At 35.1% G+C, this 121,896-nt stretch overlaps 3 protein-coding genes across 27 annotated transcripts; 1 reads left to right on the top strand and 2 right to left on the bottom strand.

Moving 5' to 3' along the window:
- Positions 1 to 403: 403 nt before the first annotated feature.
- WDR17 (WD repeat domain 17) lies at positions 404 to 67,103 on the top strand. 18 transcript variants are annotated; one of them, XM_087936383.1, is made up of 31 exons: positions 647 to 802; positions 11,517 to 11,597; positions 12,662 to 12,790; positions 16,828 to 17,011; positions 17,994 to 18,224; positions 22,118 to 22,369; positions 22,866 to 22,988; positions 26,083 to 26,270; positions 27,110 to 27,278; positions 28,421 to 28,512; positions 32,994 to 33,076; positions 34,410 to 34,493; positions 37,923 to 38,087; positions 40,039 to 40,241; positions 40,342 to 40,491; positions 41,798 to 41,928; positions 42,658 to 42,783; positions 44,883 to 45,038; positions 46,421 to 46,485; positions 50,528 to 50,660; positions 51,313 to 51,404; positions 51,977 to 52,076; positions 54,555 to 54,694; positions 56,136 to 56,156; positions 58,802 to 58,913; positions 60,180 to 60,321; positions 60,440 to 60,542; positions 62,584 to 62,685; positions 63,642 to 63,740; positions 63,886 to 64,069; positions 65,665 to 67,103. In XM_087936383.1, the coding sequence occupies exons 2-31, from the start codon at positions 11,577 to 11,579 to the stop codon at positions 65,782 to 65,784; spliced, it is 3,900 nt and encodes a 1,299-aa protein (XP_087792509.1). In that variant the 5' UTR covers positions 647 to 802; positions 11,517 to 11,576; the 3' UTR covers positions 65,785 to 67,103. The 18 variants fall into 18 exon arrangements, with proteins under 18 accessions (XP_087792518.1, XP_087792509.1, XP_087792516.1 ...); XM_087936386.1 differs by lacking the exon at positions 647 to 802 and adding an exon at positions 928 to 1,079; XM_087936385.1 differs by lacking the exon at positions 647 to 802 and adding an exon at positions 7,768 to 7,784.
- Positions 67,104 to 68,494: 1,391 nt separating this feature from the next.
- On the bottom strand, positions 68,495 to 80,242 carry SPATA4 (spermatogenesis associated 4). 5 transcript variants are annotated; one of them, XM_087936403.1, is made up of 7 exons: positions 77,896 to 80,242; positions 76,208 to 76,286; positions 74,299 to 74,428; positions 73,587 to 73,705; positions 72,997 to 73,217; positions 71,578 to 71,694; positions 68,495 to 68,901 (listed from the first exon to the last, which is right to left on the bottom strand). In XM_087936403.1, exons 3-7 carry the CDS (start codon positions 74,362 to 74,364, stop codon positions 68,723 to 68,725), a joined length of 702 nt encoding a protein of 233 aa, XP_087792529.1. In that variant the 5' UTR covers positions 74,365 to 74,428; positions 76,208 to 76,286; positions 77,896 to 80,242; the 3' UTR covers positions 68,495 to 68,722. The 5 variants fall into 5 exon arrangements, with proteins under 5 accessions (XP_087792529.1, XP_087792525.1, XP_087792526.1 ...); XM_087936399.1 differs by having other exon boundaries at positions 76,208 to 76,373; positions 77,896 to 78,654; XM_087936400.1 differs by lacking the exon at positions 77,896 to 80,242 and adding an exon at positions 77,827 to 77,841 and having other exon boundaries at positions 76,208 to 76,373.
- An 8,531-nt stretch (positions 80,243 to 88,773) lies between these two features.
- ASB5 (ankyrin repeat and SOCS box containing 5) lies at positions 88,774 to 119,994 on the bottom strand. Of its 4 annotated transcripts, none has more exons than XM_087936381.1 (8): positions 119,652 to 119,886; positions 103,020 to 103,188; positions 98,880 to 98,959; positions 95,496 to 95,603; positions 94,586 to 94,736; positions 94,358 to 94,492; positions 91,624 to 91,815; positions 88,774 to 91,144 (listed from the first exon to the last, which is right to left on the bottom strand). In XM_087936381.1, exons 2-8 carry the CDS (start codon positions 103,075 to 103,077, stop codon positions 91,017 to 91,019), a joined length of 852 nt encoding a protein of 283 aa, XP_087792507.1. In that variant the 5' UTR covers positions 103,078 to 103,188; positions 119,652 to 119,886; the 3' UTR covers positions 88,774 to 91,016. The 4 variants fall into 4 exon arrangements, with proteins under 4 accessions (XP_087792507.1, XP_026555464.1, XP_026555461.1 ...); XM_026699679.2 differs by lacking the exon at positions 119,652 to 119,886 and adding an exon at positions 108,134 to 108,480; XM_026699676.2 differs by lacking the exon at positions 103,020 to 103,188 and having other exon boundaries at positions 119,652 to 119,994.
- Between the last annotated feature and the right edge of the window lie 1,902 nt (positions 119,995 to 121,896).

The following is a 121,896-nucleotide window of genomic DNA, read 5'->3' as shown; positions in this document are numbered from 1 at the left end:
GGAAACCATCTGATTGTCAAGACACCTGGGAAATGAGGCAACTTTCACCAATTGATTGTCAGTACATGGATGGAGGTAAGGACAGAGACAGCTCCCAGACTGTCACAGCTTGGTACACCTAGGGAGAAGAGGCTGAGATAGTGAGCTGCCATGGCCATGAATGTAAGGAGCAGTAAACCCAATAAATTGACCACACATCTTAGCAGGCTAAAGTCCAATTGGCTAATTTGTGATTTCGTGTCCTGTAAAAATATAATCCGCCACTGAAAATAATTGCTATCATAGCTCAATGGGTGAATTAATCCCTGACGCAGCATCTACCTGACTTGGCTTTGCTTGTGATTAAGAAGGATCAGACCAAGTTGTTACCCGGATGAGAGAATAGCTGGAAAGCTTAGGGCTATAAAACAGTCTCAGAAGGCAGTCAGGCAAACTGCATTTGGATCATGCAATAAAGCGTCACAATTTATTCACACAGGAACAAAGTGTGATTGGAAGGATTCTTATTAGAACTAATTCCAAGCCAGTGCCCCTCCTTTTCAACAATGCTTTTCCAAAGAAAGGCAAGGTCAATTAAAACCGCGTAAACCCAGATCGTTCCCCGGCGCCCAAACATTAAATCCAGACCCTCCGATGCAATCTTCCTTTCCGTTACTTTGGCGCTTTATTCCCCCGCCCCGCCTCGGATGTCCATCAAGATGATGTCATCAAGCCGTGGGTCTTTCCTCCTCCCGGTGAGGAGAAGCCGACGAACGGCTAGGACTGGGTAAAGGCGGGCTCAGAGCGTTGCCAGGGAAACGGGGTAAGTTCTGCGCGACAGCTGCCTGTCCTTGGCAGGCCGCCTTTCTTCTAAGCGTGCAGGTTGAATCGGGAGCCCCGGCGCAGCTGCCGTTGCCTCCCTTCGGGCAGGTGGGAGCAGGCCGGGAATAGAAATAGAGCCGCGGCGAGAAGAGGGAGACTCAGGTGCAGGAGCGAAGCGGAAAGAAGCAGCCATTGGAGTTCCCCAGAAAAGCTGGGGAGGTTGAGCCTATTTGGTTGCTCTTCTGCTGGTTCCTCTGGTCTGGAACTCAACTTGAGGGGTGAAATCTTGCTATCAATCATACTGGAGTTGGGAACTCCCTTATACATATCAGGGGGGGAAAAGATACTGCGTTCCTGGCATTTCATCGACAAAAGTTTACAACTTTTAGTGGGGTAGGGAGATTAAAATATGTATCATGTAATGGTGCTTGTGCAAAGATTTCTGTGTATGGATTTTGTCTGGTTGTATATCATCCCTTAGTATTTTGGAATATGCCAGGTTTAAAGAGGAATAAGTATGCATCTAAGATTTTTGTTGCATTAGCAAGAAGAGAAGTGTTGTACTTAAAGGCTCAGCATGCTTGTAGAGAACATGAAGTTGTTAGGGCATTATGACAAAAAAACAGGAATCTCAAAACTAATGAATTGTAGAATACGTGTTTATAGTCTGTCAGATGTAGGCTTTAATTTATCAAATACTTTTCACGGTATAACCTCTTTAAGATTTATTAACATTACTTGTATACTGCTTTTTACTCTAGTGACTCCTTAAGGTAGCTAACAAAATAAGACTATAAAAGGTTGTGTCCTGGGTATTAACAGTAATACTAAGGATATATTACCTTTACTCAGATGCCATAACTAAAAGGAAAATACCTCATTATAATGTGTATATTTTTATTAATGCCTTTTAGTCAATATGGATTTCTGGTGACCACCTGGACTACGCTATGCAGTTTTCATGGCAAGATGTTTAGAAATGGACTGCCATCATTTTAGGAGGGTTAAGAATGACTGACCCTGGTGCCTTAAACACCATATACTAAACTAGTTCTCAACATTATAATTAGACACATTAAAATACATTAAAGGAAATATAAAAAAATGCCATGTTATAAACCAGAATGTGAAAGAACATTTTTATTATTACTTTGTGATGAAACTTTCTCTGTTTCGAATTAAAGTTATCTTTGCATGGAGATCAAGATTCAAAGTCTTACATATTTTTTTTCCAATTGAAAAGTAATGGATAAGAAGCTGTTTTCTGTTGGGAGTTACTGATGATTTCCACCTGCCTTTTGTTTTGCCAATGTGCTACTTAAGTATCAAGTTTTTTTTAACTGACAAAAATGTTTGGTTGCATTTCATCTGAAAGCTGAATGATAGTTTAGAAAGTGACATTAGCTACTAATTGTCCACTGAACCAGGTTGTTTCATTTCGTTTATGATGTTTAAGATCTAAACAATTTGGAACCACTATTTTTTGTATTGATTTTTTATTGTGTATGTAAAAAATCACAAAGTGTCATTTTGCAGTTGCTTGGGTATATGTTTTTGATGGCTTCTTTTCTGGTGTCATAGGCATCTGCAGGGAGAAAGTGAGGCAAGGAATAAAATATATATCAAACAGCAAACTTAATTACTGAGGAATTTGTGTGAGATATTACAATTCAGAATGAAAGGACAAAACTTGTGTTTTGGCATTTGGTATCATTGTGATCAGAATGAAATATATATATAGACCAGTGGTAGTCAACCTGGTCCCTACCGCCCACTAGTGGGCATTCCAGCTTTCCTGGTGGGCGTAGGGGTTTTGTCCCCCACTTTATAAATCACCATTACTGTGGAACCAGTGGGTGGTTAGAAAATTTTACTACTAACAGAGATACAAAAGTGAGTGGTAGGTATAAAAAGGTTGACTACCCCTGATCTAGACTATTCTCTCCTTTAAAGTTTATTAAGTGCCTAATGATAAGTATTTTAGACATTGCTGTATACTTATGTCTTCACCCATAGTAGTGCCCTATATAGCAAAAGTGTCAAAATTGTAGTTGTTCATATTTCTGAATGCTAATCTTGCTGCTAAATAATATTAGCCTGATTCCAATATTACAAAATATAATTACTCAATGGAAGAAAAACTATCGTAAATTAGGCTACAGAGTATTCTGCCTCATAATAAGGAAAAAAAAAATCATCCAAGACAGAAAACTTGGCATATAAGCAACATTTACACAAAATATACTAGTCTATTTGTCAGTTATCTATCCAAAATCCCAATCCCAATCATGCTTACTTGTTTTTCATTACTACCTTAGTTTCATTCAAACACTGTATATTCTGATAGGTATATTTTATAAGTTAGGGCTGTTTTATTGTGTCTTTTTAAGCATGTATTCTTTTTCATTTTTGGATTGGTTTCCTTTTCTTAACATTTATTTGCATAAGGTTCTGTACTGTAACAAATCTTGAAATAATGTAAACATTCTGAATTAGAGAAATTACATGACTGAAAATATTAATTATTTAGGAATTTTATTCCATTGAAAGTTTAAGCTTGTGAATTCCCAAGATTTAATTCAGCAAATTTGTGGAGCACTAATTGGAAAGAAATCACAAGCATATATCATTTGTTACTTTATATAGAACTAATAGCCTTTAATTTTCTTGTATAGGCTGCTAAAACTATTATGGAATTACCTGCTTGCTCTTTATGTTCAGAAGCTGATTATACAGTACAGCCTATCTGCAGAAATATTGAACTTCAGTTTTAAAAAGGCATAATCTATACCCAGATTTGATAGAAACTAATCTTAAAATAAACATTTATATGAATATAAAATGTAAAATGCTTGTGATTTGAAGGCTTATAATTTATATATATGACTTAGGAGAAAAAAACAGTTTTGATGAAGTTGACAAGTTTGAGCTGGGAAATTTCATCTTGCCTATGGTTTCATTGCTCACGTAGAGCAGAGATGAAAGACATGGAGTTCTGAGTTAAATGTTCTCAGATTCTATCAACTATGTTGATACTAGTTAAAGAAGCAGGCAACTAACATTAATAGTGGATTAGGTTTGTTATGTGTGTCCTACTTGAAGACAATTAGTTATTTTCAGAAGCTGAACTATATACTACGAAAAAAATAATGCATTTTCCATTTATCTAGGAATTTTGAATATGGGAAACAAGTTAAATTTGCTCAGACTATGGTAGTGATTCTTTTTTTAAAAAGTAAGAAACTATTTAGAGCAGTGGTATCAAACTGGCAGCCCATGGGCTGGATGTGACACACATAGGCCACACCAACCGCAGCTCTGCAAATGCAAAAAAATGTCACAATATGTCACACAATGTGTTTGACACCTGTGATTTAGAGCAAACTAAACAGAAGAAGTGATAGATACTTAAAATACCAATATATGTATAGTTTGCTTACAAGTTCAGTTGTTTATGCTCAGATCGTAAGAGGTTTTTTAGTAAGTAATTTCAGGAAAGTTCAAAAGACAGATGTCTAGGGTTTTTCAGTGCTTTGAAGCTTTTCAATGCTTCATTCCTTATCAATGTTTCTAATCCAAACTAATATTCAAGTTGGAACAAATAATTGCATATCAGGAATAAACAACAAATTTGTTTACAAAGGTTTTTTTTTTGATGTTTAAACTTACAACTTCAAGTATTATCCCTTAAAACTGAGTTAGAGTAAAAGCAGATTTTCACCAAGGATAGCCCAATTCAAGGAGAACCTATTATAGTTCAATCTATCACCATTCTGAAGACAAAGTGATAAAACCCAAAATGGCAGATAATATTCTCCTTCCTTGATCTGATGAAAAGCGAAAGCTGTGGCAATGCTATATTAAAAATATACACACTACTTTGTGATACTCATGAAAACATTATGTGGCTTCAGTTGTTCATCAGATCAAGGGAAAAAAAACATCATCTACCATTTTGAATTGGATCACCTTGCCAGCATCCATCCACCATTTTAAGTATTTATAATAGGTCAGTTTTGTGTCCTAACAGGCAGCCCCTTTTAAGTTGGTTCTCTTTAAGTTGAACATTCTTAACCTGGGGACTGTCTGCTCCTTTTTCTGACTACCTTAATGCCTCTTCTATAATGCAAGGAAATTAATGCTACACCAGATCTACTGCTCCATTTTTCTGATCTAGCCTACAGCAGTTATATTAAGTCAGTATGAAATGGAAGTGGTATGCTAGCTTTGAATGTGGAAAGAACCACTCCTATACTTTAAAATTAAGCAGCTCAGGAGATGTAACACAGTTAATCATTTCCACTCTCGAATCTATTTCCTAAATCCTTCATATCTGTAGTTTGCTTTCCTCTACCAATTCTCCTTCAACCGGGAAATAATCTTTTATATCAGGAATAGGAAACTGGAGCCAGGTTCTTGTCGTGCAGGGGTGTCAAACTCATGGCCCATGGGTTGGATGCGTCACACACTGGCCACCCCCATCCCCAATTAGCAGAGGGGGAAAAAGTTGTAATACGTCACGTGATGATGATGTATCGTCATGAGTTTGACACCCCTATTGTAGTGGGTTAAATTTTCACAAAGCAACTTCACAAAGCCTGATACTGTGGTATAGTTTCATATAATGAGCTAAACATTTCTACTGTGTTCTAAGTAACCTCTTATTTAGTTTTAAATCTTATTGTATATGCAAGAAATTGAGCCCTTGGGGAAATCATTATTGTTTTTTGCAGTTCTAATTTTGCAGTCCTAATGGAAAAAAATCATTTCAGAGACCAATTTTAGTGGGAACTTACAGTAGTATATTTCCAAGCTATAATTTTAGTAAATGTTATGGGCAGAGTCCGTTTCATACGTTATTTGGGTTTCTGAGTACTATGACAGTAATTGTATCTATATTTCAACTAAATAGGTTTTTAGTATACCGATGTCAAGATAGTAGACGCTGCATGAGATAAAAGATGTGCTGTTATTGAAGCTACAGTATTGTCCAATTTTAAAACTGGCCAGCCAGGTTCATTAGGACTTGGTAGGTGTGTATACTCACGCTTACTTGGGAATAGATCCATTGGGCTCTCAATAAGGCAAACTTGGGTGGCATTTTATACAGTCTAAAATAAGCACAGTATTAATGTTATTTATCGTTTAGTTCTCATATACTAGTTTAAATGCAATTCCTTGATATTTATGTTATTTACATTTCTTAAAGATTTAGCTTGGGGCTTGTTATAGAGCAGTTGATTTGACAGAACAGAGGAGATATTTCTGTGTAGTGCCAGTAAATTTTCACACAGACTCGATGTTGCATTATCATTATTCAAGTGCTTGGTAACCTAGTCAACATCTTTATTTTTACTATGGCTTGGATGACTTGTATTTCACATTGGTTTGATGAAGAAGATTGGTATGAAGGACAACAAAGAGTAAGGTGTTTTCTTCTATTTTTTTTCAATTGCTTTGCCTTTTGTCTCACTGCAGCTTTTTTGTTCTATTGTGTGTTCTGGATTCAATCTGCATTTTGCAATGCAGTCCCATGATTGGATCACAAATATTTGAAAACTAAAACCAGATAATTGTCTTGTTTTTGTATTTCATTGCAGTAGAGTATTTAGACCTGGGGAAATAGTTAAGAAATGGTTGTATTGTGGTTACATATCCTTGAGAATATTGTGTAATTTTAAAATGCCTGTTTTATTTAGATGAATGAAATGACACACAATAGCTAAGAAGACACACAATAGATAAGAACAGTTTACAGCTTAATGGATATTAAGCTTGTTTACAGAATTTTACTGATGGTATTCTGAAGGTTGCTATATTCTTTTAACAGTATTTACTATAAGAAATAGTGAGTGTTGCTATGGCAATCTTTGTACAAAGGAAAACATTTATAAGATAATGTATACTTTCATTTTATTATATAAAGGTATATTATCATTTTTATGAGTTTAAAATAAAGTATCTTTTCAGATACTAAAGAGAAATTTGCATTTTGGTGCACTGGGGCATATGTGATCGTGAGTTGCATATAATACTGCACACTTGGCTGAAAGGTGTGTCTGAAGACCCGTTAGTATAACCTACCTCATACTGGTGTATGTATGTTGAACAAAATAAAAGAAGCAGAAGTAGTAGGAAACAATTTAGTAAATAATTGATTTCAGGGGCAAATGCTTACCTTCTACTCATTAATGTTTTCATCAATTCTCTTCCTAGCAGTCTTTTCTTTGCAAGCTTATGGAAGCATTATCAGGATACTTCTGCTATCTTTCATTGAGAGAGTGATGAGGGGGTTAGTTAACCTCAGCAAGGCAGTATTATTATTTGACTTCAGTTCACCGTCTGAGTAACTGAATGAATCAGATAGAGATATGAACAGACAGAAAATATTCAGATTTTTTCTCATTATAAACAATGTAACATATTCACCTGCTTCTAGGTGCTATGAAAATAGATGGGCATTACTAAGGAATGGATGCCTAAACGTTCTTTATTATATAAAGGTATATTATTATTATTATTATATTATTACTACAGTGCTTTTTAATGTTGTTTGTCTTTTGATGCACTTGTGTTAAAATATCATTTTTAGTCAGATGATGAACTATTTTGTGAGAGCATGCAGAAATGTTTGTATGGCAATACTTTTGACATGCCCTATATTAGTTTCTAAATTAAAATTGCTTTTATGTGCTATTAATTGGCTACAGCTTCTTAGATCCATTTTTGTGTTTCACTGTCTGGCTCACATGTCTGCCCTTTGAGGTAATCCAGATAAGACGCACAAACCATGAGTACTGTACTACCTTTACTTTAAGGTTATAGTAACAGAATCTTGCAAGTCTGAAAGAACTTAGAGTATTTTCTCCTTTCCCTTTCCTTTCCAGAGAACTAGGAAAGGCCCCCTCTTTGACACTCTCCATTCCCGGGTCATGTCTTGTCAGACCATTGTCTAGGCTGTGGTCTTCATCCTGATTCCAAAGGTTATTTTCATAACCCATCACATACACACACCCATCCCCACTGTCCCTTTCTGGGCAGAAGGAATGATTGTAAGGACCAAAATAAAGAATAGCTATTAAGCTGTGTATATAACAGTATTTCTAAAATGATATAGGTATTCATTCACAATGTTAACAGGGATTGGCTGACATATCCACTGTATCTTTCTGCAACTGTCTTTATTTTCTCACATTGTCTGGTCATCAGTTTCTGTCCTTTACTGTTTCAATATCAACTTTTAAGTCTGAAACAAATTTATAGATTTAGAAGGATATAAAATAGACATTTTGTTCATTATTGTTCTAAAAATCAACAATATTAGAATTAGAGTTAAAATTCTTCATTGGCCAAGTGTGATTGGACACACAAGGAATTTGTCTCTGGTGCATAAGCTTTCAGTGTACATACAAGCAACAAGTGATAAATCATGATCATAATCATAAAATACAACACAGAGTGATAGTCATAGGCCACTAAATAAGCAACCAACATAAATCATACTAGGATACTAAATAAAACAATTAATATAAATTGTAAGATACAACCAACACAATTCTTCCACATAGACTAGTGTCTAAACTTCTGGACCTTAGACTTTCTTATTCAATCTGCCTTTGGATTATGGATTTCCTGTCTGGCCGCTCACAGAGGGTCAGATTAGGCAATCATACCTCTTCATCCCTTATTCTTAGCACTGGTACACCACAGGGTTGCGTGTTGAGTCCCTTACTCTATACTCTTTATGTGCATAACTGCATTCCCACTCATGCTAGTAATACTATTACTAAATTTGCAGATGATAGAATAGTGGTGGGACTCATCTTTGGGGGGGGAGATGAGTCTGCCTACTGAGATGAGGTGGACTGGTTGCTTTTGTGGTGTGGAGACAATATACTATCTGAGACTTCTCAGAAAACAATAACTGAATGAAAAACTGCTGGTGACCTTCTGCTGCACCATAGAGAGTATCTTAACTATATTAACTTAATGCACCTGTGTATGTTTTGCCAATTGCACAGTGGCAGATAGGACAGCACTCCAGAGGGTTAACGTCATTGCCCAGAAAATCATTGGTTCCCCTCTCCCCTCTTTGGAAGAGCTTTATAGCTCCCGCTGCCTTAAGAAAGTTCAAAACATTGTCAAAGATCCATCTCATCCTGGACACCCTTTTTTTGAACTATTACCGTCTGGCAGACGGTACAGAATACGGAAAACAAGAACAAATAGGCTGAAAAACAGCTTCTATCCCAGAGCAGTAGCTCTGTTGAATTCCACTGTGTTCAGTGTTGGTGCAGTGTTGGGGATGTGTGTGTGTTTCAGTTCAGTGTATAGAATGTGAAGGATGTGTGTTTGTGTTTGTTTTCATGCTCCTGATGTGCACTGAAGATATTGTTTGATTTCGTTGTACAAGGTGCAGTGACAATAAAGTAAACTAAACAAAATTATAATCATAAGAAGATAAGGAAATAGGTAATAGGTAAGATGAGAAGGATAATAGTAATACAGCCCGATGAGGTAGTTCGACAGTGTTGTGGGAGTTTGTTGTTTAGCCGAATGATGGCATGGGGGAAAAACTATCCTTGTGTCTAGTTATTTTGGCTTGCAATGCCCTATAGCAGCGATGGCGAACCTTTTAGAGGCCGTGTGCCCAAACTGGAGCCCAAAAGCCAGTTATTTATCGCAAAGTGCCAACACAGCAATTTAATCTGAATGCTGAGATTTTCATTTAGAAAAAAAAGTCATACATTAACATTTTTGTCTTAAAAGAGAAACACAATAACAGAACTTTCAATGATACAAACAATTTTTGATATTTATAATTTCTGGCCCACCTTAATCATAATTTCATTTAATTATGTTTTTACATTTCTGAACTGTCCATTATCCTCAAAGAGGAAATCTTGCTGATGTCAGCTCTGTTTCCAAATACATCTGGGCAACATTAATAGAGGATTTGAACCTCAAAATCAAACACAACATTTCCATTTATCTTTCTAGCAAGTGTATGGCCCACTTCATTTATTCTTAGACAGTAGAAAAATTCCTGGTTGCGATGCTCCATCTACAAAATAGAAGTAATTGTGGATTGTCAAAAAGTCTGTTGCATAACACAATCAGACATATATTTTCAGATCCTTTTACACTTGGGCTAACATCCCTATCAATTTAGCCACTTGATTGAGAATTTATGGACTTAGAATGATTTATAGCAATTAAAATCTAGTGTGTTTATTCACCCTTTTGGCAAAAAGAGCGCTAGAATCATTAGAATATATCTTGGGGGAAGGTGAGGGAATTTTTCTATCCTCATTTCCAGCTTGTTTTATATTATATTAAAACAACATTCAACAATTATTTTAAATTCTACAAATTAAACAGAGTCATTGATGATAACTGAAAGAATCCATTCATCCTCATTTTTTTCAGAGAGTAAATTATGATTCTAATATACCGTATATACTCGAGTATAAGCCGAGTTTTTCAGCACATTTTTTGTGCTGAAAAAAACCCCATCGGCTTATACTCGAGTCAGATTCCCTCTGGAAAAAAAATATGGTGTGGAGCTCCGGAGCTGGGCAGCCACTTCCCTGCTTCTGTGTTTCCTTTGCAACTTGTAAGCATGGGGGTAATCGGAAGCAGAAAAGTTCTTGCATGAGGATGTATTGTTTTTTCTTTATTTAACTGTTTTTTTGGGGGGGGGAGAAGTCCCACCGTCATGTGAGAATGCTCAGACACGAAATCTATCCGCCTGAAAATAAGTGTGTGTGTGTGGGGGGGGATTTTAACAGAGGGAAGACATAGGGAGAAGGCAAAGGCAATGGAAGATCCTTCAGGGGAAACTGAGGGGGAGACTCACCCTTGGTCCAGATGAGCCCCCTTCCCCGCCCCTAAGGAAGCAGAGGCAGCCAGCAAGGGCAGGCAAGCCCCGCTTCGCGGACTCCGTCCATCCTCGCTCCCACCCACCCACCCAAAGCCACGAAGTCCCCCAATCGCGCAGCCCAGAATCGCCCTCCCCTCAGGGGGCAGCAATGACGCCCGGTGTTTCCTGAAACAAGAAGCTCTGCCGTGCAATGAAAGCGCCCTGGCTCTAGGCTCAGAAAACAACGCGAGCCAAGGTGGCTTCGTTTCCTCAGCCCTAGCTGCTTTCAGTCCGCTCGGGAGGAGGAGGGGGAGGAGGAGGTTTGTACAACATGCTGGGCACATAGAAGGCCCTATTAGGCAGGTTGGAAATGGCCTTGACTTGGTCGGCCAGACTGCATCTTGTTATGACTGAGGAGTAAATTCCTTGGTGCAGCTGCGAGGCATGATTTTCCATCCCCATAGAAGACAATATTATAAACTCTGTGTAAATGTATGATTAGACATATTTTAATAGCCAGTTATAGTTTACAATTAACTATTACATATGTTGAATTTTAATAAAGACATAATACTTCTCTAGGCACAGCAGGCATTCTTACTAATGATAATGCAATGGCGGTATATGAAGCTAAAGTGTATTTTGGAAATAAAGCAAAAATCATCATTTTAAAAAAGCACACATGCTCATTGAAAAGGTATGTCTCAGAAAACCAGAAGTTACCAGGTATTGATATTGCTTGCCTGTACTTCATAATACATGCACTTTTCTTTACTGTCTTCTTTAATAAGTCATCATTACAACTTATGCTAGAATTAATATCTTCAACAAGTAGGGTGCTTTTATTTTATAGCCAATCTGAGACTGCATAGCTGGAATCTGCAGGTTTTAGAAAAGAAGTGGAAATCTTTAAATGGCTTACATCTGTATGAAGGTAGGAGTAACTAAGCCACTTAGCAATAAAATTTTATCATTCCAATTCATTTTATAAAAATGTAATATCTACATAAGAAATTTGAAAAAAACTGTTGCAGTTATATTACTTTTCTTTATTTGAGTGCTTAACATATTACTACTACTGATGCTATATATTTTTTTCTTTTTTTCCTTTTTCATGTTCATTTTCTTGGTATAAAAATGTCCTTTTATCAGTTTTGTATTGATAGGTTACAAGTATAGCGAAATACTTTCTTATTAATATATGCAGTTCTACAGATGACACAAAATATTTATCTCATCTGCTCACAGTTGGGGAATGTAATGTACTACCTCTAAGGTTCTTTCTATACTACCACACTAAATTAAGGATGTGTTGATTCTACATGCATTTTACTTTAAATTTCTGTGAACTTCAAGCCAAAAGTGGACTTAATATTTTCATTTAGTGTTAGGTGACCAAATCTAATAACGGATTAAATGAACTCAGCCCTTGATAGGTAAATATGTAAGAGTTCACATGGGTGTATATTCTATTCTTAGTTAGCAGCTGCTAAAATTCTCATGAAAGGACTACCTTTGCTTATGTTTAGCATTGAGTTCTCCAGTGTTTTAATAAACACGGTGTTCTTGTGTGCATATATAAGGATAGAAATTGATAGGACATTCACTTTTCAGTTCAAGTATAATAAAAAAAACTTCAATGAAATGATTTTTAAAAATATCATGTGTGTCAAAGTGAAGATATACTTTTTGTATGAGCAACTGTTGGTGGAATAATCCCTGTTTTATTCAAAAGTTAGTCTTTAATTAGCCATTTCTACCTTGTCTTGAATTGAAGACCTAATAATCATGAGCACATATAGAACTTAATATGATATTGTCTGTGAGTACAATTTTCTTAGATCTTAAATCTGATTTATAGAAAATGAATAACAGAAGTATTTGTCTTGGAGTCATATCCTGAAAATCCTTGTTTAATGGTTTCCAAATGTAAGTTTGATAGATTGTAGTGGAATTTATTCCAGACTTGTTTATTGGATTTCTCTGTTTATTTTTTAGGCAAAAATGGCACAGGTTAAGCAAGTGGGTCTATTAGCAGCTGGCTGTCAACCATGGAATAAAGATGTATGTGCTGCTAGTGGGGATAGATTTGCCTATTGTGCAACTCTGGCTATTTATATATATCAGGTGAAAAATATTTTAGATTTTCTTTCTTTTCCTTTTCCTGCGGGTATATGAATATTTACTATACTGTTCTATAATTTTATATTTTTTTAAAAAATAACTTACTTTTTAAAATTATAAAATATCCTTGATCATTTTAGACATTTTTTCAATCCAAATTATTTCTGTAGAAAATATAATAATAAACAGTACCAATTTAAAATGCATCATATTTTAGTAAGGCCTCCTGAACCATGGTTCTGCAGAATGAATGAAAAACCTAAAATAGGGGAACTAAAGGGTGAACTGAATAGGTGAACTAAATCCCTTCTATTTCTGTAATCTATATGGCTCAGGACCACACTTTGAGTCTCTGAACAGATATTCCAGAAGTTGCAGAGAAAATAGAGAAAGTATTAAAAAGTGCCAATGTAAGTTATCAAATGCTTTCTCCGCATCTAAAAACATGAGTGCAAATTGTTTCTCTGGATGAGCTTCATAATATTCTAAGACGTCAATAACGGTTCTTAAATTGTTTTTAATTTGGCAGAATGGAAGGAAACCATTTTGGTCTTCATGAATGTATAAATTTAAAACTTGTTTTACTCTATTCGCTATAATTGAGGTAAATAATTTATAATCGGCGTTTAAAAGTGAGATTGGCCTATAATTGTTGATATATCTGGCATCTACATCCTCCTTCGGAATTAACGCAATCAACGCCCCCCTTCATGAGTCTGGCATTTTGGCTGCCAAAAGTACTTCGTTAAACACTTCCAGCATCAGTGGCCCTACTAAATCTATTGTGGCTTTATACAATTCTACTGGAATCCCATCTGGACCAGGGGATTTATTATTACTTTGATTTTCCATTGCAGATTTTAACTCAGACCATGTAATATCCTTATTTAGTAATTCTTTGTCTCCTTCCCCTATTGTTTTATCATTCGTATTCTCCAGATAAGTTCTTATTTTGTCTTCATTGATTTCTTCTTTTTTATATAATCTTTGAAAATAGTTTAATATAATATCTTTTTTCTTCTCAATCTCATGTTGTGGGATGCCTTTCTCGTCTATTAGTTGGTGTATCAGTCTCTTTTCTTTTTCTTTTTTAAGTTTATAAGATAGCCATCTTCCTGGTTTATTGGCGTGTTCAAAATAATTTTGTTTGGACCTTCTCAAGCTAACTTCTATTTTATCTTGTTCAATTAAATTCAGCTTATGTTTGGCTAATATTAACTGGTTTTGTAGTCCTTGGATCTTAGGGGTTTTTTGTAATTGTATTTCTAAGTCTTGGATTTGTTGTTGTAATACGTTTTGTCGTGCATAAATTCTCTTGTTTCTCATAGCATTATAGGAAATTGTTGTGCCTCTTATAATTGCTTTCATAGTATCCCAAATGTTCTGTTTTGAAGTTGTTTCATTATTATTATCTTTTAGAAAATAGTTTAGCTCCTCTTTCAGCTTATTAATATACCCTTCTTCATTTACAATTTGGGTGTTTAGTGTCCATCTTTTTTTTATTCGTCTCCTATCTCTCCAAATTAGCTGTATTGGGTTATGGTCAGCCCATTCATTCGGTAGGATTTTAATTTCTTTTATTTCATTAGCCAAATCCAAATCCATCCAAGCCATATCTATTTTAGTCCAAGTCTTATGTGGATTAGACAATTTGCACTCATGTTTTTAGATGCGGAGAAAGCATTTGACAACTTACATTGGCACTTTTTAATACAAAAAATCTATAACATGAGTCTGGGCACTAAATTCGAGAACATTATCACAACAATTTACAATACCCAACAAGCCAATATACTAATTAATGGCGAACAAACAGGCCCATTAAGCATTGAAAAGGGCGTTAGACAGGGTTGCCCTCTCTCACCCCTCTTATTTATATTTGCTTTAGAATTACTGTTAACGCGGATAAGACAAAACTTTGAAATCCAAGGAGTTAGGGTCAAAGCAGAGGAATATAAACTACAGGCGTTTGCAGATGATATGGATTTTTTCCTAGAGGAACCCATGGAAAAAGGACATAACCTAATAAAAGAACTAGAACAATTTGGTTCAGTAGCAGGATTAAAGATTAACAGAAATAAGATGAAATTACTGACTAAAAATCTAACAGAGAATCAGAAGAAAGAATTAGAAAAAACCATGGGGATACAGGCAACAAAAAAGGTCAAATATTTAGGCATATGGTTAACACCACATAGTAAATCGCTCAAAGAGAATAATTATGATAAACTGTTACAGCAAATTAAGAAAGATCTAGAATCTTGGAATAAGTTGCAGCTTTCTCTACTGGGCAGGATTGCCATGATCAAAATGAACATCTTACCAAAACTCCTTTACTTATTCCAGACAATCCCAATAAAATTACCCAAAAAATTTTTTGAAGATATAAATAAGGTAATTCTTAAATTTATTTGGCAAGGGAAAAAAGCTAGAATCAATATTAAGGCTTTACAAGATGCAAAAAGTAGAGGTGGGCTAGCGCTCCCAAACTGGGAATTATATTACTGGGCAGCCAACTTATTATGGTTAAAAGACTGGGTCAATTTACTGAATAAAAGAACTTTAGTCTTGGAAGGGCACGACCTTCAGAGAGGATGGCACGCATTTCTATGGGATGTGGGGAAAACTAAACAGTCGTATTTTCCTAGACATCTTATTAGAGATTCACTATTAACTAATTGGAAAAAAATATGCAAAAAACATTATTTAAAAATTCCGATTTGGCTTTCAACAATGGAGGCAATGGTTCATCCCAACAATTTGGATATAACAAAAACGACTAAATATAAAGATTTATTAGACCCTTTAGGAAAATTAAGAACTCGACAGGACTTACAGGAACAGGGATTTAAAATTGACCAGTGGTTATGTATACAAATCCATAGCAGATACAAACAAGATATCAAAGAGTTTGGAATCTATAGCAAATTACAATATTTAGATAAAATCTTATTAGGATCAAATAAAAAGAATATCTCCAAATTTTATAAATATTTATTGGAGGTAGAATTAGAGCAAGAGATAGTGAAAGGGAACATGATAATGTGGAGTAGGAATATTGGAAGAAGCACAGAATGGGAAAAGATCTGGAATAGAAACATTAAGATTACGAAATCCGCGGCGTACAAAGAAAATATGTATAAAATGTTATATAGATGGCACTTACCCCCTTCGAGGTTAGCGAAAATGAACCCAAACTCTAGTCCAAAATGTTGGAAATGTAAAAACATAGAAGGAACCTACTTTCATATGTGGTGGTCCTGTAAGGAAGCCCAGAAATACTGGCAAAAAATTAGAAAATGGTTGGAGGAGATAACCAAAGAACAAATCGAATACAAACCAGAGTTCTTCCTACTAGGGATCTCTGATAAACATTTACCTAAAAAGATGAAATATATAACAATTCATATTCTAACTGCGGCCAGATTAGCATTTGCCCAGTGCTGGAAATCATCCTATATACCTACAGAACAATTGGTCATCCAGAAAATATGTGACTGTGCGGAAATGGACAATTTAACCATAGCATTTAAAAATAAAGAGTCTTCAGCATTTTATGATAATTGGAATGCGTGGTATAATTGGTTATCTCAGAGATAAACTGTTCAATGAACAATGGGTAATTTAAGCATAGATAGTGATAAGATGTGTATATTTAAAGTAAGGTAGGAGAATTGGATCTTGCAGACTGTCAAAAAGGATATCTGTCTGTTTTTAAATGTATTTTCTTTTTTCTTCCGTTTCTTTGTTTTCTTCTTTCTTTTATACCTCTTTTTCTCCTTTTTCGGTTCGCAAGACCGAGCGTTTTTTCCCCCCCTTTTTTTCCTTTTTCTTCTTCTCCCCCTGTTGTATATGTAATGTTGATATGTTTTTAATTGTAAATTCAATAAAATTTATTCAAAAAAAAAAGAAGAAAGAAAATAGAGAAAGGAATATTTCCCCAGCAAAATAGATACTATACTATTTAATTTTAATATAGCAAGATAAATATTTGATTTAGAAGAATTTAATCATTCTTTTTTGGATTTTTAAAATTTTAGTTGGATCATCGATATAATGAATTCAAGTTATGGGCAATTATGTCTGAACACAAGAAGACCATCACAGCTATTTCTTGGTGTCCCCATAACCAGGATCTGTTTGCAAGTGCAAGTGCAGAAAACCTAGTAATAATTTGGAATGTAATTGAGCAAAAAATTGCTGCAAAATTACACAATACAAAAGGTATGATATAAATCAGATGTTAACATTTATTTGCAACAGAAGCATTCATGTGCATAAACCATGGTTTTAATGTAAGATTATTTTTCTGATTTAAATAAATTTGATTCAGAAAATAAAATAAAAAAAGAAAAGAGAGAGATTAACTATTTTTTTCCCCAGTGTGTCACTGAGCAGGAGATACAGATGGCAGTTAGAACTTAAGTAATTTATCTCTTAGGAAAAGTGAGCTTGATCAGTTTGCATATGTAAAAAATACATTCTATAAACAGACTGCATCTTTTGCATGCAACTTCCATTCAAAATATTATATTCAAGAAACATATCAATGTCCTGATATGTATTGTATGATAAAAACAAGAGTCTCTCTTTTCCCCTTGTGCTGATAGTTACGTTTATTTTTGCTAAGATAATGCCAGATAAAACAATTACGATTGTTTTCCATTATATGGTACAATATAATGTTTTATTTTATTACTCTGCTCTAGAAACATTTAACTATAATTGATTCCTGATTCTGAACTTTTCAATATATTTTCTTATAATATGATTTGGCAGTAAAGTATAGATCTTTATTCTGCCAGTCTACTCACAGCATCTATTTTGCAGCCAACTCCTATAGATTTGTTACTTTAAGTTTAACAGTCATGGAAACTTCTTTTTTTAATCTCTTTTTTGTGTTTTGCTTGGAAATCTCAAGCTATATCTCAGAATTTATAGCAAAACAGAAATAATTGTGATTTATTTGAAATCATAGACCTAATTTTCTTTGAGTTTTATTTAATGGCGTGTTTAGACATTATGTCTAAAAGATTGTTTTCTATCTTTAATTTTCTATGAAAGAAGTTACAAACTCTCTTTACCAGTGTGAGAAAGAGGGTGCTTAGTTCTGGGGAAAAGGTACATTAAGTTGCACTATTAGTTAAATTCAGTGGAGATTTAGAAGTGTATTTTTTCATTTATTGGATATCTTTTTATATTTCAGGTATTCCCGCGTCTCTTAGTTGGTGCTGGAATGTAGGTGATGCTGTTGCATTTGCCTCCCATAGAGGTCCATTGTATATTTGGACATTTTCAGGGCCAGAGTGTGGTGTAACGGTACATAATGAAGCTCACAGTTTTATGTCAGATATTTGTCTGTTTAGATGGCATCCCAAGAAAAAGGGAAAAGTAGTGTTTGGTCATACTGATGGAAGTCTTTCTCTGTTTCAGCCAGGTAAGAAATTTATGCCAGAGCAAGAGTCAATGCATCTTCTGATTAAAACAAAGAAAGCTATTATTATGAGAGAATTTATTAAATGGTTTTCTTTTTTCAGATGTTATTCCCTTCACTCAAAATCTCAATGACATGCATCCTTGTAGCCATTTTAGATTCAGAGGTCACCAGATTTCAATAGTCTAATAGATTTCACAAAATATAGAATGCCAGTACCATATATATTTGCTGTCAACATTATATATGTACAAATAAAAATGTAATTAATTGGCTGTTGGTATTGACTGTGATGTTGCGTAGTGTTGGAGAAGTCTTGAGAGTCCCTTGCACTGCAAAGAGATTGAATTGGTCAATCCTAAAGGAAATCAACCCTGACTGGAAGAACAGATACTGAAGCTGAAGCTCAAATACTTTGGCCACCAATGAAAAGAGAGAACTCTTTGGAAAAGACCCTGATGTTGGAAAAGGCAAATGGAGAAGGGGATGGCAAAGATAGAGATGCTTAGATAGTGTCATCAACACAGTGGTCATGATTTTCGGCAGGCTCAGGGAGACAGTGGAGGATGGAGATGGTTGGTGTTCTATGGTCTATGGCAGTGGTCCCCAACCTTTTTGTACCAGGGACCAGTTTCACACAGAAACACTTTTTCAAGGACCTGGGGGGGGAGGAGACACTTTTTCAAGGAGGGGGGAAGGGGGAGGAGTCCAAGTTTGGTGGTTTGCTTGCAGATGTTTCATTACCTGACTAGATAACATCTGATGTTGTTACCTAGTCGGGTAATAAAACATCTGCCAGCAAACCACCAAGTTCAGGGAGGCTCAGGACAAGTCCCTGCAGGATGCCTGAGAAGCCCCGCCTCTCAGCCCTGCCTCCCTCAGCCTCATCCCTCAGGTGTCTGCCTCCCTCCCTCCCTCCCTCAGCCTTATCCCTCAGGTGTTTGCCTCGTTCCTCTCTCAGTCGCTCTCGCTCCTCCACCAGCCCAGGAAGAAACTGCTTCAAAGAAGCCGGCAGGGTGGCTTTTCCTGTCGGCGCAGCTCCTCCAAAACGGCCGTTCACCCCCACCCCGCCGCCCGCGGTTCAATCCAGTACTCCGTTCTGCCTGCCTGCCTGCCTTCGTTTCTGGTTGTTTCGGAGCAGCTTCGGCTGAGTAAAAGAGAACGGGTGCTTCGGAGGAGCTGCGCCGACAGGAAAAGCCGCCCTGCCGGCTTCTTTGAAGCAGTTTCTTCCTGGGCTGGTGGAAGAGCGAGAGAGCGACTGAGAGAGGAATGAGGCGGGAGGAAACTGAAGCCGCTGAGCCGGAGAGCAGGACAGGCTTTGGTTGCTTCCTCCCTCCCCTTCTTTCATATGTGTCCTTGATCCCTGATCCTAGCAGCATTCACCGAAGGCGAAGAAAGCTGCCATTTTTATTTTATTTTTATTTTCTTTGCGGCCCGGTACCAAATGATCCACGGACCGGTACCGGTCCGCGGCCCGGTGGTTGGGGACCCCTGGTCTATGGGGTTGTAAAGAGTTAGACATAACTTAGTGACTGAACAGCAGCAACAATTGACAGTGAAGCAAGACAGCTACTTTGGTATAGTGATTAAGGCATCAGATTAGTAACGGAGACCATGAACACTAATCCTGCCTTAAGCACAAAGCCAGCTGGTTGCCTTGGGCCAGTGATTCTCTCTCAGCCATAAGAAAGAAGGCAATAATCAACAATATCTGAAATTCTTGCCAAGAAAACTACAGTGTCTACTCCAGAAAGTTGTTAGCAGCCAACATGGACTGAAGGGGACACATGCATAAACATATAAAACCCACTTGACAAGAAAATTAAATTCACCTTATACGATATTTTTCCTATTATGCATTAGAATGATTTAAAATAGTGCATATGTTAACCTATATTCCATAACTTAATTTTAACTATTTTCTCAGGCAACATTTTTTCTTTACTATGCCAATATCCTTCAGTACTCTGAAATTGAGGAATGCTTACTAAAATCATCTGAATCTATTCATTCTCATTCAGTACAAAATGGATGCTTTTCTGTATTTGAATTTTTACATATAATCTTTTTATAACATAATTTTGATTTCTTGTATTTTATTTATTTAAAACATTTATTTAGCCATCCATCTTATAAACAACTTTGGTTGCTTCCCAATCTAAATGTACAAAATGCCGTAAAACCATATCAAAACTATAAAACATATTAAAATATTAAAATAGAGATGTGTGATCACATTTTTCTTTATTATTAAAGATAAACTGTCTTTAGATACAAACATATGGGAGGGAATAACTAGATTTGATAGGAAAAGTCACATATCCAAGGAGCCCTGTGTATTGAAATCATGTTATATTAAAAATAGACTTATAGTAGATAGAAATGTAAATCTTTTTGATACTACTATTTCAAGATTCAATTTCTAAATTGCTGTAATCAAAATTTGTAGGCAATGAAGCATCTGTTTAACAAAGATTTAACAGAGTAACAGAATTGGAAGGGACCTTGGAGGTCATCTAATCCAACCCCCCCACCCAAGCAGGAGACCCTACACCCATGATGGCGAACTTATAGCACGTGTGCCAGAGGTGGCACTCAGAGCCATTTGTGCAGGCACGTGAACTTCAGGCAAACTTGCCTGAGCGCGCCTCCCGGCTGATTTTTGACCAGTTTGAGGCCTTTTGGGGCCTGCCAGAAGCTTGAGGGAAGCTTCTTCAGGCTTGGCAGGCCAAAAAATAGGCCCGTTTTGTCACTTCCGGTATTTCCGCAAATACAGGAAGTGACGAAACAGTCCTATTTTTCAGCCTGCAAAGCCTACAGAGGCTTCCCTCAAGCCTCTGGCAGGCTGAAAAAGACCTCAAACCGGCCGAAAATCAGCTGGGAGACGCAGTGCAGGTAAGGGGGCAGTGGGGGGGGGAATTATGCGAGCATGTGCAGGGGTGGGAGGGCGCGTGCATTGCCTTCTAGGTGCTGCCATGCGAGCGCAAGCACACATGCAATTTTTGGCACAGGAGCCTAAAAAGATTAGTCACCACCTCGCTACATCATTTCAGATAAATGAGAACTTCCAGTGTTGGAGCATTTACAACTTCTGGAGGCAAATTGTTTCACTGGTTAATTGTTCTTAGTCAGGAAATTTCTTCTTAGTTCTAAGTTGCTTCTTTCCTTGATTAGTTCCCACCCGTCGCTTGTGAAAAGGGATCTCAGCAGCGGTCATAAGTATGAACCAGTTGCCAAGCATGATAAGCATGATAGTCCCTTGAACAGGAGAGGATTGTACATAACTGCTTCTTCCATTAATATTTGTGTCTATATTGTATTGGGGATAGGAATTCCCCACATGTAGCAGGAAGAATACATTGCAAATATATAGTAAAATGAATAAATAGATAGAAAAAAATCATTCAAATCTAGCACGTTGCTACAGAATGGCATGTGTTAATGTGTATCTATTTTAAACTAAGTAAGAGATTAGTTAAAAATAAAGTGAATGCCTTTCTTATCATGAACCCAATGTGATCCAGGACACTCTGACTGTTCTAAATATGACTTTTGTAGCTGCTAAATGCTGATCACGCAACCATGGAGATGCTTGCAATGGCCATGTGAAGAATGGTCATTAATCACTTTTTTTCAATGCCACTGTAACTATTGTAAATCATCAAGAACCTGTACTAAGCGTTTTATATTTTCAGTACAGAAGTTCATTATATTTACTTGGCTGTTACTCTGTCAGGACATGATTTGAAGGAGAAACTAATTCAGTGTATAATGAAAATTAGTTTACATATTTACATTTCAAATGTATGCAGGTATAATAACCATTTGAACATAGTGATTCTGTATAGAGAATTTTTCTCTGTAAATGGATAAGTTGCATATTTTTATTTTTCAAGGTTGTAAGCATCAGAAACATGTTCTGAGGCCAGAATCACTCGAAGGGACAGATGAGGAAGATCCAATTACTGCTCTGGAATGGGACCCTCTGTCAACAGATTATCTTCTTGTTGCAAATTTGCATAACGGAATCCGTCTTGTTGATTCAGAATCTTTCTCCTGTATCACAGCCTTTAAACTTCCTAGTGCAGCAGCGTCCGTGCAATGCTTAGCTTGGGTTCCTAGTGCACCTGGAATGTTTATCACTGGAGGTAAAAAATTTTTTTTCATTTATATTATAGTAGCATAGTATGCAGGGCACACAACAGACTTGTTTAGGTCAGTAGGTTAAGTTTGTACCAAATTACCAAACTAATTACATAATTAGTTATATAAAGGCAAGGATAAAACTAATATTTTAAAATGGTAATGATAATTTTCTGACATCATTATCACTTCCTTCAGAAAGAAAGTTTTGCTCTCATTGCCTTTTTAGCTTATCTTTAATCTGATTCTAGAAAACAATCTGATGGGTTCAGAAAGTTGGGTAAGAAATGGGCAGTAAGTGGACAATATATACATTGGGAGATTAGTTTCATTAGCTGGATAATATTAAATGACACTGAGAGCAGAATGTCCCTACCATATTTCAGTCCTATTTCTGAAGTCATGTTTAATGCTAATTAAAAATCCAATTACATTTTGACTTTTGTTTTTAATTATTGTATTATTTGATTAAAAATTAAGTTAATCTTTTTTTTAATATAGATTCTCAGGTTGGTGTGTTGCGTGTCTGGAATGTATCACGAACAGCACCAATAGATAATTTTAACTTGAAGAAAACAGGTTTCCATGGCTTACATGTGCTTAATTCTCCTCCAAAGAAGAATAGTAAGTATACATATTTGTTTTAGTTTTGGACATGTTCATATAAAGCTGTGTGTCAAATCAATGAACCTAACATTTGGCTCTTAACTGGTTCTGTATGGCAACAAAATATGGGCCAAAAATTTGTGATAGTTCTTTTGAAACAGCCAGGACTTGCACATAAAGCAGTTCCTCGAGTCATTTAATAAAGGCATTATTTTTTAAAAAAAGTTTTATTAATTTTCTACTATTACATTTAATTAGTACTTAATAAACATGATGTTGTCTAGGTTATTTTGTTTCTTAACAATACAAATTATAATTTCTAATCTTTACCCCTTTTTTCCAGCTATTGATAAAATAAATTCCATGTTTGATATTATTCTGTATCTTCTTTCTGTTTAAGCTTCACTGTCCATTTCTGCACAGTCCAATATCTTCTTAATTATCTCTTCATCTAATGGTATTCATTTTTCCAATGCTGTTTATCAAATTTTTCTGGTACTATACCTAATTTAAAAAGTTCAGGTTTAAAATCTCCATGTTTTCCTGACATCTTTTGTAGCCACATGTCTATTTGTGCTCAAATATTTTTTGCTTTAGCACAAGTCCACCACAGATGGTGCCAGGCTTTTGGTTACATTTCAAACATTTATATTTATATTTTGAACATTTTGGCTACCTAGCAGGTGGTAATTGCCATCTATAAAACATTTTATATGTTTCCTTGTAAGAAGTTGCCATTGTTAATTTATAATTTCTTTCCCATATATTTTGCCATTCCTCTAATTCTATATTATATCCAAAGTTTTTGCCCACTCTATCAGTGTTTCTTTTACTTGTTCATCTTCCATTTTCAAATTTAATAGAAAGTTATATAATTTCTTAATTTTTCATTGTAGTTTCATTTGAATCTTTGCACGAGCATCATTTAAACCTATTGTTCTCTTAAACTAAATTAACTAGGAAAGGACTTCACAGTATCAACAAAAATTACTATAAGAAACTCCTAAATATACTTGCAGAAATTGTATTCCCTGCCACCCAAACTGATAAAATCCCCAGGCACATTTCTTGCTGTATTGTGCTGCTACTTCAATTTATTGTGAAGTAAACTTGAAACATACTAATGAGTTTCCCTCTCCTAATTATTCCCAATGGCTAGATATTGCATCATTCTTCATATTGATTTACATTTTTGGTGTTGCTTTGTCAACTACTTTTTCATCAACATTCTTTAATAATCTTTGTTTTGATGCATATCTGACACAATAACATGAGAATAGTGGAAAGATCATTGAGTTCTTGCATTATTGCCAGTCACCCTGTGCCAAAAATAATCTTGCTAAAAGAATTTTTGGTAACATAATAACATGATTTAAAAAAACCTATGATTTCCTTATCAGAATAGCATTAGTTACCTCATAGTTCTGTCCTCTATGCATTAAAGTGGTTCAGTTTTTAATAATGTGTAGGACTTTCTCTCTTGCTAGTGTTGTTTACCAGTATTTCAAATTATCTTTCTGAAAATATCAACAGATGTTTGTTGTACGTTTTCTGAAAAAGAGACATTTGCTTGACTCCGGAATTTGTATGATTTTTAAATTTCTATGTTATTTAATAATCCAATTTCTTATGTCACAAATCCTAGCAGGTTTTCTCCTTCTGGTGTATCTATGTTATTTGTTACTTATCCTAAACGTTTGTAATTATATATTCTTTGCATCATTTCTCCATAAGTATCTGTTCTTGTTAATTTTCTTCATTTGTGCAGGACTTCCTATTGTTTTTAAAGAAATATTTTTAAAGTAGTTTTTTTTGAGATCCCGTCATTAACCAAAAAGTAGTTACGGTTCCTGCACTGAAAAATCTTTTCTGGTTTGAGTTTAGCTTCTATTGCTCCTTCTATTGCTGCAGTTTTAAGTACAGTGGCACTTCAGTGGCACCTCAGTGCTTCAAAATTAGTTGAATTTGGTACTCGACACATTTTGAAGCAATAATCTTGTCTTGGTACTCATCTTTCTGCTGATACTCAATGTTCAAAATAGAACTTTCTGATGTCAGCCACCTTACGATTCACTACTCCATCTGGCCTAAATAAAGGTCATATAGTTTTCTCAATAATCGTTTTTAATACTTGTGACTTCTGGAATAAATCCCAGACACCACTGTAATCTGTTTTGGAAAGATTTGGCTCTCTTGATTTACCCTTTTAAAAAACCTTTCCATTTTTAAAAGAATCACCCTAACACCAAATGTGACTAGGCTATGTTTCTTTGAGTTTCCCATTTGCATTTAATTCAAATTGGTGATTTTGTGGTAATAGTGACTAATCAATTAAACAATACTCCCATCTTCCACAAAGTGTTTTTTATCAGTTGTGCTCCTCTGCTTGGATTATTTATTTATTTATTTATTTGATCTCTATGGTCCCTTCTCAACATGTGTCTCTGGGTGGCATGGTGAAGTATTTCAGTGCATAAGAATAATCAAAATCACTCAGTATTATACTTAGTTATTTGGAAATAATTCTCTGTTTCAGAGCTCCCTTTGTACGTGGAGTGAAAACAATTTGCATGCTTTCTTAAAGTCATAATTTTATATTTAATAGTTGTATTACCCTATATGAAGGGACTCTTGGAAATGAAGGCTTATTGCAGAAGATATTTCTTCTGCTTCCTTCCAGTAATGCTTCAAAGTATTTTCCTTCAGAGTGATGCCATAGTCCTCTGCTTACTCTCTATTCCATTTACGGGGTTATCAACCTGGTTAAAATGGAAAAAAGACCCTGCACCTATAGGAAAAACACTGGGAAGGAAAAATAGTTTTAAATTATAATTAATAAGTGTTTAAATGCCAAGTAGGTATAGTTCTGGGTATCAATAGTTACACAAATTTTGATCTCTTTGATAGCTGTTCTTAAATGGCTATTATTTTCTCAATATGCTGGGACTTATTTTTTGTGTCTCAGATTTAACAGTTCTCTACAACTATAATAATGTTTTGTGTAAATCTTGTAATAGATTATTCAAGAATATTTTTTTATTTATAGTTAGCAGCAGATTTAATGGAGAAGGAAGGAAAATCTATGCTAATAATATTTTACCTTTTCATTCAGCCTTTTTTTCACAGGCTCCTACAAAAAACCATCATACGTCATCTACAAGTGAAGCTGTTCCATCTCCTAGTCTAACACAGAATCAAGCATTTTCACTTCCTCCTGGACATGCTGTCTGCTGTTTTATGGATGGTGGAGTGGGGCTTTATAACATGGGAGCTAAGAAATGGGAATTTCTTAGAGATTTGGTATGTTTGCTCTCTTACCTAAACAACAGATTTAGATCAGTTCAACTGTATTTTATGTAGTAATGTAATCTTATTCTAGAAATTATTATCAGAACAGTACGTGCAATATAAGTTGTACTTATATATAGATGCCAGTCCTCATCTGTTGCTTTTATCATCAAAGTTCCATTACCATGTTTGCATCTTCTACTGTCATGGCTATGGGAATAATTCATAGGCAGTTCTTGGTAGTTCCCTGCTATAGCCATTACATGTTTCCATAATGGCCATCCTTGAAGATATGGATTATCTAATAGAAAATATTTTTATATATGTGAAACACTAACAAAATAATCTACAAGAATATTGAAAGATCCTATGTGGTTGGTGTGATGAATACATAATACTGTGAAACTTTCACAAAGCACATTTAGTGGATTTCAATAGTCCAAATTTCTATCTGGACATCCCCCTAAAATAAAACAATGATTATTGAATCTGCGGTAGTCTCAAAATAACACTGTGTCAATTTTATTTTAAATGTAAATTAAATTAATCTGTCATTTATGTAATTATAGACATTTCTGAAATATTTCCATATTCAGTGGATTCCTCATTCTGAAGGAATGGCCACAACATCATATTATTTGGATCTGGAAAAGTACTTCATTTGTGCATACGTACAATTGTATCTGTGTGGAATAATCTGGATGAAGGGCATCTTAGAAATATGAGAATCAATAAATAGATTTTTGCTTTGAGGTGCATTTATGTTAAAAGATAAAACTAGGAGAAAAGAAAACATGTACTATGATATAAAGTATACAACAAGTATTCTTAGGAATTCATTTCTGTTCTAGGGTCATGTTGAAACCATCTTTGACTGTAAATTCAAACCTGATAACCCTGACCTTTTAGCTACAGCATCATTTGATGGAACAATAAAAGTATGGGATATAACTACTTTAACAGCTATCTGTACCTCTCCTGGCAATGAGGGAGTCATATATTCACTTTCATGGGCTCCAGGTAGGAATATTGAACCTTAAAATTTTTGATACACAGTTGAAAAGAAAATTTTCAGTGGTTGTGGGAGGTTTTTTTTAAAGTGGGATAGCTGTGTTAATATTTTGCAGAAATATAGTGTTTGTGCAGAGCACTAATTGCTAACTTTGCAATGTTACCAATAATCCCCAACATTAGACCTTCAAGAGGTTCCCTTGAGATATTGGTTCATTTTGTGAAAAAATTGCATGTTGTGGGAAGTATATTCCAATCTTTTAAGTTCCTTTTTGCTAAAGTTCACAATTGAGTTCAGAATATTAATAAATACAGCCAGTTTAACTCTTCAGTCATTGCTTTCTAATAAGTGAATAAAATTATAATGACCTGTACATAGCAATGCTTTTGACAGAGTATGTTGCAAAAAGGAGAAATCACAATAATTATATTAACAAATTTAATTCATAGAAAATGAAGAACTCAATTTAGTATAGTATAGTATTTTTAGTGTTCTTGATTTTTAATGAAAGAATTTACCATTAACTATGTTTGCAATGTATTGTGGGCATTAATAATAGCTCTTATGGATTACATGGGTAATCACAAAATATGGGGTGTGGTAAATTATTCGACTTGATTGCAAAAGAATACCAGTTTCATAAAATGTTAATAGATATATATCTTGCTTAAGAATACAAGTTATTGTTCTGAGTAAATCTTGAAAGGCAAAACAATACTTTTTCCCTTTCCTACTTACTAGATGGATTTTTGATCTTATTTATTTTAATAACGTGAAATTTGCATTTGAAACAGAACATAGTACAACTTCCTAAATCCTGTATCAGTATAAAGAGAAATTGAAGATTAATGTACCATCAAGTCAGTGACCACATGGATAGATTTTCTACAGAAGGAGCTGTCCTGTCAGAACTTCTAATGGTTATCCATCACTTCTGTAACTGAGCACAACTTGCTAACAAGCAATTAGAGGAAGCTTTTGTCAGGTAGAAGTTTATGAATGAGTTTGTAGGGTTAGAAGTGTTCTTTAAAACTGGACTTTCAATTCAAGAAGATCTACTTTTCACAGTGTTACTGACTAAGATACTGAAATAGGAAAGGAAGATAAATACAGTAAATCTTCTGTATTTTTATTACTTTATTCTATAAAGGAGACTTGAATTGTATAGCTGGTGCAACTTCAAGAAATGGTGGTTTCATCTGGGATGTATCACGAGGCAAAATGATAACTCGCTTCAATGAGGTAAGTTCTTTATTTTGCTTGTTTTTACTAATGTTTATTCAAAAACAGTTATGTCAATTTATACACTGTACTAGCAATCTATTAACTAAGTGTGAATGAATGAAAGTTCATTCACACTTAGTTAATAGATTGCTAGTACACAGTTAATAGATTGCTAGTACACACTTTTGGGGTATTTCTCCCCCAAAGCCTGAATATTCTACTGTGTTTTTTATGAAAGGAGACAGATATTTCCTGTAAAATGAAATGGAACTAAAATAGCTTGTAGAGGGGTTTAGGATAACTCAGCGTGGCCATTTCAGCGCAGTTTTGAGTATCACTATGTTTTGCTTGAATATTAAAATATTCTGAGGCTTTACCCATTACTTATATTGGTACTTTTAAGATTTTTTTAAGGATCTGTGGTGGTGCAGTGGTTAGAATGCAGTACTGCAGGCTACTTCTGCAGACTGCCAGCTGCCTGCAGTTTGACAGTTCAAGTCTCAATGTCTCAAGGTTGACTCAGCATTCCATTTTTCTGAGGTCAATAAAATGGAGACCCAGATTTTGGGGGCCAATATGCTGACTCTGTAAACTGCTTAGAGAGGGCTGTAAAGCACTGTGAAATGGTATATAAGTCTAATTGCTATTGCTAGCGCTATTGGACTAATCTAATTATTTACTGGTATTCAGAAAGGTTTTTTGTAGGGAGTTAAGTCTATTTTATTTTGGCACATCTTTCGGGCTAGTTAAAAGATTCCATAAAAGCTACACTGGATATTAATTCCTACTCTATTTTATTTTTAGATTGCTGAGTGTGAATGGAATGAGTTTTGATTGGCAGTTTTTCCAAAGGCTCCCTGGCAGGCTAATATAAGGGTTGCTTATTAACATAATTGTTCAAGTGAAATTAAAAGGATTCCACATGGTATTAATGGTATTTTTTTCTGTGTAAAACTGCTGTCTGGTCTGATTAACAAATTGCTACAGTATTTAGACAATGCTGAGAAGTAACTTGTAGTTCAAAGAGGGCAACTCTTTGAATAGTTCGTAGTTCAAAGAAACCTTCTGAAAGCAAAGGTTTCCTGACTCTTTCCGGCTACTGAACAAATAACTAGGGAGTGCAGTTTGTCAAAGAAATTCAACTGACAAGAAAGAGGACAAAAAAAATAGTGTAATTCACAAGAGGGTGAAAAAGCAATTGATTAATTGCTACTGCTGGCTGCTTCCTAACTACTACTGGTTGCTCATTATATGTGATAGGAGCATTGTTTGCTGTGGGTTAGTTCAGTAACTTCAGGATGCATATACAGGTAGTCTTTGACTTACAACTACAATTTGGATCAGACCTTTTATTGTGGTCATTAAGTGAGTCACATCTGATTTTACAACCTTTCTTTACTGTGGTTGTTAAGTGAATCACATAGTCATAAACTGAATCTGGCTTCCCCATTGACTTTGCTTATAACAAACCCCCTGAGAGGGCTGCAAATGGTGATGACATGACTCGGGATGCTGCAACCCGTCAGAAGTACATGCCAGGTGTCAAGTGCCTGAATTTTGATCATGTGACTGGGGACACTGCAACAGTTGTGTCAGACTGGTCATAAGTAAGTCACTTTTCTCAGTGCCGTTGGAACTTCAAATGGTTGTTAAAACAAATAGTTGTAAGTTGAGGACTATCTGTAAGGCAGCTAGTGAGCTCATTAAGTGAACAAAGAGGAGTTTAACAGGGCTTCTCCATTCTCTCCCCCCAAAAACATGGTGGTGGCCAGATAAAACTTAATTTCTATTCTGAAAGAATAAGTAAAGAAATCAGAAGCAAAACTGTCCATAATGCCAGCATCTTAGGGAAGGTAGGGTATTCTTAAATGAAACAGGGAATATTTATAGAGAGACAATATTCCAAGAAGTGTCACTAGCGATAGAAGAAAGTCAAGTAGGAGGAATTTAAAAAGATAGTGTGTAGTCTAAGTCTTATCAAAAAAAATTTAATTCTTTAACCACATTAAAAAAAATGGGGGGAGTTGTTTCTGGGTGAAAAGAATGAGATGAGCATAATGGTCCAATCTAGAGCAAGTCAGTAGAAGTATATAGAAAGGTAGAGAACAAATAATATATGTAGAGTAGTGCTAGAGATTCTTATACTAAATTATAAATAATGATCCTGCTTGTTGCCCCTTCTCTCCAAACCAGCCACTATAGAACTTTCAAGAAAGTCAGCACATTATGGGATGCTTCAGTTACCTTAGTTAGCTCAACCAAGTTTTCAATTTGCCCCAAATTCCCCAGGGACTTTGCTGATTATTTCATTTTTAAAGCAAGTCAAAGAGATAATTATGATGGATTTTATCTTAATCAGCAGAGAAATAAACTAACATCATAGCATGGAAAATTTGAGGTGGCAATATCATCTTGGGATTCAGGCTACTATGGCTTGTGAAAGAGCATAATATACTTGTACATGTGCACTAGATTTCAGGGCAGTCAATTTCAACAAATTTAGAGAAATGTTAGGCAGACTCAGTTGGACTGATTCTCATATCAAAGGGACAACAGAAGACTGGGAACTTCCATTTCTTCTATATATTCATTTTAATTCAATGTAAAGTTACCATCTATATATCCACAATAGTTTCCCAATATATCACTCATTTCTCATTGGAATAATTTGCAATTATACTTCCAGAATCTATCCAAGAAGATTTTTAACATGTGTATGTGTCTAATTAAGAAGACATATAACATCCTTTATCTTATGTCAGAGTAAAACATCAGCATACGTTATAAAGTTTTAAATGTGTGCCATTAGTTGCTGCTTGTATCTCCAAGCGTCTTCAAAAAGCATTAAATATTAAAATTTATATTTAGAATTTTTGAAATTATAGACAAAAAGTAGGTATTTACTGTATGTTGCTTATATGCTTACACATATTCACTTTATATTTTGTTACTAGAATAAAAAACTTCCATAAGAAGTTGCCTCAGTTCAAGCTATCTGAACATCCATATCAGTATGAATTGCAGAATTCTTCAGTATTGGGGCATCTAGTGTGTAATTCTACTTGTAACAGCACATTATATACCTCAGAGTTCATTACACTCATAGATAGAGTCTATGAGAGAAAGTCTAATGGTACAAATTAAATATAATTTAAATTGAATTTCATTGAATAAGTTTCCTACCTTTTTTCTTAAAGAACATCTTGTACCTCTTAAGATGCAAGTATCTTCCTAAATGACAGTCTATAATTACGTACTTCGTTCAGTATATAGTAAAGTGTCAAATCTTTGCAGTTTCAGCTAGCCATATTGAATTCCTGGTCTCATGTTGGTAAAGCCTGGATATGTATTTTAAATCCCACCATTGCAGTTCAGAATAAAATACTATCATATTTAATCAGTAATTATATTTAAAATATTAATTTAAGAATTTGATAGTATTATATACTGTATGTCACTTGACATACAAATTCCAAATTTTGATAGGCAATTAGGTGCCTTAAAACTATTTTATTGAGAAATTTAATAAATGAACATGTAAGAATATCCCATAATTATAACAATTTGGATCTGTACATATAATTTTGTTCTAATATTATTTATAAGGCTATGTACAACTTTCAAAATAAGTGCTTTAGAATATATGGGAACACAAATAAAGCATTTTGTTCCAGTAATTAAAGAAGTCAGCTCTTTTTCCAAATCCGTGTCGTAGCTTCAGATGTTCCTTTTAGCAGTCCTCTCATGCATTCTCATGCACAACTGATATGCTTCATTAGTTTTTCCTTCTCATATTGAAACAGCTACGCTTGTGTTTGCATGCCTGTATAACTGGAAGCAGCTTCCAAGGCAGCTGTACTTCCCTGAAAAAACGATGGAACTGTTTCCACATTTTAAAAAGAAGTGTTGTGTAAATTTGCTTGGAAATGCTCCCTTTTAAGAATTTTCATCCCACTAGTTAGTCATTCACTCAGTCCTTCATTCCATTCAGTGACTAGTATTCTGTTTAGAAAGCATAAACGTTAGAACATACCAGATTAAAGATGATGCAAATATTATAAAATTGGTAATAAATAATAAACAGAAATGTCTAAAATGTCAATGTAATTGATTTTACTGACAATAAAACAACATTTGGCCACATTTAAAGAAACAGAACCATACTAGTGATCTAACAATTGTATATCAAATCAATCTATAGAAGCCTACCCATTTAATTAATAAGGGGATTACAAAATATAACAGTGCCTTTCATTGAATGAACGTGTCATTTCTTCCACTACCCCTTCACAAGAATAGAGTCTAGAGAGAAAGGACTTTCCCAAATTTTCTATCAAACAGAGCTGGTGAGAATTGAGAAAGACATAATCGGCATATCAGAGTCAAAATGGTAATAAAGATCTTTCTAGGATAAGGGGGAATGTTCATAGATACATGGATAAATAAGACAAAAAGGAGTCAACTATTTCTTATTGATAGGCATTTTGCATTTTTTGAAGCATGGGAAGAATGGGATCTTCTGCATTGCATGGAGTCATAAAGATTCCAAAAGGATAGCAACCTGCAGTGGCGATGGATTCTGGTAAGTCTCATTTGAAACCAATTTTATTTGCCACATAATTCTTGATTATACCTAATTGTATGGCATTTTAGGAAATGATAAATTGACAAGGCATTTCATGTCCAGGAACATCACATTTTTCTTCCAAATATGTATATGATGTTAAAGAGTTTATTTAGTTATATGTTTGTTTTATTAGACTTATACCTACTGCAATCTTGGTGGTTTGCCATATGTCAGTACAGATACAATATCTCTAAAATAATTAGGTTTTTACCTAATGGAACGGTGGGGACTGATCAAATTTCTGAGGAAAAATTTTTCCAAAAGCAACTGCACCAACAGGGAAATTACCTGCTTTACTTCATGGAAGTAGGATATCACAAGCTCTTTTTTTCACTGATCAGATGTATCAAAACTGGTTGGAGAAGATAATATTGCATGTATTCTTGTGCCAAGCAGCATAGGCTTTAAAGCCAAAACTACCTTTAGTTTTGGCTTTAAATTGAGAATCTAGAGATAAGCAGTAAGAGTCTTATAATGGTGATAATGAATATAATTCTGAATTCCATTTTTACAAGACTGCAACATAATGGTATTTTCTCTATTAATAGGCTTGTATTGTGGAAAAAAAAACACGAGGCATAGAATTCCAGCCCTTGCATGCCTTCAGATTCCAGCCCTTGCATGCCTTCACTTGAGACTTTTAAGAAGAGATTGGACTGCCATTTGTCAGAAATGGTGTAGGGTCTCCCACTTGGGCAGGGGATTGGACTAGATGACCTACAAGGTCCCTTCCAACTCTGATTATCTGTTAATCTGTTAATCAGATAAGTAGAATTGAAAGAAAATGAATGGCCCAAGTTGACCCAGTAAGCTTCCTTGGCTGAAGATGAACCTGGGACTCTGATTCTAAATCAACATTTCATATCCCCTGCATCTTTTATGAAGTTTATTATGTAGGCATAATTTCATCATAATGCTCACTTTGGGATAAATTAGAGCTCCACTGCTAAATCTCCTTTAAAAAAATCTGGCAATGGAGCTCTAGTTTTCTGATGAAATGCAGACTAATAAAAGATCATGATGTAGAATTGCATGTTACTTTGAAAAAGACATTGATACAGATTTATCAATAACATAAATAATACTCCAGAGGAATGATTTGTATGTATTCACATATACAATGCATCATAGGATTGCTTGGTTTGTTTCATATGGTTGATAGAATTGACTTCTTTTGTTATATATTTCTAAAAATTGTTAAAATTAAACATTTATTGCAGTAACTTTAGTTGCATGTTCTGATAAAACCCAATTGATTTCTGATATATTTTTTCATGTTGTAATTCAGCATTATTCGGACAATTGATGGCAAAATTCTCCACAAGTACAAACACCCAGCTGCAGTTTTTGGCTGTGACTGGAGTCAAAACAAGTAAGTTATTATTACATATAGTTCCTTATATATTTATCTCATGGTATTAAAAGTAATATTAAAATGACTGTCACTTATATAGTATATTATTAGCTGGTTTAGGCTATTTTTTTCTAGTACTGTAACATTGTCAGATAAGATCAACATGAACTTTGCTTTGTATTACCTTTTTTTCCAGTGTTACCACTCCTTGTTATTGTTTCATTAAGCATGACATGTTCCAGTTATTTACCAATTATGATCAAGCATTCTCTACATTTTAGCCATATTCACATGAAGCATCAAGAGTTAAAGTTAATATTGATAAAAGTTGACTGAAGTATGCATAATATAATTATTTCAATTAATTAAAACAGTATTTGCTGACCCAGTTAATTTAATTTTATCTTTGCTTCATGATGACTGGCAGTTATAACTGCTTGATTAGCATCTTGGATTAGAATAGATACTATGGGAACTTTTTCTAAAAGTCAAGATAAAAAAATGGATGCCATGTGCTGTAACATGAGAATTTTGAAAGTATGCTTTGTTTCACCACTTGAAAGCAGATTTGCAAGCAAATAAAATCGGCTATGCTGACAGAATTGTTCAAAATTATGTTTAGACTTTAGTTATGCCAGCCTTCCCTTCCCCTCCCCTCTTTTTTTCTTTTTCTTTTTCTTTTTTAGCATTGTTTGATAGCTTCACAGCTTTGACAGAGGATAAAGATGAAAAGAAATTTTCCTCTGATATACTTTATTTTATTTATAAACATTTCTTAATTTTGTTTTTCATCCATGGCCAATTATAATATACAAAAATCATAAAACATAGTGTAAATACAAATAAGTATTCTAACAGATTTTCCACTAAGGAAATTAGTATTATTTTCAACTGAATGTGGCAAAAAAGGAGTTGCTCTCAACTTGTGATGACCCAGGGTGGGATACAAAACAAACACAGTCACAGAAAACAGGTGAAGCCCCTTTTATTCCTTCAGTTTGCTTCCAAGCTCCGAATATTTTTGACAGAAGACAAAAAAACTCCCACACAGTTACACGAAGAAGTGAAAAAGCAACATAAACCAGGCAAGATAAAGGCTGGACGATGTCCACAGATAACACATACTGGGAAGAATGCCAAACTCAGAGAGGAACTATAAGCTAGAGATTTTACATGATTTGTTTCCAGCATTTGTCAGTACGCAGGTCCAAACTCTTATTCAGTTGTCATACCTGCAGCCCATGAAGAGGATCAAGTCCCTCTCCTCCCAAGGAGACCACGTCTCTCCCTTATCCTCTCCTCCCTGCGTGCCCTAGGACGGATAGGGGATGGGCCTGGGTCCTCCTCTGACTGCTCAGACAGCCTCTGCCCTTCCCCAGCCTCCTCCACAACCTCTGGAGCCACACTTCCACTCCCTGTTGGCTGTTCCTCCTCTCCCTCAGAGTCAGTCTCCACCAGGGGCATGACACAACTATTGTTGAAAACTAAGCTAGCCAATATTTGTGCTGGACTAGCCTACATAAAAAAGGCATTTAGAAATGGTAGACTTAATTTGGTTCGTATATAACAAAAAAGCTTCCCAAGGAAATAATGGGATATATAAGAAAAAACTAAAAATTGTTTATTTATGTAACTCCTCTATGTTTTATATATCAGAGATTTCAGATTAAATTGTATTAGATAATAAATAGTGAAGACTTTTAAAAATAAATTTTTACATTTTCAACATTATTTTAAGAAAAAATATTTGTTTTAGTAATCAATACAGTGATATGCCAATAGTGAAACATTTTGTAACAATTTTTTTCTTTTATATGTGCTGGCAATGCTGTAAACCCCAACTGTACTAGAAAATGATTGATTGTATATACTGCGTTTTCCCCCCCAAAATAAGACCCTGTCTTATATATATATTTTTTTGCCACCAAAAAAGGCTCCAGGTCTTATTTTCGGGGGATGTCATCCACTGACCAACCTCACTTGCGCGCGTCGCCCTCTGGCCTCCTTTTCGCTGTCAGAGGCCTTCAGGAACTTCTTCTGTGGCTGGCAAGGCTTTCCTGGTGGCCTCTACAGCTGATAACACAACTCCAGATCAATCCGGAGCTTTGTTATCAGTTACAGAGGCCTTCAGGAAAGTCTTGCCAACTTTGCTGGCTGCAGAAGAAATGAGCCAGCAAGGCAGGTGTCAGGGTGTGTGAGAGGCCTGGTTACAACCATCCAAAGGTAAGTAATAGGTCAGCTCTACACACATCCCCATCCCCACCCTAACTTAATTTTTATCTGTGCACTTTGGAGTGGGTGGGATCTTAATTAAGGCTTATTTTGGGGGTAGGGCTTATACTGAGCATACATGTAAAAATCAAGGTAGGACTTACTTTCATAGTAGGTGATATTTTCGAGGAAACAGGTTATCTCATCGTTTGTATATTTAAGTACTATGTTTATTGAAAGCAAATAATATTTCAAATGAATCTATATTTAATTTTATAAATAATTATTTTTCTCTATACAATTGAATAGCCTCAAGTGTCTATATTGTGCTGGGAGATCAGAAGATCACTCTAAGCAAAATATTTAGTGAAAGATTTATTGGAAATAGTAGGACTTGTATGCTTCCAAAATGTTTTGAGGAGGTACTTTGGAATAAACAGTGCTGTATCTTTTTAAAATACCTGCATTTGTTTTTTGGGCTTTTCTACATATCTAAAAAACAAACACAGTTCCTATAATGAGTCAGTTAATTAAAACTGCTATTTCTTTAAGGCACTCATTAAAATAATGGAACTTTTTCCAGGGTTGCATGGAAACCTGAAAAAAGATGGCAACTTTAATTACGTGCTGCAGCTGTATGTATACCTGTTCATCTCAAAGCACTTCTAAAATATTTTAAATTACGTATAGTTCTAGAAAATAATTATTACAAAAGTGATTAAACAAAGGCCATTTAAAATTATTTCCACGCTGGTATACCATTCTAGGAAAAAATAACAAAATGTCAGAAATGATTACTATGAGATAAATGCAGTTCCTCTTCAATTTGGTCATCTTTTTTTCTTTTCTTTTTTAAAATGTTTTAACTTGTGAACCACCAAGTGTCTTTCGGAGTTGAGTGGCATACAAACAAATCTCCCTTTTTATAGCCTTGTAAATGTGGTAAATAAAATGAATAAATAAAAAATAAAGTTGAATTTCTGTATTTTTATTATTGTTATTTTATTCCACTTCACATAGGTTCCTTTATTCTTAAATATCCAAATAATGATTTGTAACAATTCATGCTGTGAATAAGCAAAATAACCCCCTTTCTATTTTCTGTAGTAAACTTGGATAATTGTATATCCCACATCTCCTTTCATATCTGTTGCTAATACTTAATAACCTTGATCTCAGCAATTTTAGGAGGTGAAATTCAAATATGGTAATTGATGGCTGTGACTTTTCTTACAGAGATATGATAGCAACTGGATGTGAAGATAAAAATGTCCGTGTTTATTATCTAGCAACAAGTTCTGATCAGCCACTAAAAGTTTTCAGTGGGCACACAGCAAAAGTATTTCATGTAAGATGGTCTCCCCTTAGGGAAGGAATACTTTGCAGTGGTTCTGATGATGGGTAAGTATATTTCCTTTAAATTTGTGTTACTACATAGAAGTAGATTTTTGTCTATAATTATTGAAGTTAGTAAAATAGTTACTTTAGATTTAGTAAAGGATGGCGCATTCATTGTTCTGAAAGACCATTGCTTATACTGTTGCCTCCTCACACTCCTCAAGGAAAATGATGTTTTTTACTATAGTCCCCCTGCAAGGCCTGTGATAAAATAAAATGTATGTTGCAATGCATTAATATTTGTGCTGTAGAACCTATTCACAGGATTCCACTACCTTAATCATTTATTTCACTAGCATCTAGTGAATACAGTATCTGTGTGTGCTCACACACATACATTCAAACATTTGGCTAAAGTCCAAATATCAGGATAAATTATGTGGAATTCAAATCTAGACTGCAACCAAGCTGCTTTCATTAATAAAAATCGGGATTGGTGCTTGTTCGTTAGGTTCATACTGAATGAAACGTATTAATACTTGCAGTAATGTTTTTTAATTATCTGAATTCTACACTATGCAATAATTATTTGATGATTGACATAACCAGCCTATGTTAAAGATCTGATATCTATGACCTATATGTAGGAGAGGAAAATCCTGGTTTCTCCAAAGATTGCAAAGAAGCAAATCGTATTGTGATTTTGGCATTTATAATACAACCACCATGATTTCAAAGAATGATTTATTTATTTACATTTCATGGTATGCTTCCTATCATAGCAACTTAGCATGCTATGGTAGCGCATCCAATTCAGAGGTGGTATTCAACTGGTTCCGAACAGTTCTGGAGAACCAGTAGCAGAAATTTTGAATAGTTTGGAGAACCAGCAATTACCACCTCTGACTGGAGATTTTACAGTATCCTTCCCTTACCATGCCCACCAAGCCACGCCCACAAAACCAGTAGTAAAAAAAATTGAATCCCACCACTGATCCAATTTTAATTTGATGCAGTATGATACAAGTCAGTGGGAAGATGGATGTCATCAGCTAAATGCTTTCATTCAGCATCTTTTGAGGCTACAAGAAACTGGCAGTTTGCTTCTAATTATGTCAAAATGAAGGGTGGGGAAATGTTAGAACATGGTTTTCTCTTCTCTTTTCCCTACTGCCATGCTATACTTATTTATTCAGTCCTACTGATTTTAAGTGAGACCTATGTCTAGTAAATGTATATAGAAATCCAGCTGTAATCTTCTAAAGCCTGCTTTAAGATTATGGAACAGATACCATATTTAGAACTCAAAATAAATGTAATAAAGATTGGGATATTCCACAAAAGGGCAGTGTTCTGATTTGGCTGATGAAAGTGATATAGAACTACAGAATTATAACAGAAGTATCTATTATAGAACTGCATTGTTGAAGCTATGATATGTAACCATTAAATACCATTAATGCAGATTGTACTGTGGGCTACATGCAATCCTTATCTCCCCAATTTGTCTACTCTTCTTCTGGCAGTTCATCCTGATATAAAATAATGCAATAACTTTTCTTTTTCCCTCCAGTAGAGAATAATAGTAAAGGGGGTGGATACTATAAAGTGGAGAAATGCTTCACATATAATTGTGAAATGATGTTTGATATGTTTGAGTTATTATAAGATTAAACATAAACTACTCCATATCATCTGTGATAGAATGAATATTATCACCAGTTCCTTTGAAAAAATAAACGTTATTTTTAAATACCAGTGTGGATATGGCAATTCCTGTGACTATGAAAAAATCACTACTTTGAAAAATCACTACTTTGAAACATCAGGTCTTAGTTTTTCACTAAATTGAAAAAGTAAGATCATGTCCCTTAATTTATAGTAAGATAAAATTCAGGAAGCAGAGTGCTACAACAAATTCTTATCAAGATTCTTCCATGCACCACAACTAGGTTTGTGGTTTTATCTGGAGATGATCAAAATATTGCAATAAAATGCCATCTTTTTTTTATAGCACTGTTCGGATATGGGATTACACACAAGATGCTTGTATAAATATTCTTAGTGGGCATACAGCACCAGTACGAGGATTGTTGTGGAATACAGAAATACCTTATCTATTGATATCAGGCAGTTGGGATTATACAATCAAAGTATGGGACACAAGAGATGGTACATGCCTGGACACTGTATATGATCATGGTGCAGATGTTTATGGTAACATGTTTGATTTTATGTTTTAGTACATTTTATATTCCTTTTGAAAATCTTATTGTTTTAAAATATTGCATTGAATTCCTTTATTCCTTTTCTTTAGGATTAACATGTCATCCTAGCAACCCCTTCACTATGGCCTCTTGTTCCCGCGACTCCACTGTGAGACTTTGGTCTTTAACACCTCTGATAAATCCTCTCCAATTATGCATCTTGGCAGACAGACCATGGGATGAGATAATTGGAAACATTGGTGGGTAAATGATAGCACACAAGCAGATTATATATAAAATGGTCATATTTACACATATTTTCCTACGGCTTTTGTGAAAGCCTGTGGAATATCTCTCATAAATTTATAGTGGTATCTTGGGAATCATCGTTAATTGGTTATGGAAGGCACGATAAGTACCCAAAATGATGAGTACCAAACAAATTATTCCCATAAGGATAATGTAGTGAGTGACAAGGCAGCCAACACCAAGTTCTAGTATGTGCGTTGAGAACGAAATACATGTTAAATATCAGGACAACATTTTCACACCAAAATTTGTTGAGTTCCAAATTCAGTGAGTTTCACAGCGGTTGAGTACCAAGGTAGCACTGTATTTTCTTCAGGTCATACATGAGTTATATTCTCTTTTTTACTCTAAGCATTACACACAATTTTTATAGATATTGCATTTTCATTATCCCTCTAGTCTTGTAGGTTGCTATAAGTATGTTAATAATTAAATGTGTTGATAGATTTGGTACACATTTTATATCCTTATTTGCCTGCCATATTAGAGTGAACAAACCGTCTTATTCTCACTGTTTGGAATTGATTTTTCTTTGAACTATTTTTTGAGTTAGATTTCCCAAAGTTTTAAAGATATATTCTTCTCTTTAAGAAATAGCAATACCTGATAGTTTTAAAAACAATGGTAGTACTGTGATAATATAATGCTGTAAAATAATTAAATAACTGTTTTTATACATTTATTTAAATACAAAATTAAATATATTTAAATTTTATTGCTTTATTGTTTGTACTTAGGTATAAACATGTACAAAATAAAAATATTATTTTAAATACTCCTTATCACTAATGCACAAATAAATAAGAACAAATTTGACAAAGACACCTACTCATATCTCAGCTGACTTTATAATTTATTATGTTCGTGAATGTATACAACTTTATCACACATGTTTTTGCATAATTAATGGTGAAGCAGAATATGAATTCTGACTGAGTAAGAAACTACTCAGGAAAACATTCTGACACCCATTAAGCATTCTTTTTTCTTGCCTGACTTAGATAAGATTTGCAATGTGCAAATCATAACACCAGAAAGTAGATTTAATAGAAACAGACATAATAAATGTTCAGGATAATTGCCCATACCACAGAACAATACAGATGGTGAAACATGTTCATATGTCACTGTAGAGTACTAAGTGAAGTTGAGAGGGTAAGCAAACCAAGTATGACATGTATAGTTGTCTTAATCTATGAGGTAAAAAAGCATATATTATGTTCAATTCTTTTTTCAAAAATTATTGTTTTTTAATAGATCGTGCAGTTGAAATAGGTGCTCCTCCTTTGCTATGTGGGAAAGCATCTAGGGATATTAAACAAGAAATAGAGAAGCTGAGCAATAATCCTCGAGGAAGAAAGCTAAGGTGGTTTTCAGAATGTTTATCAGTAAGTATTGATTATTTTTTAAAAATGTATATATACAATATAAAATTTCCATTAATAGTCTCTATTTATTGTGTATCAATTAATATTGAATTTAGGTTCACTGAAATCAGTTCGCGTAGTCAGAACATAGGCATATTGATTTAAGTGGGAATTAAATGCTGCAAATTTGACTCATTCTAAACAATTAAACTCTTTATATGTAATAAAGAAGACCTTGTTTAAATCAGGCAAATAATCTGCAGTTTTCTTTATTATTTGCTATCCGTTGAAAGATTTTATTATGAAGTCTAGACATACCTGAAAATTAAAGAGGGAAATTTGAACTGTATAAAGACTTCATTATGGTTTTAGGCTAGAATAGAACTGTACATAAATAATCCAAAGGCTATATTATGCAAGCTTCATAAATCAAAGTACAATGCCAGTGAATATTTTGCAATTATATAGTTTATTTATAGAATTCATATTTTCACTATATGACTTTTACCGAGCAGCTAGTTCTCATATTACCAGCATGCACAGGAAAAATTAATTCCAACCTAAAAGAATAAAATTTTATAGTGACAGAAATAGCAAAAGATCACAGAAATAAAGCTTGTGGAGCCTCTGTAAATACCATGAGTCAGTCAATATAATATTATCCCGAGAGCACATTGAAAAAGGCATTAGTTGCAGACTATATTCTAATATGGCATAAACAATATTTTCCTTTTTTTAAAATAATTCTAGCCCCGAGGAGGCAGTAAAAACTTATGGGATCTGGTTGCAGTAATAAAGGGTCAAGATGATAGTTTGCTCCCACAGAATTATTGCAAAGGAATTATGCATATGAAACATCTGATTAAATTTAGAATGGTAAGTTAAATATTCAGACTGAATATCTTTGTATCATTTTTGGTTTTGCAGTGCATGTCTATGTAGCCATAGTTTTCCCCACAGACCTGCAAAGATGAATTTGCATTACCATATGAACCTCCTTCCCTCTGTTTCTTGGAACTGAGGAGAATGAAAAGACAAGGTGATAAGTGGAATCTCACTGAGCAAAAAAGGAAGAAAAAGTGGTATTTCAGCTTGTCCTTATTTTCTCCTATTTTGGATTATTTCCTCTCATTATTTTCTTTGGTAGCAAAGGAGAACAAAACAGTAACTTAGGCAGCAAAAATGGCAAAGTCCTTCCGTTGATCACTCCTTACAAATTAGAGTGATGCACTTGGGGGACTAGAGTACTTTGGCTTCAGTCCTGTAGGGAGTAATCCAAGAGCTGGGAACTCTTGCTAATTGGAGATTATCTGCCCCCACATCTCTAGAGAGAATGTTGAAAACTGTCTTCTCAATTAAACCGGGAAGAAGTTTAGTTGACAACTTCATTGGCACTATGGGGATCCAGAATGCAACACCAATTACAGACCAGTAAAGCTTGATGGGAAGAAGCCTCATAGTTACCAAAAATGTCATACAAAAAATATTTGCAAAAACTATTTGTAACAAAATTCTCTAAAACCATATGGATGGAAGAAACATTTGGAACCCACTCTTGGATATCAATTTTTCTCTCTTTTTATATATCATTTCTTGCACTTGAGCCATTGAATGGCAGTGATTATAGAGCTAAATGTTTTTAGGGCTATATTTAGTTTAGCTTATGTTTTCCTCATTAGGTTAAGCATGGCATTTACAGATGATAATCAAATCCTTAGTGTACAAATGTCAAAATATATAACAACTCTGTTCTGAATTACTATGCAGATTTTACTGCTTTAGTTATACAAGAATAGAAATGCCATGTTTATTTTTATTTTTCAGAAGAATTTTCATTGTAATGAAACTTTTTTATTATAAAAACTACAGTACTCGATTGAATTAATGCAATTTTTTAAAAAAAATATTTTAAAGCAACAGATTTAGGATTGGCCTTTTTGTATATGCTACAGAAACTACAGAAACCTTATCTTTTTGCAATTAATAATGGCTCACCTTTTTGTACATTTTAAAGTACATCTGAAACATTTGGGCTGTTACTGTAAACACATCTGCAAACTGAGTTGAAACAAAGAGATGTACTTTTGTTCATTATGACTGGCTCCCAATTAATTCCAGTTAAGATTTGCTATAAATGTCCACATAAAAAACATTAAGACAGTTCCTGCAAATAGAAATGTACTGCCCAGGAATATACAATAGGAACCACTGGTTATAAGGCACATGTATTATCTGCCAGACAGCTGCCTTTGTCTAACTATGTGATCTACCAGAAAGGATTTTGCTTAGAGGAACAAAAATAAGATTCCTTTGAGTCACAAATAGAAGCAGATTTGTTTGGGTACTCATTTATATCAAACATTTATTTTCTCTTTCACATAATCATAGGAGTATTAACTACTGTATGTGATGAGAACAATTATATTAAATATGAACCATTCTAGAGATAGGGGAAACCTAACTATATGACATGGTCATATATTAAGCTTTGCATGAAATGGAAAATACAGTTTCTTTCTAACTTAGGAAAAAATAGTACGAAGTTCTACTGAACTTTTTCTTTGATTTTAAAAAAACTACAATATTTTTGGTTGTCTCCCATATCATATCAAATCTAGAAAGTTTCTGGAGTGATTTTTCAGGGTAGATGGTAGAATGATAGGGCAAGACTCTCTTCAATTGTTTTTTCTTCCAGCATCTACCCAACTAATTTTTCCAGCACCTTGTCTTCCCTGTCTGCTTTCATCCACCAACACTGCTGATGTCCGACTTTTCCCTACATTTTCTCCCCTAAATTACTTCTATACTACTCATATTTGTATCTGTTCCCTGAACAAAACGGCTTCATTTTGTTATGCATACAAAACAAAGCATATATGTTTAGGCACGGACTTCCAAAATATTGAAATGTTCAGAACAGTTCATGCCTGCAACATTGTACACGTGTCTTAGAAACAATTTTTTTATCCTTTTAGTCTAAAGCACAAGAACTTACAACAGTAAAGATGTCTAAATTTGGAGGAGGTATCGGTGTACCTAGCAAGGAGAAAAGACTAAAAGAAGCAGCAGAGATACATCTGAGACTAGGTCAAATTCAGAGATACTGTGAGCTTATGGTGGAGCTTGGAGAGGTAACCATCTGGACAATTTTACAGTGCATAAATTTATTATACTCAATACTAATATCGTAAATCACTTTAAAGGAAAATATTGGGGAAAGGAGAGCAAAAGCAATAGCAATAGCACTTATAATTATATATAATTAAATTATAATTAAATTATAAATTACATATATAATTACAGCCCTCTCTAAGTGATTTACAGAGTCAGCATGTTGTCCCCAACAATTTGGGTCCTCATTTTACCCACCTCAGAAGGATGGGAGGCTAAGTCAACCTTGAACTTGGTAAGATTTGAGCTGCCAAATTGCAGGCAGCCGGCAGGCAGCAGAAGTAGCCTGCAGTACTGCACTCTAACCACTGCACCACCATGGCTCATAAAATGCATTGCAATTAATCTAAAGCATGGTTGTCAAACTGTCCATGGTACGTTGCATCATGTGATGTATCGCAGCGTTTTTTTCCCTTTGCAGAGCTGAGGTGGGTGTGACCTGCGTGTGATGCATCCGGCCCACCAGTTTGACACCCCTGATCTAAGGGATATGAGTTTGTTTTAAATAAGTGAATGGTGGGCAGCCTGTCAATTATTTTTTATATAAATGGTTTTCTGTTTTTATTTTTTGCATTATTTTTAACCAGAAATATTTGAGTAAAATCTGTTTCTGACAATGTATTATATGGTTGCTTTTAATAATTTATGTAAAAAAGATCAATTCCATTCAATTATACTGTAAGCATATAATTCTTTGATACTTCCAGAAAAAAAAAATATTGGGGTATTTGACTTGTCTCAAATACTGTCAGTTTAGTGTAATTGTTAAGGCATTAGGCTACAAACTGGGAATTCTAGTCCTGCTTTAGGCACAAACCAAGCTGGGTGATTTTGGCTCAGCCACTCTGGGAAGGAACCCTCGGAAGGATGTAATGCCAAACCACTTCTGAAATCTTGCCAAGAAAGCTGCAGGGACTTAGCCAGGCAATCACTAGGAGACACCAAATACTGTAGGGACATTCCAAGAGAGTTCAAATGTTTTCAACTTTTATATTAATTGCTATCAAAATACTATTTTTCTAACTTTTTTTATTATTAAAGAAAGTGAAACTAATTATATAATGATTAGAAGTAATAATCCATCAGAAAATACCTGTCCATCAGATTACCCCTTGAAGTAAACACTATTTTTTTCCAATTCTATCTTGGACAGTGAGAAATACCTATTTCTTTACTGATTTTTGTTTTCCTATAGAATTCCTTTATAAATATAACTGAAAATTTAATGTTATGTTTAGCTGTACTGTTGGAAATAAATAACACAAGCAAAAGTAAAGACTGTTAAACACACACACACACAATCTGTGGTGGAAGTAATATTAGGCATAATTTATTTTTTCAGTGGGACAGAGCACTATCAGTTGCACCAGGCGTATCTATGAAATACTGGAAGAAATTAATGCAAAGGTAAGATTTTTTTTTAAAAAAAAGTATACTGCAGGTTTACATTGACTATCAGGTTTTGCAGCTGGAAGTGTGATGCTTAAAGATAGGGTTTTTTTGCACAGTTAAATGTATACTTTTGCATAAAATATTTTTAACTAAGAATTAGAAATTACTTATTGTAATTTTTCACTTTTCCCATCCTTCTATACACACACACACACACACACACACACACACACACATTTACATTTTGATGAATACTATGATAATGGTAGATCTAATAAAGAATATATGAAATATTTGAAGGAAGTATAAATGGTTAAGACCTACATCCATACTAACTGAGAAACAGCTTGTTAACAACATTTGGACACAGTGAAGAGGAAGCTACCCTCAGAATCCCTGATGGAGCAACTACACATTATATCCTGGCTCAAAAAGACCCGGATGAACAATTGGAGGTGTAATCAACACTACCACGCCACATTAAAGAGGATGCATCCAACAGTAGATCAAGAACCTGAAGAGGTGGAGAGCACCCAGCCCGGACATGAGACATACTCCCTGACTAAAGAAACTATAGCAGTGCATGAATCCCTAGCACCACAAATGTACAGCTACTAACAGCAAGATCTCCCATCCATAATGGGTAACATAAGGAACAACAGTGTTGATCATGAAAGCCCTCTCCCTCCAAAAGATAGCATCATCCAATTACCAGCAAATAATTTGCCTCCCCATAATATGGAAAGTCCGAGCAAGCACTATAGTTGCTAAGCTACAGGACCATGCAAGCAACTAATATGAGCAGAGCTCGAAGGACATTGGGTATCACACTAGAGGCTCAAAACACCAGTTGTTCAGTTTTCCAAGACTCAAGGTCTACATGAGCCAATCTGAGTATAGCCTTGATTGACCACGAGAAGCCTAGTTCGGTGCCATACCCTTGGATCTGTGCAGCAAGGTCAACAAAAAATAAAGATCTTTGTCAAGTACTCTTTGGAACTAAGGAAGACAGTGGAATTCAACTCAAAATGGCTTCCGAAAGTGGCCATCCATCATACACCAAGATGATACACTGTTCCTGCTGTTGTTCTGCATATATTTGAACCTGTTAGCTAGATAATCACAAGAAATGGATATAGATCCAAAAGAGGAATTACCAGCAGCCATCTCTACAAGGATGACTTCAAGCTGTATGTACATTAGTGTTGTAATGACAAGTCAGTCGAATTGTTTGATCATGAACAACTGAATTATTATGATCTTTATTGGAGTGTAGTTTTGTATTTATATACATTTTTAGTTATCCTCCATCATTGGTTAACTTTGGTTACTGCTTAACTTTCGTTACTGTTTAGTACAGTAATCCATACAATTAATTATCTCTAGTTAAAGTCTAATATATGTCTATTTCCCCTCTCTAATCCTCCTTTATGCATAGATTAGTGACTTTGTTTGCCTGAGTTGTATTTGCTTGGAAACATTCTCTATCTGAGGTTTGCCATCCGAGATTGGAACATTCCTGCAATTACAATTCTACACATCAAGATATGGAGGCTGCCGAAGTCAAGCTCTTCACAATGTATGGATTTTCATCCATAGTCCAATACCCAGAGACTGTAGACAGCCACAGAGAGAGCACTATCAAACCACTGTCATGGAATAAACGTAGAAGATCCAGAAGTACATCAGTCGTCTAAAGATGACTTGGTGAAAGAATGTCTGAGGCAACAGTAGACATGGGATGAAGATCAATCAGGGGAATGCTATGGCAAGAAAAGACCCTGCATGGAAGTTCCTTTGAGATTTGAAATTGAGTAATCCTACCAAAGACTGGAAAGGGCTGAAGCACTGATCGCAACAGCAAAACAACAGGCACTAAGTATCGGATGCATAGAAGCAATGGTCTCCCACACTATATAGAACCTGCGGTGCAAACTATGCAGAGATGCCTCAGAGACAATTCAACACATAACGGTAGAATATAAGATACGGACAGGAACAGTATACACTGAATGACACAACCAAGTAGCTGGCATTGTGTACAGGAACATCTTCACAATGTATGGCTTAGATCAGGGGTCCCCAACCCTGGACCACTAGCCATTACTGGGCCATGGCCCATTCATAACCAGGCCATCAAAGCAACAGGTGAGTGCGCATGTGTCTGCAGCTTCACTTGAGCACGCAATGGGCAAGCACATGCACAGAGCTTCATTTGTGTGAGCAGCAGGCATGTGTGCAAGTGAGAGGCACATGTGCCCGGAGTTGCTGCTCTCACCTGCTGCTCACATGGAACCATCCATTCTTCCCCAACTAGTCCGCAAAGCTGGAAATATTGGAGACCACTGGGCTATACTCTCCCAAGTCCAGTTGGGAAATTCCATAGACTGTCATGGAGACCAACATTAAGATCCTGTGGGATTTCTAGATCCATATCAACAGGTACATATTGGCCAATCAATTAGACATCCTGGAAATAGACATGGAACATAACACAGTGGTAATAAATATGCCAAATGACAGCAACACCAGGAAGAAAGAGTATAAGAAGCTGGAAAAGGGTCTGAAGGAAGAATTAGAGGTGATTTAGAAAGTGAAAAAAGTGGGGATGTTTGGCTAGTTGCACAGTTCTATGTTTGGTAAAAATCAAACACAGTATATCAGCACAATCATCTCATACTAACCATTAAGCATGGTATGGAGGAGTGATGATTTGGGCTTGTTTGTAGCCACAGGACTGGGCACCTTGCAGTCATTGAGCTGACCATGAACTCAATATATTAAAGTATTCTAGGTCAAATATGAGGCCATCTCTGACAGCTAAAGCTTGGTTAATATTGCATCATCCAACAGGACAATTATCCCAAGTACACCATGAGATCTACTACAAAATGGCTGAAAAATAAAAGAATTAAGGTGTTGCAATGGCCCAGTCAAAGTCCAGATGCCCCCCCAACTTCAGTGCATTGAAGCAATATTGTAAAAAAGAATGGGCCAAAATTCCTGGAAAAGTCATACAGAAAATGATTACTTCATGTTATTGATGCTAAAGGTGGTTCTACAAGCAATTGAACCATAAGGTGTATTTAGTTTTTCACACGTGGCTTTCCATAGATAAAATAAATGATGACGTGGTGTAATAAATCATATGTTTTTGTTCATCTGAGGTTGTGTTTTTAAAAACTGATGAGAACCAGATGACTTTTAAGATGTCCTAATATGTAAAACCATAAAAATCAAAGAAGGTATATTTTCTTTTTTTCACATGACTATAAAAATATTTGTGAGATTATAGCAGGACATTTTTACTGTTAAAAAAAACAATTAGAAAAACAAAGGGTGACCTAAATGATAAAAAGATTACTGGAGTTCTCTATGAAGAAATTGTCAAGTTTGGAACTTTTTAATTTAAGGAAAAGAATTAAGCTGATATAATTGAAGTTTATTTTTTAAAGAATGCATGATTTGGAGAAAGTGAGATATAAATGCACCTACTTAAAACATTACAATGCCAACATTATCTACTGAAGCTGATGATTCAAAATAGACATGGAATATTCTTTTCATTCAGCTACTAGTTAAAATGTAGAATTCCATTTCTGAATACTGCATATGTTGATCACTACCAACTTAAATAACTTCAGAAAGTAAGTAGATAAATCTGTGAAGGATTTAAGATTAAATACATCTTACCTTTTCATACCAATGATTTATGGATTGCCTTATAAGTGGGACTTGCAACTGAAATAGTAAGAAGTAATTGATGATCTGATCTCGGGACAACACTGTGATTTGTCATTAAAAAGCAACTTGCAGTGATCACATAAAATGTTTTTCGCAAGCCTATGTTCTTTAAAGCAACATTAGTGAAGATCATTTTTAATTAGAATTTCTGTGTTTTTAAAATCATGTTTGGAAAAAGAATAGGGCGCATTTGAGAAGACAGGAAAGTTATAGCAACTAATATAAAAACTTCAAGTTCTGCAAATGAATAGATATAATATTAAATGTAACTGAAATGTAAATAAATAAATCATTTACTTTTGATTTTGATTAGGAGAGCTGACCAATTAATTCAGGAAGAAAATGATGAAGTTGTTCCATACTGCTTAGCTATTGGTGATGTGAAGAAGCTTGTTACATTTTTCATTTCGAGAGGTCAACTTAAAGAAGCTCTATTAGTTGCACAGGTACTATTTCATGTGCTTATCATAGGCTAATAAATATTATACATCTTACCATAAGATAAAACTTTAATGACATACTATTTACCTATAGATTCTGACATTTTTCTTATAGAAAAACTCCAGCATACTGTATAAGAAAACACTATTGGTATAAATTATCTAAATGATTGAAAAATAAGTTGAGTACACAACTGAAATAATATTTATACAAATATTTCATTCAGAACATATTTGGTATTAAAACTAATAGTAAAAAACTGATTTGCAAACATTAATTTTTCAAATTAATTATAGATAGTTAATTATAGATGGAACTATCATGTATTATTGTCCCTGTGGAGTGGTGCAAGTTTTAGCTATTTTGTTATAAATATGGCAAGTGAAATAATGCTGATAAGTTGGGGCAAAATCTCAGAATGCCAAACATTCAAATGCAGCATTTATTTGAGCTTCTATGTAGGCTATCAAACAAAACTTGAGAATTTGGGTTAACAATACCATGGTATTATAAATAATACTTCAGTGGTAATATTTTCACCACTGTTATATGAAGTCTAATTTACAAGTAAATTGGTGTCTCCCTATCTTTGACTGGTGCTAAGAGTGATAATGAATAATGTATTAGTTTTGGCTCATACTATTTTATTGATTTCAGGCGGCATGTGAAGGAAATATAAAAGCATTTCAGGGTTCAGTAGCAGATGAATCAGAACATTTTGAAGGGAATAGCATAGACAATTACAATGAGTAAGTTTATACAGAAAATAGAACATGCATTTTGCATATGTTTTTATCTTGTTAATAGATTGAAAAACATTGTAGAATAATGGATCAATTAAAAAAATAAAATAAAACATTGCTGTACGCAGTCTGAGTAGAGTGTTTATAAAACAATATTTTCAGTGTTAATTGTATGCTAATTGTCTATGTTTTGTTTTGGTTAAAGTTAAAAAAAATGTAAAAATAGCTCTTTTTAAAAAATGTTTATAGACTGACAGATTAAGATTTTATTTGTCAATTATATTTGTCAAAAATAAAATTAAATCCCTCCAAGTTGGAGCTGGACAGAGCTTAAGTAGTTCATTTTTTAATGAAACTGAGTTGATTTAATCTTTTACAGTTACCACATTGAGGATACTTGTGTGCCAGTGATAAAATTTAGACAAACAGATATATTTTGTTGATTTGGTTAAAGAGTTTAAGCTAAATGTTGATGCAATCAGAGAGAGATAAAAGAATCAGTGGATTTAGGAAATTTTAAAGTAGGAAAAGTTGTTATATTTTTGGTTGTAATTATTAAAATCATTTCTTTCCTATAGTCTTCTACATAATGTCAGTAAAGAACTCGCTGAGTGGTATTTTCAGGATGGCTGTGCAGTGCTAGCTGCTTGTTGCCATTTAGCTGTTGAGAATATTGAGGTAAATGATTTTCTTGTTGTACACTTTCTATCTAATAAGGTAATATTGTTGCTTTTATATTGTTGTCATATCCCAATTTAAATTGTTTTAAATTGTTGTTACATCCCAAGGGAATTCAGGATGTTGACCCATGGGTAATATAAAAGTATGTATAAAAGATTAAATCTAGCTTGGTAGATACTATTTCCAAGCCATCTTTTGTAGGAATAAACACAAAGTTACTGTTATACTCACTGGAGAAGAGTCTAATGCTGGGAACGATTGAGGGCAAAAGAAGAAGGGGACGACAGAGAATGAGGTGGCTGGATGGAGTCACTGAAGCAGTAGGTGTGAGCTTAAATGGACTCCAGAAGATGGTAGAGGACAGGAAGTCCTGGAGGAACATTGTCCATGGGGTCGCGATGGGTCGGACACGACTTTGCAACTAACAACAACAACACTGTTATAAGGATTAATACTTTAAAAGTAGATAGCTCTCACTGATCAAATTTACATAACAGGCTTTTCATTGTTGCATGATATTGCACATGGATCATACTATTGTCAGATAAACATGTGCTTGTCATACCAATTATGTACAACGACAGACAGGAGCAAGGGGAGAAGAAATTGAAATATAGGTCACTTTGTAGGAAAGGTGTGTTCCACTTTTGATGTTGTTAGCTAATTAAGGATGCTTGATGTACATTCTGATGATAAAGTTTCACATCCATTTTAAAAAATAAAATAAAAATGCAATCATTTCCTAATTGATTGCCCCCTTATTAAAAACAATGAGGAATTTGGTGAGGCTGATCATCAGTATTATAAGAAGGTACTGGGATTTATTGTTTTGCACTGTTCTGCATTAGAAATTTTATTTATTCATTCATAAATATAACAGATTTAATCCTTAGCCTCTTCAGATAGCATTGGGAAAGATCAATGGTTTGAAAACCTCAGAAACTGTTATGACTGTGCTTAGATAACAGTTTTCTAAATGAATGTATGTAGATTACGCATCATGTTTTAAAATATGGGATTTTTTTTTTTTTACATGTGAGTCTTCTGACATTACTACATGATGGAATAACAATAGTGGCCAGGATTTGTGGGGAGAGACTCAGGAATGATAAATTTCAGTGATGAACACAGTAATAACTCATACTTTTATCTGGGCCATTGTATAAATGTGCTGGAAATATCTACAAATACATTTTTATACTTCAGCTCTCAAGTTTAAGACTGACACAGAGGTGCCATAAATGTATGTATTTCAGGAAATGAAAGTGCCTGGAGGATCCATATATGTGGACTGTTCCTGAAACTGCCATGCACACAGATAAAATGTTTAGTTATGAAGGGTTTGGGAATACTGTCTGCTGTTTAGTGATAATATTATTTCCATTACTATTCTTAGTGATGAATAGGATAATTTGATATGCTCCATATGAGATAATTTATTAAGGCTGCTATGGTAACATCCATATTTAGAAGTGGCACTAATATGTGCCCTGAATATTCTCCTGGATACAAAATATAGTTCCTTCCCTTGTAATATCTTTTGTGATTTGACACTCTCTGGTAATCTTTTTCTTCCTTCAGAAATGTTCATTATATTTGTTGTGTATGTGGTAAATATAAATATTAAGGTTAAACATTTGATAAAACTGTTGACTGTGCAAGGCAACTCCTTTTCAAACCAAGTTCCTCATCTGAAAAGCAGCTGGTCAGAAAGATGATATTCATAAAGTAACAATTTTGTAATAGATCATGTGGAACACTTCTTAGCAGACCTTCATAAAGGAACATTGAGTGGAGAAACTGCTGTTAAGGGAACAGTAGCTGTCACTCATCCCAGCTGATAATCTCAGAGTTTCCTGAATCCTGAAGGTCCTTAAAGAAAATTAAAATGTTCAGATCTTCATCTTCATAATTCATATTTATTTATTACAGCCCTGAGGCTAGATATTAATAAGATAATGAGTAAAATTTACATCCGTGTGTGTGTTTGTGTATGTGTGTAAGAAAAAAATAATAAATTATGAAGTGAGAATTCTACAGTGGATTCATGGCATACATTTTGCAGTAAATTATGGTGTATAGATATTTTACCTGCTCTTTATAATGTGCATTTCTTGACTGATGAGAAACCAACTTAAGGGGAAAGAAGCCAAATTTTTCCCTCCTTACTACTTCTGGTCTGGTCTTTCTGGCTGCCTTTCATAAAGGTCAGATAAATAAAAGAAGTTCCTCATTCACTCTAGAAAGTCCAGATAATGACAGTAACTTGGCTCTAGCTACTCTCCCATTGAAATGGTTTATTCATGGTTTGTTTAGGTTGCTAGGCTATAAAGAAAAGATTTAGGCAAAATGTGTAGATCAGATTCGGTGATGCATGATTTGTCACCCTGAAATGTGGGCTTGAAAATGAATGCTAATATGATAGTCACAATGAATCCTTGTTAGGCTTAATGATTTTTTTTTTAATTGAGCAAGCTTGCCATGGCAAACCTGATTCGAGGAAATGAACTGGAGTTGGCAGTCAGTGTGGGCACTGTCTTAGGAGAATGTGCAGCTCAGGCAACTCATTATGCGCTAGAGTTACTGGCAAGAAAATGTATGACTATTCCAACATGGTAAGAACTGTTTAGTCCAAATTATTTATTTCTTTAGAAACTGGACAGAATACAGAAGCCTTGTGTATTCAGAATTAGCTTTTAACAAGCTGTTTTTTTTAATATCCTAGGATTTAAGCTACAGTGTCCTTAGAACAGAGAAACATTGTATAAGATTAGTGAGAGATGGTCATTTGGCTATTTTCAAGCACCTTGAAATAGTAACTAATATACCAGTTGGAAGAAGTTGTTTTTATTAGAATTCTAGGACTGTGCTCTGCTTGCATATTTGAAATATATTATAACCACATTTGTGTACTAGGTTTGTTTCCCTGTACTGCCTAGAACTAATTCATATACACATATTTTGAGCTTATTATTCCAGTGGTAGTGTTAAAAACATTAACATGATTTTCATGGGAGTACAAAGTGCCTGTTCATAAATTGCTCATGTAATTCACTTGTAGTAAGATCTTTCTATGTTCATTAAGAATATATTAGAAAAAAGTCTGTACAAATTTAAATAATCCACAAAAGTGGCCCACAATGAATATTTTACTTCCTAGAGGATAGAAATAGTCACTATTAATAACTTTTCTTCCAGTACAAATATAATTTGCATTTTTAATTTTTTCCTTGACTCCCACCAGTCTTTCATCTTCATCTTATTCTAGCCGGGATTGTCATGGGGTAGCCAAGGGCAACATTGATTTGAAAAAGAGGGAATTAATCAGCAAGGTTGCTTATAGTAGGATATAATATTTTGTTTTTTGAATTCTTTTGTCTTCAGAATGAGAATGAGGGTTATATAGAGCCACAGATGTGTCAACATACCTGTAAGAAAGACCCAGGGAAATATAATATTTAGAAATATGAACTTTCATATGAAAAAATGTATTATATTTGCCAGTTGGCTATACCATTTTAGTACATACTGGCCTGACTTATCTAGTTATATGCCATATCACATATATTTGGGTCAGAACCAAACTTCATTGCTGTAAATATTTTTATGATCCATTTGAGGCTTCTGCAATGATTTTTTTTCTTCTATTTCTTTTTTTCCAGGAGTTTCCAACTCCCATTTTATTTTGATTTCATGGGATTCTGCAACAGTGTGGGAAGTAGAGACTGTGAGGAAAGATAAAAATGGTCTCTTTCTCATTCTGCTGGATCATGAATCTCCTTTTTAAAATGTCCTTCAAAATCATATGTATTTGGATCATAATCTGGACCAGAACTTTATGAGAAGACAATGTTTTCCTGCTTCACAGCTTAGTTTCCTCTCTTGGACATGTAATATTTTTAATATTTTGGCCTCTGAGTTGGGAAATTTGTGAATTTTTCTCCTTATATATGAGCGATAGAAAATTAACGCTGAACTGAAATTTAACTGAGTGGATGTTGATACTAATATTTTAGTACTATTTTGTGTATTACAACTTGAATATCTTTATTATAGCTTTCCATCACCTGGATACAGGTACCTTTTTTGTTTCTAGAGATAAATATTAAATGTGTTTTGATTACATTAAAAATAACAGTAACCAATCAGATGGATATTGATTTTTCAACTTCAATAAAATATTATTAGTATGAAACATATAATAGATTAATTGGTAAAGTTTTAGAAAACATCATATAGATTCCAATGAGAGTTTTAATTGTGAGAAGATGAAGGACAAATTCTCTAAAACATGCCATTACCCATAAGGGACACCATTAATATCTATAGTTTAATCATTGCAGTTTTTGTAGCATAAAACTACTATAATTAAAAATCCTCTTACACTGTAAATGTGTCACCTAGAATTGATGAGTTACATATCAATTCTGTATGTATGTGTGGTATATGGAGGTAGATATCTAAGAGAGCCAGTTTGATGTGGTGGTTAAGGCCTCAGGCTAGAAACTGAGAGACTGTGAATTAAAGTGCCACCTTGGGCCCCACACTAGCTAAATGAACTTGAGTTAGTCTCTGTGTCTCAGCCCTAAGAATGCACTGGCAAAAACACTTGTGAAAAAGCTTGCCAACAAAACTGCAGGGCAATCTCCAAGAATTAGACACAATTGAATAAAAAATATAGAAATATGAATGTCAAACAATTTTGGAGCTTTCATTATAGTGTCATTTTATTTGAACATAAGGTATACAATATAGTATAAAGTGCCTCAGAAAACAAGATAAAGGTTCAAAGGAATATGATAGACTTGAACATTGAGACCTATCCAACAAAATACAGTTCAATGATAGTTGCAAGACATATCTGGATGTTCAAGTAGACTACAGATTATGAATCACCCAGACTATGAATCTGACAAAAGAGCCAATGCAGTTTTGGACCTCATCAACAGAGGTGTAGTGTCACTATCTTGGGAAGTAATAGTTCTATGCTGTACAAATCAGACTGCGCCTAGAATATTGTATTCAGTTGTAGTCCCCATAATACAAAAAGTAAGCTGAAGAATTTGAAAGAGTACAGAGAAGAGCAACACAAATGATAAGGAGCTTTAAGAGCAAAGAAACTTATTACATTTAGAGTAATCTTAAAATACTTGATGGGATATTGTAGACTAGATATTGGATAATATGATAAGAACGGAAGGGCACAAAGTTTACCAATGGAGATCTAAACTTGAAAGAAGGAGGAATTTTCTGTCTGTCAAAGCTTTTAAACAGTGGCACAGCTTTTTCTCCTGAAGTTATGGGTACTTCATCATTTGAGATTGGAAAAAAAAAGAATGGACAGCTGTTTTTAGGATGGTATGAGAAGTCTTGCCCTGGCAGAGTTTAGACTGGAAGACTTCCAACATCCCTTCCAACCTTCTGCTTCTATAATTCTAAATTATTTATTTATATACAATACATATTAGTATTTACCAGTACTCCTAGGAATATAAAGAATGGATTTGTATAAAAACAACATACTTACTAGTAACTTTTAAAGATTTCTATCTGTATCTTATGCATGGATCCCGTCTAGTGTTTATTGTTTTCTGTGTAATTATTTGTGAACTGCTTAGAATCAATTATAGTCAGGAAGAGGAGGAACGTCTAAATTGAAATAAATAATACAATTCTACAAACTATGCTTTGTTGAACAAACCATATAGATTGCTTTGTGCATGTTACTATATTATGATAGGTGGATATGCATTAAGCAAAAGACATAAGATAATGTTATATGCAGAAGAGGTCACTGGAAATAATTATTGATCACTTTGATTGAGTTGTCTTTTATGATAACAGTTTGATTGGTTTGTATTTTATTGGTTATACAATGCACAACCATGTATAAATGGATTGCTTGCAGGAAAATTTCTGCAGTCATAAAATTCATAGTTCAAAACCATGAATTTATTTTCCAAGAGTTCATAAGAAGCTCCTTGTATAAGGGTAAAATAATAAAATAAATTTCCTCTTAATTAAGCCAGCTTTTATGTACTCTCTATACTGAGATAGTAAAGCATTCCTAAATGGAATAATGTTCTAACTTAGGATCAGAAAAAGCAATTATGCAAGTAGCTGAGTTATAGATATTAACAGAACAAAGATATTTTAAATGCAAGCTCTATTACATTTCTCTTGCATTTCTGTCTCTTCTATACAAGAAAGGGAAGATATCTGCTTCCATACCAGAAAACATTTGGATAAAATATTTTAGAACAAACATAGTTTGATCAAATTATCCCAGGATTGCTGAAAAATTACATTTTGAGCAAATCACAATTACCTGTGTTTTGTGATTTGCTCTAAGAGAAAGGTTTCACTTTCCAAACCTGGAAAGATGGAGAGTATGTTATCATAAGTCAAACTGAAGTTAATTCCTGGTTTCCTAGTTTAGATGATCATTTGAAGAGAACCTGCACGTGTTTTTAGCATGTTACAGCTTTAATTATCTTCTAAACCAGAATTCTGGGAGTTGAAATCCACACATCTTAAAGTTGGCAAGTTTCAACAATACTGTTCTAAACTAACCATGCTTTCTCAGAGCTCTTTATTTCAAAAACGTTGTTCCACTTTTATTTACAAATGAATAAAAAGAAGTACGAATAGTCTTATCTTTGAACTTGTTCCTTCATTTTTGCACATTATGAAATGCCTCACTTATGCATATTGTTTCATAGGGATTTAGCAGGAGATCTTCTCATGATGATTCCTGATAATGAACTACAGTTAATAAAACTGTGTGCTTTTTATCCTGGATGCACAGCAGAGATAAATGACCTACATGAAAAGGTACACTTGAGAGGCCAACTGTCTCTTAGCCATTTATGTGAGTAGCAGAAGAGGTTTTATGCTCATTAATTCCTAGTTATGTTTATTAGAAGATTCCTTCTATTACAGAGAACTGTAGATTCACTTTCACATTATTTAAGTTATCCCACTTTCATTTGGCATCAAAACTGCTAGAGAGTCAAATTAAGAATGTTGGGAAAATGAATACTTCCATTTGAATTACAAAAGCAGTAGGGAAAAATATCTCACATTATTTGTACACATGCAGTAATTTTAAATGATATTTTACCTTAAGACATTGATTCTTCAGAAATATCAATATGTTCAGGACAAATACTTATTGCCCACTGAATTGGTCAATATTTTTGTAGCATAAGGCAATGGAAAATGTCTGTGCATGCTTATGCTATTGAAATATGACCATTAAAGTTTTAAGATCATTATATTAGTGTGAAAAGTAGATTTGCAAGTTTACATCTGACATTAAACCGATTACTTCTCTGGACACATAGTATAATATACTGTATACTGTGCACATAATACATTTAGTCCAATTAAGCTCAGAAACAATCATCAATTGGAAAAGAGTGCCTGCACCTAATAACAGTGTTGTCTAATTTGTCTTCTAAAAGAAATACGTAAGCATAGATGCAGTGCAAGATGGTATTATATAAAATAAGGTCATTAAGATTATACACTGCCCTGAATTCCAAGGATAAAAGGTGCTTAAGGGTGCATGTGTGCATACATACTATATTCATCAGTAACTCCTTAAAGAGGCCATGGTATATTCTCTTCTGAGCTTGAAAAATGAAACTGGGAAAAATGTTTGATTTAAGGTGGCACTAGCAGGTGTGGAAAGCATGTTGTCTCTCTTCCTGTCCCTCTCTCCCCCTTTCTGTCTTCCTCTTTCAAACACACACACATGCACACGCACACGCACACACATCTTTGTATATGGATTGCTGCCCAGTTCTGAGCATCGCGTTCCCAAAGCCCTATTAAATTTTTGTTAGCATGCAAATTGTAGAGGTACAATAGTGGCTGAAGATATGAGCAATGCAAACACACTGCTCCTCTCCACGGCCTGCTTACATGCTCTGGTGCCCTTGTGCTTCAGATTAAAGGAGGAAAATGGAGTTGCAAGAAAGAACTGCGCTTTGTTTCAATTGTATCAGGCTCACTTTGTGAAGATGAAAAATTTTACACTCTTCTTTGCTGATAATTGCATTAATTTTGTTTGTTTCTATCTGCTGTCATTTTCAGTGCAGATTACCAGATGTAGAAGAATGTATGCAATTAGCAGAGAAAGCTCAGACAGATGGAAATATATTTGAGTCAATGAAGTATTATTTGTTAACTGCAGAACCAGAAAAGGCACTTCCTATAGGGATTCAGTATGTCAAAGGTAAGCCTTGAAATAATTCTGAACCATTTTTAGAAAAAAATACTATTGTGTTTTGTTTATCTGTTCCCCTGTTCTACTTTTTTATCATTTTTTTTTCTTTTCTACTGCTATTTAACAGAACAAATCAGTAGTTCAGATTGGACACTTGATGCAGTCTATCCTTTTTTGGATCTACTCAGCTATATACGCACAGAAAAATTGTTGCTGCATAAATGTAGTGAGTAAGTATTTTAATACTAAAATTGTGAAAATGAGTCTTCAAATTTATTCATTGATTTTGCTTCATGGGATTGATAAATATACAAACATTCTACATCATCTGTGATCTTTATCTAACCATTTTTGTTAGTCTCCCAGGCCATAAAGGGGTGATACTTCTTCTCATCACTCCTTCCCTTCTCTGAATTACGTGTCTCACACAAGAAACCATTCCATTAATATGAAAAAGTAGACAGAATCTGTGAAAGCTAATGTAGCAGGAAAATTGGTTCGTTTTTAAAGTAACACAAAATTTCTTTTGTATTTGCAAAAGACAATATGGATATTTCTTTGCAGATTTCCTTTTCCAATTACGCCTTTTGTTATAAATAGGTATAATAGTTTTTTATGCGTAATTTATTTTAGCATTGTTATACTATAAACAAGAATGGTGGTTATACATTTCTAAACCACAACTTTAGATACTTCTAATAAAAATAAAAATAAAATTCTGTTAGAACAAACACTTAAACCATTTTTTTCCTCATTTTCTGAAGTTTATTATATATTTATTTTGCTGCTTTCAGAAAATCTTAAAAGGAAACCCAGTTTTTTTGAAAGGCTTTATAAGGTGTGGTTTTCTATGGTAGTAAAATGGTACAATTATCGTAAACTCAGTGCCCTCCAAATATTTAGAATTACAGTTCCATTACTACCAGCAGATACAGGCACCAACCATGCTTTCTACAAGTGATGCTACATAAAACTTGAACACATGGTTTTAAGGAAAGCTAACTGAATTTCTCCTTTACCTGATAAAAGAATACCTTAACTAGTATTTTTCAACCTTAGCAACTTTAAGATGTAATAACTTCAGTTCCCATAATTCCCCAACCGTCATGGACAATTCATGGCTGGTCCACGCTCAAGTGTTAGAATATACTTCTAGTTTTAAACAGGCCGCACTGTTCCTTCAGATTCCCCCCCCCCCATTTATGCTACCTCTATAACATGCATAGGAATGTTTTGCGAGTTGCACACAAATCTTAAAATTGTTAAGATTGAGAAACACTCACCTAAACCAATATTTTCATTTTTAAAAAATCATTAGGCAAGCAACTGCCTTAAAAAAAAACAACCAAAATGAATTTTATTCAAATTAAACAACTTGTAAACACCTCCGATTAACCAGGAAAATAGATCCAACATAAATTACTAGCACTCTAATTACGTGATTGTGTTTTAGTACATAATGATGGTAGAAAATACCGTAATTGTCACAACACAAACTTTTGAAGTCCTCTGAAGACACCTAGAATTCATGTACGTATATTGAGATAAAACAAATGTGATGTTGAAGGTGTTTTTAAAAATGTATACGAGCAAAATGAAATATATATGTAAAGATGTCTGCATACGGCAAAAAAACATGTATAAAACATGTCAAACACAGCAGATGCCAATAGGATTTACCACTCATGAACTACAGAATTAGAACCTTCAATAAAGAAAAGGAAAGGAAAGAAAGAGATCGCTGACCCATATGATCTGGACTTGACAATTGGTATCTTTTTGGAATAGCATTTCAAAGTACAGAAGTAGATTTATGGGGAATTCCAAAATAATAAAGATGTTAATATAATGTTGAATTACATCCTCAAACCTTGAGATTTGTCTTCGATAAATTATGTTTGTACCAGGCATGAGAGATTACTGAAAGCATTGTTCTAAGAAATTAGGAAAGGGATATTATTCCGGAATAACTCCAGTATATGGAAATGTCAAGCTGCATTTAAAAAGATAGCATAACAATGGGTTAATTTGGGGGGGGGTGTTCTTTTTCATTTGAAAAAAAATATTCTAATTATCTAGCTAGATTTGTTTCTGTGTGCTTAACTTTTTTATAGTAACTTCCCTTTTATGGCATATTTGCTTTTGTTCATTTGTCTGCTTTTAAAAGACCTTGTTTTAATGTTTTGTACATCTCTTAAATTTCTAATATGAATAAGATATATACATGCATGCAATAGTAATTAGGAAAAGTAATAAAAATATTTTTTCCAGATTTAGAAATGAATTGTTAATATTATGTGGCTACATTGGGGCTTTACTGGCTATTAGAAGACAATATACCAGCATTGTACCAGCTCTTTATGAGTATACAAGGTAATTCTTCTGTAATAACTTAATTGAACGTCCTTCTAGGAATTAGGAGAGCTGTGTTTGTCCCCCACCCCAAAAAAATCTGTCATTTTAAATGTCCTGATTTTTCACATCTGTGTGGACAGTTTGTGACTGTAATTAGTATTTGATCAATGTCTAACTTTCGAATATATCTAGTTTTCCTAGTGGAAAATACAGTTTAAGTAAAAGAATGACATTCGTTCAATAGTTGTTCACAGCTGTTTTAAACCATGTGACTGACGAATCCAACTAAAGAAGCATGACTGAGTTGATCTAATCTCTTAATTCAAACTTTATTGAGTACATCATTTCGGCACCAATGACGGCAAAACCAGATCTGACCATTTCCCATATAAACCCACATAGTCAAAGTTCAGGTTCTCCCTCCCCGCAATTAGATCAAGTCACATTATCCAGTGGAGCCACCTGGTATTGTTGTGAGAAAGTCTTTTAGCTCTGATAAACACCTTCCGAAACATCCTGAGTTCTCAGGGCTGGCATCTTGATGTGTAGAACCTAAGTTCTGTCTCCCCTTTCCTTCCCCCCATAGTTCATTGGCAAGTTGAGAAGCGATAATAGTTGCAACAAAAGCACCTTTTGAAGCTTGACACCATGTTTGAATTGGTATCAAACCCCTCACGTTTATATTAGATAGAAATTGAAGCAAGAGCATAGACACACCTTCTCCAGCTCTGAATTTCTTTATCCCAGGAGCAGCCTGAGATCACTAGGTTGGGAAAAGTTGGGGAAAAAAATCATCATAGATTAGGTTCTAAACATTTTACATTTAAACTGTCTGTGGACTATGACAGGTGTTGATCCATATAAACTGTATGTGACTATCATGGATCAGTATCCATATTAAATGTATACTGACCCATATGGAATGGAGTGTAATCTATATAGAACTATCTTGTGTTACTCTATATTTTTTTCAGTCAGCTTTTAAAAAGAAGAGATGTATGTGTACCCCTGGAAATCAATCAACTCTCTGAGGAACTAGATGCTTGGAGAGTCTGTAGCCAATCATTAAACAAGTAGGTGTATGGTACTTTATTTGACGTGGTGTGAATTTATGACATTTTGCTTTATGTGGAAAAATTGCATGGATTTTTAGAATATTTTTCAGTTGTGAAACTTTATGTTTATTCTTACAAATACTAGCCTGTCTACATTTTATAGGTCTTCTGATGAACTACTACAGATACCACCATCTGAATTGCAACAACAGATTTATGCAACAATGCTATCACGAATTAAAGAAGAGCATCTTCAAATAACCATAGGAACAAATTATGTTTCTGGATCTAACCTTCCTGGTCATTCAGATGTTCATATCTCTTGTTTGACAGGATTAAAAATACAGGTATTGGAACAGAACTGGAGTACATTCTGTAAGAACCTACAAGTATGAGTATTATTGGTTATATCCAAGTATTATTGGTTATATCCAATAGTAACACAAATGGAAAGTTGCTTGCACTCTTCCGTGGTGGCACAGTGGTTAGAATGCAGTACTGCAGGCTTCTTCTGCTGACTGCTGGCTGCCAGCAATTTGGCAGTTCGAATCTCTACCAGGCTCATTCATATCCTTCTGAGGTCAGTAAAATGAGCACCCAGATTGTTGGGAACAATATGCTGATTCTGTGAACCACTTAAAGAGGGCTGTAAAGCACTGTGAAACGGTATATAAATTTAAGTGCTATTGCTGTATTCTTCCAGTTGAAGTTTCTTGAATCTCCTACAAGGATCGTATTCAAGTTAGCATTATGTTAGTCCCCGGAGGCAGTTTGGTTTAGATGAGGAAGAACAGGCTGAAACACAACTGCTCATCCAGGCTGCACATGGATGAATCATTTGATTTCAGGATTTTAGCAACTTTGGTTCTTGGTGGGTTATATTTCCTCAGACAGATCTGATACGCAGTTTGGATTTTATTTTTATTTGAGGAGCAGGTGGCAGTTGTGGACTGTAAACCTCTTGTTTGCATTTCTGCCTTCTCGTGGGAGGCTTTACTCAGTCACTCACACCTTAGTCACCTTGTATATGGGCCACTGCAATGTGTTCTGAGTATACCCGCCTTGGAGGCCACTTGGAAAGTATAGTTGGCCCAAAATATGATGGGATGAGCAGTGAGATGTGTACCTTATTATGCCCATGTAACATCTCTGATATATGAATTGCAGTGGTTATCTGTGACTTTGATTGGAATTCAAAGTGCTGGTTGGCATCTATTAAGCTTTACATGATTTTTGTAGGACTTCTTGTCTCCAATTGTACCTTCTTCTCTGATCAGTTCTGAAGTTCAGCATTCTTCAAGTTCCAATTGTTAAAAAATGTGGGGCCTAAGAAATGCATCGTCTCTGTCATTGCTATTGCAATATTTCTCCTTTAAATCTATATGAGTCCTGTCAATTGCCTACTTGCTTCAAACATTACAAATAATTGTTTTAAGATTTTCTTGAAAAAGATGAAGAATTATTCTAAAAGGAAAATCCTCTATATTTGAGGGTGATTGTTGTTAAAGAATAAGATGCAGTAAAAATCTCTTACTTGATTTCAGGAAACAAATATCTTGTCCCTGTTTCATTCCAATATATGATGATGAATATGTTGGATTACGATGAAAACACAGAATTTCAATTCTCTAAATAAAGGTTCATGAAATGAAATTTACTTACCTTTTCTTCCTTCCTTCTTCACTTATTCTCTCAAAATCTGCTCATGGGAGCAGGACTCTGAGACATGATAAATACAGAAGGAAGCTATATATGTTAGCATAAATGATCATGTCTCTAGGCATAAACAATAACTTATTTAATATCTAAACTTTTTTTGCTTTAATGATTTCTTCTTCTAAACTTGTAAAATATTTTTATTTTTAAAGTTGTAAGTGCATATATACTTATTTAATGTATTTTTCATACAAAAAGTATAATTCGTTTATATCTTACTGTATAGGGTCCTGTATTTTTCCTTGAAGATGGAAAATCAGCGATTTCACTCAACGATGCATTGATGTGGGCAAAAGTGAATCCTTTCTCTCCACTGGGGACAGGAATACGGCTCAACCCATTCTGATCAAGAAATCTTTCTATTAATAATGATAGTTGCTTTTATTTTATTAGTGGAAAGATTTGAGGTTGACGCTTTCTTGAACAGTTTTATAAACTTTGTGAATTATACATTTAATTTTTATATTAAAATTGATAACCCAAAGAGAATTTCATATATCATTGGCAGCCACGGGCCTTTAGAAGAAGATTGAAATTAGGTATCTGTGAACATTCTTGTGAAGCACATTGCTGGGTCATATAATCGCAATTTATGCTTTGAACTATTCCTTAAAGAACACATGCATCCTATTTTAAATAAAGTTTGTGTGTGTGTCTCCTCCTAGTGGAAATTAAAGGGCATAGCCTAACAAGTGCTGTTTTGGATAAAAGATCCACTGAAACAAATAGAAATTTTGCAGCTGTGATGCATGATGGATTGTATTTTCATATTTATAATTATTAATGTGTGTAAATTTAATAGTTGTATAGTAAATTGGTTAGCAGGTATTTTGGAATACTTAGCTTATACTCGGCATAAGAATGTTTTTAAAATATATTTTGAATATCTGGATTTGCATTTGACATCCTTTATTTTAAATGATTAAGCTTATTTCTAAAATTTATTTTCCAATATATCTCTTTTAAGTAAACTATTGATTGTACCAAAATACACTTTGTAAATTTACAAGGAATTAACTCTTTTCATTTTAATGTTTGTAAACATATGGCATTTAAATTTCCAGCATCTAAATAAATTAGGTTTGTTTTAAATAAGTCTTTTTTTCCTGAACGTATATAATCAAATTTCAGTTTATTATCACTACCTCTTCTTTAGGTTATAACTTCTACATGTCCTGTGTAGTCAGGATATTGGGAAGGAGAGTGCACTTAACCAAGAGCATTCTGGCTGTGAAGGTAAAACACAATCTCTGCTAGAATCAGTTGCTTTTCCATAGTGGATGTGTGTGAAACTCCTCCCTGAAATTGAATACTGAAAGATACCTAACAGCAAGTAAATAAATATGCTTTTTTGCACATTGGATGTATTTCTTTTCAGCTTCTGTGTTGAATACACAGAAATCTTTTGACTTTTACACATTGAAAAATGTGTAAAAGTCAAAAGGTTCATGTATGTTCAGCACAGATACCGAAAAGACTGCTTCAAGAACCAGCAATGACTATTTATAGGTAAAATTTCTTTAGTTCTATATTTTCCTTTCCAAGGCTAATATCTCTGCTTTTCATCAACATTCCCTAGAAAGATGTATTACAGTAATAATATGCAATGGTTATTTTGCTTTGTTCTGTGTTCATATCATTAAACTTTTCATTCAATAAGCTCTGCCTCTTGCTGTCTACATCTTTTTTTTTCTATCTTTGATTTGCTTGTCTTTTTGTTTCCAGAATTTCCTCTGTAGGAACTTAAGACTGATCTCTACAAAACAGTTTACTTGAATTTCTAGTTTTAGCTAAGATAACGGGACCATTAAAACATATTACAAGAATAAATCTACAGTTTATAATTTTACTTTTTTCAACTTAGATCTTTTGACATTTTGTAAGGTACGATATACTGTTTTATATACAGACTGATAGTTTGGTGTTGTGGTTAAAGTGCTGGCTTAGAAACCAGGAGATGCGAGTTCTAGTCCTGTCTTAGGCCTGAAAGCCAGCTGAGTGACTTTAGGCCAGTCACTCACTCTCAGCCCAACTCACATCACAGAATTGTTGTGAGGAAAATAAGAGGTAGGATTGTTACGCATGTTCAGTGTCTTGAATTACTTATAAAATAATAATGACAGAATAAATATCTAATAATATATAATTATTATCTAATATCTAATTATTTATTAATCAATTGTATTGGTTGATTCTGGTATATATTTATATGGCAAGGAAAAAACTACTTCTATTTATGAAAGGTTTGAGATCCTAAAGTTATTTTTACTTGGTTCCATACGATCCCCCACTTCTCCCAAACATTTTCTTATAGCATGCAGGAAAAATAATTTTAATGATAGTCAGATCTTATAATGAATCTTCCTTATTATACCAATACTTCTGTGGAAAAAAAAATACCCTGTAAACTTTAGTTCTCTTGTTCCGATAAGTATGAAAAATTTACAGCAATCCCTGAAATGGAATTAGCTACTACTTGTTCTTATATTTTCAGCAATAAATCAGTATACGTATAACTGAAATGTATATGTTTCAGATTGGGATTAATTTTCTTCCTCTATTTTTCCTCCTTCCCAAGACTTTAAAAGTATTTCAGAGCTGTGCAGATTCCTTTTCTGCAATAGATGAAGGATAATAATAGCAATTAATATCAGTCTCTCAGTAGCAAGAAGATGGTTTTGCCATAGGAATATCTTTTGGATTAAAAAAAAAGCTTAGCCTAACTTTTTATTGCATTTTTATTGTGTTCCTACTGCTTTTCAGTCTCATAACTTTAAAAAGAGGTGCTTTCTCAAGGGCTCATTAAAACTCTTCTGTCCTCCCTACAATATGGGAGAAAACAGTTTTCAGGACGTTCTCTAACCCATTTGACTGGTTCTAAAATTCTGAAAGATACATTCTAAGAAGCTTCCTTGGTTGATGAGAAGTTGAATTTTTTTAACATGATTCATTGATTTCCATCAATTTATGTGTACCTAAGAGTATATATTTAGCTATATTGAACATTTTACATTGTTTCTAAACGATTAAGAAAAACACTTGACAATGAGGCTGGAGCTGATTCATTTTATTAAAATTATATTGACTAAGAGTTCTAGGTTCTGCATTACTGTATAATAAAAATTTACATTATAGCATGACAAGGTAAATTTCCAGTGATGGAATGGATAAAATTATTGCATTTTCTTATGCTTGTTTAAATATCATGTTAGCAATATGTCTTTGATGTCAGTATTAATTCTTTACTGGCTTATTCATAAGGTTCATGTTCCTCAATATAGGACTCATATTTGATTATAAATCTTCTTTGGTATTTCTGAATTTCTTCTCTGTAGTTCTTCAAAATGTGTACCTGAAACTTCAGTATTCATGTTTATATCAAATGCGAATTTCTCAGGTTGTTTCACTTGAATAGTTTTGAAATGGACATCTGTTTTACCTCTGATTTGTGTAGATGCTACTCCTAAGAGGGTGGGAAAAAAATTTCAAGCACACAATTTCATTTATAACATAAAAAATTGTTTTAGCTTCTAAAACATTTTTTTGAAATGTGAGTAAAATTATTAAGATTCTTCTACCTATGAATATTTGAGAAAATTAAATAGACACAAATTTTCAGCAATATAACAGTTTCTGATTATTATCAACTCAATCCATGCAAACTCAAAATTGGCTCATTGAAATATGCTAAATATTGTTAAAAATGAAAATGTAGGACATACTTTTAATAAATACATTCAGGTGCAGTTCATTCTAAGAACATTAAACATAGAGCTAGAAATTGAGAGACAAATGACAAAAAGAAAACAGGAGGTCCAGGAAGAGGAGGAGTCAACTGAAAGAGTAGCTGGAAAAATAGAACAAACAAAACAAACAAACAAAAAGAAATGATAAAAAGGAGATAAAAATGACAATGATTGATGAAATAAACCAAGGGGAGAGTATTTTAAGGGAAGTTAAACAGGAATTGGAATTGCAGGGAGACTTTTGGGAGAAAGATAGGGGTAAGAGTAGACAACTTGAAAAATGAGACAATGGAACATTTGTAGAGAAGAGAAATAAGAGGATTGGCCAAGAAGTGGCAGATAGAGACAAAGATTTAAAAGAGGAATATGGGAGACAAGCTAAGAAACAAATAATTAAAGCCTCAATGTGGATGAGAGATGATGGTTAAAAAAGTTTGTTTTAACATAAATGTGTATATGTAGTTAAGACATATCGTTAAATGTAATAAATACAAATATTAACATTTCATTGGAGGAAAAGAAATATGTGGAATTTGATTGACATAAAAATAATATATTGAAATACTGCACAAGATAATGAAAGATTACAACTTAATAAAAACTATTATCAGAATTACATAACTTGTTAAACGTAAATATGATGAATACGATTTTATTTGTACTAAAATGTGATTAGAAAGGAGATATTTTTTAAATATAACAGTGGCATAATTAAAAATTAAAAGGGGGATAAATAATGTAAAATTACAACTCAATATGAATTTGTGAATTGTTATTAGAATTATATAGTCTGTTAAACACTGCAAATATGATTATCAATATATTATTTGTAGCAAAAGAAGTGATGTTAAGAATATAGAGATAGACACAAAAAATAACATACTGAAATATTGAACAATCAAGAATGATAAGTTAACAAAGTAAGCATATTAATATTAAATTTTAAAAGATTGTCAATTGTATTAAACCTGAAGAATATTGTCATATTTGTTTTAAAATGTAAGACACTCTGATGCCACACTGTTCACACAATGGTATGTTTGTTGAAATAAGAAAAAAATCTATGGCAAAAAAAAAGAATGCACAAGGGGCAATATGCAAAAGAATGCAGTAATTGTTTTGTCTCCTGCTTATATCTCCTGACATGAAACAAATAGGCTCAACCTGTGAAGTTGCCTGAAATGATATTCAGAAGACAATTCTGACATTTCATTCAACCTCCCTTTCCTTTTCTCCCTGATAATACAAATGAAAACGGAAATTATGGAAGGTGCAGCTATATTTTTCTTTTCTGCTGGAGAAGTTAAGACATGAATGCAAAGAGGTTGCAGATGCTTTTTGTGGTAACATCCATTGTCTCAAAATAATTGTTTAATTTTTCTCTCAAAAGCAAAATTGAAAGAACTAGCAACTACTTTTGCCTCTTCTACCTTCATAGTCCATGACACTATATATATGTTTACATCTTGTCATATACAACAAGGAGGGCTATGTTTTATAGAGGAAGAGAGAAAAAGTAACCAAGCAAAAAATGGGCTTATTACATTTCCAGCTAATTATTATTCTTTCACTGAATGTAGATAAGATATTGAGAGAATAAAGAAGGCTGATTTTCAAAAGAATAATTCTTACTAATAGGCCCATTATTATGGGTAATTTCAGACCCGTATCTGCCTTCCAAAAAGTCAGAGGCAGCCTTAAGATACTTCAATAAGAAGGCTCTTTTCTGCTCCACCTATAGAATATATGCATAGATATAAGTGTGCGGGTAGATGACCATTTATGCTAACTTACACTTCAGGAGGCATTATGGAGCCCACATTCCCTACTTTGATGCTGACAGAGGATCAGAGGACATAGAGGCAATAGTGAAACTCACTCTTCTTCAGCTTTCAATATTGCTCCAAGAAAAAGGCTCAGAAGTGACAATATGGGGAAAATAAATGTGTAGACATTTTCTAAATGGCTGTCAGGAAAAAAGATGAAAAACAACTAATTGAAAATTAAATAAAAATATGAAGAAATATGACACAGTTGATAGGAAAATAAGCATTCTAAAATGGAAAAAATGGTATAAGTATAGAATGAAAAAAGATGGATAAATCAGAGACTGGTATAGAGAAGGAAAGACAGAATTAAGAAATATTAAGATGAATTATACCAAAAAAACCAAAAAGTGCAGTATATTCTGCTCAAAGTTTTGTTACACTGTTAACAGAAGTTACAATTCGGTTAAAAGCCTAAAAGGAAAAAAGACATGCTTGAATTAAACTATGAATATTCAGTCATAACTATTTCAATAGAACTTATTCCTAAACAAATATTTAAGTTTATCTAATCCATTTGAATAGAGCTGTGACCTTTGATTTTCAGATTGGAAAAAGAATGCTTACTATTTGGCACAGGAACAGATTTTTCCTTTGGAAGATTAGTTGTACCGAATGAACGAGCCAAAATAGAAGAGCGATCAATGGCAAGTTGTCTCAGTGTTGGTTTAATACCAAACCGTGCTGTAAATCAACAAGAGTCATTTATCTTAAGCAACACATGTTATTAACTATGCCAGCTACATTGTATAACATTTATATTTCTAAACCAACCATCTCCCTCATAAATTATTAACTTCTATTTATGATTATTAAAATGTTTCATTAAAGAGACAATTGAAAAGAATATAGCTGGAGATTATGCAGACATTGATATTCTGAGAGCTTATAAATCTATTCAAATTTTAAAATAAAGCATGTCTACAGTATACACAGTGACAATAATTTTAGTTACGATCTACTCTTTGTAATGCATAGAGATTAAGATAGATAACACTAATTGCAAAACAAACAATTAACAATAAAAAGAAATGATAGAAAGCAATCTAACAATGCAGTTAAGTATTCAACTAATCAGTATTAAATATTTTCTATGACAAAGGTGGGCCTTCTCCAAACAAAATTAATAAACCTGAAAACCCGTGCCCTGTTGTGCCATAGTTTCAGAAATATTTCATTATCTAAACTGAAAAAATAGAATAATCACTAATGGCTCCAAAAATAAGAGGAGTGACTTCCTATTTCCCCACTGGTTTTCTTTGTGGGGAGCTGACAGGAAGCATTAGAAACCTTCCTTCTCATTCCTCCCTCCCTTCCCTTGCCAGGAGGCCGGTAAGGGGCTGTTGTCAGGTAAGGCTGGGAGCAAGGGAGCGCATGAGTGGCCAGTGTGCTATGGGCTCAAAGGGACTGGTGGTGTATGCATCATTTCTCTGAAGGCTTCCCATAAGCAAAAACTTTGCTAATTGGAAGATGGCAAGGAGCATCAACAATCATACCAGTTCCTTCCCAGTTCTCCACTGACTTATGGAAAGCCATCAGGAAATTCATCAAAATCATCTGACCAGAGCCAAGTGCAGCAGCACCGTGGCAGAGCTGAACCAGCAAAAATATCTCCACATTTTATTCCCTCAAGACTAATGGGACCCAATGTTCTGTAAGTTGCCCTATTTGAGGTACCTTTCTTGAAAACATTTTGCCTTATGTAGCGTTTCACAGAATTGAAGCTTACAAAGTTTCAAACAGACACGAGTTTTTGTAGTATATAGATGAAAAGCAAACTGGATCTCCTGCAACAGGTAACTAACTCTGAGTTCTTATCAAATTGATCCTGGATAAAATACAAGCCATGGAAAGTCCTTTTAAGGTGAGTTTGAAAAGTGCAGCTAACTTTATTGGTTTTTTTAAATACATGTATTCCTATTAAGTTAAGCAGGCAGGGAAATATCCTTACGTTATTCAAAAAGATGTTCTGAGAAAGATACTTACATGGATGTTGTTCCCTCTCCATTAACCTTCGCTGCCTATGTATGTCAAGGATGGTGTTTATTTTCTGTTTGTTTTTGTAAATATCAGGTTCTGCCATTATTTCTGTCAGACTGATATTGTTTTTAATAGCCCTTGAAGCAGTTGATCTAGCAACTGGTGGTAAATTGTCCTGGTAAATACGATCAGTAAAATCAATCTTTTCCTCTTGAATATGTTTTATACTACAAGAAAAAAAGAAAGCATATTCCAGTTTCTTTCACTAATCAAGTAATAAAACAATGCTGAGCTGCCTGTGTGCTTATATGTATATTCTTAAACTGAAACTTCCTCAAATTAACTTGAAATTCTATAGATTCACAAATCAATGACCACATTGATTTATATTTAAATTAGATGGGAAGAAAACAACCACAAATCAATGACCACATTGATTTGTGGTTGTTTTCTCCCCATCTAATTTAATTTTTCCTGAGAAAAATTATAGTAGTGGATTGTGTGCCTAAAGGAAGGAATTGTCTTATCTTCTATTATTAATCCTAATATTTAGGTATTAACATACAATGTTTAAATATAGCACTGAAGAAACATACCGACTGTTTGTCAGCATTGTATAAATATCTTGTACAAATATTTCTGCAGCTCCTGGTTTACAATGAATTGTTCCATCAATTAACTCTCGTGTAGGTTTCAGGTTCCTTTTTGTAAAAAACTTTAACAAAGAGAAAAAATACATAAATTTATTTTCATCTCCTCAGTTATTTATCACAAATAATGGCCCGTTTTGTCACTTCCTGTAATATCGGAAGTGATGAAACGGGCCTATTATTTATCCTGCAAACCCTGCAGAGGCTTTTTTTCAAGCCTCTGGGAGGCCGAAAAAGGCCTCAAACCTGCCAAAAATCAGCTGTCAGGCACAGTGCAGGTAAGGGGGCAGCGGGGGGGATTGCACACGCATGCGCAGGGGGTGTGAGGAGGCGCACGCGTTGTCTTCTGGGTGCTGGCACATGAGCGCAATTTTTGGCACAGGAGCCCAAAAAGTTTAGCCACCACTGGTGTAAACTATGATGCCTGACACAGTATCTATGTAACAGAACAGGAAAGACACAACTATTAAAAATATAAATATGTATTTCCCTGGAAATACAAATACCCTTTTTATATTCCACTTGAAATACAGTAACATAAATTGTCTATGACTGCTGACCGATTAATTGCCAGTAGTCTAAAGAAGAAATAAGAAACCCTCATTTTATTGTAACTTTTAAATTTTATAGAAGATTCATAATTTCATTTATTATTCACCTTTTCAAGCATTGTCCAGTTACTGAGTTTGACACTTAGGGAGGTTCCATTTACAAAGGAATGCATATGAATATCTTCTGGAAAGTACCGAGAGAATATTTCGGCAATAAGGTAGCCATTTGAAAAATCCCTATTTGAAATAAAAATATAAAATTTTAAAAATTGAATGAAAGACTAACATTTGTAGGATTTGTCTTAATTTAATTATGTTATTCCCAAACTGTAGATTCTTACTTAAGAAGGATGATTGCTTTGGGTGACTTGTTGGATTTATATACTTAGCTATACTTCCTTTTCCTAAAGGTAATCAACCTTGACTGTTCTTTGGAAGGACAGATATTGAAGCTGAAGCTCAAATACTTTAGCCACCAAATGAGAAGAGAAGACCCTGACGTTTGGGAAAGATTGAAGGCAACAGGACAAGGGGATGGTAGAGGATGAATAATTAGATAGTTTACTTGATGCAGTGGGAATGAGTTTGGGCAGACTCCGGGAAGAAACAAGGAGGCCTAGCATGCTGTTGTCCATGAGATTGTGAAGAGTCGAACATGACTGAACAACAGCAAAATACTTCCTTCTAGAAAAAGGCTTAATAAAAATCCTTTCCCATTGTCCTCATATCTCAGATAAATAAAACTATTTAGTTTGTTTTGCAACACCAAATTCAAATTTCCCTTCCTGAAAAAAGATCAAAAAGCAAGAATTGAATGATAGTAACCATATGATATAACCAATTCCCATTTTATCCTTCCTAGCATTTTTTCACAAGTACAAGGTCTTTTTCCCCCCCAGATCAGCTGAGTTTTGATCCATTGTTTATGACAGGAACTGACCAACTGGCTCATTACCTGAGCCTTTTCTGTGTCTCCCAAAAGATCACCCCTTTATTTTTAGAATTTAGACCTGCATTCATCTGGAATTAGTTCAATGCAGATACAGGCTTTAATTTAGAGGAAAGAGATCTATCGTGAAGAAATGAGAGAATGATAAAATTGATAAATACATTCCAATGGACCTGGCTGGACTTTCCTTGTAGGCATGATTCCAATGAGAACATAAAAAGCAAAAGTAGTTACACTGGTCTATAAGCAAAAAGAATCTCAAATCAATACTTGGTCAATACATTTATTAGGATCAATCAAAACTTTTTAAAACTCTGCAAACATCCAAAATTCTATATCAGACAAGATAATATAAAAAAATCAAAAGAAAAAGATATAGAAAAACTAAAAAAAATAGGCCAAGCATTGCAATAATTAACTTTCTCATTAAGAGTCAATATCAAGACTGCGGACTGAATGAATTCACCACTTTCTTTTTTTAACCTTACTTTCTTGTATAGTTGCATTTAATATCTATAGCATCTATAACTGCCACTCTTCAGCTTCCTGAAAATTCATTCTGGAGTCAGTTTTTTAATAACTGTACAATGGTTTCAATAAATGTACAAATTGCCTTCAAGCACAACAAGCCACGGGTCTCAAATCACACATTTTTAAAGAAAACCTGCTTTTTAAAATAGCCAACTTGTAGAAATTTGGTAAATGGCTAAATAAATTCCAAGTAAACTAATTAAAAACTCACTGTGGTTCATTCAAATAAGAACACAATGACACTCTATGCAAGCTATAAGGCTATGAGTTTCTTTGTAAAAAAGGAGAATGTACAGTATATTGGGGTTAGAGCACAACTTTGGGGCATATGTGAATTTTGTTGAGATTTTTTGCTGTTTCTAACAACCCTGTTAGCCTTTTTGGAATTTTTTTAAAAAATGACATTTAAAATATATTTTCTGTTTCTACAATTTGTCAAGTACCATCAGATTCCTGGCCATCTGATCAAAAACATGAAAAGTCTTCAGGAGGAAGAAAAATAATGACAATCCTCTTCCTGAATTTATTTGTCTTACCTACGGAAGTTCTTTGGTGAAAAACTGAGGTCGAGACTCTGAAGCCATCGCAGTACTGTCAGGGGCAATCCAGTACGCCCTGGACATGTGGAGTATGACATGAAGGCAAGACAATTCTTCTAAACTGAGGACTTCTTAAGTTCTTATATTTTTTCCACTTTGTCACCTATCACATTTGCATTAAAATACCACAATAATTAAGACACTGTTGTGGCCACCTACTTTATCTTATCAATCCAATTTTGTCACATTGGTTAAAAACTCCTATAAGCTATAAACTCTCCATAAATTGGACAGCATTAATTCCCAAAGTTTTTTTTAACATTTTCTTGCATATGAAATTATATCTTCCTCAGCAAATATTTAAAGAAAATAGTATCTCTCTATTTGGCACTACCACTCATTATACTGATTCTGAGAATTAGGGTTATAGCTGATCATTACCACAGTACCTTGGATAGGACCAGGCAACCTTTCCTGAGGTGACTAAAATGCTTCCACTAGACTTCTTTATCTTTATAATTTTATAGATTATAATTATAAACAATCTTTATAAAAAATGTTTTAAAGAAAATCATAAGAAAAATTGACCTACTGTAAAAAATAAAACGAGTCTAAACAAGTGTGTGGTTATCATTTTTCTTCTTTTCTTCTTATGCAGATATTCATCTATAGAGGTCACAGTCATTCCAAAATAAACATGGTGAATGGCTGCAGCACAGGGATTTGTTTAGATATGTGTCCATTTGCTTAGCAAAACATAAAGATCAGAATGGGGTGGTAGAAAATGTTCTGAAGGCTAAAAGGAGCCTTGAGAATAACCTTGCTAACTTATGTACAGTAAAGGGGGGGCAGGAATAATAGAAGAATGCTTTGAGATAGGAGTGGGAATGGGAAAGAATAAATATGAGAAACATTTTTATATAGAAAATTATGGCTTGTTCATTCTGTCTAAAATTGAGAGCTGAATCATTATACTCTCTTTTGTATTCCCTAAACCCATGTTTAATTCGGAAAACAATAAATTATGGATTCCACCAACGTGTGAAAATAGCTGCAGCAATGAATTCAGCAAGCTGTAAATACGGGTAAGATCATAATAGAAAAAGCTGCTAGTGGTAGCAGGAGTCGCTAGCCGCTTCTGCGGGCCCTTTGTTTATCAAATGCTAGTTTCTGGTTACAATATCACTGAATATTTTCAGCTCTTTAAACAGGGAGTCAAGTGCCTTTCACCTTTAAGTTACCCGATCTATTATTATGTACTCTATTGTTCTTATTCCTTTCAAATCACTCCAGGAACTTCCTAGAACTTTCACATCCATTCAGAGTTTGCATCGTTGTCCAAATTGTAAACACCCACCAAGCCAGGCCAAAGCTTAACAGACTTTTGTTGAACCCCCAAATCTTGCTAGACCAACATGTACTTATCATTTGCAAATCCTAGGACTGCAGATTAGGCTGAACCGGCAAAAGGAAAATGGAAAATCACGTCCCTCCCAGGACTCGAGCTGGATTATGAACGCATTTGAAATTGGCTCCCTTCTCCCCTCCCTGAAAGAAAATTCATCTTTCCACCCCATCCACCCCGATTCTTCCTTTCGAGTCCTTTTCTGAACTACCCCAGTCTCGGTCTCCAATGATCCTTTCCATCCCTTTCCATCCCTAACACGCGCGATTCCCGCTCTTACTTAAGAAGGGCCTCAGGCTCCCCGATCGCCGCGTCTTCGATCGCCATAACAACCATCACCGGAGCAACCCCTCGAGCGTCAGTCCCACCCACCAAAGCGGGGGGTGGGGGGGGGTGGGGGAGTCAGCAGCCCAAGTGCGCATGCGTTTCAGCGTTTCAGGAAAGTATGTACAGTTTTGAACCTTAAGTAGTGGCGGGCGTCTTTCTCACAATAGTGGGCTCGTTTTCTATGTCGTGCTGTCCTAAATTAGGAGGTCGCCTGCCAGTAGTGCATAATTAAACGAACTAACCCACCCACCCGTACCGCTTAACCCAGACAAACTTCCCGGTCACTTGTGGTCCATTTATCTTCTCTCTGGGTTGCGTGTTTCTTTTATCGCCAAATCTAAAAAGCCACTTTTTCGACTCTCGGGTCGGCGGTCGCCTGGCTCGTCCCGTTTTCTTGATCTGCCGATGTATGTAGGAATAACCTGTTCCCAGTCAATTTGATAGTTGTACGGACTGTTCAAACTCCGTTTCTGCATTGTCTTCTAGTGCAAAAAGCGAAATACATATTTCCCACGAAGAGGAAGGACAAAATTGGCCCTGGGATTCATTTTTAAAATCAAAATTGAAAGCGGAATTGTCTTTGTGATGTTTTACTTTTAAATTGGAGAACTAGTTTAATAAATAATGTGATACAAAAAGTTTCATTGTACATTTTAAATTGATAAAGGACTTGAAACAGTTATCTAAATTTTACTACCCTTCCTCAAAAGTTTTGCCCTTTCAAGATTTGCTCTTGAAAATACAAATTTCCAGCTCTGATGCCTGTAGAAGTGACCTTTTTAAAATTATTTTTTATGGATGTGTGTGTTATCTATCTTGACTGAGGGTGAAAAACAACCTTTCCTTGATAATACAAAGGATGTGGAAATATGCATACTTTTGGAGGTTTTTTGAGTGTTGCAAAGAGAACAAAAAGTTGCATAAAGCTTCTTGAAAACCATTTTCTAATTGATGAGATCAAAAATTGTCAAATTTAAACCAAGCTAAGATGTCACAAATACTGCAAGTGAAAAAAAAAAGAGAAAATATTCCAGAAGTTGGAATAGATGATATAAATCATCTCTCCAAAGATTCAAACTTGGGAACATTTTATTTGTATAATGAAAATTTTAACCATTCAATAGTTACTGAAATATTCTTGTCCTAAGGGATAAACTGTTGGAAAGTTATAGCATTTTCATTATATCAGTTTTAAAACATGCAATTTTATATGCAAATTACATTGCATCTGACATTAAAGCACTACACTGATGTAGTTAATTTTTGGCTTGGAGAGAAACTTGTTAGATTTTGCATGTTGTTTGTTTTAATAACAGGAGATGATAAGGTACAATGGGTGGCATTAAACATTAGTCTTCATAGAGCATGACTAAAGCACCCCCCCTTTGGCTTTAATAAATTCAGAGAAGTTTGAAAATAAAAATCATAGGTATGCAAAATAAACATAGAAAGTACAACAGATAACATTAACAATAGCTTTCAGGCTACAGGTCATAATCCATTCTATCTTAAAGCAAAATATTTCAGCAATTGTGGGTGGTTGCATGGATGGATGGATGGACGGCGTGATGATAAACACTGGTTCAGATTACATAATTCAAGTATGATGATCAGAGTTCTTCATGAAAGAGAGAGCTATGGTTCAGTCCTGGATCTTATATTCTTCAATATTTTCATTAATTGTTTGGAGAAATATGCTTTTAACTGACACAATGACACAAAATGGAGTAGGATAGCTCATAACCTACTGGACAGAAATCCAATCCAAAATGATCTTGCTAGGAAGTAATGGACTGTCCGTAACAGAACTAGAGACATGTGCAAAGCTCTTCAAATAAGAAACAAATCAAATGTGGACGTATAAGATGAATATTAAAATTTTAAAGGTTTCCCCATCCAGTCATGACTGACTGAAGGGAGCAGTGCTTATCTGATTCTCAGCTGAGGGAACCTGTGTTGTCTGAGAGATGTTTCTATCATCATGTGGCCAGCATGAAAATATGAAATGCAGTAACCTTCCCACTGAAGCAGTGCCTATTTATCTACCGACATTTGGATGCTTTCTAACTACTACTGGTAGATTGGCAGGAGCTGGGGTAAATAATGGGAGCTCACCCTGTCACGTAGTGCTCAGGTCTCGGGCCAGGCTGTCAGCTTTCCAGCTGACAAGCTCAGCTTCTTAACCTCCAAGCCATTGCGCCCCTTAAAATGGAATATATCTCGTCTGATAACAATAATTGTGAAAAGATTTTGGAATAGTATTTGTTGCAAATTCAATATTGGCCAACACAGGAAGTGGCTATGAAAAGCAAATATAATTTGGGAGTTGGGAGGAGCTTGCGCCGTGACGATACGGTTTGCAATCGAGCTCTTCGATTGCAGCCGATATCTTCGTTACCGGCCGGTCCAAACGGACCTATGCTGTCCCGTAGGGACAGCTATTGTGAAGAGCGTATCCTGTGGACTCCGGGGACATCGCAAAATCCCTGGATGACCCGGGAGAAGCTCTTTTTGCTGGCAGCGGAGAGGCAGCCCCCATGCTGCTGAAGTCGGGGCAGCTCCAGAAAGAACGGGTCTGAAAGAAAGTCTGTCGGTTGGGTGAGAAACTTTTTTTTTTATCTATTTTTTTGAGTTTTGAAAGTTCACTCTGATTATTAGAAGAAACCTGTGTGATTTTTTTTGACAAAACTGATTAAGCGGCGTTTTTTCCAAGGGAGACGTCAAAGCGAGGCTTTACTTGCTTTTTTTTTTTCTTTGCTACCGGACTTCATTGTTATTTACTGGATAACTGGACTGTTCCTTTTTATATTAATATAGTTTACTCTCCCTTTGGATTTTTCATATTCTTTCTTTTTTTTAAGGCTAGAGGCTCCCTTTGTTTACGTTTTCTTTTTGTCTTTTATATATGTTTATATATTTCTTGCGGGCTTTTTTTTTATTTTAATTATGCTGTTCTGAGAGGAGGGGGGAAAGTGCGAACTAAGAAACTTTGTAACACTGCCAACTAGAGGCTTGAAAATATTTTACTTGAACTGGAGAGAGATGTGAAAGACTCCTTCTCAAGGACATTTCCTGATAAGATAGAGGAAAGAGCCCTGTAGAATATTATTACAGGTGCCTTTCTGGATTCTTGTCTATAATTAAATATTTATGGTGTAGCTTTGAAGCTTGTGGGAAAGAGAAGGGAGTCATAATTAGAGCCTTGGACAACTAAGCAGAGTGCAGTGTATTGTTGCCTACTTTCTTTTTCTAATCTTTTTTTTTTTAGTTCCGCCACCCCCTCCACCAGCATTAATCTATATTTTTATTTTAGTAAGGTTTTTATTCTTAAGTTTGATTTATTTGCAAGGGGAAGCCTTTGAATTTTTCATTTTTATTTTATTTTGATTTATTTTATTTTATTTTATTTTCCTTTCCATTGGGACTTTTGCTTTTCTTTTTAATGTATATCAATGGACTATCTTTTCTTTTTCTTCTCAATTGAGATTTTTTTGGTTGGATTAAGGTGTGGAATTTGAAGAAACTTATTCTCTTTGTTCTTTTTTCTTTTTCTTTTTCTTTTTTTTTTGGCTTTAGTCTTGTTTATTATTATTATTACTGGGTTTTTATTTTTATTTTTATTTTTTCTTGTGGATTACTTTTTAATTGGATTAAGGTCAGGAAGAACTTGAAGAATTTTTTTTTTTATTGTATTTCTTTTGCTTTTTCTCTTTTTCTTTCTCTTTTTTCTTCTTTTTCCCTTATTATTGGGTTTTTTTATTATTGGCTTCTTCATTTTGGATTATAATTGGCCACTTTTTCTTTTCTTTTTTGGACTAAAATTTGAAAGAACTTGAAGAGCTGGAACCATTTAAAATGAGTAAGAAACTTATATCTTCGGGTGCCTCTGTCTCTACTTCTGCCTCCCCACCATCTGGACAGCGTTCAATTCAGACAATGTTAAAGCAAGATAAAGAAAAAGAACAAGAAAGAGTAACCTTACAGATGATTATGCAAGGAATTCAAGATCTTAAGATAAAAACAGATACCATTGAACAAAGAACAGGGAGGACAGAGGAAAAAGCGGAAAATATTCAACAGATGATGGCAAAGTTTGAGGAGAGACTTCAAAAAGTCGAAGAAGGGGGCAAACGAAGAGAGGAGAAGATTGGAAATATTGATAATAGATTAACAGTGATTGAACAAGAAAAAAGTGGGATGCTGAAGTGTGAGATGGATAGGTCAGAATTTTATCTTAGATTTCAAAATATAGAAGAAGAAAAAGGACAAGATTTGGCTGCGATAATGATAGGAATCTTGGCGGATGCCTTAGAAATAACAGAAGAGAAGATGATGGATGGAATAGATGAGATATATTGAGTTTTTACAAGATATGCGATGAGAAATAATCTGCCATATTAGATTTACTAAAAAATCCATGAAGACACAAATTTTACAAATGGCAAGAGAGAAGACATTGAAATATAAAGGTAAAGAAATTTTGGTCTTAAAACAAATACCCAGAAGAGTGAGAGAGATGAGAAGAGAATATCGATTTCTGACCAAAATGTTATTGAAAAAGGAGGTGACTTACAGATGGCTGATCCCAGAAGGACTGATGTTCATGTGGCAGGAACAGAGACATAGAATTGATTCAATTGAGAAAGCAGAACTGTTCTACGCAGAATTTTTTGGAGGGAGAGAAGGAGAGGCAGAAAAGGAGGTCTTATTAATCGAACCTCAAGAGGAACAAATGGAGATTGGAAAAGAAGAAGGTGCAGTAGGTGGACAGGTGGATATTAAAGATCAGCGTGAATCAAGACCCACGAGAGTGGTTAAATCTAAATATAAAATATAACCATGGAAGAGAAAAAACTGATTACAATGAATATAAATGGACTGAATTCAGCTGCTAAGAGAAGGAAGATTTTTCATAAATTAAGGAAACTAAAGTTTGATATAATTTGTTTACAAGAAGTACACATTAAAAAGCAACATGAACAATTGTTAGTACAACCAAAATTAGGGAAATTGTTTACCTCTTTGACTCAATGTAAGAAAAGAGGGGTGGTTTTATATATCAAAGAGGCTATTCCAGCAAAACTGATTTATGCAGATGAAGATGGGAGAATATTAATGGTGGAAATAATAGACAACAATAGAAAGATACTTTTGACTGCAATTTATGCCCCGAATGATAAACAGGAAGAATTTTATAAAAAAACTACATACCAAGATGGCTGGACTGGACTATGTTAATATAATTATGATGGGAGACTTCAATGGAATCGTGGACAATAAACTTGATTATATTGCAACAACAGCAAAGTATAATAGAAAAACTCTTCCTAAATCTTTTTTTAAAATGATAGATGAATTAACTCTAAAAGATATATGGAGAGAAAGAAATGTTAAACTTAAGCAATATACTTTCTATTCAAATAGACATTTATCATGGTCCAGACTTGATATGATTTGGATCTCAACAGACTTAATATCTAGCGTTCAAGAAGTAAATATTGAAACAAGTACTTGGGCTGATCATAATCCGTTGACAATTAAATGGAAGGGACAAAAAAAAAGATCGAGGTGGACGTTAAATAATATTATTTTAAAGGAGAAAGAATTTGTACAATGGATGGAGAAAGAATTGGCTTTTTTTTTAAAGAAAATAGAAAAGAAGATACTTCAATACAGAATGTTTGGGATACAATGAAGGCTTATGCCAGAGGCTTGATAATAGACTATACAAGAAAAAAGAATATTAGGAAAAGGCAAGCTTTCAAAGCCTTGGAGGATGAATATAAAAGACTCGAAAAAGAACTGCAGAAAATGCCACAGAAAAAAGACGTTAAACTGAAACTGGATATAACTAAACATAAAATGGACTTAATAGAGAAAGAAGAACTGGCACAGAAAATTAGGAATGCTAAACAGAATTATTTTGAAGATGCAAATAAGCCAGGTAGATGGCTAGCATTTAAGTTGAGAAAGGAGAAAGAGTCGAGGAAAATATTGCAGTTAATAGATGACCAAGGTCAAACTTGTCATGGCAGCAAAGAGAAAAAAGAAATTATTCATGATTTTTACAAACATTTATATAAGAAAGAAGATATTGATGAGGAGAAAGTTAAACAGTACCTGCAGAATGCAAATTTACCTAAGATACCTAAAGAGATTGAAGAAATGCTAGAAAGTAATATAACAATGATGGAGTTAAGCCAAGCACTTAAGAAACAAAATAACGGAAAAGCACCAGGTCCAGACGGGTTTCCTGTAGAATTTTATAAAACCTTTCAAGAATCACTGTCTATTCCATTGTTAGAAGTTATGAATGAAGTTATGTTAAAAAAGATGATACCTAAAACATGGTCAGAGGCCTATATTACACTTATTCCAAAAGAGGAGGCAGATTTACTTCAAATTAAGAATTACAGACCGATTTCTTTATTAAATGCAGATTATAAAATCTTTGCTTCAATATTAGCAGAAAGACTTAAAAAATATTTGAATAATTTTATTCATCCAGACCAAAATGGGTTCTTGCCAAAGCGACAAATTAGAGACAACATGAGAGTAATTCTGGATACTTTGGAATATTATGAGGCGCATCTTGAAAAGCAAATGGCTTTGATATTTTTAGATGCTCAAAAGGCATTCGACAACGTGAATTGGAGATTTATGTTACTTTTAATGGAACAGATGGGCTTTGCTAGAAGATTTATTCAGGCAATAGAAGCAATTTACAATGAACAAACAGCTAAGGTAATGATGGAGGGAGAATTTACAGATCCTATTAATATAAGAAAAGGCACAAGACAAGGTTGTCCTCTTTCTCCTTTGCTATTTGTATTGACTTTGGAAGTGTTGAACAGAAATATAAGAGAAGATAAAACTATAAAAGGAATGAAAATTAAAAAGGAAGAATTTAAATTACAAGCCTTTGCAGATGACCTAGTCTTTATCTTGGAAGATCCTATAGAAACAGCCTTGAAGCTGTTGGAAAAGATAGAGGCATATGGGGAGGTAGCCGGTTTGAAAATAAATAAAGATAAAACAAAGATTTTGTCAAAGAATATGTTGCTAAGACAAAGAGAAGAACTGGCAGAATTGTTAAAAATCCAAGTTACAAACAAGGTTAAGTATTTGGGGATATATTTGACGCCAAGATGTAGTACATTAAAGGAGAACAATTATATTAAACTTAAACAACAGATAGCCCAAGACCTGAAGAAATGGGAAAACCTACAATTGTCATTAATAGGAAGGATTTCAACAATTAAGATGAATATTTTACCCAGAATTTTATTTTTGTTTCAAACAATACCAATTAGGCTTGGAAAAGACTATTTTGAGGATTTAAATAAAATTGTTTTGAAGTATATATGGCAAGGCAAGAAAGCAAGGATAAAGTTAAAGCTTTTACAGGATGCCAGAACTAGAGGAGGGTTTGGCCTGCCTAATTGGGAGTTGTACTATCAAGCTGCAAATTTGATGTGGGTTAAAGAATGGATAACATTAAGGAAAACTAGATTGTTGACATTAGAAGGTCATGATTTGTTGTTGGGTTGGCATGCTTTTTTATGGTATAAGGGAACCAAAACACAGGGGTATTTTAGAAGACATTATATACGGGAATCTCTGTGGTTAAATTGGGAGAAGACAAAAAAACAATGTTATTTGAAAATTCCAGTTTGGTTATTGACGATAGAAGCGTTTTCTTACCCTATAATTTATAAAAAGGAACAAACAGTTAGCTATGGGGAATTACTAGATGAAAAGGGTGAACTTAAATCGATACCAAAATTAGAGGAACAAGGTATACAGATGAATTGGTTTTCATATTTGCAAATACACTCAAGGTATGATGAGGATTCCAAAACAGAGGGATTTTATGATAAACAAACTGATTTAGATAAGATTTTGATGGGTACTGATGAAAAGGTGATTAAAAAATTATATGGTTACTTATTGGAAATTAAGCTGGAGGAAGAACAAGTTAAAGAAACTATGATTGCTTGGGGGAGGAATTTTGGATATGGGATTGACTTAGAGAAATGGCAGAAATTATGGTTGCAAACTATAAAATGACAATGTCTACAGCCTATAAAGAAAACTTGTATAAGATGTTTTACAGGTGGCATTTTCCCCGACAAGGATAGCAAGAATGTTCAAGAACAAATCGGAAAAATGCTGGAAATGTCATCAGAAACCTGGTTCATACTACCATATGTGGTGGACTTGTGAGGATGCTAGAAAATATTGGACTAAAATCCACATGTGGTTGGAAAAAATGACAAAGAAGCACATAGACTTGAAACCGGAGCTTTTCTTATTGGGAATCTTACCAGATGTTTATAGTAAAGAGTTGAAATATTTGATTGTAAATGTATTGACTGCGGCTAGGATTGTATTTGCAAAAAATTGGAAAAATGAGAAAATTCCATTGCAGGAAGAAGTTATAAAGAAAATATTGGAATGTGCTGAGATGAGTAGATTGACTTTTGAAATCAGAGAGCAAGAAGATAAACAATTTTATATAATTTGGGATCTTTTCTATCAATGGCTGAATGATGAAATACAAAGATAGAATATTTAGAATGTTAGACAATAAGGAATAATATTGATTTTACTTTTCTTTTCTCTTTTTCGGTATTGGATATTATATTTATATAATGGTTTCTTTTTTCCTTTTTTCTTTTATTTAGGATAGAACTGGTACGATTATATGATTTGTTTTAGAATAAATTACTTAAAATATAGTTATCTCATAAAGGCATGATTGAATAAAAGTATAGTCAAATTTCTTTTTCTTTAATAATGATATGATGATATATAAGTTTGTATTGACAATAAGAGTTATTATATAAGGTAATTGTAATTGTGACTATGAAATGAATGCACAAAACTGATGAACCAACCGACTCACTGTTTGTATATAAATACGGGAGAGCTGATGTTTTTATGTTTTGTCTGTTTGTTTGTGTGTTAAAAAACAATAAAAAAAATTTTTTTTTTTAAAAAAAGAAAAGCAAATATAATTTTATGTCATACCAATTGAAGTATAATTTTTAATCGTGGGAAGTAACTTTTCTACTCTTTTTTGCATTAGTTTGACTTCATCCTGAATACTCTATTCAGTTCTGGCACTATATTTCAAGGAAGAATTTAGAAAAAAAATAGACCGAATTTTGAGAAGGGTAAACACCTCAACAGCGTAAACGGTAAAACTTATGAAGAGAGATTGAACGGGCTGTGAACATTTTATCTTGGAAAAAGATAACTAGCTGATGAGATAGCATTCTTCCAACACTGATAAGAATGTCACAGAAGAAAGTCAAAATTTGTTCTCTGTACTATTCCAGAGCACAGAATTATGAGCTTAAGTTACAGCAAAATTTACAGCAATTGAATTTGAATTCATGCTTGGAATAAGGGCTTGGACTTGATAATGTAAATGTTCTGTTTCAATGCTATAATTATACCAATTGAGAAAGCTTCCTTGGAATTTTCATACAAAATAAACCAAAGGAGTCATGATTCTACAAAAACCCCAGTCTCAATATATTTGAAAATTACTATTACAATTGTATTATTACTATTGTTACTATAGTTACCATGTTTCTCCAACAATATGCCCCCCCCCCATAGGAAGACCCAGCATGTTCTCTAGGCATAAAATGAAATTAAGCCCCTCCTCCCAAATTTAGGCCTAGTTTAAAACATGCAAAATTGGGGGGGAGGCGGGGGGAACTTGCCATTAGGAGTGCCCCGCGGGCAGCTATGCCTTACCATCAGCCGCTCCTAACACCATGGTGGAGCATGGAGGGCTCCCTTACCCCTCCCTTACCCGGGACAGCAGGTGGGCAGCGTTGGCGTGGGTGTCCGGCAGCGTTTCAGCCGCTTCCCAGGCCTCCATAGCTTCCACAGTTCCCACCAGTGCTGGCGCCTCTCTCTCCAGCACTGTCTTCAAGAACAGCATCTGAGTCACTCCCGCTTTTCCCCCGTCCCCGTAACAACAGGAAAAATTTTTTTTTTGAGGTACCTGGGAGCAACAGCAGCAGCAGCGGGAACCCTGGAAGCATTTCAGCCGCTTCTTGGGTGGGGGAGTCGTCTCCATAACTTCCACGGTTCCCGCCACTGCTGCCACTGTTTTTTGGAGATAGCACTGGCGAGAGAGGGACAGCTACAGCTCGGCCTGGGCACTTGGAATGCAGGAACGGGCTGCACACCGGGACTTTTGCAAACTTGCAGAGCCCGAGGCTGGAGCACCACGGGTAGCAGCAGCAGAGACGCTTGCTCGGCTCTTCTCATGCCCAGCCAGCCACTCGGGATTAAACCAAAATGCAGCGCGCAGTGCTCCCAGGTACCTCAAAATCTTTTTTTTCCTGTTGTTACGGGGACAGGGGAAAAGCGGGAGTGACTCAGATGCTGTTGTTGAAGATGGCGCTGGTGCGTCTGGGGGGGGGGAATTAATTCACCCCCGAAAAGACATCCTAGCCGTTTTTTCAGGGCTCAAAAAAAAAAAAAAAAAAAAGGCCCGGCCTTATTTTGTGAGAAACACAGTAGATATTGCAATCCAATGGCATCAAATCTGGATTGCACAGTTTATTTATTTAATCTTTTATTTGTATAAGTCCCCATCTTTAATTTCTGTGCATTTTAAAGAAATATAATCATGTGCAAACATTTATGGTATTCTTATGTAGTGACTAAAGCACTACTAGCTAAGCCCCTGTTTTGTCCTGAAATTTCCTGGGTGATGCCAGGACAATTAGGGGCTAGATGACAAAAGAAAAACAAATAAATTTACAATAGTAGGTCTTCATCAAGTACGTATGCCAGAAAAGTCTGAAAACAAAATGACACTTATTTGTTTAACCAACTTTCAAGTTTTATATATGTATATCAGTTTTAGAGAAAAAGAAAATGTACTTAACACATAGACAGTCATTCATCTTTACTCAGAATATATCAAACAATAATTAAACTAAACAATAGATTTTATGCAAAATTTACAAGTTCTAAACTTTCAAAACATTCTCCCCTATTCCCATTACCTACATTATTACTTACAAAGCATTTCATGAAATTTTTAAACACAGGAACATTGTAGAATCATTCCATTCTAGCTCTTAAAATACCAAGAATCCACTAAAAAGCAGTTAATCTGTCATTCTTTCAACTGCAGTAGGAACACAGAAGAAAGTAGCTTCTGTGAGAACAGCATTATTTAAATAGACAATCTGCTACTAGGAGCAACATATTATTTCTTTAAAATGAAGTAAGTGAATCTTTTTCAACTAAACTAATTCTTTCAGAGAATAATAATCTTTATTTTAGGCTAAATGTCGGGGGCATATAGCAGAAAATGGACACATCTAGGATAAAAACTGAACTATCTGATTTTATTTAAATGTAAAGGTAGCCTTCTAGGTATGGTTACTTAATCCCCTCCCCCAAAAGTTACTTATGACTCTGTTTAGAAGTTATGGCCATTGTAGCCCCTGTGGTCATTCACGCTTACGCCTAACTTCAGGGATATTGAAACCTAACTCTCTCCCCCCCACCCCACCCCACTGGGACCATGTGGGCCTTTGGCCTATTCTTCATATACCCATCATCCATTGCAGTTAGTTTTTGAAGATCTCCAGATGTCTGGCTGTGCAGATCACATTAAGAAACAAAATGGAGTGGTTTGTCCCTTGCCCATGGCTTTGTGAAAGCAATGGAAAAAATGATGGCCACTTCTGGGATGTATGGCACACTGTCTTTCCCCAACATGAAAAACATGGAGATCTCGAGGGACAACGAGCACAAGATATCTTGAGGGTGGGTGGGGAGGGCTTTGGGAGGCCCAGGGCAGGCAGGCCTGGGCATATGCAAGGCCTCCCCCACCTGTGCTTAACAACCCAGGTATTGATTTAATGGCCACATTGGGGAGGGCAAGGAATGAGAGTTGTTAAGCAAAGCCATCTCACTTAATGGCCATCACCACTGGCCGGCTTCGTTACAGCTGTATCTTAAGGATTACCTGTATATATAATTGCAACGAAATTATTAAATGAAATTAGTATAATCATCTCCCAATCTTATTGTGCTAAATAGCTTCCTGTTTCAGCTGCAGTTGAAGAAAAAATTGATCTAGAACTGCATCCAAACTTTGGGAAGGTCCTTGTGACCTTGAGATCACATGTTGGGGAATTTATACAGTGAAGAAAAATGAAGAGAATCGGAAGCATTAATTTATTTGAAATCCCATTTCTCTTCCTCTCCACTGCATTCCAATACTTTTAAGAAAGACAGAAGAAAAGGTTCAAATAGAATTTACAATTTGCACTGCAATATACAGTGTCCTGATATAGCAATAGCACTTAGACTTATATACCGCTTCACAGTGCTTTACAGCCCTCTCTAAACAGTTTACAGAGTCAGCATATTTTCCCCAACAATCTGGTTCCCCATGTTATTGACCTAGGAAGGATGGAAGGGTGAGTCAACCTTGAGCCACTCAGAATCAAACTCCTGGAATGAGCAGTGAGTTAACCTGTGATACTGCATTCTAACCACTGCACCACCAGGAGTCAGACTGAACAAAAGTAAATTTCAGAAGGAGTGATTAATCAGTAAGGACTATATTGTAAAAGAATACATTTTCAAAGTATTAGGGCTGTGTAAGTCCTTCCAAAAACATGCTTTGGAACATGCAAAGGAGTGCACAAAGCCCAACTTTTTTAACTGCTAAGGTAGCTGTGGAGAAAGTTGCTGCTGTCTCTGTCTGCATATGTGTGCATAAGTGGAAATGTTTGGAAGCAGCTTTTTAAATATCTGGTTGTTTTATTCATTCACACAAAAAAGGCCCTCACACATATTACCGTGCATTTCAGAACACTTTTTTCAAAGAATTTGTATGCCCCTGTAAAACATGAGCACATTTATATTTAATTTTAGTAATACTTCAAAGAATTCCAAATTATGTTTGGCATGATTTTAATTTGCGGACAAGTTTGTTTAGGCTGCTCCCTATCATATATAACTTTTATGTGTAGCATGTTGTAGAACATTTATTTAAGTTCTGAAATACTATTCACTATTTCATTGGTACTGTAAGAAATTTTTCAAGACGTTTGGCAGTTGAAGTTGTGGTACAAGATGCAGTCTAGACTTTCCTATATAATTTCGGATTCGTAGTCGGCACAGCTGGCAAAGAGAACATGGAGTAACTGCAATTGAATAAAAAATGACATTAGCTAGCGTTAGATAGCATTCTCAATAACTTATATTTTGTACTTATTACATTATATATTTTTATCATATATTCAAACAGTCATTTTAATTGAATATATTAGAGTTCTTGGATGCACTGCTATTTTTACTGACGTGCATCTAAGAAATATGTAACACATATGCATATTTTCGGTAAGGAAAATTAAAGAATGCTTGCAAAGTTCAACAAAACTTTGAATGATTTGGGGAAGAAAATATAAATTTAGGGCAAAAAAAAATGTTTTCCCAAGGAAAGTGAAGTTTGCAACCTGCTCTAGTCAGACAGGAGGATGGAAAATTCTTCTCCCCTCATTCTAAATCTAATATATGTGCTTCCTCAGCACTGAGAAAGAGAAAGAGAAAAAGAAGCAGCTTGGGTTCAATGCTGCCATCCAAAACCCAATAGCAACAAAGAAAGAACAAATACAAACTTTACCTTCATGTAACAGCAGTATTTTTTCCACCAAGCTACTTGAAACAGCAACATCTACTGGTCGTTCAAACTCTGAATTTTTGGCATTAATATCTGCTCCAAACTCAAGAAGCATGTTTACTATTTCTGTATTAGGTAGCCTTGCAGCTGCATGCAATGGAGTTTCCAGAAACTTTCCTTTTTGCACATTTGCCCCTATGGATTTATAATAGAGTGCATTTCACATTAACCTAAAGATATTTTAATAAAGAATCATAATCAGATCACAGTGTTTAATTTTTGTTTCTCAGAAATAAACATTTCTTAGCAATTGGTTTCATTTATATTCTAATTTTCCACACCAGCGAGTACTAAAAATAGTTAATATAACTTTGGAAATAATAGTAAAATTAATTAAAATGTAAAAGGCCAGTAAAATAGATGCATATTGGTTGTTTGTAAAGCAGAAACCATAGCTTTGCCCAAGTCAGATAGTACATTAAATATCTTGGGGAAACTGCAGGAGTAAACCTTCTCCTGTATGAAAAAGAAATGAGCCTTGGCTAGTGGGGACATCTTTAGAAGTGCCTCTCTTATAGATATTAACAGTCACATAGTTTCCTAACAGAGGTACTAGAGTCTGGGTATACATCACATCAAACTAGATTACATTAGACCAGGGGTGTCACACTCAAGACCCGTGGGCTGGATGCATCCCACAGGGTGCTTATATCTGGCCCACAGAGCTGACCTGGAAACAGCAAAGGACTGGCCTACTATGCCTCTGCCAGCAAAAATGAAGCACAGCAAGGTCACGTGTGCCCCCCCCCGTGCCCCATTTTTGGTTACAATGGTCTCCTGCAGCCCTCTGCCAGTGAAATGGGGCCCGGGGGGCCCACGCGGCCCTCCCAAGATCTGTTTTCACTGGCAGAGGGCTAGCAAAAAAACTAAAAACAAAACAAAAGAGAGAGAAATGTTTCCCCTTTTACATTTGAGTATGTAAGAATGTACAGGAAAGGAGAAAAGGAAAAACAAAGAAAAGAAGGAAATATGGGAAGAGAGCAAGGAAGGAAAAATAAGAAAAGAAGGGAAGGAAGGAAAGATAGAAAAAAGGAAGATTATAATGAGAGCGAGGGAGAATCTGAGGGAAGTCCTGCCTTAACACTTGGCCATCACAGGTATCCCCGACACGACTGACACCACGCCCACCCTGGCCACACCCACCCTGTCCCCAAGGTCGAACACAACCTTGATGTGGTCTTCAGTGAAATCAAGTTTGACACCCCTCCATTAGACTAATATATCTAGCATTTAAATATATCATGGTGAGTAAAATGTGTGCATATGCAGTGGGTGAGAGGAGAGGTTGAAGAATTCTGGTTACTGTTTAGGGATGAACTCCATATTGATGGAAGTGTGGAACTAATCACAAAAGTAATGGGTTCAGGAAGATATGACAGGGTACATATTGGTGACAGGTTCCACTTCTGGACCTGCAATCTTGATGCTTAGAACACTGATAACCTTAACTTCTTGCTGCTCTTAGTAAATAAAAGGTCTGACTGTAGATCTTATTCATCCATAATGTAGTGAATAAAGAAAGTAACTGGTATGTATTTCTAGAACCTAAGTGGGTTAAGTAGCAATGTCATCCTTTGGAGATATGGGCTAACCCACATTAAGAACACATGTTCAATTCCTAATTTGTTAACTGGTCACCTTGAACTTAGATCGTTGGACATAAATTGTCTTAGATACTGCTCTTGCTGTGAGACTCCCTGCAATTCAAAGGCATTCTTTGGCTATAAAAGATTTTGCCCCTGGTTAATTTTAAACTCTTACATTTGTTTTGGCTTTTGCCTTGATATTTTGGTTATCACACAAGGTGGCAGCATTTATATAACTTGATTACACTTGAAAAAAACTAATCAGACTTGATATTAAATGGGAGATCAGCATGAATTCCCAGAAGTGAATACTAAACTGGGAAGTCAAGTAAACATCTTTAAAAAATGTATTTTAAAAATCACTTAGAAATCATTACTAAGAAAGTGATTCGCCATGTCCCTGCAATTTCAGAGAATTGAATTTAAGGAAGACTTTGCTTTTTTTGTTATAGAAATAAAATATAATCAGTCAGTCAATGTATAGCCAGAGCTGATTTTGCAGAGGTATAACAAGTCTACCCAGAATGATCTGACAAAATAATGCAAGTTTATTTATTAATAAATAATCTTAATGAATCTTAAAGAAAAATGACACTCCATTAATAAGATTTAAGTTATAAAAGTATGGGTCTTTAAAACAAGGGACCTCACTATATTTTTGTAGATATAATATGGATAGTGATCTAAGTACTGCTGAGTTGTATATATAAGTGAATTGAAAAGTGGCTTAATTTGAAATATACAGTATAGTTGATATAGGGATTAATTATGACAAGTATCATTTGAAACATATTAACATAATACATTCCTGTATGTTTGTAAATTAATGACTTTCAGAATCAATATCACCTCATCCTGATGATGTTGATCATAATGAGACATAAGTAATGTATTTTTCAGGAATAAACTACACTTAAAAATAATCTTTATTGTTCATCTGAAATTGATGCAGAGCTACTAAAGTGGCCTAATGAAAAAAAATGTGTTGGCTTTAGAGCAAATAAACACTATAATACTATAATAGGTATAGTGAAAGCCTGGTGGAGTTCAAGAAGAAACAAAATAAAAATACATCAAACAATATATATTACCTGAATGCAGAAGTTTGTGAACACATTGTTTCTGCTGTGAAACGCAAGCCACGTATAGAGGTGTTCCTAAGTGAGGAACATATAGATCAACTTCTATGCCCCAAGAAATCAGCAATTCTAGACAATCACTGTGACCTAAAAAAAGCATAACTGAATTAATCCCTAAAACAAAATCTTAAATTTTTAAATGGCTGATGCATTTTGTAATCTGCCTATTCTAAGGCTTACCTCTGCTGGCTGCTTCATGAGTTGGCGAAGGAAAACATGTCTCCCATTGAATTTTTGCACCATATTCCAATAGAAGTTGTACACAAGATGCACTCCCTCTTGAGCTGGCATTAAATAAGGGTGTTATCCCATCAATAGTTGTGGCATTCACCTAAAATATTGGTTGGAATTATTGATGGGGATAAAGTACATGTTACAAATCATGCTTTGTATTTATTGCTCTCTTGTATCCAATGTGGTTTGGAGATACAAAAAGTCTAGGGTTTGCAGTGTGACATTTTGACAATACTGCGTAATTTTCTCATCTCAAGGTGTATCAAACATCTAATATGTACCCCCTTTCCCATGTTCAAACCATTCAGAATGCAGCTAAGTAAAGATTAAAGGTAAAGGTTCTCCTCGCACATACATGCTAGTTGTTCCTGACTCTTAGGGGGCAGTGCTCATCTTAGTTTCTAAGCCAAAGAACCAGTGCTGTCTGATGACAATTCCCTGGTCATGTGGCCAGCATGCCTAAATGCCAAAGGCGCACAGAACGCTGTTACCTTCCCACCAAACTTGTCCCTATTTTTCTACTTGCATTTTTACATGCTTTCAAACTGCTAAGTTGGCAGAAGCTGGGGCAAGTAACAGGAGCTCACTCAGTTACGCAATGCTAGGGATTTGAACCGCTGAACTGCTGACCTTTCTGATCGATAGGCTCAGCATCTTAGCCACTTAGTCCCCATAGTAGTAAGTAAAGATTACATATACTTAATTACATACTGCAAGGAAATGTCATTTTAGTAAAAAAAAAAAAAAATAGTAATAAGCTAGACTTCCAATAGGTATGATACATATTACCTAATGCTTCTAACAAAAGCTTTCTAGCTTTTTAACAGTCTAAAGTAATATCAGTGTGATCACTTACATTTGCTCCTGCTTCGAGAAGTATCCGAGCACATCCTACATGATCGCCAAGGCATGCCTCGTGCAATGGTGTCACTTGATCAATGGTTAAAGCATCGACATTGTATCCCTAAGCAGAAAACAAAAAATTAACCATCACAATAAGTCTTCTAACTATTCAATTTCATAATGAAAGATAAATTATGTAACAAGAAGTCTTTAGTCAATATTTGCATAACATACACATTTAACAATTATTCAAGAGGAATGTAATCACGAAAAAAAATTGTATACTTCAGGACATTTTGGGGTTTGATTTGATACTGTATAAAACCATGTTGTTTACCAGCTCATTGCAATTACTATTTTTACAGTTATTTGTCTTACTCTTTGTTTTTTGTCCTATGCCAAATTTCAGAAAAAAATCTGATAAAAATTCAAAGCAACTGTGTCTTTTAATATGTGGAAACAGAATCAGTCACACAGAATGCAACTGCTTTGTCTGTTGAAAAGACAGTCTGGGTTGTGCTACAGCATGTGGCTTATTTAACCACAGATTATAGGAGAAATCAGTGATTCAGTTCAGGATTCTCAAACTTTTTTTCTGAGCGCATTTATTTGTGGCTTTCCTTCATTGTCACTGACAGCTGAACATGTTTCCACTACCTATTGACTAAATTGCATCAAAACTAGAAATGGTCCTCCCTAGAAATGCTCCTGGCCCCACACTCAGAACCACTTCTAGTTTCTAGAAGTTATAGAAACAGATTCTATTTCTTATATAATGCCAAGTCATAAAGTTTGATTTATAAATCTGAGTCTACAGATTGTGCTAAACCAGTGGTGGGTTTTAATTTTTTTTTACTACCGGTTCTGTGGGCGTGACTTGGTGGGCGTGGCAGGGGAAGGATACTGTAAAATCTCCAGTCAGAGGTGGTATTTGCCGGTTCTCCGAACTATTCAAAATTTCTGCTACCAGTTCTCCAGAACTGGTCAGAACCTGCTGAATACCACCTCTGTGCTAAACCAAAAACAAAACACCTTAGGACTACATGTGAACCCAACCATACTGTCATTTCTGGCTTGCTCAATAAATCATGGCATATATGAATGCAAATAGTCAGAAAAAAAACAGCAAATATGGAGGGAGTTATAAGTTTTTTGGTGACCAGGAAGATTGAAAGATAGTTGAGCAAGGAGTACAACTTCTAAGAGATCTGATTCCCAGAAAAGGTAGGAGGCAAGGAACTTGTGTCATATATGGCACATGACTGACAGGGAGAAGTGGGGAGCCATTCTTAGAACCAGGAAGAAAGGGCACTACCCAGCTCACCTCTTTGGGTATCTCTAATTAAAACATTGCCAGGTGATGCAGCACTGGAAGCCAATTGGTTGCTCAAGACCAAGGTTTCAGCAGCCACTTTCCCCACATCCAGCAGGTTCAGACATGAGGAGAACCACAGATCCCATCATCCTTACTCAGCTGGCTGGAAGGCTTGGCCTGTGGAACCTTTAGAATGGCAATGTAAAAATCCCAAAACTACTGGAGAAATGGTAATTCTGCCAACAGATATCAGTGTTGTTGACGATAATGTAGTTAGTGGCATTGTTACTCCTGGAGGTAATTACATACATTTTTGACATCAGGGGAGTCCCAGCACTGCAAATTTGGAGATCCTCTGAAATATAGAAAATTCTAAAGTTTTACTGCCATGGGCACTTAAGAATTTTTCAAGTTTTAGCTACCTTAAACAGGAAAAGATGGCAGTCTGTATTTAGAATATTTTTGAATCGGCTTGTGGCAATGGGGATATGCATGCTGAAATTGTTTTAAGTCACTTTAAAGGTTTGCCCATGCAGAAATATGGGGTCTAACTTTAATAAGAAAAATAAAAATACAGTGAAAAACCTGTTCCACAAATTAAACTAGCCATAAACTGCATAGAATAGCTACAGAAAATATTTCTCATATCAAGGGAGGGATCTGGGTATTAAAAGATTCAGTAGTAGAAGGCAGAGGGTTAACTAGCATATCCTTCCTCATCAATTTGATTCAACTAGGAAGCAATTCTTGGATAAATTGGAGTAATGAGAATGAGCAGTTCTTAACTGTATAGCCTGCAAAGTCATATTAGAGAGTCATCCAACCTGAGATCACATTGTGGTTAAGATAATCTCATTCTGTAATCATATCCCAATTTTGGTTACCTTTGTTTAACTACAGCCTTGTGCTTGTTGTGTGTATGGTTGTTATTTAAAAATAATGATGGCTGGCTATGCCCTGGAATAGTTAGGATACTGATTGCAGAAGAAAGATATGTATATGTCTCTATCACAAAACAAAGGTACAGTTAGCATGGAACCTTTAACAACAATGTGAATTAGATTATTTTTTATCACCTGAGCCTGGATTGCAGTTATTTGGTTAGTTTTTGTATTGTAAAATTGATAGTGATCAGAATCCTAAAACACTATGCCTGGATATTTATTACTTCATTAAAGTTGGAGCTTGGAGAGAATGTATCGGATTCTGATCTGTACATCACCATCACTGTTATACATACCAGCGGTCGCCAACTGGTGGGCCGTGAGAAAATTTTGGTGGGCCGCAGAGAAATCGCACCCCCAGAACACCCTACAAAGCAATTAATCCAGGCTACGCAGAAACACAAGGCTGTGCCGCCCACATGGCCTGCGGGCCCTCCCGGCCCCCTCACTCCTTACCTGGCAAACTTGCCTGCTAAATTGCTATTTTTCTTTTTTCTGACCATCAGCTGTTCTGCTGTGCCGGGAGATTTAGATTAGCTAGGAAGCAGGAAATGATAGGATTTCTTGCTTTCTAGTTAGTCTTTAGATCTTCAGCTGTGCTTTTAAGCATAGCCGAACCTCCCTTAGAACTGAAAGCTCTATTATTCAGTGCAGACTCACGGCAAGCAAATTTTATGTGACAGACTCAGGTAACCGATGGCAGATAGATAGATCACTGAATGATTCTGTGAGCAACTCAACCTGCCTGCCTGCTTTGCCTGATTTTGGGTAAAAGTTGCTCTTTTTTTATAAAAAATTCTATATTTATATAAATATTTATAATATTTACATACAAGCCATGCCCAGCCAGTCACATGACCACCAAGCCACACCCACAAATTAGGCTACACCCACAGAACTGGTTAGTGGTCCCTGGGATTTAAAATTATGAGTTCGGTGGTCCCTGAGGTCCAAAAGGTTGGCGACCCCTGATATATACTATAGTGAGAATCTTGGAACTGTATAAACAAATAAAGAAAACACATAAACCAAAACTTGTGATTAATGAAGAATGAAGTAATATCATTTTCATGTTTAACAAAGCAGTAAAAATTTAACAGAAATTAACATTGATTTTAGTTACATTTTCACCTTTTACCTGTGCAATTAATGTTTTGAGAGATAGAAGGCGCCCTTGGCTGGCTGCTTCATGCAGGGGTGAGCGATCTGCCCAAGAACCTATGGAACAATACCATGGAATAGATTAAATTACATAATTTTCATTAATATAAAAGAAGTAATACAAAAAACGTAAGTACATAACTATGTGAATCACATTAAATGAACAAGCCTGCTCCCTGCTCTCCCCAATTCATTCATTAATCAAATACATAGGTCATTAAGTGTGCATGGGATACCTCAGAAGTGGAATGAACATGGGGGCAGGGGGCTAGTGCAAGAACAAGACTTGCCTCTGGCCACCTAAGGTCTTGCCCATCTACTGAGATATCTCATGCTCCTCTTCCCACCTCTTGGGGTCTCCATAGTGCTTGGGGCTTCTCCACACAAACACCTTATCATCAATCACTTACTTGCCTTTCGAAGATCTCCAGAACAGGCTCGGCCACATGGCAGAAAAGGCCTTTTCCCCCCAGATGCTGACAAAGCTGTTTTCCTTAAATTTTGCATTCTTACACAGTCATTTTTGCTCAGAGGATTTAATCGTTTGCAGGAACACAAAATCTATTGCATTTCTGAAGGCCGTGTCTGGTCCCAGCTTGGGTGGTGTGCAGGCACTCCCTGCACACTGCTGGGCGGTTTGAATAAACTGCTTTGGGGATTGTGGTGTGAAGGTGGCAGCAGCAACCAATACAGGGCATTTTTCATGCTAGTTTTGACTGGAGGAGGCAGGACTATATGGCGGAAGGGCAGCTATAGTAGGAGAGTGAGCCAGAGTAGTGGCACTGTCACTGGGGATGGCCGAGCACATCACAGTGAGCCAGGTCAGTGCAGTTGCTGAGCACCATGCCTGGAAGCTCTTTGCCATCTGTTCTCACTCACCTTCTGTGGTGTCTTGGGTACCAGAGCCTTAGGCGTGCTCCCTGGTGTGGCGGGCAGGTGCCCCCACAGCTGCCTGTATTGTTGCCAGAAAGGTCCTCTTACTCCAGGTAACCCCTGCAGCCTGTAGGCGCCTCCCTGCTCACCTGATCTTCCCAAGGGCGCACCCGGCAAGTGCAGGTTTGCTGGGGCACCAAGCTCTCCATCCATCTCCATGGTGGTGCAATTGATGAGGCCCAAATGGGTTCAGCGCTCTACTGGGTGGCTAGCATTTGAGAAAAAGATGGCTGCTTTTTTGTCATATGGCCCAGTCTATTCAGGAGCTCTAGATATCTTTGAAAGTGAGGGATGAGGGACTGGTACCAGGTTGGGGAGGAGCATGTGGAACCCGGTGAGCTAGCAAAGCAGACTGTGGAGACTGGTGAGACAGGATTGGGTGTGTGTAAATAGGCAGGGGTTATGTTGCAGTATCTCTGTGGTCAGTCGTAAGGTTAAATGATGTCCTTGGTACTGCAACATACATAACTTAGGGACTGGGTTGTAAGTACTTTGGGACCGGTGTCGTAATTTTGAACTATCACTAAGTGAACTGTCATAACTCAAAAACTATGTATACTATGAAAACTCTCATTTTCATGACCTTTAACTGGGTGAAACCATGCATCATAGAGCAACAATGTTTTAACCAAGTACCTCCAAAGGGCTAATTTACAGAATATACAGAATATATGTGACTCCCTAGGGCAGGGGTGGGCAAACTTTTTGACTCGGGGGCCTCATTGACTTTTAAAATTTGACAGACGGGCCGCCACCTGGTGTCAAAATGCCTGTCATTACAAGTCAAAATCAAATGAATGCAATCATTCAATCATTCACATCAAACCTTAATTCTGTGCCAATCTTCGGCGGGCCGGATTAAAAAGACCAACGGGCCGGATGTGGCCCGCGGGCCGTAGTTTGCCCACCCCTGCCCTAGGGAATAAAATTTGAGAACATTGTGGCTGCTTCAGTGCTGCTAACTGCTGCTGCATTTCTGGCCTGTTGCTGTACTGACATCATTTTTATTATTCCATTTCCCAGATTTTTTCCAGATTTTGTTTTATTGAACTTTATTAATTTATTTGATTCTTTTTGTTAGTTTTTATTGTTTTTTAAAAAAAAATATGGTTTATATTCTGTAAGCCACCTCAAGTCACCATGGGCAAATAGGCAGCAATATAAATTCAATCAATCAATCGAAGGAAGGAAGGAAGGAAGGAAGGAAGGGATTTCTGCTCCTTGCCAGATCCCCATAAGGAAACTCAATGAGGAAGCTGGTAGCAAATTGGAAGTTACTCCTGCTTCCACTGCTTTTTTGCATAATCATTCTGTTTCTTTGTTTAAGAAAGGAAGTATCTCTGAAACAATGACCCAGTGGGCCATGGGTTGTGTAGTTCTTACTAAATCTGGATCTCATCCCTCAGTATACATCTGGTGAATCATTCTCTGAATAGAAAAAAATGGTAATGGTATTTTTTTCCCCATTTATCCACACATGGGAATGCTTTCAAGTTGTAAATCCAAATATGAATGAAATATTAGAACTGAGCTGCAGGTTCCATTAGCTGCAAGTCAATTAATGGAATTCACTTAGTATAGTGGTGTATCCAGGGGGAAATGGCCCCTATTTCTTTAACCATATCAAAATACTGGTGTGTCTTTCAGCTCTCGCCCTATTGCGCAAACTAAGCAATTCAATGCATGGGTTCAAAACATATTGCTAAACAGCTGAAGAGAAATCCAGAAATACTTATGAAATACTTTCCAGTGTTCATTCCCTGCAGGAAATAAATTCTTCTGATTTAAATTAGATGTAAATGTGTGCATAATATTTGATTTTAACACTGCACAAAATTCTACCACATTATGGTAAAAGGAACAATATCCTATATACTAGAAAATGAAATATAAGCCACATATCTTGCAACAAATTATTGCGTGAGCAACAGACCCCAAAATGTATGGTTGCTATTTACAACCTCCTTCATCCATCCTCTGCAGAGAATTCATTACACTTTTGTGCCAATTTGTTTTGCTGCCAAATTAGCTTTCAGAGCTGCAGCATTGGGGAAAATGTACCAAGCATATAAAGTGCCTGATTAGCATCCTTGAGGCATTCTGAGCCTGTCCTGGTACTATTAATTTTGTTAAAAGCAGAATACTGCAGTCAAAATATTTCTTACTGCTAGTTTTCATTTTCCCTTGCAAAACATATTGATTCACATCCTTGCTAACTTTCCTGTTTCCTCCCTTTAAATGTACATGCTGTGCTTCTTAGAAAATTGTGGCATACGTAATTATTGCAAAGCCATGACATTCATTCTCTCACAGTGTCAGGATAGAATCCAAAACTCTGCACTGAACTAAGGCTCTGTGTCCAGAGTCTCCATTATAGCTATACTAGGAGCAAATATAGGCTAGTTAACATCTTACTTCAAAAGTACTCCCTGTGGGCCTCCTTTTCCTATTTATTAGAACTAAAGGTTATCTCCTATATTTTATATTGGATTTTAATCTACCTTGCAGTACCTGTTATGATTGCATTTGCAAAGAAAAAGGGATTGTATAATTCATTTGAAAATACTGTTAAGTTACTTGATAGAGGAATGATTTATTCTACAGTCCCTCCCCCTTCTTCCATTTAATTTCTACGGGCTATTGGAAAGGACAAGAATATAAAGCTGTATTCTTAACATTTTAAAACACCATACAGAAAACGCCCAATCATAATTTTTAAACTTCTAGGCCAAAGTCCAACAAGAGAACAGATTTTTCTCAGTTATGCAATGAATTCTTGTAGTTTAATGATTGTGGCAGAATTATAAGTACCCTAGAAGTACTAGAGATAAGATTATATAAAAGTCTTTCAGTATTGTACTTGTCTTTATCAAGCTTTCACAGCATTGGGTACACTGAAGAGAAAATTAAGTTCCAATTCAGTCTAGCTCTTTAAATTTAAGGAAAAAATATTAAAGGCTATTTGGGGGAAAAATACAACCTCTAACATTTCCTTATGAATTTTTTCTCAGTGGCTGAAATGCAAAGTACCAGTGGCTATATTTGGATTCTGCATTGCAAGTCATATGGTATCTAATTTACCAGGAACAAGAGCTACAGTTCTGTAAATATTGCAGAGATCAAAGTTAAAATGCTACCATAAACAGACAAAAATAAGGAAAGTTTTAAATATTGTATACAGTACCTAAATCTCCATCTCCCCATGGCATTTCCAACCAATTTTGACTATAAATCCTGCTCATTTTAAATAAGAAAAGCTGTCTCTTTAGTTGATTCTTGTTAATAACACGTCAACCAAATTTGGAAAGAGCTTCTTGCACTCAGTATAAAATGAACTTTCACCTGTAAAGACACTGCAGAAAACAATATCCCAAGACCTACGTTTAACAATATTTCAGCTTTCATTGCTAAGTCCTGTATAGTAAAAATACTATCTGCAACATTGCATACTTTACAATATATACAGTATTTCATTTTATGTGATCTAAATTATAATGACTTGAATTTGGCTATGAATTCAAATATATTCTGTGAATTTATTAAGTAAATTTGCACAATAATCTCTTAACCTCATTTACATCTTTAAAAGAGAAAGATGTATTTTATTTTATGCAACTTTTTAATAAAAGAACTAAGCATTACAGAAGTTAAATGTTTAAAGTTAAACTTTGCAATATCATGTTATGAAGTAATAGACTAGATCTCTATCATATAATGTGAAAATGGTCACATGTAATTGGACAATAAACTCAAAATGTCTGTTTGCATAAAGGTATTTCTGAAAAAATACCATGCCCTCATAGTATTACACAAATAATCATCTGCAGTATTATCTTTAAATATTTTGTAAGAAAGGACTCTTAGATAATTTCCTGATTTATACATAAACTATACTTTTTCTATACTTCAGAGATTAATTTATGGCTTTGGTGCAACTTATATGCTCCGTCTATGAAACATTAGTTGTTTGAATAGACTTTTTTGATTAAAATATCTGAATCATGGTCTACAACCAGCTTAAGACAATAGAAAGAAGGGCATTTTCTCTATAATCTCTAAAAATGGAAATATATTTAGAATTTTTAAAAAATTTAACAGATGATAGAACTTTTTTTCTTTTTTCTTTTGCTTTAAGTGACCTAACATTTCACCCAATGAGTTAGTTTGCAATAACAAAATGGACATACTGCTTACAATCTTTAGTTTTTCATGTGAAATCTCACTTCTCAACTAGAGTAACTCTTGATTCTCTTCCTTAGAGTTCTCCTTCCCAGGGGAATATTAAAATGGTATTTGGTGACTAGAACTTAATTTCAGCGTAGATCTTATTACAAACCTACAAAATAATAGCCCTGACATCTTTGGGAAATGTTGCAACAGCAAGAATAAATGTGATAGAACTATGGTTTTTCAATAGACTTTCAGAACGTTATTGACAAATCATCCAGTCTCTTTTTTTATTTTATTGCTTGAATATATGTTAAAAGAGAAAAACATTACAAAAACGTTCTGAGAAATGCTTCCTATCCTACCCAAGTAACATTTTAAAGATACAGGAAATAATGCATGCTAATGTTTAAATACATTTTGACCACATAAAATAATACTGATTAATGTATCTGCTATGTTGACAAAGAGCAGGTCAGAAACAGAATGCATATACGTATTATGTATCAATGACTCAAGTCAAACATCTGGACTTGCATTGTCTTTCCAACATTGAAGGATATAGAAACATAAGAACATAAGAAACTGACAGCAGAAGTAGTCCCAGTGGTCCACTGAGTCTACCCTTTAAGATTTTTGTTTTTGTTTTCTTTTCAATTTATGTATTTATTACTTTTAATTATTAACTATTCTTTATTTATATATATTTTGGCTCATCACACAATCAGCCAGATGTTCAGGTCATATTTGGCATTTTTGTCTACTATCGAGTTCTTTCCAAGGACCTCAGAAAGGCAGAACTGGATGTTTGATGCTGTTAAGATATCATACAAGGGTGGAAGCTGTTCCAAATAAAGCCACCTTTTATAATTGACTGATGTTGAATTTTCTCTATGTTGATGGTGCACAAGTGGTGCTTCAGTTGTGTTGGGATTGCACCCAAGATGCCCACTACTACTGGTATTACACCTTTGCTTGCTTTTGCCACAGTTCTATTTCTCTTTGCAGTTCTTTGTGTCTTGTTATCTTCTCTGGTTCTTTCTCTTCAAATCCACTGCCTCCAGGTACTGCCCCATCCACTAGCCAGACTTTTTCATCTTTGGTTCTAGGACTATACCACCTCTGGTGCTGGATGGGATGCATTGCCCCCCAAAGACCCCAAGCGAAATCTGGGAGTCCTCCTAGATTCAGAACAAGGACAAAGTGGCAGTTGTGGCTAGGAGGACCTTCATATGATGTGCTGCTTGCATGTATTCTTTACAACTTTCTCCAGAAAGGGAAGGTTAGAATCTGGACAGCAGCAATTTAGATAATGGTAGGTTTGCTGATAATAAATGATAAATGTGTCACCATGTCCTTCAAAACCAGGGAAACAATCCTCTCCTTCAAAGAAACCAATACAATCACATAAGCCCATCAAGTAGTCATCTTATTCGCTACATAATAATCCAGAGGGACCAGACTCTAACATAGGATTTGGAGGGATAAAAGGGGTCCTGAAGCCTGCCCACTCTTTAAAGTCGTTTATAGATCCAGACTTGGCGACTTCCATCCCTGACAGCCTAGTAAGGGATGCTGGGTAAATGAGGATGAGAGGGCATGTGCATACATGTGTGTGAAAGAACAAATAGATATACATTAATCAGTAAAGTTGCTGTTATTTTAAATTCACTGGGTCTCTGTGTATTCTAAAGAACAGTTTGTGTCTTAGTATTCAGTTGGAAATTATTTAAATGTGGCAATTTTCCAGGTCTGTGAGTGTGTGAGTGCCCATAAGCTAAACCTGAGGAAACGTATGTAACAAGTCATAGAATCTAACTGAGTCCAAATAACATCCCAAGAATGCACCCCAGGCAACTCATTTGAATCTTTCTAGTGAAAGTCCTAGTACAATTGCAAGTTAATCAAAATGATTTTATCTGCCCAAATAGCGTAAGTATTCTATACCTCAATTCTGTAGAAGATCCCAAGGCAATCTTTCCCCAGTAGGGAATAGATCACTATAAACAAGGCCCCTAAGCAGTTATAAAAAGATGAAATAAGGATGGAGAAATAAAGACATTTTGCCTGCTTTATCCCTATGATGTAGGCCCAAACATGGACACTTGTGTTTGGTTGGATTTACTTTTTGTTTTTCTGCAACAATACTCTTATGTTCATGGAGCTCTTGGAGCGCCTCAGAAAACCAAGGTATAGCCCAACATTGGCATAAAAACAAATACAACCTTAAACAAAAATAAACAATATCTCTACATTGACATACTATAAAGCTTTTTGAATCCCCTACAAAGGCCTTCCAGGGACAGTCAGCCCCTAATCATTCTCTGAAAGATTATACTGTAAGATTAGGGACTATTCCCACTTCAGATTAAACTATCTCAAAGTAGGAAGCAGTCACTAAGAATTAGCTTCCCTGGTCTGTCTTCTGCTTGACTAGGGTAGACTATCTTAATTGTTCCGTCCTAGTCCCAGAAGACAACAAATATCAACTAAGTTTGGAAATGATCTGATCATGATAGAAGTTTCAGAATAACATCCTCCATCTTCAAATCAACTGCTCTGAGGTAATGATGATATATAGTGTATGTTCGCGTGTGCACTGAGCCTGTGATTATTTTGGCCATGATCACCAAGAAAACAATTCCTAAGCCTTCCACACTACTAACTTTGAGTATGGAGGTTGAAGCTCCCAATACTAGTAGTAATGGGGACTCCAATACCAACCCAGAGCCAAAATCTGGGCTCTCGGTAAGGGGTTATGCTGAACAGCAGGTTGGACTGTATTGTACATAACCAAGATCTCCAACTGACAAACTACGGTTTGAATAATCTCCCCAAAACAATTGACCAAATTGTATTTTGCAATCATGATTTACTGTTGGAGGGAACGGAGGGAGAATCTGTGCATTTAGTTTTCCCCAACTCTTTAACTATGATTGAAGGAAATTTCAGTGTCTCTACATTGCCTTACTATTCAGTTTATTCACTCTAAATGATCAACTTACTGAAGTGAATGGATATAAAGTATTAAAATGAAAACATGTTTTTCTACCATCTCTTAATCATGAATGCAGTGATAATGTAAAATATTAAAAACAACTTCTTTTGAGGTGAATAAATTACAATGCAATTCTATAAACATCAATTAACAAGTAATTTGAGTTAATAGCATTCCATGTGAATTTGTGCAATTTTAACCATTCTTTGGATGAAAAGAAGTATCCATATTAAATTAATGCCTTAAATACAAACAAAATGTGATCTCTAAATTAAATATACTTCTACTCTGGATAGTAAAAGGAGTGTTTTCCATACATTGCCTTTACTGTAATGAGAAAGAAGTAATGGTTGAAATAGCTGATTATTGTAAGGAAGGTTTCTATTAAGAAAATGGCATAATGGAAAGTGTTAAAGCTGTTTTCTTTGCAGGATATTTTTCTGGATCAAAATCTGCTCTTAAAATATAATCGTTCAGTTATATGGTTAACATAACTGGTTTTAATGCAAAATGTAACAAAATCTGTAATAATATTTGTATTTTGATAATGACTATAAAATTTCAGAATATTTTAAATCAGGTCAGTTGGATTGTCAAATATAAGCAGGTAGATTTGTTGTTGTTGGCAAATATGTAAGCAATAAGCAAAACAAGATTGCTTATTGTTTATAAGAGGTTTCATAACTCCCTCATGTTATAAGAAAATTTTACAGAATATATTAGATATTGCCTCATTTCTGCAATTGTATTTACCTATAATCCTTTTTATTTGCACATAAATATGTATAGTTATTACTATATTTGTATTTACATATAAACATTTTCTACCCTTCCTCCCTGTAAATATTACTCAGCAATTTTACTTAGCTATATTATATATTAATGCACATGCACAGACATAAACATATACAAATATCCATTTTGCCTATTGCAAAACCATCTCATACAAAATGCATATGGCATTTTTTGTTTTTAAATAGTCCACTACTGGTAAAATTGCACAAAACCATATGTCCTAACAACAGAATAAAAATTCATATTTACATTGAAATTTTACTTGAGTCTTAACAAAAAGTGGGCATGCCAGCAAACAGCAGTGTCCTACAAGCTGCTGAAACAATGAGTTTACTAACCTTGACTGGTGAGAATGCCCCAGTTAGCCTTCCGTTTCACAGGGCGCTCTTCTGCGCATTCTAGCTTTCTCTTTGAGAGATTCTGTTTAATGCTACTCCCCTCAACAACAGCATCTGTGGACATTTTTTTTTAAACTCCTGCCAAGGCCTCTGTGTCATCAACACTATTCCCTGTAAAACATTCATAATCTGCTAACTAATTTCTTTCTTCCTTGACATTCTGGCTGTAGTTATTTTAGAACAGCTTCCCGTAGAGCAGTCACTACAGTTAAACCCATTCAGCAACATTTACTAACAGAACAGGCAGCTAGAGTGAGGGAAAGAAAAGATTGCACTGGCATGTTCTATTTATAAAGTAAGAAAGAATCAGCTTAGCTACGACATGGGTCTGTTTACATTATTTAAAAGGAAGACACTCTTGGATTTTTATTCAAAGCTGTGCTAGAAAAACTGTCCCATGATGACCCTAATAAAGACCTATCTAATCCCAAAAATCCTTTGAAAAAAAATGAGATTAAACCCCCCGCCGCCGCCCCATCAAAATACATGTTTGTACACAGTACACAGATACTGAGCTTCTAACAGTCCCTTAACACCTGGTTATGCCAGCAAGGCTGGGGACCCCAGGGGACTGTTGAACTTGTAAAGTAGCTCTGCTACGTAATTATTAACATTTCTTTACCTATCATTTCCCTATTTATTCTGCTTTTATAGTTTTAGTATTTTCATAATGAATAATAAGCATTTTTGTATTTATTCAGTTTTAGTTTTGTTGTACATTATCTACTATGTAGAACATGCTTTTGATGAGATGAGTATCCAGGATGGATGGATGGATGGATGGACTGATGAAGGTAGTTATGTGAGTAGTTGTTGAAAACAACTGGTATGTAGATTTCATAACCATTGTCTGGTTTTCAACCTATCTCAAATATGACATGCATTTAAAATGTATTTTAATGCATGCTTATCCTGGATGGCCAGAGGGACTTAAAGGATATACTCCTATTTGTAAATGCCAACATTAGAAGAGACTAATTCAGATTAAGTGAATTGATTGATATACTACAATCCCAAATTTTCCAATTTCCCAACAGAATGTCAGGTTCGCTGTTACACTGCTCACTGACTTTAGATCAGGGTGAAGTAAAACAGCACTTAGGATCAGAGGAAGCTTCAAAAATTGGCCTGCTTGACTGACATGCTCTAATTGCCTGAGCCAGCCAATCACCAGAGCTCTTTGCCTATTTTCCACCTTCTATGGCTTAGCAACCACTTCTGTCTTACTTAGCAGAACCACGTGTGTGTAACATGGTACGCTTTGTAAGAAAAGCAATTTTTTTGAAAATGTGTAAAAATCTATTTTAATCATTTATTTAAAATGAATACATGTTTTTGGAATACGTAGACTTCAAATGTTAAATTCATGTCTACAATCCAACACCCAGAGTCAAAGGTCAAGATGGTGTTTAAGAAAGAAAAGCAGACATATGTTTAAAATTAAGGAATATGGCACCTCTGCAGTGCATCATAGCCTAGGAATTTTCCATAGCAGAATTCTTTTGTAGTTCTTTCTCATAAACACTCCCTTCTATTTTTTTATTACAACATATAGGGACAATGCTTATTTTTACTATATTTACAACAATCAGGACTCAGGAATAATGAGTAATCTAGTTTAAATAATTCTAAGATGTACTAATAGATTCCAATCTACCTCTTGCCCTCCATTCTTCTCAAATACACCCATAATGCTTAGTTTTGAATAATATGTGGCATGCATTTGCACTGTAGGTAAGACTTGAGACAAATTACTTGTTTATTTAAAGTATTTATACTGCACACTTGGTTCTAATGCAGTTACACATTAATAGACAAATTTAAAGTTCTAATTTACTTTCAAACCAGTCAGTTCCATGCAACCAGGACAGCCTGGGGTAATCCAGCTATGGTTGTTTCTATGGGTTTTCACTGCACCACCCTTTTTTTTTTTTGCCTCCAAACATGGAGGAAGCAAGTATAAAATATGGAAAACATCATCTTATTTCTCTTAAACAAGAAAGGAAAGAAAAACCTAAACACAGTTTAAATTCAGGCACCCATTTAATCTGGGGAGCCTTAGGACATTTAATATATGTGGCCATATGATAGCCTCCTGGGCATAACCTGGCATGGTAATTGTCTGATTGTTTTAGGCTGTCCTAATCATTTTGTCATAGTATAAACTCCAAGACACAAACTGGCAACAAACTGGCAATTTTAAAATAGTATATGCTTTATTAGAAAACACAGCAGCAGAAAACAAAATATAGATAGGTGTCGCATTTGCAGAAAGGATTTGAAATTCATTAATGGGGTCATAAAGTGACTATGGATAGCTTCCTCAAGAATGGAGAAAGAGCTTCTGGAAAAATAGTTGTAAGATGAATCATAACAGGCTTTGTACACATCCAAAATTATTTAACATAAATTAAGACTCTTTCCTACTGGCTCCTTACTACCTATGGAAGCCAGAATAGGTTGGATTATTCAGCCACTCCATCTTGAAGTAGGCTGTGTTTTTCTTCCCACTACCATGTTGCTCTCAGAAAGACTCAAGAGAAAGATCTAGCAAGGTCCTTTTTCCTGTATTAGTTGAGGGAGGAGGGGGGCAGATGTGTTTTCTCAAGCTATACAGCCAACTATATCTCTTGGGCTTCCTTCCTGGAGGCAGAACACACTAGGAAACAATCATTTGTGTGTGTGTGTACTGATTTACTAGAGACTTTCTTCTAGGGACTTGCCGATACAGAGGTGGCCATTACAATCAGACTTAAAATCTTAAGTGAGACAACAAAAAAAGAAAACAGAAAGGAGAAAAAACAAAAAATTTCCTGTATAAATTCTCAGTATTAAGATAAAACTGACAATAGCTAGCTATAATTTTAATGCTATCATTCCAATGCTTCCAGCAATTGATCTAACCATGATGAGAAAGGAAAAAGCTAATGGGTTTGCTTAATAAAACCAATGCTTGCTTTACAATAGCAGTATTCACTTAACAACCACCACGAAAAAGATTATAAAATTGAGGGCCATTATGTGGTGACCCGCTTTATGACTGTCATGACATACCACTGAAACTAGGTTTGATTTGATTTGAATGGAGGGTAACTGTTAAAATTGGAGAAGTAGTACAATATGCTTTAGAGGCCAGCTTCACAGCTGCGTAGGCTGCCTGAGCACCTTGACTCCAACTGCAGAGCTTTCGGTGTCCTTCCTGTCATGGTTAGATCACAACCTGATTATTATGGGATTCCCTGTTGCCACTACCCACTGCAGGGAAACTAGACCTATTAGTTTGATCCATCTACAGCTACTGATGGATCTGGATTTCAGAGGGAGCTGGACTTGTTCGTGTTGGTCTGCTGCATGATCTATCCAAGGTCTTAATAGCTGCTAGGAACAGGGGAAGGGCAATGGAGGCTTTTGATCTTTATGTGACTCTCCTGTGAGTTACAGAGGAACTGAGGGAGTTGAAGCAATACAAGAAACATCTAGATTCTAGAGCATTGCTGTGATCTACAAGGGATGAACTTGGCCATACATGGGGTATTGCCATGATTAAGGCTCTCACCTACTTCATAGTGATAAGGATGGTGAAGTGCCATTATTTTTCTGCCCTTATTGCATTGATGGCTAGCTATCCTGCACTCTTGTTTCAGCTGACAGTCTTGGATAAAGGAACTCAAAGAACACTTTGTAGGGCCATGTGTAAGAATCTGTCAGACAAAGCTTCTCAAATTGGCTCACAATTGGATACCAGCCTTGTTATAGTTCTGAAGCTATAAAATTGGACAAATTCTTGCCAATTATCTGAACCTGTTGGGCCCAATGAAGAGGACAGACGAAGAGTTCAGCCACTTCTCTTTAGATCAATTCCCCTCCTGACTTGTTAAAGCAAACTGGCGGGGGAACTGGCATGTGAGTAAGCTCTAGTGGTGGAAAACTCTTTCTTGAGTGAAAGGTTGATCCTTTGCCCCTTAAGAAGATTTTGGTCTGTTCCCATCTCAAAAAGCCATTGCTGGACCCAACAATACTTGATAATTTGGATGATCACTGGCATGGGTGGGACATGTTAGACTGGCACCATCGCTCCAGACTGTCCAAAGGTCCCTCAATACTTTGTTAAACTAGCAAGCCAGATGAACCCAGGGAACTGATGAATTAGTGAGGTGGCTCCATTATTATTAACATCCCTTTATCCATTATTTCTTTTTAGCTAACTTTTATAGTTTTTAATGTTAATCATCATCATCAATCCCCTGGAAGATCTGAACAATAATGCACTGGAAGATCTGCAAGAAATATCATTTGCCTGCAAGCAAGAACAGGTGGGTCCATAAAATAGACAAAGTCATAGAAAATGAAAAAGCTAAATTGCTCTCTGACTTTATAATTCAAACAGACAGGCACCTTCCACATAAAACCCCAAACTTAACAACTGTCAATAAGAAATACAAAAAAGTCTGGATAGTGGACATGGCAGTATGTAGAGAAAGGAAAATAGAAAAGAAAGAACTGGATAAGATAACAAAATACAAAGACCTGCAAACAGAAATGGAACAACTGTGGCAATATAGGCATCTTAGGTACAATCTCAAAACATCTGGAGCACCACTTGGACACCATTGGCATTGACAAATTCACCATCTGTCAATTACAAAAGGCAGCTTTATTCAAAACAGCCTGGTATGATATAACATCATCAAACATCCAAGATCTGCCTATTTGAAATCCTTGGAAAGGAACTGATTAGGTAAACAAAAATGCCAAATCCAGTCTGAACATCTGGCTTACTGCAACAAACAACAACAACAACAATTGGAAACTTTGCCAGGAATTTGGGTTTGAATGTAGCAAAAATTACTGGGAATACCAAGTTGACAAAGTTCTTGAAAACGAATAGGTCAAAATATTGTGGGATTTTTTTAATCCAAACAGACAGACATCTGGCCCACAACACGCCTGACATCACTATTGTAGAAAAGAAAAAAATCTGGTTCCTTGATATTGCAATACCAGATGATGCACAAATTGAAGAGAAACAACTAGAAAAAATATCAAAATAGCATGATCTGCAAGTTGAAATTTAACAATTGTGGAGGAAAATAATCAATGGTTGTAACCAGTAGTAATAGGAGCCCTGGGAGCAACACCCAAAGGGCTGCCTAGATACATGGAAATTTTGAACTTATCAGACCTGACTTTGCAAAGAAACACCCTAGTCAGAACTGCCCATCTACTCAGACGTTACCTTAACAGCTCTTCAGTTCTTTGTTAGGATTACTAGTCCCAGACTGTAAATCAAACTGAAGCTTAAATCAATAATAATAACAACAACAATAATATCAAACATCCAGATCTGCCTGTCCCAGCTCCTTGGAAAGACTCAATATTTTGTAAGAAGCTGTGGCCTTCCTGTTTCTTGGGTAACAGGAGAATGATTTTAAAAAAGAGCTGCCCAAAGAATCAAGGATATAGAAACACAAATGATATAGCTATCCTTTGTAAGGTGGGTAACTTGAAATGGCTGAGCAAACACAAACATACTTTTCAAATAGCTATTTAAAGTTACAATTGCCAAAACATCTTAGGGAGATATTTACACAAGCGATTCGAAGAGCTTGACACAATGGTCAGATATGGGAGATTCCATTCTATACTCTACAATGAACTTCTCTGCATTTGCGGAGCAGCAGAGGTAGAAGTCCTGGCTCACATCCTATTTGACTGTTGCCTGTATAAGAGGATGAGAGACAGGTACCTCGGTCTATATACCAAACGAATGACCCATTGGGACTCCCATATCAAAACAACTTATCTTATGTGTGGCCAAAATCTGAAAATAACATTTAACATAGCACAGTACTTAAGCAAAATGGTTCGGTTGAGATCTGCAAATGTGGAACTAATTGACTGCAGGGATAACACCAAACTATAATTTTATCTATTTTATCTATATCTTACATTATTGTGTTTTATTCTGATTCCATTTTAGATTGTATTTTATTCCAGTTTCATTTTAGACTGGATTTTATTCCAATTTCGTTTAAAATTGTATTTTATCCAATTCCATTCTAAACTGCTTTTATAAAATTTTAGTAATAATTTGTTTCTGGAATTCTACACTTTGATACAGCCCAAGGGTTAATCAATAAAGATTGAATTGAATTGACTCAATAGGTAGATAAAAATGTCAAACCAGTCTGAACATCTGGCTTAATGTATTAAATAAAAACAGCAACAACTTATTAGAGAACACTTATTTTGTGAGAGACAACTAAATAATTTGAAAAATAAATAAAAAATGTGCAGTTTGAACTTGGGGAATGGTGGCATATAGATACAATAAATAAATGATATAATAATAAAATCAAGAAAACAACCCCATATTTAAAGTAAGGAGCAGTTATCCAGACATTATATCAAAACACATTTCTTAGGCTGTAGGATTACATACATCTCATTTAGCACACATATAGTTTAGTGGCTCAACAGTTCACCATAGTTCTAAAGAAATAATATGCTGAATCCAGTGATGGGATTCAGCCATTTTGCACCACTTTGAGAGAACCGGTTGTTAATTTTCTGAGCAGTTTGGTGAACTGGTTGTTGGAAGAAATCATTAGGACAGAGAACTGGCTGTTAAATTATTTGAATCCCACCACCGGCTGAATCTTTAGTATTACATACATATTGAATTGAATAGTCTATATGGCATTCTTTCATAGCCATCAAAGCTTACTGTACCTAGAAAGCTTGAGTGAGTCTCTATTGTTTCTATTAATAGAACTCTGATCCTTCTGGAATGTGGATCGAGAAAACATGTTGTACTGTTTTCATTTTCCAAGCAACTGTTTTTGAGTGACATTATCAGTTGCAATTATTAAATGGTATACTATGAAAACATCTGAATGAATCCAAGTTCTTCAGATTACATATCTAAAAATATGGACTGCTACATATTTCTAAGCTGAAGGGTCAGATAATTGGGAATGATCATAAAAGGGAAAAATGGTAGACAGCAAACCTGTTTCTTTATCAGAACACTTCAGTAGTTTAATATTTGTAAATGTCTGTGACAAAAAAAAATCTAGATTTAATCAAGACTGTTAAGTTTCCAGTTAAAAAAAAATAAAGAAAAGATTTTTCCTACATATCAAATTCAACAATTAGTCTGAATTTCCAAGCCTTTTCTGGCATATCTCCTCTGTAATTTATTCTTTGGATATGGAATTGTTGGGAAAAGCTTGAGCAGAGGTTGTTTTTCCTTCCTGCCTATGTTCCAAATCAATACATGAACAAAAAAACTAAAAAAAAAAGGGAACAGAAAAAAATAGCACAAGAGCAATGTTGGAGGAGAATAAAGCTGGGGAATATAGAAGTACATGTGTAATCTTAAAAAATATATAACTCTGTAAACTTCCATATTCAATATTTATGTCTAGAAAGATTAATAACATATGATTTATAGAAATAATTGTAAATTATTCTTACAAAACATGTGAGGGATCATAGAAGGAATTCCATACATATCATATGAGGAACTCCATAAATCCACATCTTCTTCTCAAGAAAACACAGTTTATATGTGTTTGTATGTGCACATTGAGTTTTGAGTTTTCATTTGTATTCACTATTCTTTGATACTTGTTAATATACATTATTGTTCAGAACTTGTGATATTGTCAATATATTTATGAATTTGTGACCAATTCATTTGTATGATGTATGTATTTGCAAAATATTTCCCACCAATAATCAAATTGGGAAGGCTGCTCTTCACTTTTAGTTTTTATATTATTATTAAGCCACTTCTTTTACTAGCTAACATAGTAAACATGTGCATGCCTTAAATTTTAGATTACATAAGTTCTGTTTGAACTGTATGATGTTACATCTGCCAATTTTTCAACATAATAAGCAGAGCCTGACAGTATCAGAGAATTAACCTACCATTTTTGTAACCCCAATTCCTATGCAGCAGGAATAGAAGATAGGCTTAACTCCAAGGAATCTACTTTAGCTTTATCCCACCCATCCTTTTAGTAGATCACTCCAGGACCCATACAATATTTTCCTACCATCACAAAAATCTTCAGATATGAAGTGAATTATGTTCACTTCCATAATTAGTCAAAATAATACAACTTTAGGGCCTTCCTAAAGATCACCAAAAATTCTTAGACCTCTTACTGTAGCAGTCCCCAACCTTTTTGTCACCAGGACCAGTTTTGTGGAAGACATTTTTTTCCATGGACTGGTGGAGGTGGTTTTGGTTTTGCTTGCTTGCCCACAGCTCACTTCCAGATGTGTGCCCTGATTCCTAACAGGCCAAGGACCAGGACCAGTCCATGTCCCAGAGGTTGGGTACCCGTCTTACAATATTTTGGTTGAGTATTCACAGAAGTTCAAACAGCAACTATAAGCTGCTCTCCCCTAAAGTACCCCAAAACTCTTAATGAGTGGTAATATCATGTAAAACAAGGTACTCTCTGGGGTAATTGGGATGGAGGCTTCTAAGGGCTTTCAAGATAATTATTTATATTATGCCTCAAAGCAAACTGGCAACCAGTCTAATCATTTTAATAATGGAATAATCTCTCTTGGTCAATCTAGAATCAACTAGTTCATTTATCTAGTTTATAATAAACTAGAATTATTATCAAACTCATTGTAAGAATTGTTGCAAGACCTACATGATACTTATCTCAGCTGAACTTAATAGTAATATACTTTTTAAAGAATTCACACTATAGAGTGGCTTTGTATAAGAGGAGTGACGGCGGATAAGCTTTATTTTGCTTGTATGCACATTTTTTAGCAGATGAGCACATCACATTTAAGTAATATCATAAGGCATTCAGCTGTTTTTAAAATGGAAGGGTAGGGGAGGGAATCACTTGAGATACCAATTAGGCAATTAATACATTTAAATTCCTTACATTTAATTGATATAATTGCACTTAGTATATAGGGCTACCAGATCTGCGCCGCAAAACTCCAAATAGCCACTAGATGGCAATAAACAGATTTTTAATCTGCATATTTGCCACCTAATTCTGGTACTCCTATTAATCGATTGGAGGAAATACCAGGATCAAAAATCAGAGTTGAAAGGAGCCTCAGAGGCCCTCTAATCCTACATACTACTCAGTACAGATTCCCTATGCAGTTCAGACAGTCATCACCCTCTTTTCAAAGTTGTCCAGTTATGAGGAACACAGCACCATGACACAACTTATTTGATTGGTTAACAGTACTTAACATTAGAAAGCTCTCTAATATCTAACATGAATTTATTTCCCTTTAGTTCCAACATATTCCTCTCAATCTTTTGCAGGCTAAACATATCAAATTCCTCAAGCTGCTCTTCATGCTACTTTGTGCCAGCCTCCTCAGCAGACATGCTTACAGTTATCTTCCTTTTGTCAACCAAAGATTAGCAGATCCCTTGTTTCTTCTTTCACTTTCTGACAAATGAAGTTGTCAGTAAGGCAAGACAGGAATTGTTGGGCCTCTGTGTCTTCACAGAGTTAGATATCCAGCTGGAATTTGGAAATCTTTCATTGTTGTGATTATATGGACCTTCTTTGAAAGTTGGGTCATCTAATAGAGAAAGGCAATCTTCGGTTTGCCCAATCGTATAATAAACTTACACAACAATTTCACTCTTGTTTCTCTAGGAATATCTAGATAGAATCTGATACGAGTTTTAGTCTGTTCATCCATTTGATCCAGTTCAAATCTTTTGGGAAACCTGAATCAACTTGATTCACAGCTTCAGTTTGATAATTCAGCATGACATTCTGTTTTGCTTCAGAAATAATATTTAAATCAGACATTAAATTTAAACAGTTTCAAATTGAATCAGAATTTTCCATAGCCTTATATATTTCCTGGCTCGTAAAAATATTTTTGCATGCTATGGAAAAATTTGTATTTTTAAAGGTGAAGTGTTGATTATAAAACAGGCATATTATAGATATATTCTTGCAACATTGAGGACCAATTGTGCATCTATTGTGTATAAAACAATATTTCAAGAATTAAAAAAGGATTCATTCTCCTCTATTATGTATTATTAATGGGAGACACAAAGCTTCAGAGCAACCATGAGTAGAATCTGGGATGTGTGATAGGAAATGTTTCCCTGAATTGATATTTCTCTTAGGAATCTTTTCATCAAGGTTAAACAGTCATACATTCATGATATTCTACCAAAATAATATGTTCTCAACATTTCAGCAATTGCCACCCTCATTTACTGCTGTTAATTATTGCTGCATTTCATATTATTTCTTGCACTGTGTTATTATATAGCAACATATACATTTTAGGATTATTCCTAAAGAGACAGGCTTTTAAAAACGTTACTGTATTTAGAAATGGTCATTTTTAATTTCTTGTTTTGGGGCACTGCCATGAATTGAAATGAGAAGGATGTTTTCCAGTTCCCAGAAAACACTTGTTCATAAGAACCTGCAAAAAGTTTCATTTGCACCTTGAAGACCAACATATGGAATAGAGGGTCATTGTCACACACACATTAAATAATATCCTATATTGTATACTCCTGTTACATATAAATTATCCTATTTGTAAATTTATGTTATGGATTGCTGAGTATTTTTTATAAATTATAATATTGCTACTTTAACCATTATGCTACATACTTGCCAGATCTTTTTCAATAATATTATATGTAAGTGTTGAATTTAGAATAGCCAGTTATTTCATTCCAATAAATAGCCATATAGTTTTATATTTTAAAGGTGAATTTTTGACAGTCCCTTCTCCTATAACTGTATGTAGCTACTTGGATGGGAGACTACTAGGAAATCTCAAGGCTATAAGTTGCATTCCAGACTATACATCTTGTGAAAAAATGCCAGGGCTTTCTTATTATTACCAAATAAACTATCTGCATGAGTCTTTGAACTGAGGAGTTAAACTTACTATATAAACCAATTGAAATATACATTTATTTTTGTCTGTTGTGTTAAAATTATCTTATTTAAAAACACAACAGAAATCATAAATATTTTAAAAGAAAGACCTGTTTTTTTTCAAGATGTACACTTACTAATTACTAATAATTCTGAAAAAAATTACATTATTGCTTGCTATATATATAAATCAGCTTTGAGGTGGATATTAACTGAAAAGAGGATTACATTTTGGAAATTTTATCAACGCCAATTATTAGTATATGTTACAGAAAATTAATATATTTTTACAATATACAAATAGAAATATTAGACTCCATCAGTTTTATTTAACTTCTTTCCTATTAAATGGTCTGCTATACATGACAGGACCAGCACGTTGCAATAGGACAACTGATACCTCTGAGTATAACAACAAATGTATAAATGCAGATAACAAAAAGCGATAGTATGGAGAACAAATGCTTAACAAGGTATTTTGATAAACTTGGCAGATCAGTAACAGCAAATAATAGAAAGAAGCATACCTTGTCCTTGAGGAGTTCCATAAAACTCAGCAGCTATTCTTGCTGCCTCTTTACGATTCCCTTTTACAATATAGAAATGACTGAGTATCGCGAGGCTGATTTTTATAAAAAGTTTAAAGCAGAAAAGTGAAAGTATTGTAAAGTAGACATTGGATAGTTGTTGGGCAAAAGGCCGATTTTCCTCTACAACAGTCATTGCTGCACAAGAGTCTTTGTCAGTGTTTAGAAACAGCTCTCAAATACGTTGTTAAGATCATATGGCTCCAGCCAGACACTCCTAGGGAACAGCTGGTCCTGAGGAAAGAAAATATCAGCTGGTCATGATGTGTGCAGCTCAAAATATGAGGATTATTTATACTGTAAATAGCACTGAGTTCACTAACACTCCCACTAGCTTGATGGTACTTAACTGAAGAATACATACAAACAGCTTCAAGAAATCAATTGTAAGGGGCTAGTTTAAAAGCATTGATAAGTACTACATCAGGTTTTGTACTGTTACAAAAAGGATCTTAAGTCAGAAGGAAGAGCAGCCAAAATGTACCATTCTCAGTCACAGTTCAGCTGGCATTAAATTCTCTTTCTCAAGATATTTTAGCTCCTGTTGTTCTTTTTAAGTATTCTGTATCCATGAGAACTTTTGCTTCATCAACCAGCTATACCCATTTGAATAGCATAAAGCATATTAAAATGCCCCATTATGAACTGTCACTGATTTTTTAACCTTTGGCCAAGATGAGAATGTTCTCAATTGGATTTATTCATACAGATACAAGTATCCCTACTCTGAGGCAGGATTGTCTATTCTTATATTGCTGTGTATAGTCGTGGTTTTTCTCCATTGTCTTAATTTTACTCACTAGAATGTTGGACAAGATTCCTTTAATACCCTCAAAGGATGGTACGGCTGTTAATGCGGAATGGATTTTTTTGGCTGTATTCTATTACTTATTTTATTATAATTTTTTTAATGCATATGGGACTCTTCAAAATGAAATGTTCCTTGCAACTTAAGCTGCTAAAAACTCCAATAAAAAAAGTTAAAACCGTGAAAGATTAGGGAAAAATTAACTGAAATGAATGACAAAAGATGTAGTTACCAGCCGCAGAACCAATGACAAAGCTATTGTGGTGGATATCTCCTGCCTTTGGGACTGAATATCAACAGTAAATGAATCAGCAGTCAAGAAATATGCAGCAGACTAGCCCTTAGTATAGTAGCAATGAAAACAGGGATGGGGGGTTCGGACCGGTTTGGGCAAGCCTCTAGGGAAAACGTTAAGTGGTTTGTAGAAGTGGTACGGAAAATTTTGACTGGTGCTGCCCCCCTGCCCCCCCCTCACCTGCCCCCCCCCCATCTATCCTATATTCTGCTGTTTATTAGCTCAGCTGATTCGAGTGGCAGAGTGGATTGCCATGATTCAGCTGAGCTAAAAAACAGCTGTAGTCAGACTTAGACTCATTTGCATGCATGTGAATTGTGCGTTTAATGGGCCTCAGCAGAGGTAAGTAGAAATACCTGTTTGTCGGTCTTAGACTCATTTGGTTTGGCGCGCCTCAGCTGAGCTTTCCGAAAAGCATGTCTGTGCTAGGTTGGTCTCATTTTCATTTGGCGCGCCTCTTTCTCTTTGCCTGCCGTTCATCATTCCTCCATGCTGGCAGCTCCCTTTCTCATTTCCACTGAGCGCAGCGCCAAGTATCCTCTTTGATAGTGCAAATGCCTAAGGTTCCCCCCCGCTTGCAGCCCAGCGCTGGGGCCATTTAGCTTCTTGGTTCTGGCTCCACATCCAGCTCTGGCCAGACTCACTTGGCACACCAGGTAGCAAGTCTCCCACCCACCAACCTCGCACTCTCCCTCAGATCCTCCATCCTTTCCTGGACTCTTCAATATTCTTTCTATAGAGAATATTCTACTGTGATGACCCGTAGTGTCTCAAAAATAACACAAAAACTTAAACATGAATCAAGGTCTTGCAATGCCTTCAACTTAACTTCGCTGTTTTATTAGTCACAGTTTAAATTCCAAAAGTAGATAATGAAGCAAAAGAAAACAGGAAGGAGAGAGTCCATGGGAAGAACGTCAACAAAGATAAACCTCATTCAAGGAAAACACTAATTTGATTTCAGCATCTGTGAACACGCAGTTTCAAACTCTTATAGGGGGCTCACAGCTGCAACCCATGAGCAGGATCATGGCCCACTTCTCCCGACTAGACCTCGCTTTTCCCTGATCCTCTCCTCCCTG

This window comes from Pseudonaja textilis, chromosome 6, assembly GCF_049901715.1.
Source record: "Pseudonaja textilis isolate UNSWEBS1 chromosome 6, rPseTex1.2, whole genome shotgun sequence".
NCBI lineage: Eukaryota > Metazoa > Chordata > Lepidosauria > Squamata > Elapidae > Pseudonaja > Pseudonaja textilis.
The sequence above is the reverse complement of the archived record's forward strand: the minus strand, read 5'-3'. Positions and strand labels throughout refer to the sequence as shown.

Excerpts from the sequence above, each read along its gene's own strand:
- WDR17 (XM_026699680.2), top strand. The coding sequence starts at position 6,159 with ATGGCTTGGATGACTTGTATTTCACATTGGTTTGATGAAGAAGATTGG. Across the intron at positions 41,929-42,657 it reads GGTTTTCAGAATGTTTATCA|CCCCGAGGAGGCAGTAAAAA; the intron begins GTAAGTATTGAT and ends AAATAATTCTAG. Across the intron at positions 64,070-65,664 it reads TGACAGGATTAAAAATACAG|GGTCCTGTATTTTTCCTTGA; the intron begins GTATTGGAACAG and ends CTTACTGTATAG.
- SPATA4 (XM_087936399.1), bottom strand. The coding sequence starts at position 76,308 with ATGTCATACTCCACATGTCCAGGGCGTACTGGATTGCCCCTGACAGTA. Across the intron at positions 73,218-73,586 it reads ACAATGCTGACAAACAGTCG|TATAAAACATATTCAAGAGG; the intron begins GTATGTTTCTTC and ends TTTTTCTTGTAG. Across the intron at positions 68,902-71,577 it reads ATCTGTTCCTGTGCCAAATA|GAGTAGCATCTACACAAATC; the intron begins GTAAGCATTCTT and ends CCACCCTCTTAG.
- ASB5 (XM_026699676.2), bottom strand. The coding sequence starts at position 119,847 with ATGACTGTTGTAGAGGAAAATCGGCCTTTTGCCCAACAACTATCCAAT. Across the intron at positions 95,604-98,879 it reads TCAAAACATTAATTGCACAG|GGATACAATGTCGATGCTTT; the intron begins GTAAAAGGTGAA and ends TTTTCTGCTTAG. Across the intron at positions 91,145-91,623 it reads AATACTGCTGTTACATGAAG|TTACTCCATGTTCTCTTTGC; the intron begins GTAAAGTTTGTA and ends ATTCAATTGCAG.